The sequence below is a fragment of the Monodelphis domestica genome, chromosome 5 (genome assembly GCF_027887165.1).
Source record: "Monodelphis domestica isolate mMonDom1 chromosome 5, mMonDom1.pri, whole genome shotgun sequence".
NCBI lineage: Eukaryota > Metazoa > Chordata > Mammalia > Didelphimorphia > Didelphidae > Monodelphis > Monodelphis domestica.
The window spans coordinates 107,493,849-107,631,476 of NC_077231.1; the positions used below are offsets into that span (position 1 = coordinate 107,493,849).

The window sequence follows — 137,628 nt, forward strand, 5'->3', positions numbered from 1 at the left end:
ATTGAAAGGCTATATTATCAAGATCTTCCCAGACCTTTTAAGAACAATAATCAGATCATAAAAGTACTCAAAATATGATTATATCATTCTATTATATTAATAAAGCACTGCACATGAAATGAATTAATGACAATGTATTAATTGTATCATATGTCTATCATATATCATGTATAGTGCTTAATTTCATATATAGCTATATATAAAATTTTTAAAACCCTACCTTCCATCTTGGATTCAATACTGTGTATTGGTTCCAAGGCAGAAGAGTGGTAAGGGCTAGGCAATGGGGGTCACACCCAGGAAGTGGCTGAGGTCACATTTGAACCTAGGACCTCCCACCTGGCTCTCAATCTACTGAGCTACCCAGCTTCCCATATATATAAATTTTAATTTAAAATTTTTTTAAATTAAAAAAATGATCAAGAAGCCATCTTCAGAAGTGAATGACAACTCAGAAGGGAAGTGGGTTAGAGATAAAGTGAAAGTAAAGGTCAAACAGATTATACTCCAGGTTCAGTGTGAGCTAATGAGGAAAAACAAAGTCATGTGAACCCTGGAGAGAGCCCGGTGTTCCCACTTGGTAAATTACCTACCAACAGATGAAGAGCCATATAAATCAAACAGAAGAAAAACAGGGATAAAGATATGCACTAAACCTCTCCTTTCATTGGCACAGAAGACTACCAGATAAGGAAATTCTCTGTTCATAAAAAAGATCAGTATTTTCTCTGCTACTTGTCTTTTTTTCCCCCTAAACCCTTAATCTTCCCTCTTAGAATCAATATGTGTATTGGTTCCAAGGCAGAAGATCCTGTAAGGGCTAGGCAATTGGGGGGGGGGGGGTTAGGTGACTTGCTCAGGGTCACATGACTGAGGTCATAGTTGAATCTCAGACCTCCCATCTCCAGGCCTGGCTTTCAATCCACTGAACTACCCAGCTGCCCCCTCCTTATTATCTTTTAGAGAATTGCTCAGCATCCCAACCAGCCCCTGTAAGGGGCTGAACTTGAACTCGGCCCTCCTGGTCCTAAATTATTCTCTCTGCACTTCAGCAGAATATCAAACCGGCATCCCGCAGCCACCCACAGTTCGAGCACCTACAAGTTCAATTTCAAATTAAAATGTAATGGGGGAATACTACTACTACTACTACTACTACTACTAATAATAATAATAATAATAACAAAATAAGTAAAAATAAATATATAACATGAAAATAAATTTTTCTAATTAAAAATTAAATGAATTTAAAAGCAATGAAACGTAGATAACGGTGGATGTGCTGCCAGTAAGGATCCTTGATTATAGGTCTGTGGCTCCCATTTCCATTTGAGTTTGCCCCCACCGCTTGACGCCGCGCTGCCTCTCAAAAGAGACTAGAAAAATCAAATGTCCCTCCCTTCGCCCCCCCCCCCCCGCCCGTCAACAAAGGGACCAATTCGCCCACACTCCCACTGTACTCCGCAGCAGAAAAATAGGCAAGTCGGGATACGCTTCTCTTTCTCCATTTGTCTCTATGGCAGAAGATTCTCTTTGTCTCCGCAGCTGCTAAGCTCCCAGAGCTGGAGCCGTGTTTTGCCGCAGGGGTGGCGTCTTTCTACAGAGAAATTGTGTTTCCACGAGACAAGTAGTCCCTATGCCTGAAACCGCGCAGTTTCAGCTTTTTTTTATTTTTTTATTCTTTTGGCTAGTCATAACCCCCTCCGCAGGAGACAAAAAAGCTCTTGGGGGCAGCTCAGCCAAGCCTCGCCACCCCCGCCCACTTGCCCCTCCCGGGGACAGAGAGTCAATTACTTTCAAAGGATCTAAGCGGGGGCGGCGGCGAGATAAAAGAAGACATCTTAGATGAGCCCGCGAGAGGAATGTAGGCCCGGCTGAGGGGAAGGGATGGCGTTGGACGGGTTCCTGCCACCGTGGCCCAGGTTCCCCTTTGCCCAAGTAGCAGAGAAAGGCTGCATGTGATGAAAAGGAAGATGGCTTGGAGCCGATCGTGGGGAAATGGGCCTAGAAGACGGGCAGAACTTGGGGGGAGGAGGGTGCGGGGAAGAGGGGAGGGGAGCGCTCCTAAGAAAAGCTGGTTTGTGGCCCTCTTTCCTCGCTTTTTCATGGCTCCACTGTTGGAAAACTGGCGTCTGATTTCATCTCTTCACAGAGACTTCCCTTTCCAAAGTCACTAATGATCTCTTTTTTAAAAATCCTCACCTTTTGTCTTACAATGGAGACTGAGAAGGGCTAGGCAATGGGGGTCAAGGGACTTGCCCAGGGTCACCCACTGATCTTCTTAATGGCCGGGTCTGATGAGCTTTTCTCAATAGCCATATTTCAGATTTCTCAGCAGCATGAGCATTTGTTAAAATGCATATATGATGGGCATTTGGCTAAGACTAAAGGATTCAAACTCCATACCTAACATGCTAGGGGACCTGCTTCCAGGAGCCCAGAATTAGCCAGGGTGTGGATGTTCCTGGCTGGATTGCTGTGGGGTTGGGAGGAGTCTTTTCCTTTTCCTTGGGCCTTGCAGTAAGAGCTGTCCATACCTTTTTTTTTTCTCCTTTCTAACCCTTTCCCTTAGACTCAATACTGGGTATTGACTCCAAGGCAGAAGAGCACTAAGGGCTAGGCAATGGGGTTAGGTGACTTGCCCAGGGTCACACAGCTGGGAAGTGTCTGAGGTCACATTTGAACCCAGGACCTCAGGTCTTGAGGCCTGGCTCTCAAATCAGTGAGCCATCCAGCTGCCCCCTGCCCAGCACCTTTGAAAATGCCAGCTCATACCTCCAGAAAGTGTCATATTTGAATCCAGATCGTCCTCCTGGGGCTCTATCCATGGTGCCACCTGGCTGCCCTGGCCAGGTTCAATTTGAGAGTAACCTTGAAAGAAGCCAGGTGGTAAAAGTGAGGAAAGAGAATATTCTAGGAGTGGGAGACAGGGAAAAGGCAGACAGGAGAGCGGGAGTCTTGCTTGAGAGGAGCAAGTTGGAGGGGGCTGCCTGTGAAGGCTTTCACCAGATTTTGGGTGGTGCTGGAGGTCCCAGGGAGGAGAGGGTGGCATCATTAGGCCAGTGCTTTTGGAGGCCTCCGATAGTCACTAACCTGTCCGAGATGTTTTGTTTTCAGGAGGCTCTGCCCTCTTGGCCCCTCTATCCTTGGCCGATCCCCCAGTTACTACTCCTCTTCATGCAGCTGCTTCCCATACTCTGTCTCTGAGCTAGTTTCGCACTCCCAAGCACACTTTGTCCCAAACAGAAGTCATTCTTTCCCCACAGCATCCCTCCCTATTTCTGTTGAGGGAACCACCCTCCTAACAGTCACACAAGCTCATCCTCTCAGCTGGAAACCTCATTCCTCCCTCCTTCAGCCTTGTCGTGTAAGCTCCCTCATGCCTCTCCTGTCCCTCCACTTGTACTCCAGGCCTTCACCGCCTCTTTCCTGTCCAACAAGTCCAAGTTCCTGGAGGCCAGCCTCAGCGTCGCTTCTGACAGATGTGCTTCTGTGCCTGGCAGGGGCTGAATAAGCGTTCATGGGCATTTCTTAACACGGAGAATAGTTTTTCAGACCCAATGCCTAGAACTTACTGAAAAAAGCTCCATGCTGACCATCTCCTCACTAATCTTGAATTTCCACTCCGTTAACTATATTGATTTTGTCCTTCCCCACCTAGAGATCATTCTTCTTGGATGGGGGTACAAAATAAAGGTGAGTGTAGCTCAGCAACACTGTCATCTATTATTCCACTTACCTAACATAGCAGTTCTAGTTCCTGGAGCCTTTTCCCAAATAAGTTTAAAAAGCTTCCCTTTCCCTAATTTATAAGCAACCCCAGCTCATTCGAGATTTAACTACCCTGACAGTTCTTTGTATTTATCCTTTATGTCTCTCTGATTCCCTTCTTCATCATTAAAAATATTTTATATAGTTTTTATATCACTTTAATTTCCAAATAGACACACCTCCTTCTATCCAGTCATCCTTTGTAAAAAAGAATGAAAGAAAAAGTTTAAGGAAACTAATAAATTCTGGCATAAATATATGCAAGGGAGAGGGGCACATTTTTCTCATCTCTTTTTTAGAGCCAAATTTGATCATTATTACACGAAATTATTTTCTCTATTTTCCATTAACTGTGTTGTAGTCATTATGCATATTTTCCTTATTATTTCATTCTTCATCTGTTTTCCCAAGCTTCTCTTGAGTTCAGAATATTCATTGCTGCTTAACAAAACAGAAAAGGTCCTGTAGAATTGTAGTCCTGGACCATATCATTTCTCTTCTCTGGGAGAGATTATCATGAACTCAGTGAGAAAAGGAAAAGGTGTTTGGATAGGGGGAGAGAGGATGGACCTCTATCATACTGGGAGGTTTTTTAAACTTGACTACTAGCAAAGACAAAGTTCAGGTTTGTTGTGGAAAAGTACAACAGTGGCTAGCTTCCTGACAGGAAGACAAGTGTGCTAGCAAGTGCTTTGACTGGAGACAAATAATGCAGGTGTTGATGCAGTGCTTTTCTCTGTCTATGCAAACTCCTGAAAAAGGTGGGTGGCAGGAACTGAAGCTTGGCTGTTGTCACACCGCAGGATTGGCAAAAGGATAATAATAAAGTTCTACCTTCTTTCCCTAATGCCTGTTAGCATATTTTTGACGATGACAAATTTCATTTCTTTTAAACTTTTTTTTTAATCCCAGAGTTGTCTCTTTTGACTACTGTTTAAGATAGTTTTATTTCCCCCAAGGCTGTTATTCTATCTACTCACATCAGCTACTTGCATGCTAGAGTACAATGGAAGATTCCAGTGACTAGCTTGCTACATACAGAAATAAAAAGGCTTGAGGTTTAAACCCCTATCCAAAAATTCTAGGGTTTTCCTTTTTATACCTGAAAACTTTTTGGCCAATTAAGAAATTTATGGGGGGCAGCTCCGTAGCTCAGTGGATTGAGAGCTAGGCCTAGAGAAGGGAGGTCTTAGGTTCAAATCTGACCTCAGTCACTTCCTAGCTGTGTGACCCTAAATAAGTCACTTACCCCCCATTGCCTAGCCCTTACCATTCTTCTGCCTTGTAACCAATACACAGTATTGACTCCAAGAAGGAAGGTAAGGGTTTAAAAAAAAAAAAAGAAATTTATGGTGCCTTATACAGATGCCTAAAAAACAGAGATAGAGGAGGGTGGCGAGGTATCTCAGTAAAGGTCTGGGGCAGAATAGAGAAAAGAGCAAAGGAAGGCCTTACCTCCTGCCTGCCCATTTGGAGGAGAAAGATATGTTCTGAAAAAACCTTGTCCATCCTTCATCCCTTAAGAGAGCAGTCAAACTCAAGAATAAATTAATCCCTTCTAGCCACATATTGACTTGGAAAACCATAAATTAACATCATCTATGTTGTGTTTTTATTAATTTTGTTATAGATTTCCAAATTACATTTTAATCTGGTTCAAGTCACCCTCTGTAATTTTGTGGGCTGGAGTTTGAGAATTCTCTCTTAAGGTGTGTTGGGGTAGGTGTGTAGAGGGAGACAAAGAAAGAGACTTTTCGTTTAACTTTTTATTCTTTGACATTCATGAACCACAATTTGTTTAATCATTCTCCCAAATGATGGTCACCTACTTTTGTTCCCAGTTCTTTGCTACCACAAAAAAGTACTACAAATATGTATATGAAACCTTGAGAAAGACTGCTTTTTCCCTACTAATACCTTCATTGATTTACATATGAATGATTCTCATCAAGATTTTGTCTACATGAGTAGGCAGACTGGTCAGTAGCTGCTGTTTCTTCGAGTTTCATTTTTCTGATGAGTTTGGTCTGAGTTTTTTGGGCACACTTTTTTTTGTATTTCTTTAAATACCTTGTACATCAATCCTTTAAAACTCTCACAATTGCTTGGCCTCTAGTATGGATCATATGTACTTGGTCAAATCTGGCTGCTCTTCCAATCTTTGAAAAGTTTTCTTCCCCCATTTCTATCTTCCTACCATAGGGCTGTGATGATTGGGTCAAAGTATGGTGCTCCAACTATTCTTGAGGTGAAAAGTTCGTTATAATGAGCTTCCCAGAGCTTTTCCACCTTTTTTTCTCTTAGGATGACTTGACTTGGCTGGATTTCCTGTCAAAAATTTTTTAAACTTTTTTCCCTTTCACTGATTTTGTTTTAGGAGATGATACTGCTTCTGTTTCACTATCATCCTTCTTAAGATTTTACAAAATTAATATTCAAAACCTTTGCTTGTCATTTCTCCCACTTGCAAACAAGCCAAATGTTTGCTTCCAAAGGCACTTTCTCAGCTTTTTGGGTCTCATGGAAATAGCTTTATATTGGTCAAACTTCTCTATTAAAAAAAAAAAAATTAAAAGATCTGTTTTTTCTGTTGTACATTTTTGATTTTTCATTGTCAAATACTTGTTTAGTTCAGCAATGACTTGTTTTGATACTATGGCAAATCTTTTTATTATTCGTGCTTTTTATTTATTCTCTTTGTTCTGAGTATGCACATACAGTGGGGTCACCAATAACATCCACATTACTAACAACTGTTTATCTGCTAAACTATAACCTGTTTCATCTTTTGAGATGGTATTTGGTTTCTTTCATTGCTTCTCCCCCTTTTGAAGGTTGAAATTTGCTCACTATTTCAATTTCCTTTGTTCTAAACATCTTTCGTTTTATTTCCCCTCCTTCAACAGAATAAGTACCTTGGGATTTGTCTTCATGTACCCCATGCCAAAGTAGCACAATGCTTTGCACAAAGTAGGTGCTTAATATTATTGGATCATCAAGACAAATCATAAATTTCTCAAGTCCTCTGATGACATAAATAGAACTCTAGCAGATGTTAGAGCTAGTTATGCTAATTAAACAGTTGGGGAAAGTGCTTATAAATTGCTGTTTTAAGTTACCATCAATCTAACCACACTGACTTTTAGTTAGTAGGGTTAGAAATGGATTTCCATCATCCTATATCATAAAAGACCCGTCTGTGCCCTAATTTAATGGAATGAAATTTGGACTTCTAGACAGCCCTGGATAAGAACTCTCTTCCTTTACATGTAATCTTGGCGGGGTCCAACATTGTGGTAGTGAAAGGGAACCCAAGGTTCATCATTAGGAATCATTAAGGATAAAACATGGTACACAAATCCCACTAACTTTTGGAACCCTGCTGAAGCTTGAAAGTTCTTGGTGGTAACATGACAAAAGCACAGAAAAATGCTTTGGCTAGACAATTCAAATTCAAATTCTCTGCCTTACATCATAAAAAACAGGGTTGGAGATAAAATAGCTTAGTATATCCCTTCTATTCAAATCGGAATATTCAGGTTTTGAAAATTTACTGATTTCTTATAGTTGGGGTGTCAATGATGACTTAAGATGATGAACCTTTGAGCTGCTAAGCTGGGCCCACTCAATCTTTAATATTTAGCCTTTCCTTCCTATTCTGTAACTATGCAAGAATATTTCCTTAGGCTACAGGTTCCTGATCTCTCTGACAGAGTCTGGGAGTTGGAAGGTAGGGGAAGTTTATTATTTATTGCTCCATTACTTCCCGGAGTCAGTGTGTATCTCATAAAGCTCCTGATTTTAATTTTGGTTTGAGGATATGGGCAAATATATCAGATTGAATCATTTCCATTTCACCCCTTCTCTGCTGTCTATCCACTCATAAGGGCACAAGGTCCTACTGATGAGCTAGTCGTCTCGGCTGGGAGTCCCTAAACCATTAGGAATAGGTGGTGGACTTTCCACTTTAAGAACTCATCCACCTTCCGAAGAGGACTGCCGCTCATGGGTGACAGAATGTGTGCTGGGGGGCATTTGCCTAAGTCCTTCCCCAGAGGACACTCTGGGACCTTCAACTAAGGGCAAAGGAAGGGGCGAATTAAATTCTCACCCGCAGTATGCTGGCACACCCAGCCCACATTCTATGCACATCTATGATGAAAGGGATATATATATATATATATATACACACACACATATATGCACATACATGTGTATATATATGTATACACACATACACACACACACACATATATATATCCAATTGATGCCCAAGACACAGACTCAATCTAATTTTCTAAGCTGTAATAGAAGTGCCTTAATCAAAGGCAATTCATTGTAACAAGAATATTTTTTGTTTAAAAGATGGCATAAGCAGTCATCGCATGTCAGCTGAGTCAGGTGAAGTCATAACCAGTGTCAGTATGGATGCCTGTGAGGACACATTAATCTTGAAATCATGGGAGGGGCGCCTACACCTACATAAAGCACTGGGCACGGAGGGTGGCCTTCATCCACATTCAGCAGTATCCCTCATTACTGAGTTCAATGCCATCTCATGTCCTATCTTAAGTGGCTGCTGGTTACATGTGCCAAATAAGCTAATGGACCTTGAGAAGCTCTGCTCTGGGCCTCTGCCCTGTGATTCTATTATGCTTTTGTCAGATGGTTGGGATACCAAACCAACTTCACGTACTGTAATTACAAAAGGCCTAGACCTCTCAAGATAACAGACATCATTAGGCTTTAATGTATAAACAAAATGAATTCGGAAACCAGATATCTTTAGCAGGTGGGAATGCTTCTGAATGAATGAATCCAAGAATTATCGACAGGAATAGGTTTTAAGAAACTGTTCTACAAATGGATGGATAAATCCTGAATTAATCATAGAGTATTATAAGGGCTTTGGCCATTGGATGAAGGCAAATGGTACCAGACAGGAAACATCTTGGAACTGGTTGGAAGAATCAAACACACCCCTGAGCCTATGTATAAAAACAGAAAACAGTCCAACACTAGAAGACGCTAAGTTCAGGAGCTAAGGACTCCAGAAACCATTGAAGTTGATCTTCCATAGATTAATAGACTCCGGGTGTGGTGAGAGGCTGGTCTTCCCCACCCCAACTCTCATATTCCTTCTTTCCAGGAAACTAATGACAAGGAGTTCCATACTGATGAGAAACTTTGCCTTGGCTTTCAAAAGACACCGAAAAGCTGAGCTTCATGTCTGGGCAACTCCAACTCTTCAAAGGTATGTTCCATTGTAAATATCAGCTCTGGTGAGGCTGTCAGAAATGTCACGGGCCCAAGACGCTGCTCTGCACAAGCATGGCAGAGGAAGCCCCCTTTGTCTTCCTTTCTGCCACTCTGAAGTGAGGGATAGAGAAAAGAAGGCAAAGAGAAAAACTAATGAGCGAGATTGTATCTAGAGGAGACACTGTCACTGTGTAAGTATTATGGTCCTGCCACAACTGATTCCCAATCAAACTGTTTTTGGTTTGCTAAAGTATCTGAGATTTTATAATGAAATTTAAAACATAAAATATTTATCAAATAGATATTCTTTTCTATTGTATCTGCAGGATGACAAAATGAAATTCAGCCATATGGAGGATGGAAGGAAAAGGCTACTTCATGACTATTCTTCAAACAAAAATCTACCACTTCCAATGAGATCCAAGGAAATTAACCATGGTTATATAATCTAAGGTTGAATCATACTTTGGGGACTAAGTAGAACTATGGTCTGTGGGCAGGACTGGGGAGTCAAGAAGACCCAAGTTCAAATCCAGCTTTAGACACTTACTGGCTTGGGCTACTCTCTCTGCTTTAGCCTCTACAAAATGGAAATAATTATAGCACCTACCTCCCAGTAATTGTTGGAATAAATGAGACTATTATTGTTCTTTTTAAAAGTAACAATAACTAGCATTTATATAATGCTTTAAGATTTGAAAAGAGATAACAAAAGTTATTTTATTTGTAACAACCTTGTAAAAAGTAGGTGCTGTTATCCCAATGTTAAAGAAAAGGAAAATGTGGCTGAGCTAGGCTTGCCTAGGGTCTCACAGCCAATAAGTGTCTGAAACGAGATCTGAATGCCTGACTCCTTTTTCCAGTCCTCTGTCCACTATGCCACTTAGCAGCCCTTTTGTAAACCATAAAGAACTATATAAATGTTACCTATTATTATTTTATTGCTTTAACTCCTCCCCAATACTTCCTTCAGATTAAAGATCACCTGCTGAATAGGCACCAGAACCAGTTCCATAATAGACCCTACTCTGTAGTATAAGCTCTTAAAAATAAAAGGAGAAAAAAAATAATAAAAGGAGACTTTCTTAAATCAGAAGATAAAGAGCCAAAGATGACTGGGATGTTCTCATCATCTGCTTCTCAATTTAACAATGGTGTCAGAGCAATTCAGATGATCAAAGGCTGGTCCATGGTACTTTTGCTTTGATTCAGTGAAACTTTTCAAACCACTATAACCCATAGTGGTCCTTGGCAGTCTCTGAATGTTACTCAAAATCTAGCATTGATTTGTATTATTTTTACAGGTTTCTTTTATGTTTGAGTTCTCTCCCAATATCATAGGCTTGGTAGGCATTGAATAACATTTTTTTTCTTGTCTGTTAAAAATCTTTCTCTTATATATCTCCCCACCCTTCTCCAACCACTTATAGCACAATAGTAGGCATATTGCTGAAAAAAACATATTAAGTACTGTTAAATCAAATTGGGTCCAATGTCAAAAGCAGCTATCCAGACCTACGTACATAAGTGATGGGATGTTTCTTCATGGTGAGGATAGACTCTGCAGGGATAATGTTATTGCACTGCCTCACATAACAAAGTACATCTCCACTTTTTAAGACATTTCTGGTTAGCTCTGCTTGAAAGTAGTACTCCTAGAAAAGACAGAGATATTAAGAGTAATACTGATGCTATCTTCCACCCCTGAAGTAGTCTTAAAAGAATTTCAAGCATTTTATAGACAGCACCATATCAGCTCCCCCAATAGCTCTTGCTGGAGAAATTGGATGTCCTCATCCCACTTCTAAATCATTAAGGAAACTAATCTGCCTGATCTATCTATGGATTATCTGGGCCTTTGGCTTCTCTGCCTCTTTTTCTCTAACTCCTTAAATATCTACAGAATTAGAGATAAAAGGATTAAGGATATGAAACAGACTTTAGATCAGTGATTCCACATCAATGGGGAATTCTGGTAAAAGGAAACTTCTACCAGTGTATGTCAGTGCTTTCTCTGCAATTTATAATCTGGAAAGATACCTAGAGCAGTTCTCAAAATTTTTTGGTTTGTACCTCTATCTGTAAGAACTTTTTGAGCATGCAAGCCCAATGAGTATATTTATTTATAAAAATACTAATAATTATATACATTATAGAATTTAAAACAATATAAATTTTAAGATGAGATGAGATAAAGAAAATAGAAAGATGGGAAAAGATATGAGATCTGTGGAGGTAAAACTAGTAAGATCAAGCAACTGATTTAATATGGGGGGTGAGTGAAAGTGAGGAGTTAAAGATTGTAAAGCTTAAAACTATGGTTGAGACTGAAAAATCTATAAATTTAAGTGGTCGCTAGGGGAAATCCCAAATAATAAAATACCCAAGTCAGCTGGAATTTTTTTATGGTGACTTAATTGATAGTGGAGGAGATTAAGGAGAAGGAAGAAGAAGTGGGTTTTTTCTCCCCCCCCCCCCACTAGTATTAGGTGGGGAGATCAGGAGATAAGGGAGTAAGAATTTGGAGTATGAAGGAAGAAGGAGTCAGCCAGAACTCCAGAAAAAGAAAGGCTAAACTCAGATGCCCGAACCTGAATGAGCTCAAGGCAAACTCACCACCAATACTCCAAGATGTTGAAATGCCTAGCACAATCTCAGCCAGAGTCACCTCTCCAGGGAAAGAGGAAGAGAGTGGAAGTGACGTGCCTTATATAGACGGTTTTACATCACTTTCCTGCATCTCATCTGTACCAGTGATCACTTAGCTTGACTTAGGACAGTCCAGGGGTCTGTCCTTTTTTCTGCACATGTCTGTTGAAGGCCATTTCCTCAGATAATTAAATCTTGAGTTTGATACAGACCTTCCTAATCTTGTTAAACTAAGAAGGATGGAGAAATGTAGAGTTTCCAAGACTTGATTCTGTTATTCCAAGTATTTCTCCATTGTTACTGATCAGGAAATAGCTAAATCAGATCTTCTAAAGTACAATCTGATTAGGGTGGAATATTTTTAAAATTCACAAGATGGCACCAAGGATGTTAAGAGTGATGACAATAAAGATATTTCAAAGAAGGGTGGGTTGGGGACGAAAATAATATAATTTCTGTAATTCAGATAATAATCCACCCATTTCTACTCATTTGGAGTAAAGCACTATATCCAACCCAGCAGCTAGATGGCATAGTTGATAAGAGTGCTGCACCTAGAATCAAGAAGACCTGAGTTTGCATTTGGGATTATTAGTATATTTCCCCAGCTCATGCTTTCTAATTCCATGATAAACAGTAATGATAGTATATATTTATAAAATGGTTAATGGTTACTGATTATAGTATATATATTATTTCATTTTAATTCTCAAAATAATCCTGTGAGGTAGAAGGTAAAGAAAATGTTTATCCTTGTTTTACAAGTGAGGATTGTATAGTTAATTAGAATCACCATAATTAAAAACCAGAAACCCTGTGCTCTACTCCCAGTTCTGTCACTCACTAAAAATGAGTGAAAACAAAAACCTTAGTTTGCTCATCTGTCAAATTGAGGATAATAATTACAATGTGCCTACTTGGCAATGCTGTTATAAAAATGAAACTATTATATAATAAATATTTAACATTCACCACAATAAAAATGCAAGGTAACCATGACTCCAACTCTTCTATTAACTATATGTACCTATGTAAAAATAACTCCTATTAACTAACTATAATTATTTAGGGGTGATCCCACTTTAATTCAACAAGCATTTATCAAATCTGTACTATATGCCAGGCACTGTTCTAAAAGCTGGGAATACAAAAACAAAAATTTAGCCAGGCTTGCCCAAGGGGGTTTGTATTCTACTAACAAATTTCTTCCTCTCTCTGGGGCTCATGTTATTCCATCTATAAAATGAAAATGTTAGCTTGGATGATTTTGAGGACCATTGCAGTTTAAATCAGTAGGCAGATGTAATCTTCATCTTCATCCTCATCCTCCCTTTCCCAGTGTCCTAGATAATTGGGCTTCACTCCCAGGGCAATGGGCTGATAACTTTTCTCCTTAACTTGTCCAAACCCAAGTTTCCATGATACTTTCCAACCATTTTCACACCAAATGCAAATAAGCCTCTTCCCCTGTTTTCAGCTCCCTCTTAGATGTTATCTCCTATAAGAATGTCAACTCCTGGAGGGTAAGACTAATTTACTTGCTTGTATTTGTATCCCCAGCACATAATGCAGTTCCTGGCACAAAGTAAATGTTTGATAAATGTTTGCTTTACCTACCTACCTACCTACCTACCTACCTACCTACCTACCCTACCCCCTCCTCCCTTCCTCCCTCCCTCTATCTATCTATCTATCTATCTATCTATCTATCTATCTATCTATCTATCTATCTATCTATCTGTCTGTCTGTCTGTCTGTCTGATTTTTCCTTGGCTATCTTGGCTGTAGGCATGTACCATTTTTACTTGGTTTTTCCCTAGTTGGTTTCCAGTCATTCTCACTGTAAACATGGAAGGGAAATTATATGGATAAATATATCCATATATATATGTATATATATGTATATATATATATGTGTGCTACTCTTGGCAACTTACATTAGTCTATAAAATTTTCAATCCTACATACTAAAGGCAAACAGTGACAAAATTAACTGATTCTAGAGCACTCGATACTTCTACCTTCTTTCAGCAGCTATTCACAAGGGTGTTACACAAAGTCAAAGCCTGCTTTAGCCAGGGTAGCTGGAAAAGGAGCATGTGTACTTGTGAGAAAGATGACTTTTAGGACTGAAAGGCAGTGATATACTTAAGATATCCTTTTCTTTCAAGTTTCAGCTTGTAGCATAAGCCTCTTTGGTTCAGGGAAAAGAAAATGGGAATTGGACAATTTTTATAGTTCTAGTTACCTGACATTTAATCTCTCTACAGATATGAGGTATATCGGAAAAGCCAAAAGCTCAAAGGAACCCAGGAAAAGTAGAAAGGAGAAATAATGAAGTATAAAGGATATGTCAGAACACTATGGGAAAGAGACAGCTATTGAGTATTAGAGAATGAGGACTGAATAGACCATTTGGATATTCTAGCCAGTGACAAGTAACCATTTGAACTTTTCATTCAGCCCCTCACAAAACATATTCATTCCACTTACAGAAAGAAGTCTTTCTTGACAATGGTAACTACTTCTTCAGAAACAAAGTAGAAAAATGGGGAAATAGTGTATGAAGAAAATTTATAGAGAAATTAGTTTTACCTGATTTTCTTTTTCAAAGAAATAGAAGATGCAAAGGAAGAAATATCAACAACTATAGCAAAACTTGGAGAATAAGCTATCCCAGGCAAAAAATAGAAAAATTATGGGTACTCTATTGTATAATCAGCCTCTGAGCCACTGGCAGGCTCAGAACTCCACCTTTCTGCCATTTTCCATTAGATCCTTGCCAAGATACAGAGGTCTTGCCCTGCAGACTAGAGTTTATTAATCTAGTATATCACTTTAATTTCCCCAAATTCTGTACTCTAATTCAGTTTTTACAATTTCCAGGCCTTTGACAATGTGACTATATATCCCAGGTCTCATCTGATGGAAAAGTCAAACTCTGTCAGATCATCTATCAATCATCTATCTCTCTTACCCCAGCCAGAGTTAAAATGTTCTCCAATGACTTGGTCATGATGAGACATTTCTTGGCACGAGTCACTGCAACATACAGCAAATTCCATTCCTCATCGGGAAATGACTCTATAGGAGGTGGGTGGGGCAAGAAAGGAGAAAGTTACTTCAAAGAAAAAAATTAAATAACTGACAAAAATATAGTCATATTTAAATCTTCTCTAGCCCCTCCTATTATTCCTTATGTGACAAGTGATGTTAAAATAGTGCCTCAGAAATCATTTTCCTTGTGTGACCCTAGGCAAGTTATTTGACCCCCATTGCCTAGCCCTTACCACTCTTCTGCCTTGGAAGTACTGATTCCAAGATGGAAGGCGAGGGTTAAAAAAAAAAAGAAAGAAATCATTTTCCTCACAAAAACCCTCTCTCCAACAAAAAGTATAGCAGCCATGAGAAAACACTGCCTTCCTGTTACAATCATTTTTACAGTTTACATGGAAAACTTGTGATATTCTTACCAATTCTGAAGTGAGGAAGCTGTGGAAAGTTATGCCTGCCACAAGGAACTTTAACAAAGTCATCCAAAATCTGAACTGTGTCAAACTCCAAGCCTTTGGCTTTGTGAACGGTGCCCAAAACATATTCTAGAATAAGAAGAAGGTAAAACATAGTGAAATGGGGCTTGAGAAGGAAGAGGAAAAAATATAGCATTGAAGTGTCTCTACTCTGTCCTCATTGCCAAATCTTTGACCATACTTTCCTAGCAATTATCTAGGTTTGAGGAGTGGGTAAAGAACAAGGGTAAAATGGAAGGATCAAAAAAACTGGGAGTCAAGCTACTGAATGGTTGGTAACATTCTTGGAAGGAGAGAATAACACTATGACCGCCTATTATGTCAAGCACTACCATGACATCAATGGAGTCACTGAGTTGGCAACAAGTTCCCCTTAGGAATACTGCAGAAATATAGATATGAGTGTTACAGAATGCAATTAGGGAAGAGAGAGCCTATTTTCCCTTACCTGCAAACCCTACATCATTTACATGGCACTTTTCTATCCTCTTCACCAGTTCTGGGATCCTGACATTATATTTTTCAACCACTGCAATCTTTGCCATGAGTTCCTTGTCTTCAGCAGCAACGGCATACCTTTTTAAGCCACCGTAGCCATCTTTGTGCACCCACCTCCTGATGAATCTGTCCTTGATGGTAAGGTTTTCTAAAGAAAATACACAGACACTGAAATGAACAAGATTACTATAAAACTTAAGTGGCTACGTATTCCATCCTTAAAAGTCCTATTCTAATGTCACAATGTGGCAATAAGTAACCCTGAGTTCTCAAAGGCTTTGGCCATAGCTAGAAAAGCTTCAAAGCAAGGAATGCTTTGGAAGAAGCAGTCTCTCAAATATATTAAATTTCCTCAGTGTGAGGCTATCTACAAGTTATGGATTCTTCTGTCATGACAACTCATGAAGCAAAGAAAAATATAAAATAGTCCCAAGTCCTAGGTAGTAGAGGGGCAGAAGGGGTTAAGAATCATAGTGTTTCAGACTATCTATTAATAGTAACTAAGCAGTTGTTACTCAGTTCTGCTTTAAATAAAACAAAAAGTCAAAAAAGATTGTCCCATTAAATAGGAGGATACCTCATAGGTCTTCCTGAGAAAGGCAAATAAAGGGGAAAGGGGGAAAGGTAGAAGGAGGAATAAGTACTTATTTAGTGCCTATAATGTACCAGGTACTACTAAACACATTATCTCATTTTATCCTCACAACAACCTTGAGAGGTAGAAGCTATCATAAGCTATCCCATCATACAGCAAAGGAAACTGAAGCAGACAGGTTAAGTGACTTGCCCAAGGTCACACAATTAGGACACATCTGAGGCTGTATTTGAACTCAGTTCTTTCTGATTTCAAGTCCAGCACTTTATCTACGGTATCACCTAGAATTGGAGAGGTTCATCACAGGCTCAAAGATAACAAGAAATAACTTTTCATGGAACACAGTCTTTTTGAATTACAGTACTTGTGAGATATTTGTTAAAAAAGAAAAAGCACTGTAAAGATAATTAGTACTTATATGCCACTGTTGCAGATGACAAAGAGATAAAGAATGAAGAATATAATAAGCTCTTTCAAGTTAAACTATAATTCTTCACTAAAATGGTCCACACCTAGAGAAGATGGAAAGACAAATTAGAAAATATGTTGGGGAGAGGGTTCAGATCCAAGAGACTAAATATTAGTGGATTATACAGAATACCTATATATTGGGAGTACTTTCTTTAAGATCTATAGGTAAGACATGGGCAAACACCATATTATATCACACACACACAAAACCCTGAAATTGGTTGCACTTCAGCAGACAGAAAATTACTGCTTATCAATGTGGGAATCCTTTGCAAATGAACTATCTGTGCACAGGTTATCAATTTGTTAGCACAGAGATAAAAACTGATACCAAGTAAGAAGAATGAGAAATATGGTATGCATATTTTATACAAACTTACATCCAAAAATGGAAAATGAAAAAACCAAATATTACCACTATTTCCTAAAAAAGATTAATTATATAACTCAGTCTCCACGATAAAGAGAAGAGCCCAAACACCATATTAGCTAATCAATCAATAATAAGGGCTTCTTGGGGGACAGCTGGGTGGTTCAGTGGATTGAGAACCAGGCCTAGAGATGGGAGGTCCTGAGTTCAAATCTGACCTCAGACACTTCCTAGCTGTGTGACCCTGGGCAAGCACTTAACCCCCCCTTGCCTAGCCCTTACCACTCTTCTGCCTTGGAGCCAAAACACAGTATTGACTCCAAGCTGGAAGGTAAGGGTTTAAAAAAAATAAAAAATAAAATAATAATAATAATAAGGGCTTCTTAAATGCAAAGGTCACATGTACATATATGAGTTGTTACAAGATACATATAAAGTAAACAGGTAATTCTGTGTTGATGGAGACTCAGGAAAAAGTGGCACTGGAGCTGAGTTTTGAAGTAAGCTGTGGATTCTGCGAGGTGGAGAGGAGGAAAGAGCAATTTGGGATACAGCAAGGGGGTGGCATGGGAGGGGGCAGCTTGTGCAAAAGGAAAAGAACTTAAAATAAAGCTGCAAAAACATGCTAAGGTCAAGTTGTGATGGGCATGAAAGGACAGATGAGTTGGTATTAGATTCAAAAGATAAAGTGTTTTTTGAACAAGGGAGCAGCACAATAGTATCTGTTCTTTGGGAATATTACTTTGGTAGTTGAACTGAACATTGCTGGGGAAGGGAGACACTTAATCAATATAAGAGAAGCTAAGGCAGAATTAATAATATTTGGCAAGTGATTGAATCTAACAGGGTGAAAGAAAGAGGGGACTTGAGTGATTCACTTGCTGCTAACCTGTATGACTGAAAGATGGCAGTGATCTTAAAGGCAATTGAAAGTTAAGAAGACAGCACAAAGAGAAATAGAAGTTACATAATTTTAATAAAATTGAAGGACTGATTCTCAGGAGCTGAAAGAGATAGGAATACTCCACTAAACACTAAACACAAAAGGGGGAAAAAAAGTCCTGTCTGTTAATACTGAAAAAGGTGATTGAGAAAACAGAAAATTATTAATCCATTTGCCTACTTTCCAATCACCATAACATAATTAAGAGAACAATAAATACTTGTGTTCTAAGTGGCCATTTTCTAGTCACAATGCTACCCAGAAAACATTCTACGTCTATTTGGATATATGTAAATAAAAAAGGATTTACTCAAGGACATTATTTTCTAAAGACAAGGCATTTACTTGACTTTAGTCACTTCACCTTTCTAATCACCTTTCCCTGTAACAAGTGTAGTTTATCAATCCCTTTTAAAATAATGCATTAATCACTGAAAAGGACCACAGGATCATAAATTTAGACACTATGATTTGACCAGGACAAAGTATCATATCACTATTACCCTTCCTTATTCTGAACATTAATGTATTCATTTGGTCTAAAAACCCATTGGTCAGAAGTCATATAAAAGGGAAAAGGTTCCATATGTACAAAAATGTTTACAGCAATTCTTTTTGTAGTGGCAAAGACTGAAAACTAAAAGGGTCTCAGTCATTGGGAGAATGGCTGAACAAGTTGTGGTATATGAATGCAACGGAATATTTTTGTGTCCTAAGAAATGACAAAATGGGCAAGTTTTGGAGAAACCTGAGCCATAGATGAGCTGATGCAGAACAGAGCTGTGTAGACCTGGAACATATATAGAAACAATAACATTAGGAGGCAGAGTCAAGATGGCAAAGCAGTGAGGAGCAGTAAAGCTGAGCTCCCCTCCACTAACTTACCCAAACAGATCTAGAAAAAGGACCAGACTAAATCATGATGAGGAAATCCAGAAAGTCACAGTGACTCATTTGTTCAACTCAGCTTACAAGAGGGAGACAGTCAGGTGCTCTGTACACACTAGGCATGGGTCAGGCCAGAGCATGCTATGTGAAAAGAACTCCAGGGCCCAGGGAAGAGGCTAAAGGTCCCGGGTCCATACTGGATTACTGTGATGGGGACAGGTGCCAATTGGCTGTTTTCTTGACTAAGAAAGGGACCTATTTAGGGGAGTGACATTCCCAGGTAAGCAGGCCCTAGGTTCTGAATGGAGGAGAAAGGAGGAATTTCAGAAGCACATAAGAAACAGTGATGAGACCCAGACTCTAGAAGAGCAAGGTCTCGCTTCTAACATCTAGCTTGAGCTGTAGGAAATAACCAAGGCAGAATTCCCAGACCACAGGAGAGTCCATAGTTCTGCTATTCTGAACCAAATGAAATTTCTAGCTGGCTAAAAGGGGTATAGTACAGTAACAATATACTCTTTTGTAAAACTACCCCAGCTCAAGAAACTGCTGAACTCATGTAGTGAGTTCATGTAGTGGCTTAGCCCAGCATGCAAGCCTCCAGATTGTCCCTAAGATCCTGGAATAATACGACACTAAATACCCCCAAAAAAGGAACAGCAGAATTAGCCCAGTCTTCTCCACCACCCATACATCAAACCCAAAGTCAGGAAGCAGGTTGGAAAAAAAGATCAAACAAAAAAAGAAATCCACTATAAAGTTATTATGTTGGCAGGAAAATTCAAGACATAAACACAAGAAAAAAAAATTACTCCAAAACATCCAAAGCAAGGCCTCTTCCTGGAAGAGAATGAAGTAATAGTTTAAAAAATTAAAAATCACCTTTATCAATGAAATGAGAGCATTTAAAGAAAAAAATTGGAAAACAAACAAGAGCTATGGAAGAAAGAATTGGCACAGAAATGTGAAATTTTGCCCAAGCAATAAACTTCTTGAAGATTAGAGTGAGCCAAAAAGAAGCTGATGGTGCCTTGGCAGCAAACATATTAATTAAAACAATGTCAAAAGGCTAAAAATATAAAAGAAAATATAAGGTCATCTACTAACAAAAACAACTGATCTGGAAAACAGATCACAAGGAGAAAAAATTTAAGAATTATTGGACTATCTGAATGTGATGACCAAAAAAACCCTTACAAACCTTGACATAAATATCATATTTCAAGAAATCTTAAAAGAAAACTGTCCAGATCCCTTAGAACCAAAAGACAAAGTGGAAATAGGAAGAACAGACCAGTTGCCTCCTGAAAGAAACCCCAAAATGAAAACTCCCAGGAACATCAGTCAAAATCCAAAGTGTCCTTCCAGGTTAAAGAAAAAATATCACTAGCAGCCAAAAAGAAAGGAACAATGATAAAGGACTAAAGGATAAACTACTGCGTTCAAATATGGGGAGATGAATATCCCTGCTGAACCATAACATTATCAAGGGTTAAAAAGGGAGTCCAATTAGATAAGGCCTGGAAATGGTTCTGTTATGTCTTGATGACCTCAAGAAAACAATGGAAAGAAAGGAGAAGGGAGCATGCTGGAGGGAGAGGGAGAAGGAAAAGGAAAAGATAGGCCAGGGAAAATTTTATCATATGATCAGAAAGTGTAAGTAAATCTCTACATCAGTGGTTCTCAACCTTTCTAATGCCGTGACCCCGCAATACAGTTCCTCATGTTGCAGTGACCCCAAACCAAAAAATTATTTTGTTGGCTACTTCAAAACTGTAATTTTGCTACAGTTATGTAGTAAATACCTGATATGCATTATGTATTCTCATTGCTACAAATTGAGAGGTTGAGAACTGCTGATCTACATAAACATGGAGGAAGAGGAGCAGCTGACACTTGTACCTTACTCTCATTTGAAATGGTCAAAAGGGAGAATAACACACACACACACACACACACACACACACACACACACACACACACAGAGCTGGGCAAAGACACACATTGTATTCAACAGGGAAATCAAGAAGTGGGAAAAAGGAGAAGGCAGGAAGGATGAAATCAGAGTGAGGAGGGACGGAGCTAGGTAGGTTCAGTGGACATAGAGCCAGGGCTAGAGATGGGAGGCACTAGAGGTTCAAATCTGGCCTCAGACACTTCCTAGATGTGTGACCCTGGGCAAGTCACTTAACCCCCACTGCCTAGCCCTTACCACTCTTCTGCCTTGGAATCAATATATAATATTGATTCTAAGACAGAGGTAAGGGTTTTCAAAAATTTTTGTTTTAATTAGCCAAGATCTGATGTTTTGCCATCCTGTTTCAATCCCCAGTTCCTCAACTGAGGACACAAGAAAAACAAAATGTATTAGAAACTGTATTGTCAATTAAAAAAATTCTACAATGGCCATGATAATGAAAACTTCTCATTCTGAATCCTTCATTTTTCTATCTGGAGATGGGTAGTATGTTTCATCATTAGTCTTCCGGAATGCTAGCCATTGCACTGATAAGAGTTCGATGCAAGATTATTTCATAACATTATGTTCATCTATTCTCTAATTCATAGGTCTCTCAGATTTTCATTCTTTGTCACCACAAAAAAAAAGCCTTATTATTTATATTATATCCTCAGAATCTTTTTTTTTTAATTTAGAACTAATCACTCCTTAAATTACCTTCCTCCCTTCCTCACTCCCGTTTAGAATACTAAGTATTAGTTCCAAGGCAGATTTGAATGGTAAGGGCTGGGAAATGGGGGTCAGGTAATTAAATGAATTGCCCAGGGTCACAAAGACTGGAAGTGTCTGAAGACAGATTTGAAAACAGCACCTCCCATTTCTAGGCCTGGCTCTCAATCCACTGAGCCACCCAACTGCCCCCTTATGGTTGTTTTGATGTATATTTCTCTTATTGGTGTTCTGGAGTATTCTTTCATGTGCTTGTTAATAGCTTGCAATTCTTTTGAAAATGTCTGTGCATATCCTTTGAATACTTCTTTTTTTGGGGAATAGCAGGAACATAGCTTTCACCCACAGCTGAAAAATAATATACAATTGTTGTTGTTGTTTGGTAATTTTTTCAGTTGTGTCTTCAACTCTTCATGACCCAATTTGGGGTTTTCTTGGCAAAGATATTGGAGTGGTTTGCCATTTCTTTCTACAGCTCATTTTATAGATGAGGAAACTGAGGCAAACAGGGTTGAGTGACTCACCCAGGATAACTAGCTGATGTTTAAAGATGGATTTGGACTCGAGAAGAGGAGTTTCCCGACTCCCAGACCAACCTTGACCTAGCAGCTCCAATTTTTTTAATAGTATGTTTTTAAATTATATTTAATATTAAGAGAATATTTCAATTTATAACGTATTGTGGAATGTGGTACAGAGTACTGATCAAAACTGAATTTCTTCTAGACTCCTTTCTAGTATTCCCAGCAGTTTTTGTCAAAAAAAAAATCTTCTCTAAGTAATTCATGTTTATTGGTTTATTAAAATACACTCTAATTTTTAACCAATACAAAATATTTGACATCTGTTGTTTTATAATACTTTGAGGTCTGGGAAATTCTATTTTTCCTCATACCTTTCTTTCATTATTTGTCTTGATAGTTTAGATTTTTTAATTTTCCAAATGAAATTTATTCTTTTACCAAATTTTATAAAGTATTCTTTTTATAATTTTAATAGCACAGCATAAAAGTGGAAATGAATTTTCATAGTATTGACTCTATTATAATAGCACAATATAGCCCCAAAGCAATTAGTAGGTATTTTAAGTTTTCTATATTTCTTTTTGGAGCACTTTGAGTCTATTTAAATCTTCTGGGTTTTTTGGTAGACTGATCACAATGTACCTTAAGCATTTTTTAATTAATTAGAATGAGATTCCCTCTCTTTTCTGCCTTTGGATTTTGTTATCATATACACATACAACTAATTTTTGAAGGATTATGTTGTAGCCTAGAATTTTGTTGAAACTGTATCAATTTGTATCTTTTCTAATTCTTCCTTCATCTGTAAGAAGTTTTATCTCCTCTTTCCCTATCTTTATATTTTAAGTTTCTTTTTCTTGTCTTATTGCTGTTGCTAGCATTTCTAGAACTATATCAAATAGTTTTGGGGAGAATGATTGTCTCTGATTCATTCCCAAATTTATTAGAAAAGGTTCAAGTATATCCTCATTTCATATGACACTTAAAGTTTTAGACTGATCCTTTTTATGATGTAAAAAGAGGGTCTCTCTTTGCCTATACTTTCCAAGGTTTTTAGTATAAGTGAGTCTTGTACTTTGTCAAAAGGCTTTTTCTACATCTATTGAGATATTCATATAGTTTTGGTTTTTTAATGATTATATTATTGTCCAAATATTAAACCATCTTTACATCTCTAGTATACATCTTGGCTGGCTTTTAATGAATTTTTTTAAAACCATTACCTTCCGTCTTAGAATCAATACTGTGTAATTGTTCTAAGGCAGAAGAGTGGCAAGGGCTAGGCAATGGGGGTTCTAACTTGCCCAGGATCACACAGCTAATAAGTATCTGAGGCCATATTTGAACCTAGGACCTCCCATGTCTGGACCTGGCTCTCAATCCACCGAGCTACCCAGCTGCCCCCTTAATAAATGTTTTGCTGGATAAATTGCTGTAGTCTTTTGGACATGATTTTGATCAAAATTTGAATCAATTAATTATTATATAATAAAAATATAATTATATTACATCAATTAATATTATTGGCCTATAATTCCTCTGTTTCTATCCTTCTCTGGTTTAAGTATTAGGATTATTATCTCATAAAAAGTTTTCGGTATTTGTGAAGTATAAGTACCAATTAATTGTTCTTTTGAGAGTTTGAAAGAATTCTGTGAACCCATCGGGAGGAATATTATTCATTGGTAATTCCTTTTGGGAGTAGTTAGGTGACTTAGTGAATACAGTGCCAGCATGGACACAGACTAATCTTCCTGAATTCAAATCTGCTCCCAGGCAGTTATTAGTTGTTTGATCCTGGGCAAGTCATTTAATCCTGTTTGTGACAGTTTCCTCATCTGTAAAATGAGCTGGAGAAGGAAATGGCAAACCACTCCAATATCTTTGCCAAGAAAATCCCAAATGGGGACAGTAAGACTTAGATATAGCTGAAACAAAAGAATAATTCTTTTTTAAAAAGTCCGTGGTACAGAAGATAGAGAGCTAGGTCTGTAGTCAGGAAGACTTGAGTTCAACTATACCCTCAGACACTTAGTAGTTGTGTGACCCTGAGCAAGTCACTTACCATGTTTGCCTCAATTTCCTCAAGTATAAAATGAAGATAATAACTGTACTCATCTTGCAGAATTGTTGTGAGGGTCAAATGAGATTATCTGTAGAGACTGTTTATTTAAGCAGTGTTTGCCACATAGAAGGTGCTATATAAATACTTATTCCCATCTATTTCTTTTTCTGAGCCTAGATTATTTAAAATCTCTATTAGGCCTCCTGCCAGTTTGGGTATTTTATAATTTTGAGAATGGTTTTGTATTTCTTTTGTGTTCTCAGTTTGTTAGCAAATAACTTTTGCATAGTAAGCTTAAATTATTTTTATTTCTTCTGGTTTTATCAAAATTTCACTTTGCTCATTTGCTACTGTGTTGATTTTGCTCTCTGACCTCTTTTTTAAATAATATTAGCTAAAGGTTTATCAATTTTTTGAGATCTTTCAAAGAATGAGTTTTTAGAGTTTTTAAAAAATTATTTACAGCTTTCTAAAAGTTTTCAGTTTATCCTTTAATTTTTATATCTCCTTTTAATGCTTCTTTTATGTTGGCTTTCTTTTTTAAAAATGCAAATTCAGTTGATTCTTTTTATATTTTATTAATTATATATTTATAGCAACACTATTTCCCCCTTTATGACTGCTTTATCTGTATCTCAGATTTTGGTATACTGTTTTATCCATTTTCTTTTATGTTATTGTTTCTAAATTTTCTATAATTTGATCCCATTATTTTGGATTTCATTTTTAAGCCTTCATTTGAATCTGTGACTTTTGTTTGTGGTCCCTGAACTGATCACTAATTTTGCTGCATTACTATCTTTAAAGGATATATTTACTATTTCTGCCTTTTTACATTTGTTTGCAGTATCTCTGTGCCCCAATATATGTCAATTACATATGTCAATTACATTCCATCTGGTGATAAAAAATTATGTATATTCTTCTGGAGCCACATTTAGAAGATGCCATGGTTTTTAGCTCTAGTTTTTTTCAGTTAATTTATTTGGTTCTATATTTTCCCTTTTGTTTATCTTTCTATTAAACTTCAGCAATCAGTAAAGTTGATGGAGAACTGAGATAAGAATACCACAAGCAAAGGGGCTACAAAGTCTTTAGCACTTTGACCCTTAAGATTTAGTGCTCTGATCCTCAAAGATCCTGGGGGTCAAACTCCAAAAGGTAGAGGTCACAAGAGGAAACTATATGTCATCACCAAACAGAGATGACAACCTCACTCAAACAGAAAGTAGAGCCTGGCCCTGATATTAAGCTTCAATTCAAGAACTAAGGCTGAAGAATTGAGCAAACTGAAGATATAAAATGCAAAAGAGTTAAGTATGAATTTCTTCATTAGAAAGAATAGAATAGGTAATAGAATATTTGGTGCTTATTAAGTATTCCAAGGATTTACTATTTATGTTTTAGGCACTGTGCTACACTTCTGAGATTGGAAGAAAAGCAACACGCTAGCCCTCAAGGAGCCTAAATTCTAATCAGGGAAACAACATGTACAGTCACGATATATTCAGGGTAAATGGGAGGTAATCTCAGAAGGAAAGTATAAGAAGAAAGGAGTAACTAGGGAAAAGTTTCTTACAAAAGGTGAGATTTGAGCAGAGCCTTGAAGGAAGTCATGAGGTATTCCAGGTATGGGGGAAGTAAGGTATAAGACAGCTAGAAAGTAGGAAAGGGCCAGGAAGTAGGTAGTTTTAAGGGCTCAACAGAAGATTTTATACTAGATGCTGGAAGTAATAGGGATGACTAGATTTACTGAGTAGGGGGGAACATGATCAAACCTATGCCTTAGAAAGATCATTTTGGCAGTGAAGTACAGAGCATCTTTAGATAGGGAGACCAAAAAGAAGGCTGATGCAATAGTAGAGACATGAAGTGATGAAGATCTACAACAGGGTGATAGCTCTGAGAGAAGAAAAGGTCCAAAGAAATGCAAAAATTCAACCTAAAAGGAAAGGGTAACGATATAACAACTGCTAACAGAAGCTGAAAGAATAAGATTTTTCACAATGAGTAAAGAAAAATGGAAAAGGAAATTAAGTTAGAGACAAAAATGAAATAAATGCTCCGAAGGAAAGAATTGAAAGAATAAATTGCTTAGAACAGATAGTGATAAACCTTGCCCAAGTAACAGAGTTCCTAAAAATCAGAATAAATCAAACAAAATCAATAATTCCATGAGACAGTAAAAAAAATCAGAACAAAATCATAAGGTTGAAAATGTAAAATGTCTATTTTCAGAAACAATGACATGAAAAACTGTTCAGAGTTTGAGGAAAAATAATTTTAAAATCACTGGACTCCCTCAAAGTCATGGTTAAAGGGGGGAAAAAAGCCTAGTTACTTTATTTCAAAAGATCATCAGTAAAAACGACCCAGAATTATTAAAGAATCAGAGGGTAAAGGAGTGAAAGAATCCATCAACCACATCCTGAAAGAGGCATCAAAAGGAAAAACCTGAGAAATATTATAATCAAAATCCAGAGTTTACACATCAAACACCTTTGATAAAAAGATCAGAACTGATAAAAACATAAAAATCATTTTCTGTAACTCAAAACCCTTTTTTATTTAAGGATCTGGTTAAATAGAACTCTAGGCTTTATGAAAAGAAATAACCATGTTGGAATTAAGCCATTTTTAAAGCTAGCTTACCTCCTTGGTAATTATTACATGTACATGATTGTTATATTTCTTACAATGGAATCTGTAGCCTGTGTGAAGTACATACAGATGTCTGATCATGTCCACTCAACAGACAGAAGATAGACATTAAATAATCCTTAAGGGGATAATCCATTATTCATTAAAGTATCTTCTTTTTCTTAGTTGGAATTTCAAAATTACAGTGTAGTAACTTTAAATATAGATAGTGCAACTATTCTTACTAGCACATCAAACTAGTATGTTCAATTTAAATTTGTATAAATGTAAATTAGTGTAAGTGGATAAAATAATACATCATCAAGTTATTTTTTAAAAGATTACAGTAATTTTTTGTCTACAACTAAATCTCTGTGTTCATTTTGTACATCTTCTGTGTTTGTTTCTAATTGCACCTTTGTGATGTGTATTTATATATATATGTATGCAGAAAATGTTTGTGAAATTTGGTTTATAATTGTAGATTATGTATGATGGCATTGTTAAGAATGTTTTTCTTCTAAAGAGTTGAAGATGCAATCAATTGCTTTTAGTTTCTCTGGTTTTTCAACAAGCTAACAAAAGTATTAAGATTTTTTTTCCTCCCCATATAGTACTTCCTAAATGTTTTCCTTTTGTATTTAGCCATTTACATCAAATCGCTCAATAAGATTAATAATCACACTCATTCAATTATTTAAAAAAAAGAATATTTGGGGTGTGCTGGGTATATCATTTTCTAGTTCTATTTACATCCAAAAGTAGAAAAGAATACATTTATATTTACTAGAGCTAAAAAAAAAAAAGAGATCAGAACTGAGCAGAAATTCTGAAATGCAAACATAAGTATTTGTGAAACCCAGCAAGATATATTTATTTGAGCAACTGTGGAGGGATTATTTGTTTTTGATTTTGATTTGATTTTGATTGATACAGTGATAATATTTTGATAAGAAGAAGCAAAAACCTTCATGTCTTCAAAAGACATGTCTTTAAAAGACATGAAGGGAGTTAAATAAGGAAAGCAAGCATTCTGAATCAGACTTCCAAGAGGTTCTAAGAGTTTTAAGAGTAGAAAGAGAAAGGGCTTGTGGAAAAGAAAGGTGATTTATCCAAGATCACAAAGGCAATAAATGACAGGGGCAGGAGTTAAATCTAGGTCCTCTGACTCCAGGCCCAACACTCCTTTTTTTTCTGTACCGTGGCTGCCTCTCATGCTTTGTTCAGAAGACCTGAAACCTAAAAGGACCCTGAGAGTTTTGTTCCAACCCCAACATTTAATTACAGATGATGAAATAACAAAAGTTTTGGTATCACATAGGAATAGTGGCAGAAGTAGGAGGTCATGAGGAAAAATCTGAAATAAATTATCAAATTCTTTGAAAACAGTAGTCCACAGGCATCCTACTTGATTTCCTAAGAAGTATCATCAGACATGAACAACTTTTCTCCTTAAGGAGAGTAAGTCAATTAAGTAGACACTACACAGTGGAACAACATTCCGATTTGTTGCTCCCAATACTTACTCTGTTGAACCTGGACCAAGCAGGGTACTCACGTTTCCTCTGCTCCTCAGCTGACTGAAGAAGGACCCAAATATCAATAAATCTGTCCAATCCAAATGATTTAGTTCCCTGAAAAAGTATTTTAGGGAGATTTGAAAGTTTGGATTTTTAAAAAGACAAAGTAATGGGAACAAAGTAATTTTTCATAATCAAAGTCAAACTGTAATAGAAGGATAAAATAATAAGCAGGTCAAACCCAAAATGATTTATTGGGCTTTCTATAACTTCAGAACTTGGATCAGCCAAGGGGGTTTTCTGCTTCAACTATTCCAAGCCAAGACATCTATTCTGGATCTGTTTCCTAATTAGTAAAAGGAACCTAATTTTTAGGAATATATGCTGGCACAATGTAAATATGAATATTAAGGTAAATGACTACATTAATGCATTTATTATTATGTGATTGGTAGAGGGCAGTGCTTGAGAAATACTGTGGAATATGTCATTTTAAAAGATAAACCCCAAATAGGCAGGGCCTGAGTTCATTTAAATGTAAATCAATTCTTACTGAATTCCTATTCTATGTTCCACAACACTAGATGCTATAGAGGCCCAGAAAGAAAGGTATGATATCCCTCTTCCCTCTAGGCATGAACCAGCATCCACTTAGGCAAAACAGCCATAAACCCTTTCTAGAATCTGGATTCAGCCTACCATACAACTAGACAAAAACATTTTGTCCTATTCTGCTTGCAAGGTAAAACATGGAATATAGTTAAGTTACCCAATACCACTTGTAAGGCTAACTGGAGACAAAAACAAGTTGTTTTCTGTAGGAAGCATTTTATATACCCTGTAGGGCATAAAAATTCATTATAAACTCAGTTTCAGGATTCCTCCTTCTGAATTTCCCTATAAATTTGGTGTTCCCAAATAAAGCTTCTTCTAACCTGATCCAAATCAAGAGCTACTACACTTGCCACAATATCACCCTAAAGCAGTTATGGTGAACCTTTTAGAAATGGAGTGCTGAGCCCCACCCCCAATGTTCCTCCCACACCCAGGCTGAGTGCCAGGTGTATTCCTCCCCACCTCTTACCCCAGACAGGAGAGGGAGGAAGCACTCCCATTGGGCTGCTAGGTAGAGGGGCGGGGGAAGTGAGGAATGTTCTCAGGTGCATCGAGAGGGGTAGGGGAGAAGCTCTACCTTTCTAGTAACAAACTCTGGCAGAGGATGGCACATGTGCTCACAGAGAGTGCTCTGTATCATAATTTAGCAGATGTGCCATAGGTTCATTACCACTGCCCTAAAGGATTCAAAAGAAATTTATTCCATGGTCTATGTCCTCAAGGAACTTTGGAGTTCCTAGGGAAGCAATAGACATATACACGAAATAATGAGAAAATAAAATCAGAAACTATGTAACAAAGTATTTGATTGGATGTAACCAAGTTCCATAATATATTTTATAGTCAGTTGTGTTATAGATAGTCAGGAAGAGAAGAAATCAACTGTATTTTGCACTATTCGGTGCATGTAATGTTTAAAAAGTATTATTTTTATTATGATGAACATAAAATATTACTGCTTTTTATTATATATAGCCTGGCAACTTTCCTTCAGAAATTTAATCTTCCCAAATTCCCTTTGGAATTTGGAAAAAAAGATGCTGGTGTCTTTTTTTTTTAATCCTTAACTTTTGGCCCAGTATCAATTCTAAGTCAGAAGAATGGCAAGGGCTAGACAATCAGGACTAAACAACTTGCCAGGTTCACATAGCTAAGAAGTGTTTAAGGCCAAATTTGAAGCCAGGTCCTCCTGACCCCAGACCTGGCATTCTTTCCACTATGCTTCTTAGCTACCCAATACTGGTATCTTCTTAAAAGCTAGAGCTTTAGTTTCAAAACCCTCAGTTCAAACCTCTATCCAGTAGATGGGTATGTGAAACATCCTGATCAATTCTGCAACAATGAATAATGATAACAGATGGAGACTCAGAAGAGAAGAGAGTACATTGAGATGAGGAGCTATATTTTTTAAAGAGTGGATATAAAAGGGCCCCATAGTCATTGAGATTCAGTATTTGATCAACATTAGCTGGTCCCCTTAGCAGCAGAAACTTCCAACACATTACAATCTAGTTGACAAATGAAAGAGGCCAACAGAAATTTCTAAGAGTCAAATGAATATTTCCTTCCATAACTGACCTAACCAATTTCAATCTCTTGCCCTAGGTTATTTTCCTTACATAGAAGTATATTTGTTTGAAAAGTTTCACTGCATACAGCAAACAAAAGAAATTCACCCTTACCCCAATCAAATATATTCTTGAGGGAGCTTTCCCTTCTGTTACTCGTACTGCTTCATCAAACACACTAGCATTGGTTCGGCATAACAAGGCAACTTGTCCTTCTGATTGCCCTCTAATGAGACCTTTTAAGAGAGAAACATTTTCTATGGTAAACAATGAACAGAATTAATTTTTAGAATACATAAACCAGAGGAACTAGAACCTTACTCTTTTGGTTTCCCCCAATCAAAGTCTTCTTCCTGACTCTCTTGCAAACATCCAAGATGGTGGCTCCCACATAACCAATTTCAGCACCAAACCTAAAACTCTGTTGGGAAAAGTCAAACAGGCAAAGGAGTTAGTGGCTGCACCCCAGCATACAGTACATTCTTACCAGTCAGTTATGTCAATAGTAAATTCATCTTAATAAAGACATGCACTAGAAATATCAGCATTTAGAGGATAATAAATACTGGTACATTACTTAGATGACTCACTTGACCGATCCTATTTGGAAGGGGTGTTTGGAAATTTGTTTTCAAATAGAACTACCTGTACCTAAAATTATCATTTAGTACTTAAAGGATCTAGGATTTCTTCAGTGGTCACTTTAATCACTGATGCAAATATTAACATGACTATCACTTAGGGGCTAAGTCCTGGGAGATTTACTATGGCTAACAAATTCACACTGTACATAACAAAGCTGGAAATGAGCTTTTCCAAATTTAGCTAGACTGGACTTTGTACAATAAATATGCAATCAACCATTAGGTCCATTTTCCACTAACGTCCTACTCTAATACATAAGCATGGCATAAAGATGACTCTACATTTTCAAAGGCTTTAACAATAACAATGGCTAGTACTGGCATAGCCCTTTAAGGTTTGAAAACTGCTTTATAAATATTAGTTTATTTGATCCTAAAACAATCCCGGGATAACAACAACAGTTGCAATTATTATCCCCATTTTACAAAGGAAGAAATCAAAGCAAATAGAAATTAAGAGATTTGCCCAGGTTCACAAAACTCTTAATTGTTTGAGGCAGAATCCAAACTCAGGTCTTTCAAGTTCAACACTCTATCCACTGTACCACTTAATTGCCTCTATGACAGCTAGAAAGTCTTCAAAAAAGAACTTCACTTTCTCTCAAGAAACTATTAACCTTGTATTCAAATCTTTCAAACACCACTCTTCAGTCATCCAGGCTTCAAACATTGGAGCCATTTAAAAATGTTTCATGAGATAATGAGTTCCCAGTCACTGAAGGCATCTAAGCAGAATCTGAATGTAGGCTGTATGGTTCAAGTGAAACAATGTTGCATATGGAGTCATGAGCTCAAGGCTTCCAATGGAGTCAAATCATGGCCGCTTGTGAGACCTTGAAAACTGGAGATGATATACTGCAGAAGGGAGTCATTTGGCCAGGGAGGGAGGGGCTGAGCGGGGTAGGGGAAAGGGGAATTGCCACAAGATACTAGGATGTGAGGATTCTTTGACATCTCCCTCACTAAGATTCAATTTTCTGCCAATTTTCTCCTTCACTGTTGCTCACATACACTCCTTGCTTTGAAGATTTGAGATAAGAATCTGAATCCAGAACCTCTGATCCCTGGGGGAGACAAAAGCTTGGGCTGTCTAGGACAGAGACGTCCAGACATTGGCAGTGATAGAAATGGTCCTGTAGTTGGGTACAGAGCCAGAAAGTGAACTATTATAAGCAGTTCTTTTTTTTTTAACCCATACCTTCCTTCTTAGACTTGATGTTAAGTATCATTCAAGTCAGAAAAGCAGTAAGGACTAGGCTGCTGAAGGTAAGTAATTTGCCCAGGGTCACATGGCTAGGAAGTATCCAAAGCTAAATTTGAACTCAGGATCTCCTCTCTCTGGGCCTGGCGCTCTATCCACTGGGCCACCTGGCTATCTCCCTATCTCTCCTGGCTCCTCCCGAATTCTTTCCTTTTTGCTCATCATTCCCTTACATTCAACTCCCATAAAGGTGTCACCATCTATCTCTCTGAAGCCTTCCATAATGCTTCATCCTCCCTCCTCCAAAGAGTCCATTAATGCTTCTCTGATGGACCTGTCATGTTGACTTATCTCATTCTAACTAGTATTCTAGTTATTCTACACACACACACACACTGAGCTCCTCCAAGGAAGATACTTAAAAAAAAATATTCAATGTAGAGCACAAAGTATTCTTGTTTGTTTGTTTTTTTAACTCTTACTTTTTGCCCTAGTAACTACTCTAAGACAGATGTGCAAGTGCTAAGCACAAAGGTTTAAGTGACTTGCCCAGGATCACAGGGCTAGGGAAGTGTCTGAGGACAGGTGTGAACCTGCATCCTCCTGACTCCAGACCTGGCTCTCTATCCACTGAGCCACCTATCTGTCCACCCCTTGTAGTCCCCCTGTTAAAGCATTCTTATTAAATGTCTGTAGAAATAAAAATGGTAGAGCTGTCAGGATCTGCTTTACTTTTTTTTTTAATTCTTAGCTAAAATTCTAAAAGTTTCTCTATAATTGAACAAAAGATTTCTTCCCTCAACAAGCTTTGATTCTAAATCCAATGTTTGATTGATTAAGCTACTCCATATCTGAAGCTGAACAATATCTTACCTTGTAGTAGATCATACATGAACCCATATGAGATACCTAAAGTGATTGACTATGACAGCAGAGCCAAAGCAGCAGCTAGGGCTTCTAGGAGATCCAGTAGGGGCTGGTTATATTGTATCAAAGGCAAGGTTTTAGAGTGGATTATGCTGTGACTGCAAGAGCAGCCCCAAGTCCTTTTGGAAATACCACTGGACTTTCAGACACAGGAAGGCTGCTGCAAGGAATACAGAGAGCTACAAGGAGTTCTACACATTATACCTAACACCATCCTCCCTAGGACATAAAGAATTCAGAGAAGATAGTCAAGTGGATTTTTGCTAGCCCTTAAAGGAGAAAACCCCCCAAAGAAAGAGTGGGATAGAATCTGACTAAGACCTAGGCACACGTTTCAGGACCCTAGCATAACAGAAAGAACTTCATTGCTTTCCTCATAAGACTTAACCCAGTTATGGATGGCCAGACAAATGGGCAATGGAAAGAAAGCACAATTTAGAAAACAAACATAAAATGATGTTTTGAGAGCAGGGAACGTTCTTACCTGTGTAAGATAGAAAAGATGTGTGTGTGGCACTGAGTAAAGGGCATTAACAGCATACCGAAAGGTGTAGATCTGTTGGTGAGGGTCCCCTACAAAGATTTTTCCACATGGCTGGGATAGAATTATATCTATGATGGCTACAACCAAAAAGGAGAAGAGAGTATGATCTCAAGGGACTATACCCAATTAAAAAAAAAAACTTCAAAAAGAAAAGAGGAAATGGCATCTTTTAAGATTCTTCTCTTAAGAACATAGTTAGTGTAAATCAAATCAAACAATGCTATCATTAACAACTAGAAACTGTCCCCTATTTGTACTGACAATGATGCAAACATATTTACCAAGTACAATTATCCTTAGAAAACAAGCCATCACATTTTGCTTATTTTATCAGAATTAGAAACCAATAAGCTCACTCAAGAGAGCTATGTGCACCTGTACATACAACTACTATACATGTGGGATCATATATAACAAAATTTTCATCCTAAGACTAGTGACCCATTGGCATCAGCTGACTGGTTTTTGGAAAAAGAAGATATATTATTTTAATAATGCCAAGTGAAGCAAACATAAGAAAGAAGGTAAACACACTTAGCTCTACATGATATCCTCTAAAGTAGGGCTTAAATAGTTTGGGGATGATTTATATCACTACTTTCTTTAAGCATGGATAATAATAACTCATATTTAGATGGCTCTCTTAAGTCTACAAAAAAAAAAACTCTTCTCATAACAATCCTATGAAACAGGTAGTATTTTAGAGAAGAGCAACTGAGGCTCAGGGAGATACAGTGAAACTTATGTATGATTAGTAAGGTAAGAGCCAGGATTCAAAATCCAATGTATACTCTGCTACCTCATAAAAATGAGAGGGGGAAGGTCTTTATACTTTACAAAGAGTTATTATGCCCATTTTACTAATGACAATACCAAGGCCTAAAGACTTTATGAGAATTGTACAGTTAGTGTTAGTATCAGAAAAAGGATAATGACAGGTAACTATAATTTCACACACATATATTATCTTACACACACACACACACACACACACACACACACACACACACATTTACATATTTCTGCTTATTTTACATTTATTTCCTTGGATTAGTTTATCACCTGGAGTACAATCCTGGGCCTCATCCACAAAGATGGCATCATAAGCACCAAAAGAAGGTTTGCTCAGTTGCCAAAGTTTCAAATAGCCTAAAAGAGACAAGAGGTTATGGTTCAAATATCTAGAGTAAAACATATATAAGACTTATCCACATATAAAACTTATGTTAAGACTTCCCATACCATCATGAGTCATATGATAAGCTTCTTCTTTGCATTCTTCCAACTTTTTCATGTTCTCCCAAAGTCTGGCTGCTTCATATGCCCCATTCTAGAAAGCAAAGTATATTGTTTCAAAGGCTGAAGTCATTAAAAAAAGAGAAGATTCTATAATTATGTAAATTAATTTCAAAATTAAGGCTATAGGAATAATATAGAACAGTTTCTTCCAACCCAATTTTAATTCAGATTGGAAAAATATCAAAATCCTGGGTAGGGTAAAGGAAAAAGAGAATGAAAAAAGGTTTTTTTAAGTTTATAGGATATTAAGAAGACAAAGATTTGTAGAACAGAACTATTTAGACCTGACTAATTCATCAAAATGGAAAAAAAGTGTATGGGTACAGAGAAAGCCAAATCCCCTCTTGTGGCTCCTTGTGCTTGATAAGGAGTCCTGTCTCAAACTCTGACATTCTACATAATAAACAATCCACACAGAAGTTCCATACAATGAAATTAACAACAAATTTACTTATAAAGAATAAAGGGAGGGCAAATGTGAAAAATTCATAAAACAGGAGACATATCAATGAGCAATGTCGCTATAAAAATCTAAATAACAACAATCTAAAGAGCAGTGTGGTAAAGAGTCTTGAATTTAGTCAGAAAGTACTAGTCTCAAATCCTGGCTACCATTTTCTACTTGTGTACCTCCAGATAAGTCACTTAAACTCTGGGCTCCTGTTTATTCAATTATAAAATTAGGTCTAAGGTCCCTTGGGATCCAGGAACATAAAGATTGTTATATGCTAGAAAATTACCTCTAAGGTAACTTTTTAATAAAGTCTTAGTCAGAAACTATAATCTTTGTTCAGGGTTATTTTTCTACTATATCTTGAACCTGTGCTTAAGCATTATAAAACCTAGATTTTTAATCTCTAAATTTCTGCACTATGAGATTTATTCTGGAGCAGTTACCCATTACATGAATTCAATGAGGAAATTATTCTTCTCATAACAAAATCTTAAAAGGAAAAACCGTGTAGGAGAATTAACAGAAATCTCAAAGAAATTAATAAGCAATAAATGGGATCTATCTAAAACCATTAGTAAGTATTATCTGTAATGGAAATGAAAGAATCCTTTCCAATAAAATCAGAGGTGAGACAAGAATCCCCATTGTCATTACTATTTTATATTGTACTAAAAATGCTAGCTACAGCAATAAAAGCAGAAAAATTGGAGGAATTAGAATAGGCAACACTGAAACAAAACTATTACTCTTTTTGCAGATAATATGATGGTATACATAAAGAACCCCAGAGAATCAACCAAAAAACTAAAAGAAACAATTAAAATTTAAAAGAAAAATTAAAATATTTTTTAAAAATTAAAAGAAACAAAAAAAAAAACTTTGGCAAAGTTGCAGGATACAAAATAAATCCATAAAAATCATCAGCATTTCTATTTATCACCAACAAAATTCAAGAAGAGAAAGAAAATGACATTCCATTTCAAATAACTTGTGACAATATATCTATGGGCATACTTACCAAAACAAAAAGTATGTGAATACAATTACCAAACACCTTTCACATAAATAAAGTTAGACTTAAATAATTGGAAAATATTAATTACTCATGGACAGGATGAACCAATATAACAAAAATGACAACCCTACTTAAAATTGATGTACCCATTCAGTGCCATTTCAAACAAACCACCCAAAAAATATTTCACAGGACTACAAAAAAATAACAACAAAATTCATCTGGAAGAACAAAAAGTTAAAAATATCAAGGAAATAAATGAGAAAAATAAATGAAGGAAGGAAGTCTAATGGTACCAGATCTCAAATTGTATTATAAAATGGTAATCATCAAACAATCGGGTACTGGCTAAGATATAGCATAGTGGATCAATGGAATGTATTAGGAAATCAACACACAGTAGTTAATGACCATAGCAACTCATTGTTCAATAAACCCAAAGATCCAAACTATTTAAGAACTCACTGTTTGACAAAAATGCTGGGAAAACTGGAAAACAATACGGCAGAAACTAAGCATAAATCAATACCTCACACCATACACCAAGATAGTCAAAATAAATCGGAGAAATATGGAAAAGTTTACCTGTCAGATTAATGGATAAGGGAAGAATTTATGACCAAACACAACATAGAGAACATTATGAAAAATGAAATAGATAATATTGATTACATTAGGTTTAAAAGTTACTACATAAGCAAAATCAATACAGCTAAGATTAGAAGAGAAACAACAAATTGGGGTAAAAATTTTATATCAAGTGCCTCTGAAAAAGGTCTTATTTCTCAAATAGATGGAGAACTGAGTCATATTTATAAGAATACAAAGCCTTCTCCAAATGATAAACAGTCAAAGGATATGAACAGGCAGTTCTAAGATAAAGAAATTAAAATTCTGGTTGTATGAAAAAGGGCTCTAAATCACAGTGAAGGCTGACAGAAAAGCCCAAAACCACAAAAAAAATGAGAGGAACAAGAGCTCAGGCAACTGCAGGGAGTAAAGATGGGGTAAATATGAGCAAACAACAGAAAAAGAAAAAAGAAATAACAATCAACAGCTTCTATACAGGCAATGAACAAAGAGCAAATGGGACAGAAAAGGATGAGGGAACACCAAGCAAAAAAACAGAAACCCCAGTGAATTGGATACAGGCTTTGAAAGAACTCAAAATACAATTCAAAACACAATTAAGAGAGGTTGAAGACAACTGGGAAAAGAACTTAAAAAGTAAGATAAGTCATCTGGAAACAGAGGCACTTGAACTAAAACAAGAAAATAGTGTCTTGAAAGCCAAAATTAACCAGCTTGAAAATGAGGCAAAGGAGATGAAAGATGACCTCCAAAGAAAATCAGACCAGAAGGAGAAGGATGACCAAAAAGACAGGGATGAAATCCTTTTTAAAATCCAGAATACAACTAGAAACAAGTGACTTCATAAGGCAGCAGGACACTATAAAACAAAATCAAAAGAATGAAAAAATTGAGGAAAATATGAAGAATCTCATTCACAAAACAGAAGATTTAGAAAATTGTTCCAGAAGAGACAACTTAAAAATCATTGGTCTACCGGAAGACCCTTACAAAAGAAAAAGTCTGGACATCACACAACAGGAAATTAGAACAAGAGGGAAAAGTGGAGATTGAAAGAATCCACAGATCACCTCCTGTACTTAATCCTCAACTGAAAACACCCAGGAATGCTATAGCCAAATTCAAGAACTATGAGACCAAGGAAAAAATATTACAAACTGCTAAGAAGAAGTCATTCAGATACCATGGAACCACAGTGAGAATAACACAGAATCTGGGTGCATCTACACTGAAGGACCAAAAGGCATGGAATATGATATTCTAGAAAGTGAGGGAACTAGGTCAAAAATCAACTACCCAGCAAAACTGACTATATTCTTACAGGGGAAAGTATGGTCATTTAACAAAATAGAAGAATTCCAAGCATTTGTAAAGAAAAGACCAGGCCTGAACAAAAAATTTGATGCCCAAGCACAGAACTCAAGAGAATCATCAAAATGTAATTAAGAAAGAGGGAAAAAATTAAAACAAAACAAAAAAAGAAAACAAAACCCTTTTTTTTAAGAGACCCAATAAGTTAAAATTATATGTATCCCTATAAGAAAAGAGGTAAGTAACTCTTAAAAATTGTTATTATCACTGGGGCAGCTAGAAGAATTACACCTAGAGGGAACAGTGACAAACTGTATAGGATGAAAGGACAAGAAATAAATAGGTATATAGATATATGCATGCATAAATACATATACATGTGTTATATATATATATATATATGTATGTATATGTGTATATATATTTGTATATATACAACTAGAGCCTCTCAGAGGTTTCATATCTAAAATATACCGTGAACTTTGTCAAATTTATAAGAAAAGGAGTCATTTCCCAATTGATCAATGGGTAAAAAGATATAAAAAGATGATTTTCAGATGAAATCAAAGCCATATATGGAAAAAATGCTCTAAACCACTACTGACTAGAGAAATGCAAACCAAAACAACTTTTGAGATACCATCTCACATTGACCAGACTGGCTAAAATGATAAAAGGGGACAGGGTGTGGAAAAACAGGGACATTAATGTACTATTGGTGGAGCTTTGAATTAATCCAACTATTCTGGAGAGCAATTTGGAATTATAACCAGAGAGTTATAAAATTGTATACTCTTCTACCCAGCAATGTCATTACTGGGTCAGTTTCCGAAGTAGACCAATGAAAGAGGAAAAGAATTCATATATTCAAAAATATTTATGGCAACTCTCTTTGTGCTGGCAAAGAACTGGAAACTGAGAAAATGTCCATCAATTGGGGAATGATGAACAAATTATGGTATATGATTATAATGGAATACTATTGGGTTATAAGATATGATGAACAGATTGAGTTTTTAAAAACATAGAAAGAACTGTATGTGATAATGAACAGTGAAATAAATAGAACAGAAGAACATTATACATATAGTCACAGAACTAATTCTAGAAGAATAAACTGAATGTTATCTCCAGAAAGTGAACAGAAAGGTAAAACGTGGAAGATTTAATTTATATGAATATGTTAGCATCCTTGAAGACATCCTTTGTGACATGAGGAAATGGGACATTTGTGAATGTGATTTATTATGCAGATACAAAAAAAATTAAGCTAAATAGATAGGAAATTTGTGATTTCAATTGTGTACTATGTTCCTTTTCCTTGTATATGGAAATACTTGTTTTGTTTGGTTTCATAAGCTTTTAAAATAATTTAAAAATTGGAAAAAAATTCTATATGTAACTGAAAAAATAAATAAAGAGAATTTAATAAGTACAAGGAGCTCCAATACAATGAAGAAATACTATGAAATGAAAGCAAATGTGGAAATTTTTTCAGAAAAAAATAAGGCTACAACATTCTACTTCTAAAAGATATAATGGGCATGCTTTCATTCTCCTCAGTTCTGTTCATGACTTTCTAGACTTCAAAAACCATGCCCCTGTTCTTACTGGTTCATTCTAGAACTTCCCTTAACACCTGGGGCCTCCTCAGGAAGGAATAGTCTCCTATTCCTGCTACTTGTTTAACTCAGAATATCCTCCTTCAAAGCCCAGCACTCTTCTCCCAAAGCTATGTACCTCCTGCAGCCTCCATTTGTTCTTCATCTGATCAAAATTTACACTCCTGAAAATGACCATCTATTGAAGAAGCAGCTTACAAAATTAGGCCAAGAAACACACAGATGGATCTAACAATAGAATCAGACATTTGGTATTAAAAAAAAAAAGAATAATTTACTCACTCAAGGCTGAAAACTAGAGATCTAAGACTGAGAGGAAAATACAGGTAAAATAAAATAGCACAATGCAAATGATGGCTGATTTTTACAAGGAATTCTTTTTTTTTTAACCCATACCTTCCATGTTGAAGTCAATACTGTGTATTGGTTCCAAGGCAGAAGAGCGGTAAGGGCTAGGAAATGGGGGTTAAGTGACTTGCCCGGGGACATACCGCTGGGAAGTGTCTGAGGCCAGATTTGAACCTAGGACCTCCCGTCTCTAGGCCTGACTCTCAATCCACTGAGCCACCTAGATGCCCCCCAAGGAATTCTTAAGTAAAAATTTTCCGAAGCATATGCATTATAATAAGTATTTGTTTCCCTTGTATTTTTATGACAGCAAGACAATGCAGACATCAAATTACAGGGCAGATGACACTCTTTCCTGTATACCGTAGAAAATCCAAAGTGGTAAGATACAGAATCACAGAAAGAGTTGGGAGGGGACCAGTCCTAGTGCCTGAACTAAGAATCAGAGCTGGAAGGGACCACAGACCCCAAGAGCCACAGACCATCCACTAAAAGACACTAATGACCATATGTCAGACCCCTTCTGCCACTTGTCCTTGAGACATAAGATAATATAATCTATTTTCAACCCATTCATTTGACAGATGTGGGAAGCAAGCCCCAAAAAAGGAAAAAGCACTTGGCCAAGGCAACCTAGTATGTTGTGAAAGGCCTGGTTAATTGCAAAGCTCTGTGTTCTCAGAAATTATTAGCAGAATGCCTATTATTACAGAAGCAAAAAACTAAAACGTGACTCACTACTTCTGGGCAATCCATGCCATCTCCAAAAGCGAAAATCTGATAACTGCATAATTTAAGTCCTTTTTTATCCAAACAAGCATCATATTGGAAAAATCCATCTGTAGGAGATAAGGTGGTAGCACACTGTTATGACTATTTCTTACAAAATTCGGTAGAAGGTTAGTTTCCCAGGTCCCAGTGAAAAGGCAATAACTTAAGCACTATGGTGGTCCAGAAAGTAGTAAAACAACAGAAATTTGTATAAAAATGGCTTCACTTGTATACTTTCTTATTAAATGGTACCAGATGGGGGCAGCTGAGTGGCTCAGTGATTGAGAACCAGGTCTGGAGCCTAGAGGTCCTGGGTTCAAATCTGGTTTCAGACATTTCCCAATTGTGTAACCCTGGGGAAGTCATTTAATCCCCACTGGGGAGCCCTAATCACTCTTTGTCCTGGGAACCAATACATAGCATTATTCTAAGACAGAAGATAAGACTTTAAATAAATGGCCCCAGATGGCAGAGGCCTTCTAATGGTACCTTCATATTAAATGTTTTCAGTGGGGAAAAAAAATGTAGGCTCCCTAAGGGCAGGATTTGTATCCTCAGGGTTTAACACAGTCTACCTATTACAGGAACCTGGAGAGAAGTTTAGAATATTTACATGGTACATAAAGGAAAGCAAAATACCTATAAGATAAAAATTGTCCAATGATTCACTGATGAGTACTTTTGCCAATCAAAACTATTAGTATGCAGGATCATTTTAAATGTAAGTTTATTATATGCTCAAAACAAAGACCCATGGTAGACATAAACCAGTGGGCCTTGGCATCAGTTTTAGCAATCTTAAATAAGTCTTAGTAACACAGGCAGGATAGATAACAAAGGGGCAGAAAGGGAAGGTGAAGATTTACACATCATAGAACAGATAGAAGAGAAGGAAGATTAAAAACACTAGAGATAAAGCTGGAATTTTCAGAGGAAACAGAACCATTAAACCTTGGGGCTACTTATTTGACAAGCTCATCTTAAATAAATTAAGGTAATGAAGCTGAGTCAGAGATTTCCGTATCATTAATGATTTAATTATGTGGGCTAAAGTTTGATGTCAGATAAATTCTGTAAACTCTAGCTGGTTGTGTCTTACAGAAATGGTGGCAATAAAGAACACTTGAAAAAGTCTTAGGACATTCACAAAAACATAGAAATAGGAATGCTAAAGGGAAATTTTTAAAAAAAGAACATTAGCATTTACAGAAGGAATGTTGAAAAATCTCAAAATAGTCATCTTTGTTGTTCAATTGTTTCAGTAGTGTCCAACACTTGTGATCCCATTTGGAATTTTCTTGGTAAAGATACTAAAGTAGTTTGCCATTTCCTTCTCCAGCCAATTTTACAGATGAGAAAACTGAGGCAAACAAGGTTAACAGGCTTGCCCAGGGTCATAACGCTATTAAGTCTCTGAGGCCAGATTTGAAGTCCTGAAGATTAGTCTTCCTGACTCCAGGCCTGGCACTCCATTTCACAAGGATAACAATAACAACAAAAAAAGGCAAGGATAATAGAACAAACTCAAAAAAAAATGCTAAAATTGAAAGTAGTTAGATATATGTAAACCAAAGCAATGGAGAACTTGTTGAAATAATCTGGGAATTATTGGCTTCCTCTCAAAATATGAATAAACAATCTTTATTTTGTCTTTAAAAAAATACTATTTATTGTATGAAATCGTTCTCTAGGAGGGAAAGGGAGAGATAAGAAAATAAAATATATCAATAAAACTTATTTTTTTTAAGTATTATGTCCAGGTAAGGAACAACAATATGAATAAGGAATAGCAATATGAACAAATCTACAGGTGAAGAAATTGCTCCATCCATAACAAGAAGTTCCTCAAAAGGATCAAGGGACAGATTATTCATCTGGTGAAATGGACCCAGAGGCCCTGCCCTCTGATAGCTACTATCTTCCAGAAATTGAAGGAAAAAGAAAGAGAAAAGAGGTCTTTTCTTTGAAATCAGTATATCACTGGAGTGGACTGTGTTATCAAAAAAAAAAAGCTGAAACTTCTGGACTTTGGCATTTGTTTAATATTCAAGTTACCTAACACAGTTGGTATGAATTTTAAAATACCAAGAGATGAAGTTCAATATCTAATATTGCTAGCTTTCCAATAAACTTAGAAAACCTCAGGGGGAAAATGAATGAATGAACAAACAAACAAATAAATAAATAGAAAAGGGTAACAAGGAGAAATATAAGAGAAAAACAATAAGAATGCACCAGGCCAACATTCACTCTCTCAAATCTAAATCTCTAAAAAATCTCTAAACAAGGCATCCTTTTCAGCCTAAACACTCACCTGCTTTTCATTGTGGTCTACCATGACCTTCTGTCCATGACTGTTCTTCCACCACAAGGGCACATGTTCAATGTCCAAGTCTTCATCAGCAGAGGCAAAGTAGTTTTCTAAGGTCTTACAAACTAATTTGGCGCGTGTGAACCCTGCTTTCCCTTCTGAAAGGACAGAGTTGACCATGAAGGGTGTGAGCTTGAAAGGATTCAGTTTCTTCTCTATCTGGTACCTGTAATGTATAGCCAGAGTTACTTAATAAACCGGAGGTGGGGAGGAATATAAAATATTGAGGTAGGAATTAAAAGACCATAATAATTCCCTCCCCTCATTACAGAGGTCTTGTCACACTCTAATGAGTTTAAACATATTAGAAATATAAATATATAAATCAGTGCTTCAAAGACCAAAGTAAATTTCCTTTCTCCTGACACAGATCACAATACTTTAGTCTTCTAAAGCAATCATGATAAAAAATAAAAAATAAAAAACCTATTGATAAATCTCCCTGAATCATCATCAGGTTAAAAAAAAAATGAACTCCACTGTTAGATCCATAGTAAAGTATTGATAAATCTTTCATAGACCTTGCTACATTCTGGCATTACCATGTTTCTTTTAAGAGCAAGTCTAAGCAGATTCCAAAAAGGAAGCAAAACTATAAGTATTTGCACTGGAAAAAACTTGAGTAAATTGAATTGTTGCTATTCAAATGTAAGAGGACTGAGATGATGAGGCACTGAATTTTTCATCTTCTATTCCCTGTCTGTAAATAAAGACAATGATGTCAAACCTTCCACTTATTACCAAACTACACACAATACAGCTTACAAATTATCACAACTGTCATATACACATCACATAAATAATGTTTTATATGTATGTAAGTTTTGTATATATTATATGCACATACAATACAGCTATGTCCCCATATCTGCTGATTTGGTATTCACGTTCAAGGAAAAAAAATTAAAAAAATTGGAAAATTCCAGAAACTTAAAAAATAAACAGTTTGCAAGTTTTAAATTGCCTGTTAGTAAGTATAGGCTGTAACGTGGTGAAGTCAGCCAGCCCAGTACAAGTCATCTCCCTTTGTCCCTATACCCACACATCCATGCAAAACTTTCCTCAGTCTGTCTGCCTCTAATGTTCTCATTGATCACATTTGTCATCAAAGGGCCTTTGTTTAAGAAAAGCCTTACTTACTCTAATATGGCCCCAAAGTGTAAAAGCAGTGGTGCTAATAGTACAGTTGGCCCCCTATCTGCTACTTCAGTTGCCCACACTTAACAGTAGCTGCTCGCTTCTATCCCCTGGTTTCAGCCATCCACAGCAGGTCTTAGAATGTACCTCTCACAGAGATGGAGGCCCTCTGTATACACACTCTCACCCCCACATACACAGCAAGTAACAATTTGTAATAACGATGGTAGTGACAATACATACAGCCTCCCTTTGTCTCTGAAGGCCATGGAATGAAAAGTTTTGCAGGTAACATTGCTGGGGAAGATGTGTTCAGCCTGTTTTGCAACACTCTTGTTGAATGCCACATAAAGAAACTTTCTGTCAATCCACTTCTCAGCATATTTGACTAGGGTTGAGGTCTTTCCAGTACCTAGAAACCAAGAGACTAGGTTATATACTTCTAACTGTGGGAAACAAAAGGCTTACTCACAAAATAGTTCATTCTGGGGGCAGCTGGGTGGCTCAGTGGATTGAGAGTCAGGCCTAGAGATGGGAGGTCCTGGGTTCAAATATGACCTCAGATACTTCCTATTTGTGTGACACTGGACAAGTCACTTAACCCCCATTGCCTAGCCCTTACTACTCTTCTGCCTTGGAGCCAATACACAGTACTGATTCTAAGACAAAAGGTATGGGTTAAAAAAAATAGTTCATTCCAATGCTAATTGCACTTAATTATCGATTCAAATCAAAATTTATTTGTGTACCCAAAATATACAAAGTATTATGCTAGGAACATCTTTCTTGTATATGATACATTCAATTAGCCTGAAAGTTTCTGTATCAAAAAGACTGAAAGTCTGTCTTTTCATAGACAAAAAATTGTTAGCCCGTAGGTAGGTACCTTAAGGATTCTTTCGCTGATTGTCCCACTTCACAGATAATGAAACTAAGACTAGACAGCCGATTAGAAGTTAGTAATTTTAAACTTTCTCAACCCAACACCGGTATAGTAGAAAGATCACTGAATTTGGAGTCAGGGGATCTTTGCTCAGCTATTCCCTACCTAAATGGCCTGGAACAAGTCAATTCAACCATAGGGCTCATTTCCCTTTGTAAAAAGAGGTTGGAATATTTTAAATTCAACAAATATTTATTAGGCAGCTATTATCTACAAGTCAATCAATCAATTTATTAAGTACCTACTATCTATCAGGCTCTAGCAAGAGATACAAAGATAAAAAAATGAAATACTCCTTAATCTCATGGAGCCAAAAAGTGTGCTGGTGTTTGACAACTAGCTCCTTGAAAATGCCAACACATTTTTAAGTTTAATCTGCATTAACAACAACTTCTCCAGTAAGCAAGATAGAGGACTAGATGTTTTCTCTGATCCCCATGACTTCTCAGACCTCACTGGAGGCAGCCAGTGCTATGGCACATGTTAGCATCAACATTGCAAAGTACTGAATGGAACTGTGGGGGGAGGCAAGAAGAGGAGTGCAGATAACCCCATACCCTAGCATAGCAGCCCCCTGGACTGCTGGTGCTAGGCTAGAGAATTGAGAAGAAATGTGACAAACTAGTAGAATATCGCACATGGAAGCAGCAATATTGTACAACAATCAACTGTGAAAGACTTAGCTAATCTCAGGAATACAATGATCCAGGACAATTCGTAAGGACTTATACAAAGAAAGTTCTCCACCTCCAGAGAAAGAACTGTTGGGAGTAGAAATACATACTATACATACTTTGGGAGTTTTGGTTTTACAGGAGTATTCATTCACAATAATGACCAATATGGAAATAGTTCTGCATGACTATACATGGATAAACCAGATCAAATTGCTTATCATCTCCAGGAGAGGGGAGGGAAGGGACAAAGGGAGATAATTTGGATCTTATCATTTCAGAAAACATGTTAAAAATTGTTATTACATGCAATTTTTTAAACCCTTACCTTCTGTCTTGGAATCAATTCTGTGTATTGGTTCCAAGGCAGAAGAGCAGTAAGAGCTACACAATGGGGGTAAAATGACTTGTGCAGAGTCACCCAGCTAGGAAATGTCTGAATCCACATTTGAACCCAGGACCTCCCATCTCTAGGCCTGGCTCTCAATCCACTGAACCACCTGGTTGACCCCAATTCACATATAATTAGGAAAGTAAAAAAATTTTCTTAATTAAAAAAAGGACTGCAGCAGGACACCAGATCAAGCAAGATACTTCATATTTATACATAAACACTCCACTAAGTCTGAAGGAAAGAGCTCAAATTTCAGCTGGGGGTCAGTTCTGACCACCTAAAAGTCATTTGGAGCAGAGACCTTGGCTGATGAACAATAAATTGACCAGTATGGGAGAAGGCCAAGAAACTTTGAGAACCAGCTGCCAAGGAAACCACCATTAGAGGGAATAAAGTTAGAAAGTATGCAATAGGGAAAAATCAGAGGCAAGAAAAAAATTGAAATGATCAACAATCTTAGGAAGAAGAAAATTCAAAGAACTTAAATCACCAGAGGAAACATTAAAAATAGAAGAAAATAAAGCCTCTAGAGTTTAGTAAGCAAGTTCAGGCATCTATGAATACTGACAAAGAAAAATGATCCTATACTTGGTAAGGCAGAGGACCTTGTAGAATCTGAAGAGAATATGGAACCACATCACAGGGTTTTTGAGCAGTTCAAAAGAGAAATGAGAATTATGGCCTGCACAGCAAAAATAAGAGCAGAACAGAAAAACTGGAATTAGCAAAAACAAATCTCACCAATGAAACAAATAAAAGAACAACATACTAGGAATGCAAATATGTGTAAGTGAAGGACAATCTTGAAGAAAAGAAGCAAAAAACAATAGCATTAAAAGAAAATATACTCACTATGCAAGCAAAACACTCTGATCTTGAAGACAGGCTGCACAGAGACAACTTAAGGCTCAAAGGTCTTCCAGAAGGACACAATAGGACAAAAAATTTTAACACCATAATGCAGGAAATAATAGAAGAGAACTGACCAAAACTTCTAAACACAAAAAAAGGAAATTTTAATTGAAAAAATCCATAGATTCTGCCCAGAAAAAAAAAAAAACCCTAGGTTGCAAACTCTAAGACATGTAAGTGTTTAAATTTAACAATTCAATTCAGAAAAAAACAAGTTCTATATACAATCAGGAAAAAGATCTTCAAATACAAAGGAAAGTCAAGTAATACAAGACTATGCTGACCAATCCTGCAAATGTAAGCTTAATCATAAATGAAAAGAGAAAGATAGCTATTTAATAATAAAGAGTTCCTTGAAACATTTTTAGACTCCTTGGTGAATCAATTCAACTCTAAACTTCTCTCTTAAATCCCTAACTCCTTTCTTATCATACTGCTGATTACTTACAGCCAAGCCTCAGGCTTGGACCACTTCTCCTCACCTTTGCACCTATGAACATGTGCTGCTGAATGAAGCTGGAGAACATGATGCAACTGTTTAGTCTACTACATACATATTACACAAATACACTGGGCCCTCACTGCAATTAGGCAATCCTACCCATCCTTTTTTATTTTTAATTTGTATTTATTTATTTTTAAATATTTTTCCATATCTACATGATTCATTTTCTTGCCTCCCCCCCCCCCCAGCCAACAAGCAATTCCAATGGGTTGTACAAATATTGTCACTTGATACCTATTTCCATGTTATTCATTTTTGCTATAAAGTGATTTTTTTTTAAGGCCTAAAACTCCAAATCACATACCCATATATACATGTGATGAGTGATGTCATATGTTTTGCTTTTGCATTTCTACTCCCATAGTTCTTTCTCCCAATGTGGATGACATTCTTTTACATAAGTCATTCAGGAGTGTCCTGGCTTATTGCACTGCTACTAATAGCAAAATCCATTACATTGGATTTTTCCACAATGTTTAACTTTCTGTGTACAATGTTCTCCTGGTTTTGCTTATTTCACTCAGCATCAGTTCATTGAGGTTCTCCCAAATGATATGGAAATCCTCCAGATCATCATTCCTGTCACCACTCTCTTCTTCCCCTTCTTATAGTATTCTCTGCCCTGCCATGTGCCTCTTTATGTGATATAATTTATCCTATTTTACTTCTTTCTTCAAGGTTCTCTTAGTACCATCCTCCAATTTTTTTAACATACCATCTTAAATAGTTTAATACCACAACCTCTATGAACATTTTTTACTATGATAATGAAAACAATTTTTAAGAGTTAGATATCAGTTTTCCATATAGGAATATAATCAGTTTGACCTTACTGAATCCCTTAAAATCCCGCCCCCCTTTCTTGTTTACCTTTTTATGGTTGTCTTGAATTTTGTATTTGGACATCAAATTTTCCTTTTAGTTCTGGTCTTTTCTTTAGGAATGCTTATAAACCTATTTTCTTAAATGCCCATACTTTCCCTGAAAGTATATAATCAGTTTTGATGGGTAGGTGATTCTTGATTGCAGACCCAATTCTTTTGCCTTCCTGAATATTATATTCCAAGCCTTGCAGTCCTTTAGGGTGCAGGCTGCCAGATCCTGTGTAATTCTGCCTGGGGATCCTTGATCCCTCAATTGTTTCTTTCTGACTGCTAACAATATTTTCTCCTTGACCTAGAAGCTCTTGAATTTGGCTATTACATTCCTGGGGTTTGTCTTTTGAGAATTTAATGTAGGGGCTGATATATGGAGTCTTTCAATGTCTATTTTACCCTCTTGTTCAAGAATACTAGGGCAGTTTTCTTGGATAATTTCTTATAATATGATGCCAAGGTTTTTATTTTGTTCCAGGTTTTTCAGTAGACCAATAATTCTCAAATTGTCTCTCCTGGATCTGTTTTCCAGGTCAGTTGTCTGAAAAAAAGATATTTCATGTTTCCTTCTATTTTTTCATTCTTTTATTTCTGCTTTATTAATTCTTGCTATGTAGTGAGATCATTAGCTTCTACTTGCCCAATTCTAGTCTTTAAGGACTAAGTTTCAGCTAGGATCTATTTTCCTTTTCAGTTTGGTCTAGCCTGCTTTTCATGACTTCTAGCAGATCAATTCTGGTCTCTAATATGTTTATTAATTCATTTGATTTCTGGGTCTCTTTTCCCATGTGGGCAATTTTGTCTTTTAAGATGTTATTTTCTTTTTTAATTACTTTCATTCCTTTTTTCCACTTTTCCCATTTTTCTTCTATCTTTCTTACTTCTTGAATACCTTTTTGAGTTCAAGAGCTTAAAACCAATTTCCCTTTTTGGGGGAAAGTTTGGATATATTTGCTTGCTTTTCATTCTCTGCTATTGCTTCTGTATTTTGCTCTTTTTCTCCATAGAAATTATCCAGTCGAGAGCTTTTTTTGCTGCTGCTTATTTTTTTTTGCCACTAGTGGATTGGGGTTCCTGCATGTTGATTGCTTTCTTAACTTCTGTCTTGCAAGGCTTTGCCTTGTCAAAAGTCTGAATGAGGGCAGGTAAATCTGTGATGTTCTTTGTGTAGTGAGCTTTAAAGCATTTTGCCCTGAGGTTGTCTTTCTAGCCCCTGCTGCCTCAACTGCAGCCAGCCACACTTCTGCCCAAGCTCTGTGCTCTGTTGCCCAGGCTCCACACTCCTCAGCCTTGGGTCTCAAGTCTCACTGCCAAGGCCTTGCCCCACCCTCAGGGATAAGTCTGTGGTATCCTCAGCCAGCCCCTGAGAATTTAAAGATTGCCCCAGTCCTTGTTCTGACTCTTAGAGCAGTAGGGAGGGGTCATTAGTTTGTGCTGTGATAAGTGTAGTTTTGCCCCCTTATAGCATGGGAATCCCCAAACACCACCTGTCTTTAAAGCTGTGTCCAGTGGGAGAGCCTCTTTATTTGCCCAATTTTTATTTCTGTCCTTTTGAGATGCTTTTAATGATCAGTTGGAAGGAAATTCAGAAGGCTCCTGCTATTATGCCACCATCTTAGCTCTGCCTTTCAAGTACCTACTCTTCCTAATCAACTGACTACCCCATCCTTCCCAGAGGCTCTTCCAAACCTTTTCATCCCTTCAAACTTCCCACAGTTCTCCTTCCCCCTACTCTCTCAGCTAAGAACCTTGCCTCTTATTTTACAATTAAAATTAAGGCCATTTGCCATAAACTCTCTCTTCTCTCTTCCTCATCTCCTATCACTTTCTTCTCTCTCTTTTACCCATTTCACATGATAAACCTTACTTCTAATCCCTCTATATTCAAGTGATTCCATTCCATCCTATCTCCTCCAACAGAATTCTTCCTGTCATCCCCATTCTTCCACTTATTTTCCATCTTTCCCTCTCTACTGACTCATTTCTTACTGCCTATAAACATGTCCATATTTCTCTTACCCAGGAAAAAAACTCTCACTTGAACCTTCCATCCCTGCTAATTAGTGTCCTATTTTTCTTCCTTTCTTTACAACCAAACTTCTTGAAAAGGCCAGCTCCCCTTTCTCTCCTCTCGATATTAACCCTTTCTTCTAATTAACCCCTTAATCTGGCTTCCAATCTTATCATTCCATTGATACTGTTCTCTCCAAAGTTACTGATCTCTTAGTTGCCAAATCCAATAACCTTTTCTCAAATCTCATTCTCTTTGACATTCTTAATTTCTCTCTCTCAACATTCTCTCCTCTCTAAATTTTGGGATAACACTCTTCCTAGTTTTCCTCCTAGCTTTCTGACCACTCCTATCTCTTCTGCTGAGTCTTCCTCCAGAACAAACTCTCTAACCAGAAGTATCCCTCAGAGTTCCATCCTAGGTCCTCTTCTCATCTCTCTTCACTTTGTGAGCTAGTTAGGGTCCATGGATCTCTGTGCTGATGATGATCAAATCTGTCTATCTGGCTGGAATCTCTGCTGACTTCCAATCTCACATAACTACCTTTAAACTGGATGACTAGTAGGCATTTTAAATTAATACCTCTAAAATAGATCTCATTCGCTTCCCCCAAACCCTTCTTTCCCTTCCTACCTTCCCTATTATTGTGGATGGCAAGTGATCTTCCAAGTTTGCAACCCAGGAGTCACCTTGGAGTTTACTCACCATTCCTCACTCCCATTTCCATTTCAGTAATAATCTCCTACTGGATGTGTTTGCTCAAATCTCTCCCCATTCCAGCCCATCCTCCATTCAGTCACTATAGTGATTTTACTAAAGTTCAAGCCTAATCAAACTCAATTAACTCCAGTGCCTTCTTATTGTCTCTAAGAAAACATACAAAATGCTCTGTTTGTTGTTCAAAGCTCTTTATTTCAAACCTAGCCCCCTCCTACCTTTCCAGTCTTACTCCCTAACACATATTATATACAGTGACACCAGCCTACTGGCTGTTCTATGAACAAGACACTCCATCTCTGGGCATTTTCTTTGGTTGTCTTCCATGCCTGGTATGCTCTCCCTTCTCTACTCCGATGACTGACCTCCCAGGCTTCTTTTAGGTCTGAACTAAAATCCCACTTTCAATGGGAAGCCTTTACCAATCCATCTTAATTCCAGTATGGTCCCCCTCTAAATGATTTATTTATTTTATATGAAGTTTGCTTTGTTTGCATGTTGTCTCTCCTTCCTTATGGGCAAGATCTGCCTTTCTTTTTCTTGTTTGTATCCCCAGGGCTTAGTAGTGTCTAGCACATAGTAGCTGCTTAATAAATGTTTACTGATTGACTGCCTCAGAAATAAAACCAGAGCCTGAAGAGATGATCTGCTTCTTGAAACATGTGTTTGGGAGGAGGGGGTTAAAAAAATGTAAGAGCCAAGTACAGCAGCAACTACAGAGTAACAGTAGAGACCAATAAGAAACTTCTTTCTAAATGTGGAGGAGAGAGGAGAAGGGACAAATCTGGAGGAGGTATGAGTGAAGGAGCAGTAAGAGTAAAAGGGCAAAGAAGAATGTTTAACATGCTGGTTTCAAACTGCAGGAAAAGTGGCCCCTCTAGCCTTGATAAGAGAAGAGTTGGCAGGAGAGTGGGTAAGGAGAAGGGGAGAATAAATAAAAACTGGAGAAGAAAGGAAGGAGGCCGTGTCCTGGTGAGACAGGCTTCCACTAATGAATGCTGTTAGGGCTGTAGAGAGATGGTCAATTAAGGGAAATGGGGCCCTGTGCTTGAGTACGGTCAAGGGGGATGTAGCACATGAAAAGTCCTCTTATCCCACTTCAGCAGTGGGATCCTTCAATTCCTAGGGGAAAACTTGGGAGAGCACAAAGCCAGAGAGAAGATTTTTGAGGCAAATGGGGGGGGGGGGGAGGTAGAGAGAGGACTGGGAAGGGGAGAGATCAGTGCTAGGCTGCATAATCATGCAGTGGATGGAGCTGGATGCAGTGGGAGAGGGACCCTACCATGGGGCAGTGTCCTCTCTGGTACCTGAAATAACTGGTTCTACCCAAGGGAGAGGTACAAAGGAAAAAAGAAATTCAGAGGACAGCTCTACATGGCAACAGAAAACTGCTTTGGAGGTGAGAGCCTGGAGTTAAGTTAAATTTTGATTACCTGAATACAGAGAAGTGGGAAAGAGATAATTAGAAAGATCACTAATCAGAGGTTAAGGGTGTAGAGTAAATAGAATGGGAGAATATGAAAAAGAGTGAGAGAAATTATTTCATAGAAAAAGAAAAAAATGAACTTTTAAAAAATGAATTGGACTAGTTGAAGGGGAAGTGAGGAAAGGGGAATCTACTTGACAGAGGAAAAAAGGGAGGAAGAATTATAAAAACAAATAAAAGCAGAAGAGAAAAAGGACTGAAAAGCAAACCTCTCCCCTCTCCCCAAAAGGGAGTAACAAACAAGATAGAGATCAGGAAAAAGGGGGGGAACCTAAAGCAGAATAGCATAATTGAAGTAACATAATACTGTGTTTACAACAGAAGGGAAAACTATTAGAGAAAAATGGAGGAAAACAAACCTCACTCAACTTTTGATGGGAATGGGTTAAATAATCCAATAAAAAATTTTAAAATGACAAACTGGATAATAAAATAAAATCTGTTGCTTGTAAGAAACACATTTAAAAAAACAAATGCATACAAATAAAACTGAGAGAATAGGGGGAAAAGTTGACTATTCAAGTGAATTCAAAAAAGGAAGTGTTATAATCAAGATTAAACATTCAAAAATAAAAAGGAATAAACAAGGAAATTATTATGCTGAAAGGAATCACAGATAAACCAATATCAGTAATAAATTTATATGTTTCCAATCTATTCTTATTCAAATTCATAAAGGAACCATTATCTGAACCACAAGAAGGCACAGACTAAATCACTAGTGACAACAGATTTCAATATTGCTCAATTTTGGATAAAACTAACAGATAAACAAAAGAGAAGATATGAAACCGAACAAATTGTTGGATAAATAACTCACCATCCCTTTCTTAAGTCTAGACAATCAACAATACAATAAATCAAAGGAGAAAATTTAACAACTATAAAACACAGGATAGGCTTTGAATAGAAACTCTGATTGGGCAACCCCATTAAGGAAGTAAGGAATTCTAATAAGTAGAGGTTAGAAAGGAATGCATTCAGGTAGAGACAGGCAAAGAACTGAAAATATAAGTTTAGGAAAATAAATAATATGTTCATCCACTCCTATTAATTTCATTTCTGTGAACCTCACCATGTTATTCAGACCCATGTCAGTGGTTAGGAGAATGAGTTAGTCTTCCTAACTAACTTACAAGTCATTAGAACCAGAAACCAAAGGTGAAATCAGTCTTTCTTTTTAAATCTTTACCTTCCATCTTAGAATCATTGGTTCCAAGATAGAAGAGCAGAAAGGGCTAGGTAACTGGGGCTAGGTGACTTGCCCAATGCCTGAGGCCAGATTTGAGCCCAGGACTTTGTCTCTAGGCCCAGTCTATCCTCTAAGGCAGCAAGCTACTATAGCAGCTCTCTCTTAAACACTGACCCCCACAAATGATGGTGGCTATAATGAGGATCACAAATTCCTTCATACAGACCTCTGCCTTCCATACAAAAGAGAGAAGCACAGAATACATGCATGACTCCATACCTCGACTTCGAAAGGCTGAGGAAAAAAAAGAGGGAAGAGTGGAAAACAAATTCTCTGACCTGCAAAAGCCATAATTTTCACCACCTGGAGAGGTTTGATCTCATGGTTCAGGATCTTTTGTTGTTCGTGTGTTAGCTGAATGGTTACTTTTTTCCTGAAATTAAGAAAAAATTTAAAAGGAAGAGATTGAAAAGAGGAACATGCATAGACTATCTTTTCTCCACATAAAAAAGGGGGGGATGGGGAGGGGCTTATGAATATGTACTAATAGTAAAATCCTTTTTTGCAAACTTTTAGTATGAAAAATGGAAAAAATATTTACCCTTGAAAAACGGAGGTTTCCTCTTTGACACCCATGTTCTGAAATCTTGAGTTCTCCTGAAGATATAGGCAACAGGAAATGTTGTAATGAATCCTGATTTAATAAAAGAAGAAGATACGGGAAACGAATTTGTTACAGTCTGGGAGTCAGGAGAACTGGGTTCTAGTCCTAGCTGTCACTAAATTACTGTGTATGATTCCATTGTCCCTCTTTGAGCTTAGTTTTCTCATGAAACAAAAGAGTTGGACTAGATAGGATCACCAAGATCCCCAAAAGACACAAATATCTTTGATACTTTTTTTAAACCTTTACCTTCTGTCATGGAATCAATACTAGGTAAGGACTAGGCAATGGGGATTAAAATGATGAAGAGAAAATGTTTGACTTGCCCAAGGTCACAAAGGTAGGAAATATCTGAAGTCAAATTTGAACCCAAAACTTCTCTTCTCAGGCCATTTAGCCACCAAGCTTCCCCAATATACTAAGTTTAAACAAAATTTAAAAATAATGTGGTCAAAAACATAATCCTTAGTACATGTATTTCTTATCATCTAAGACCATAAAAGAGAAAAATTTTTAATACAACTCTCTAGGAATTGCAATAAGAGCAAACACTGTGATGCTATAAGATAAGCAAGTGATAAAACAGTTAGATATGAAATTTAGGCTCTATACCTAAAAATGCAACAAATTCAACAATTTATCAAATATTTATTAAACTAATATGTGTAATAAAATGTAATTTTGAGATCTGGGACTGTTTTGTATCAAATTTTTAATAAAAGTTTGTTTAGTTGAACTAAATTAACAGGCTCTATACTGGGTGAAAAAAATGCCTTCATTTTAAAGGGGCTTAAAATCTAATAGAAAACAAAGGGAAGGACACTGTGAATCTGACACATAAACTAATCCATATATAAAGCATAAGGTAAAAGGAAATATCCAGGCAAATGGTCTAAGAAAATTTGGGTGATGTATTTTATAGCTTGAGGAGATCAGAAGACTTTGTAGAGAGTTTACTTGAGCAGAGAATTGAAAGGAAGGAAGTCAGAGGTTTGGGTTTTCTCCTATAGGCAATAGGGAATCAATAAAGGTTTTTGAGCAGGGAAGTGATGGTCAGACCTTTACATTAGAAAAAGCATTTTGACAAACATGGTCCAAGACGGTGTTGAGAGGAATGTCTAAAGGCAGGCATAATATTTAAGAGATTATAGTATTACTATAGTCCAAACAGGAAAAAGGTTACAAGGATCTGTTAGGAGATGAGGAAATTAGATGCAAAATTTGTCTCATCCTAGAAGATTCTCATCATCCAATTTTCTTCTATTTCCGCCTGTCTTTTAAAATGCACACAAAAATTCCTGACCCTACTTCTAATGCAACAGATATTTAGAAATGAAAAATAATCGTTAGAGTATTCTGAGTTTAACAAAATGCTGCCACCTTATAATTTAAAAGAGAAAAAAAAAGGTGCTACAGAGTCATTAACTACAAGTAGGAACCCTTGGAACTAAAGTGGATAATCTCAAGTGTCTAAGCGAGGTAAATGTCGTTTTTTTTTTAACTTTACCTTCTGTCTTAGACATGATACTAAATGTAATTTTTAAGGCAGAAGAGCAGTAAAGGCTAGGCAATCAGTGTTAAGTTACTTGCTCAGAGTCATACAGCTAGAAAATAGCTGAGGCCACCACTGATACCTAGGCCTACCATCTCATGGCCTGGCTCTCTATTCACTGAAACTACCTAACTGCCCAGAAAATGCCTTTTAAAACATATCTTCTAGCCAGTAGTTTTAGCAGAAGTAGTATTTCATAAACAAAGTAGGAAGTTTCGGATTCACTAAAACACTCGTATATTACAAACCACCTTATTCTATAAACTCCTTAATTTAAGATTTAAGAACTACTACAATCCTGCTCCCAACTGCCTTTCCATCTTACTCCTCTTTACATATACAAGTCCAGTCCAAAATGAATTATAAATTATCCCTCAATCTCATCCCATCTTCCAGGTCTATGCATTCAGAGGTTATCATCCCCTAATCCTTTATATGGTAGTATAATTTCCTCTTCTTTTCTGCCAGCCAAAAATCATTCTCTTTCATCTAGATTCAGTAAGGTGCCTCCTCCACCATAAATCCTTGCCTCTTCCCCTCAAAGTATTCTCTCCCTCATCAAATTTTCCTGTAAACCAACTTGGCCCCAACAGACTACACTGTAGATCACACTTAATTGTGTACAAATTGTATTTTTGAGTCTCCCATCCACCTCCCCCCACAACTCCCTTATAAAACCTTTAAGGGCATCCTTTTAACCAATGGCACCTTGCATTAGGCAGATGAAATGGCATATGCATTGGGTCTTACATAGATAGTTCTATGTAAGACTTCTATGTACTTCTAATGATTTAATTGAATTATTCTGTCATAAATATTTGACTTTTGCCTACCTGATTTTTCAAATCAGATGCCTCAGAGGTATCAGACTGTCCAAAAGAGAATTTATCATTTCCCAAAAAATTCACCCCTCTTTACAGTCCTATTTTTGTTGAAAATACCATCATCCCTCTAGTTACCCAAACTCCAATGCTGCCCCTGACTCCTTATGCTGCCTCACATAATATATTCCATTAGCTCCCAAGTCTTGTTCCAACTCCACATCACTCAAGATCCCCCTTAACAACTTCACTCCAACTCTCCCTCAAAATCACTCAAATCTTCCTTCTCTCCACTCCCAAGCCACCTCCACCATTCTAGCCTTTATCATTTCTCACCAAGATTACGGCAACAACTTCCTAAACTGATCTCCCTGACTCAAGTTTTTTTGCTGCCAATTCACACTCCACTAACTGCAAAGTGGCCCATCTAAAGAACAGGTCTGACTATATCACTGCCCCAATCAATAAATTCTTGGTCCTATTACCTCTAGCAATAAATGTGAATGTCTTTGTCATTTAAAAGTTCTTTCCAACCTGGACCCAATCTTTCTAGTCTTCTTATACAGTTCTCAACTTTTCATGCAGTCTGTACCCTCTAAACTGCCTCCTCCCCATATGGCATTGCACTTTCCACCTCTGTGTCACTGTACGGGCTGTCCCTCCATGACAGCAATGTATGCCTTCCTCAGTAAGCTCTGGAGAGCACTTTTGTCACAGTGTCCCTATCTAGTATCTCCCTGTTCTGTCTGCTGTTGTTCATCCTTCATTTTTCAAGAGGACCAATGACATCACAGGATGAGATCACAAACTGAATTGAAGGGAGGCAGAGAGGTACAAAGTCAAAGTTGTCAGCTTCACATTCTCTTTCAGAGTCATTGAAATCCAACAACAAAACAGAAGTCAGGATGACCATCTACAGTCCAGGATTCACTAGAATGACCTTCATGCATGTCTGACCCAGCTCTAAGTGCTCCATAGTGCCTGCTTCAGCCACTTTCATGGCTGTTGGTATAAACTGTTCTCATCCACTGGGAAACTAGGGTAGGGGTCTTCACCTGCTGCTGCTTCACAGCACATCTCTAGGGCCTAGGTGACTTCAATTTACTTCTTTCAGACCTACAGAAATCTAATTTTTTTAAAATAGTCATAAACCACCACAGAAAAACAGAAATATTAAGAAGATAGCACCAAGAAAAAGGTGATTGACAGTGTCCAAGGCTGTAGAGGTCAAGAAGAATGAGAATGAAGAAAAAGCAATTAAGAGATAATTGGTCATTTAAAAAGAACAGTTTCAGTTGAATTATGAGGTCAGAAGCCACACAGATTAAGAGAGTAAGAGGAAAGGAAGTAAAGGCATCCACTGTAGACAGACTTCTCAAGGAATTTAGCCCCCAAATTAAAGGAGATAGAGGGCAATAATTAGCAGAGATGGATTGATCAAATGAGAGGTGTTTTCTTTTTAAGAATATAGGAAGACATCAGCATGTTTGTAGGTAGTAGGAAAGAGATGGGAAGAAATTGAAGAACTCATTCTTTTTTTTTTTTAATTAAACCCTTACCTTCCATCTTAGGATCAATATTATGTATTGATTCTAAGGCAGAAGAGTGATAAAGCTGGGCAATAAGGCTCAAGTGACTTGCCCAAGGTCACAGACCTAGGAAATAACTCATTCTTTAACAAAAACTGTTAAAACTAGGAAGCACTCTGGCAGAAACTAGGGCTATTTCAGCATATCACAGCCTATATCAAGATAAGTTCCAAATGGTTTACATGACTTAGACAAAAAGGGTGATGTGATATAAACAAATCAGAGGAAAAAAGATTTACAGATGGGAGAAGAATTCATGACCAGATAGGAAGAGTTTCAGAGGTAAAATGGAAAAATTTTAATTACATAAAATTAAAAAGGTTTTATACAAAGTCAATATAGCTAAAATCAGAAAAGAAGCTGATAAATGACTTTTTAAAAACTCTTTGTAATGAATTTCTCAGATAAAGTGGAAATGACATTAAAGAATAAGCATTTTAATATCTGCTTGGCACTGTGCCCTAATGATCATGGAACTTTTCCTCATGTGAAAACTGCCTATTCATGTTCCTTGACTATTTGTCAATTGGGGAATAGCTTGATTTTTTGTAAATTTGACTTAAATCCTTATATATTTGGGACATTAAACCTTTGTCAAGAGTTTTGTTATAAAAATGTTTTCCCAGTTTGTTGCTTTCCTTCTCATTTTAGTTACATTGGTTTTGTTTGCACAAAACCTTTTTAATTTGATATAATCAAAGTCATTCATTTTATATTTTGTAATGTTCTCTATCTTGCATGGTCTTAAATTCTTTCCTTTCCCACAGTTCTGACAAGTATGCTATTCTATGTTCACCTAACTTATTTATAATTTCACTTTTTAGATTTAAGTCATTTACCCATTTTGAATTTATCTTGCTATATAGGGTGTAAGACATTGATCTAAACTTAATTTTTCCCATACTGTTTTCCAATCTTCCCAGTAGTTTCTGCCAAATAGTGGATTCTTGTCCCAAAAGCTTGGATCTTTGGGTTTATTGAACACTGTCTTGCTGAGGTCATTTACCACTAATCTATTCCATTGATCCACCCTTCAGTCTCTTAACCAGTACCATATGGTTTTGATGACCACCACTTTATAGTACAGTTTAAGATCTGGTACTGCTAGGCTCCCATCCTTCACATTTTTTTTTCATTATTTCCCTTATCATAGGACTCTTCCATCAGATTTGCAGCAAAAATCTTTCATATGTTATCTCCCACATAAGAATATGAGTTTCTTGAGAGCAGGAATTGTCTTGCTTTTCTACTGGTATCTCTAGCACTTAGCATGGCACTCTGCACACAATAAGTGCTTAATAAATGCCTTATGAATTCATTCAAAGATCTCTTTTCTAACTGAATAAATTTATGTAAATAAGAGCTATTCCTCAATTGATAAATGGTCAAAGGATACAACTAGGTAATTTTCAGAGGAAGAAATCTAAGCTACCAACAGTCACATATAAAAAAATGTTCTAAATCAGTATTAGAGAAATGTACATTAAAACAACATTTGTTCTACCCCATACTCTTCAAATTAGCAAAGCTAGCAAAAATGGAAAATGACAAATGCCAAAGGGGCTGTTGGAAACAGGTACATTAATGCACTATTGATGGAACTGTGAACTCATCTAGTCATTCTGGAAAATAATTTGGAACTATACCCAAAAATATATTAAACTATTTCTATCCTCTAATCCACTGATATTATTAAATACACTAAAGAAAGCTAAGAAAAGAATTCACATGTACAAAAATATTCATAGTAGCTCTATTTGTGGTGATAAAGTATTAGAAACTAATTAGAAATATTAGAAAATGCACATCAATTTGAGAATAGCTGAACAAATTGTGATATGTTGAATATGATGAAATACTCTCATGTTATAAGAAATAATGAATGGGTTTCAAAAAAAACCTGAGAGCACCTATTTAAACTAATGCAGAATGAAATAAGCAGAAGTAGGAGGGTATTGTATACTATACCAACAATATTGTAAAGATAATCAACTTGGAAAGGCTTAAGAACTTTGATCATGACAATGACCAACCATGATTCCAGACTCATCAGAGGTGATGGAACAAACTGAGATATAATTTTTTTTTGCACATGTCCAATGTGAGATTTTTTTGCTTGACTACAAATTTATGTTACGAGTATTTGTTAGAGGTTTTTAAATATTTTTTACTTTCTCAATTTGGGGGCAGGGGTTAAAAGGGGAAAGAGGTAGGGAGGAAGATAAGGCAATTTTTAAAAAAATGTTTAAGAATGTAACAAATTTTCAGACATGAAATGTACTAAATGGTTTAGCTTGATTACATTTATTTGGTAAAACAGAGGAGGTGGTTCAAAGAAGGACAGTAAAAGAAGTAACCAAAAAAAGTACATCAATAAAACATTTTTAAAAGTATAAAGAAAGTCAAACAGCTAAGTAGACACAAGGTAAATTTTTTTTTACCATGGTAGTAAATTTAACACACATTTTTTTAAAAAGACTAACTCTAGCTTGATCACATGTTTCGATGGGGATATGATTGGGGATGCAGACTCTATAAACAATCACTGTAGTGCAAATACTAATAATATGGAAATAGGTCTTGATTAATGACACAAGTAAAACCCAGTGGAATTGCTCATTGGCTACAGGAGGGGGGTGGGAAAAGGGGAGGGGAAAGAACATGATTCATATAACTATGGAAAAATAATCTAAAATAAATAAATAAATAAATGAACAAAGAAATAAATGAACTTAAAAAAAAAAGACTAACTCTAACAGAAATTTCCAGTAATCTTATTTGCCTTCTTTATGTCCTAAAAATGTCCATATTTGTTTATGTTTAGCTTGTAATAAAAAAATATAAATTTTAAGAAATGAATAAAGATGGTAAGGAAGAAGAGGCAGTGATTATAAAATAATTTTTCCCCCTAGAAGTCTGGCAGTGAAGGAATAACATAGGATATAATCACAGGAGAAAAGCCTGAGGAGATAGCACCCATAATCAAGTGAAGATTTTTTTAAGGATTGGGTAGACCTAAACATATCTAAAGGCAAAAGATAAGAGAAAATAGATAAGGAAAGAATGAGAGTGAGAATAAGAAAAAAGATGTAATTCCAACACTGAAAATTATTTTCCATGTGGTAAATGTATAACCTGGGAGATCTGGCTAAATCACATAACAAAAGTTAGGATTTGTGCTTCAGTTTTCAAACCAGTGCTCTGTGTGTACTATACCCCAGAAAAAAAGAAAATCAGGAAAACGTCCTTAGCAATCTGATGTTCCAACTCCATTTCCATGTTTAAAGAAGGCTTCCACTAAACGAAAGACAAGTTTGACAATTTCAAGCATTCAAAGTTGGTTTTCTCAGTTTAAGAAATTAATTCCCCCTTCCTCTCCCCAGGTTTCACCTGTTGCTAATTTTAATCCCCTTCTCTCTCATGGCAAGCAGCAATACCGCCATACAGTACAGGGTCTCAGTGATGTCTAATATGGTCACTGGAGAGCTGGGCCTCTTGAAACAGGTTAACAGCCTCTGAATGTCACTCATGTTGCTGGAGAGAAGTATGATTGTTGCTATTAAGGCCCATACACTGATCCCCTGTGGAAAAAAGAACAAGGAAGGGAAAAGAGAACACGTGCTGTATTTAAAGGAAGCCGAGTTAGTCAGCCTATACCTTAAAGAAGTACTAGTACCTGTCAGCTATCAATTCATTCTACATATTCTAAATGTTAGACAAAATGGTCCTGTCTCAACCCAGTCACCAGTGTCAGCTCTGAAATGGCATTGCCTCTTCTTCTTAGAGCCTGACTTTGTTGATACAATGGATTGCTGCTTTCATGTTTTAAAGTCTCTACAGGATATTATTTCATTGGTTACTTTATTTCAGTGTGAGATCTTTGGGACTATCAGATAAAAGGTCCAATCTAATATAGTGGTATCAACAATTATTGAGTGGCTATTGCATGCCCACACAACAGGGACAGCTAGGTAGGGCAATGAATAAAATGCCAGCCTGGAAGACTCCTCTTCCCAAGTTCAAATCTGGCCTCAGACACTTACTAGCTATGTGGCCCTGAGGCAACTCACTTAACTTTATTTGCCTCAGTTTTCTCATCTATAAATGAACTGAAGAAGAAAATAACAAATCACTTTTTTATCTCTATCAAGAAAATCCCAAAACGGGGTTTGGACACAACTGAAAACAAAATATAATAGTGCCTTATAAAAATTAAAATCAATAATTTTGCTATATTAAACTGTAAATTCTTCAGTATGGAGGCAATATTCAAGAAATTCAAAGCTATTAACATACTATTGTATGCCAAGAACTAAGGTAGTCCCTGGAGGAGATAAAAGTTTATTTAGTCAGAATATCATGCACATACCTATAACTATTAGTTCATTTTTTTATTAAAGTTCTTCTTAAACTAAAGGCAGAATCATATCTGCATATAAAACAGCCAACTCATCAGAAAGCATATATTTTGTGTTAATGCTGCTAAACTGACTCCTTGTTAAAGAATGTAGTTCTTGAACTAATTAATATCATCAATAATTTCTTTAATTAATAATAGCAAAAGCTAATTATGTGACTGCTTTTTCCACTCTAAGGCTAGTTATGTGTTAGGGCTACATATACATTTCACAATTATATTTGAGAATAAATTTCTAATCCAAATGAGACAATCACAGGACCAGAACTTCATCTGCCAAACACCATGTGGTCTAGGCAAGTAACAATTTATAGAATCCTCATATCCCAGAATTAGTAAGTGTTTTAGAACTAGAAGGAAACTTTTTCTAGTTAATCTAAAGTTTATCTAGTCTAACCTTTTCATTTAACAGATGAAAAAGTGAAGGCCAGGAAAGATTAAGTGATTTATTCAGTTATCACACAGAAGATAGATTATCTGTAAAGTATCAACCAACTCCATTAACTCTGAGTACTAGAGATTGACAAGTTTTTCATTTGTAAAATAGACAGGAGAGGAAAATAGCAAATCTCTCCAGTACCTTTGTCAAGAAAACCCCAAATAAGGTCACAGAGTTAGATCCGTCTGAAATGACTGAACAACAAAAACTAGGGGATTGAAAGGTCTTTTCCCAATTCAAACTAGTCAAAAAATTTTTTTTCTTCTGATGTGCTTTATCTCTGGAAATTCTTTCACATTCTCTCTCAAATGTAGCCCTAAACGTCTTCAGTGGCAAGCAGCAAAATTGGAATTGGCCCTTCCAAACAACTGGAGCTTTCAAACAATTAAACTGCCCCATGGCATAATGAGCTCTCTACAACTACAAAATCAAGCATTTGAGCAGAGGTTAGATGAGTATCTGTCAGAGGTGTTACAGAAGAGATTCCAGCATACTAAGACACTATTAGAAGAGTCTATTAGACTTCCACTGCTTCACTGGGACCTGGAAAGAATCAACTGCTAGATTACAGTAGCAAAGAATTATGAAACTTGAGAAAGAACTACAATACAAAGTGTTCCAAGCAGAACTCTTTCCTCAATATATATAGTCTTCTCCTTCAGAGATAACAATGCCTTCTTTCCCCAAGTCCTCCTACATACCCCAGGTGCACTGTACAGATCAAGCATCTTATGAAGAAGGCACGCCTCTGCCTGAGGGAAGAGAGGATGATCCTTCAAACAGCACCTCGCTTCCTCAGGATGGACATGCTGCACATACTTAGTACTGACTGTGTATCTGTAGGACAATCACAAAACAGGGTTAACGTGGGAGGTGGTCATAAATGCCTGTGGAAAAAGCATAAGGCTGCTAGTAAATTTTCAATTAAATCTAAGTACTTTGCTTAGAAAAAGTCAAAGGGACAGAAATCTGTCCTGTCCTTACAAACCTCTCTCATACAAGGCATTTTGAAGTTATAACTTTTAATATTCTCAAAGACTTCTTTATTTTCTTAGTCCAAATCATTATAGTATTCCAGTCAGAGGGAAAAGGGAGACTCTCTTGGAAAGTCACTAACCTACTCCTATCTTTGAGCAAACAGAGATACTCTCTGAACTTTTGGCTTCATTTTAGAAATGGGTTAGAAAAAATAAGTATGGCCCCCAAGAGCTAGGAGCTAATAGACCACCTCACTACTCTGCAGAAGCTGGCAACTTGCATAAATTAATTTTACTGATTCTTTTCCTCTTCTCCCTTTCTTTAAAAAAAAAATGGGTGTAGCTGGGTAGCTCAGTGGATGGAGAGCCAGGCCTAGAGATGGGAGGTCCTAGATTCAAATCTGGCCTCAGATACATCCCAGCTGTGTGACTCTGGGCAAGTCACTTAACCCTCATTGCCTAGCCCTTACCATTCTTTTGCCTTGGAACCAATACACGGTATTGATTCCAAGGCAGAAGGTAAGGGTTTAAAAAATATTTTTTTTTAAATCTTTGTTCTGTAAAAATGGAGACTTGAACCCCAGACTTCAATCCCCAGAAGTCCTTGGTACTTCCCAGAATTCCCTATAATCTCACCTGAGTCCTCACCTGAGTGTAAGAACACAATTTGTATATAAATTGGCTGTAATGCCTACTTCAGCCTCTTCCTGTACTCAGAGATTGCAAGGATGTAGTGAGTAAACTAAGTGCAGGGGTTCTGAATTTTGCTAAATCAACATGGCACATGGTTTATTATTTTGTATCCTTGATTTCTAATAATCTTTAATAAACCTCATAAAAATATAATACTTTTTAGTAGAGAAACTAATTTAACTGTTACAGTTCTAGAGAATGGCTCTTTGGAAGTGAGGGGGAGAAATACTGGGATAAATTTTTGCAATGTAAGAACAAAATGTACCAATAAAATTTTATTTAAAAAAAAGAAATGGGTCAAACTTTAAAAGGAAATATTAAAAAGTTCTTTGACTATGATACTAATTAATAGCAAAGTTTCTTCAGTCAGGTAATTCTGGAAAAGTCTTCGGACTGAAGTATTCCTCTAATATACTTTGTAATATATATCTTAAAATATATAGCTTAAAAGGGAAGAGGACTGAAAGAGAGAATACACTTCTTCAGTTTGTAGGATTTTTTGTATTTTGTTGGTGTGACTTTGTGGATGAATAGACTTGTCTAAGATCCCATACTCACCGTATGAGATTCAACAAACACAGGTTCTCTTCCTTTGTTATGGCATAGTTCAAAAGGATACTTTCCACTTCACTGATAGCTCGTTCCTCATTCATCACATAACGATGGTACAGCTTCTTCCAAGGAATAAACTGTGGGATGGAGATTTTAAAGGTAACAAAAGAGCTCTGAGTTCAGCACATTGAAAAGAATAGATTACCTAGAGCTCAAGCCACAAATAGAGAGAATGACTTCTCCAGAAACCAAAAAGTCAGAAGTCTTGATTATAGCCCTCGTATTATTCCCACTAATTTCCTGTATAATCTTGGGTTTCTCATCTATAAAATGGAGAAATGAACTTAAGTCTCCTGGGGACTACCAACAAAGATAAAATGAATGACAAGAAAGTTTCTAAAAATAAAATATTGTGTGAGAAAAGCATTGTTTTTCTTCTTAAAAAATGTATTCATATTTTCGGTTCCAAATTCTCTCCCTCCCTCAATTTTCTCTCCTCTCATTGAGAAGATGAGAAATTATATCCATATGTGCAGTCATGCAAAACATATTTCTGCATTAGCATTTGTACCATTAACTTCATTCATGAAAATGTCTATCAAAAGCTAGAAAGTGTTAGTTATAAGCTACATTTTAAGAGGTACATGGCAAAACATGAGTATCCTCTGAAAAAGTCATCAGAGTCAAATGAAGAAATATCTCATCAGGCCATTCTTTCCTGATCAATTACATAATTAACACCAATTAAAAGTACTACCAGATTTAGGAGTCAAGGAAACATAATACTAAATAATTCTAATATTTTGAGCTAGAAATAACTAACAAAAAGTCAAAAGTTTAAGGATGGCAAAAGTTCTGTTCCTCAGAAGTCTTAAAGCCAAGCAATTTCCCCATAAATCCTTTGTGTTTTAAAACAATTCACTGTTCACTTTAGTCCATTTTGCACCCTATTCCTTAACTTTCAAATTTCTACATATATGAAGTTAGGTATAATTTTTGTTTTGGATCTAACCCCATGGCATACATGAAATATAAACTTCGCAAAATATCCTACAAGCCTTTCTCAGAGGTCAGACAAGAATAATCAAATTATTCCAACAGAATACAAAGTCACAAGATGGATATCTACCACCAATGTAAGAAAATTGCTACTAGGTTAGATTAATTTTCCTTGAGATCAGTATGCTGAATCACACAATAGTATCTGCAAATTTTTTTGTGGGGTAATATGGGATGACATCAATCTCAAAAAATGCCCCCTAAAGGTCTTATGACAAATAATGCTACCCACCTCCAGAGAAAGAACTGATAAGAGTCTGAATACAGATGGAAGTATACTACTTTTTACTTTCCTTTTTTTTGTGTTTTGGGGGGTTTTGGTTTTATTGTAGGTATTCTTTTACAACATGACCAACATGAAAATGTTTTACACAATCATACATTATAGCCCAAATCAAATTACTTACTATCTCAGGGAGGGGGGAGAGAAGGGAAGGAGGTATAATTTCAGAAAACATATGTTAAAAATTGCTATTACATGTAATTGGGGAAATAAAATATTTTTAAAAAATATTTCCCAAAGAGAGGGGAATAATACACAATAATAATACATAAATAATAAAAAGGAAAAGCATAAATCTAATATCAAGGTTGCTATCTGAAATACAACCAATGGAAAAAGGACTTGCTTTTTAAGGAAAAGTTTCTTTCATTTCAAATCTACAGCAAGCACTCTGCTTACCAGTGGGTCGCTGATAATCTCCCTCCAAAGGTGGCACACCAGGCTTAGGTTCCTATAGAGATCTTCCATAGGGATAAAACCAAAGATGTGTCTCAGGACTTCACTGGGAAGACTACAAATGTGGCACTGAGGCTCTTGACTGGGCAAGTTTCCAAGAAGGCCATAATAAGGGTCAGGTTCAGGGCCATTTTCTTCATCTTCCTGCTTATTCTGTTTGGGGTCCTTTGGGACCTGGAAGAAACAATTCACTTCCCATTTCACTTCCTCAAGATCTGTGGATGACACAGGTAATTGCTCCGTAAGGTTTTTCTTAGCAACACTACCACACTGGCTTCTTTCTGTAACTTCATTTCCTTCCTGGTCAAAGGAGAGACATCGCTTCCTGGAAGTTGCAACAGATCCCAAAGATTCTACTTTAGATTCCCCTTCATGTTCTTGAGGCAAAGCACAAGCAAAGGCCATTTCATCAGCAGCAGTATTATTTTCGTCAGTGGAGCCACTTTGGGCCATGTCATTGGTGCATGATCGTTGACTAACTGGGAAGAAATCAGTGATCCGTCTCTGAAACCTCAGTGCTGCATGGAGAAACCAAGGAAGAAAGAAATTAAATGAATGATGACTATCATCCTACTTCTAGAACACCTATAAGCATTTAGTGCATTTTAACTACACAAATTAACTCCTAGTTATCCAGGGAGTGGATTAAAGGAAAGATTAGAAATGATTGACTATGCTAAATAGTAAATCCATATGCCATTTACATTTAACTTCAAATGGACATATTTTGAGATGTAAACAGATCTAGACAGTTAGTTGGTCAGTCAAACAACAAGTATTTTTTAAGTCAGTCAATAAAGTGCTCTCCTATGTCCTGGGAATAAAAAGATAAAAATTAAACAGTCCTTAAGGAGGACTTACTAGACCTGAGATATAAGCAAGTGAGGAAACACTATGTGTTATTTGGTACTAAATACTGTATCATACTAAGGAACATTTAAATAAGGGCTGAATAACAAGATGCAAACTAAGCACTTGAGTGCTGAAGAGAAAAAAAAAATTAAATACATGGTCAGTCACATTCATAGATTAAAAGCTATATGCATTCACCTTATCCTAGGTCAAAATCTAAGTCCTTCCTGACTTATTCCTATTAAAAGGAATTCACATCTTAAAGGAGTCTCTATGAAGAAAAGATCTAGGCACTAGGATTCAGAGAAGCACTCTGGCTCTTTGTTAATCATGGGAAAAATTAAGATATAATGAAGAGGTGGAGGTTAAACCAAGATGGAGGAGTGATAGGAACCAGGGTGGGAGTTCCCCTCCACAAAACAACTCTAAACAAATTCAGAAAAACATGCAATAAACTGAATCCTGATGGGAAAATACAGAAAAAAAGGCCCCATGAATCTCATTTGTTCAGCAAACTCAGCACACAGAGAGACTTTATGGACACTGGGGAGCAGAGACAGATGCCAAACAGCAATTTTGACCTCCATTACTCAGTTCTAGATCACAGATTCAGGGCAGACTGAGGAGACCGGTGAAGGAGAATGGGATTCTCAGATAGGGAGGCCCTGAGCTAGGTTTGAAAGATGGCAGCAGTAGCAGCACCAGCACCATCAGTGTGACTCATACTCCAGGATCAGAGTAGAGGCTTGCATCTATCATTCAGCCCAGGAGAGCAGGAATTCCAGGCCAAAGGAGAGCCTATAATTAATTCTACCACACAGATCCAATTAAACTTCTAACTGGTTGATACAGAGTCCAGCAGCAATCTACTATTGTACAGACCTAAACCCAAGTCAAGAAACTGCAGAGCTCAGACTAAGAGGGGGGAAGAATAGGGGGGCACCAATCAATTCTAGAATAACACAATATTCAATACTCCAAAGAAAGCAGCAAGAGAACCAGCCCAGACTCTCCACACAGCAGTACTACAAAGTCCAGCCTTAACATCAAGTCTAAAGTTGGGAAGCAGGTAGAAGAATAAGCAAATAAAAAAAGAATTTTTCCATGAAGAGCTATTATGGTAGCAGGAAAGCTCAAGACACAAAATCAGAAGAGAATGACTCCAAAATATCTACAAACAAAGCCTCAGAGAAAAACATAGCTTGGGGCACAAAGTCAACTAGAATCTTGAAAGAAATGAAACATAAATTTTAAGAGTTTAAAATGTTTTTATAAATGAAATAAAAGTACTTAAGGAAAAATGGGGAAAGAAATGATAACTATGGAAGAAAGAACTGGACATAGAATTATCTTGCCCAAGCATCAAACTCCCTAAAAATCAGAATGGACCAAAGAGAAGTCAATGATGCCACTGAAGCAAAAAGTAGAATTTTTTTTTAAAAAGTTAAAAAAAACTGAAAATGCAGAAGTGTAAGGTTATCTCATACCAAAAACAAATGATCTAGAAAAGGGATTATGGTTTTTTAAATTAAGGAATCATTAGACTATATGAATGCCAAGAGCTAGAAGCTAGATATCCCTGTAAAACTGCCCAGATACTGGAATCACAGGACAGAAAAAAGAAAATGAAACTCCCCATGTCACCTCTTGAAAGAAATACCACAAGGAAAACTCTTGGGAATATCACAGTTAAAATCCAAAGTTTCCAAGTCAAATAAAAAAATACTGCAAGTAACCAGAAAGAATTCAAGTGCAGAAGAACAAGTCAGGATCCCACATGACCTAGCAGTCACCACTATAACGGAACTTCAGAACTTGGAACTGATCCAACCATTCTGAAAGACAATTTGGAACTACACTCAAAGGCCTATAAAATGATCTGCTAATGCCATTACTGGGTCTATATTGTGAATTTCAAAACTACTCCACCCTATTCAGACCATTGGATTTAGCTATTTTCTGATCAATAACAATAGAGATACTTGGAATAACAGAATCAGGTCTTGGAAACTACAATCTCCACCCTACTCAAGGTAACAAGATTAGGAAGGGCTGCAGCAAACTCAAGATTTAATTATTTGAGAATATGGCCTTCAACAGACATGTGCAAAAAGGACAGACCTCTGGGCAGTCCTGGGTCAAGCTAGAGCCACCATTGGCACAGGTGAGACACAGGAAGTGAGGTAAAAAACAGCCTCTGGAGTTCTCAGGACTTCCTGTGAGGAGGGCTAGAGTGAGTGGGAGACTGGTGCTTGGAGTTGGAAGAGCCCTGCGGACTGTTTTCCTTCAGATTGGTCACATGAGTGATAAGGATTGATCCCTTTCCCTGCCTTGGCTATCCAAGACCTTAAAGCCCGCTTTGGCTCAGCCTGAGCCAGAGTGGGTCTGGGTTAAACTTCTTTGCTTTTCTCCCTTCTTTTCTCTCTCCCTCTGTCTCTGTCTCTCTCTCTCCGTCTCTCTCTCTCTCTCTCCCCCTCCCTCTCTCTCTCTGTCTCTCTCTCTCTCTCCCTCCCACCCTCTAATACTTTCTTCCTCCTGTTTGTAATTAAAACACCATAAAAATTTGGCAGCTGACTTGCGTGTTTCATTTTGGAATTACATAAGTGAATTCCTTGGCAACCTTAAATTAATATATATCAGTCTTTTAAAGTGATTTCAATATCCCAAAGAGATAATTTAAAGGGGGAGGGGGAAGAACCTATGTATACAAAAATATTTATAGCGGCTCTTTTTGTGGTGGCAAAGAATTGGAAATTGAGGAGATGTCCATCAATTGGAGAATGGCTCTGAACAAATTGTGGTACATGTTGGTAATGGAATACTATTGTTCTATAAGAAATGATAAACAAGATGATTTCATAAAAGCTGCAAAGATCTGTGGGAACTAACACAGAGCAAAATAAGAAGAACTGGGAGAACACTGTACACAATAACATCAATAATGGATGATGATTATTTGTGAAAACTTGGCTACTCTCAGCAATGCAATGATCTGGGATGATCCGTAAAGACTTATGACTAGGAATGCTATCCACCTCCAGAGAAAGAACCATTGGAGTTGTCTTTCACATCAATATCTTTGGTCTTATACTGGGATTTTGGTCATGTGTGGGTTTGCTCTTACAACAATGATCAATATAGAAGTGTGTTTTGCATGACAATAGAAATTTAAGTAAATAAAATAAAATCCTAGTATAAGAACTCCACTCTCAGAAGGGTACTTTGGAGCACATCCCCTTTTTGTTGAATGGACTCAGGAGTCTAGGCTCCTCAATGCAGCACTGCCTTTCCATGAGTTTTATTGTATATTAGCGTGTATATCCAAGTTGTATGTCAGGTCCCCTTTTCTGACTCTCCTTCCCCATCTTCTCCACTGCTTGCAATAGAGTCTTAAACTGAACTGACTTCCACTGTTTTAATTTGTTATTCTTAACACTGCAGCTCATTAAAGGGATGCTTTCCCTAACATTTTGGGCCTGTAGGACTCTAACAGACATTAACCTACTGACAACCACAAACAGAATGGACAAGCATAGCATTGAGAGCCCAACTGTAGAAAGCAAGGTCAATAGGGAGCTCTCTCCTCTCTCTGAGACTCCCCAATCTCATTTGTACACAGCTGTTTCATGCTGCTCCTCCCATCATCCTGGAAGCTTCTCAGAGGCAGGGGCTGTCTTCTGTCTTTCTTTGGACCCCTGAAGCTTACTTGGCACAGTGCCTATACACTTACTAAATGCTTACTGACTCATTTCAATACCTAGCATTTAGACAGTACTTCAAAGTTTAAAAAGAGCTTATATACTGCCTTATTTGATTCTCACAATTCTATGAGATAGATGCTCTTAAGGAAACTGAGGCAAAAGTTAAATGACTTACTTGCCCAGTGTCAAACAGCTAATAAGTTTCTGAGGCAACACTTGAACTCAGGGCTTTCCTGACTCTAAATTCAGTGCTCTCTCTACTGCCCCACCTAACTGTCTCAACATTATATGTTATACTTGCTATTATAGATGATGAAATTTAGAATCAAATAAGGATTCGCCCAAGGTCACAAAGTATAGAAGAAGAGGCAAAATTCAAACCCAGTTATCTCTTCATTATACCACATGTTCAAGAATAGCAAAAAATTAAAGCAGGATAGTTGAGTACAGCTAGGTTATTATCGCCAGGATGAGGAATGACTCTTGAACAATAAAATAATATGATGAAATTATTATTTTAAGATTAAATGGCTTTAATATACAGAAAAGACTGAAAGGATGAGATAAAAAAAGGTTGCAGAGAACATAACCATGAGGTGTTATTATGGGCCTGAATTAAATTAAATTAGTTGCTGTGTGAATGAAAAAAAATGAATGGATCATACTTGATGATCTAGCAGACAAAGAAGAGGAAAGAATATGGTTATTGTAAACTTTTTATTAGTTGCTATTATAATGATAGGATTCCAATATGCTAGCACATCTGGGTCTGATTTGAAATGCCACTCTAGTTGTGCTCTTTGTGGTGACCAAAGATTGGAAAATGAGGGAATGCCCTTCATTTGGGGAATGGCTGAACAAATTGTGATATATGTTGGTGATGGAATACTATTGTGCTCAAAGGAATAATAAACTGGAGGAATTCCATGGAGACTGGAACAACCTCCAGGAAGTGATGCAGAGTGAAAGGAGCAGAACCAGGAAAACATTGTACACAGAGACTGATACACTGTGGTACAATCGAAGGTAATGGACTTCTCCATTAGTGTCAATGCAATGTCCCTGAACATTCTACAGGGATATAGGAAAAAAAACACTATCCACAAGCAGAGGACAAACGGTGGAAGTAAAAACACCAATGAAAAGAAACTGCTTGACTACAGGGTTTGAGGGGACATGTCTATGGAAATGGGTTTGAATCAAGGGGACATGTGATACCCAGTGGAATCGCGTGTCAGCTAGGGGAGGGGTGGGGGGGGAGGAAAAGAAAATGATCTTTGTGTCCAAGGAATAATGTTTGAAAATGACCAAATAAAATAATGTTTAAAAGGGGGTGGGGGGAAGAAATGCCACTCTAACACCTGGTACCAATTATTTGTTCCCAACCAAACCCATACTTTTGCCACCTGAACTCCAACTTTGAACGTTTCCTCCCTGACACATATCATGCTCCCCCCTCCTCATGCTGACAAACCTCTGTCCATTTATATTGCCATAAAGGATGTTCATATCCTTTATTTTGCCTGCTTACTACACTGAAGAATCCTAAAGCTCTTGTTTATATCAATTTCCCAAGTACCTATTTCATGTAAATTCCTAAACCTAAGTCTTTGCTGTGACCCAAGTGGTGAGGCCAAATACAACAAAAAGTATTCTAGGGTTTCATCCTGTTGTAAGGGATTTTAGCAGGAGTAAGCTGAAAGTTTAGTTTAGAATAGATATAAAAGGTTGTTAGGGTTTTAGTCTCTGATTTGGGTGTAAGTTAGATATTCCCTTCTCCATTTAGTTAAATAAATCTGTTCTTTTGTTATATATATTTAGTTTGAATCCTTATTTAACCCACCTATTTCAATCCTGAAAGAATAATGAAACTGATGTATGCTCTCCTATGGCATTAAAATTAAATGAGATTTCTCTTACAACCTCTTAGTTTTTAAAAAATAAAAACATACCTCTGTTTCCTCTCTTTATTTTAGGAGTGAGTCTCCTGTTCAGATCTCTATTTGTCCACCTTCGGCTTAAGGGCTGGGTCAGAGAAAATGAGCCCTCCCTGCTTTGGGCTAAGTGTTGGCAGTCAAAGGCTGTGAGTTGTATCCGTTTAAATGGTCTCACTGAGAGCAATGATAAAAAAAGAATTGGTAAATTTATTAGTTATCACTAACTAGCAAACTAGCCAGGAAAAACAATCAAATCTCAGTTATCCAGTAGCTATTTGTCTGGTTTATCCCTTTTCCTTTTTTTTCCCAGGTACCCATCTTTTGACCAGTTTGTTCCTAAGCATCACTTCCTTAGCACTTCAAGAAAGAGCTCAGAGGGAAGCTGGGTGGCTCATTCATGGATTGAAAGGTCCTAGGTTCAAACCTGGCCTCAGACACTTCCTAGCTATGTGATCCTGGGCAAGTCACTTAACCCCCATTACCTAGCCCTTACTGCTTGGAACCAATACTTGGTGTTGATTCTAAGACAGAAAGTTAGGGTTACAAAGAGATAATAAGGAAAAAGACATGTTCAAGAATATTCATAGCTGCGCTCTTTGTGATGGCCAAAAATTGGAAAATGAGGGGATGCCTTTCAAGTGGGGAATGGCTGAACAAATTGTGGTATATGTTGGTGATGGAATACTATTGTGCTGAAAGGAATAATAATGAAGTGGAGAAATTCCATGGAGACTGGAACAACCTCCAGGAAGTGATGCAGAGTGAGAGGAGCAGAACCAGGAGAACATTGTACACAGAGACTGATACACTGTGGTACAATCGAAGGTAATGGACTTCTCCATTCGTGGCAATGCAGTGATCCTGAACAACCCAGAAGGATCATGAGAAAGAACACTATCCACATTCAGAGGAAAAACTGTGGGAGTAGAAATAACGAAGAAAAACAACTGCTTGACTACATAGATCAAGAGGATATGATTGGGGATGTAGACTCTAAATGATCATCCTAGTGCAAACATCAACAGCATGGAAATAGTGTCACATGTAAAACCCAGTGGAATTGCACATCAGCTATGGGAAGGGTGGTGGGAGGGGAGGGAGGAAAAGAATATGATTCTTGTAACTAAGGAATGTTTGAAATTGACAAAATAAAATTTAAATTAAAAAAAAAAGAAAGTTAGGGTTAAAAAAGAGAGAGAGTGAGCGAGCTCAGAGACGGCAAAATGAAGACAGCTGACTTTGTCACAATGTTATATTACTGGCAAATAATGTCTTGTTCCTATACCTAAAATGTCTTCTATTTTTTCCCTGGTTAAAATCCTGTCTTCTTAAAACACAAAGGAGTTAAACTAGATAACCTTTGCCCTTACAGCTCTAGATCTCTGATCAAATGATTCTATAAACACCACTCCTGACCCAAAGAGATTAAGTGACTTTTCCAAGGTCATACAGTTACTGATATAGGTATACTTTAAATCTAGGTTCTCTGATTCCAAATCCAGTGTTCTTTCTACTGTATTACACTGACTTTGTTATCTACAAATTTGGTTAAAACAAATGTAAATTTATTAAAGCAGAAATATGAGATTTATCAAATGAATAACCAGATTATGTTCAAGATTCCTTTTAGCTCTAAAATTTTAATTCTCTGCTTTTAAGAATCCAAAGAAAAAAGGAACACAACTTCTAACAGATTACTACAGTTGCCAAAAAATAATAAATACTATACAATACTAATTCATTCACATTAAGAAATATACATATCTTGATCTAGGCATACAGATAATAAGCTAAATGCAGAACTAAAGGGGAGAAAAGTAGCCTAGAATGTAATAGGGAAACTATACAAAACTTTCTCTGTAACACATAAGAAAAATCTTTTTGACAATAAAAAAGCTTGAAATTATGAAATATCATGATATCAAAAAAAAAAAGGTCAAAACTTAGTTATGGGGGCAGATGGGTAGCTCAGTGGATTGAGAGCTAGGCCTAGAGACAGGAGGTCCTAGGTTCAAATCTGGCCTCAGACACTTCCCAGCTGTGTGGCCCTAGGCAAGTCACTTAACCCCCACTGCCTAGCCCTTATCACTCTTCTGCCTTGAAGCCAATACACAGTATTGACTCCAAGACAGAAGGTAAGGGTTTAAAAGAAAAAAAACTTGGTTATGTCAGGGGTCGTGCTAGTAGGTGAGCATATAAATTCAAATAATAAAGTGAATCCAGAGTATACCTGCAAAGACAAACTCGGGATCATTACAAAACACTTTTCACAAAAATAAACTCAGAACTAAACAACTTGAAAGACATCAATTGCTCACAAATAGGCCAATTCAACATAATAAGAATGACAATCCTACCAAAATTAATTTGCCTACTCAGTGCCATACCAATCAAAGTAATCCAAATAATATTTCATGGGGATGGGGAAAATAATAAAATTCATCTGGAAGAACAAAAGGTCAAGAATATCAGGGGAATTAATGAAAAAACAAATGAAGAAAGGTAGCTTAGCTATACCAGATCTTAAACTGTATTATCAAGTAGAAACCATTAAAACAATGTTGTACTAGCTAAGAAACAAGAGTAGTGGATCAATGGAATAGATTAGACTCAACATATAGTAGTAACTGATCACATTAACTTAGTGTTTAACAAGCCCAAAGATCCAAGCTTTTGAAAGAAAAACTCATTATTTGACAAACTGTTGGGAAAACTAAAAAATAATATGACAGCAACTAGGCACACACCAAAGTTAACATATACTAACACAAAGTCAAATGGATACATGATTTAGAAATAATGGGTAATACCATAAACAAATTAGGAGAACATGGAATAGTTTGAAATTTTTATACTAATTTTCTCTGGAAAAAAGCCTCATTCTCAAATATAAATTTAGAAAACAGAGTCAAATTTATAGGAATAAAAAGCATTCCCCAATTGCCAAATAATCAAAGGATATGAACAGGCAATTCTCAGATGAAGAAATTAAAACTATCTTTAGTCATATGAAAAATTGCTCCCAATCACTATTAATTAGAGAAATGCAAATTAAAACCACTCTCAGGTACCACTTCATGCCTATCAAACTGGCTAATATGACAAAAAAAAGAAAATGATAAATATTAAAGAGGATATGGGAAAATTGGGATACTAATACACTATTGGTGGAGTTATAAACTAATCCAACTACTTTGGAGATCAATTTGGAACCATTACTACTAAAAAACTGTTATCCTTTGACCCAGCAATACCACTACTAAGTCTGTATCCCAAAGAGATCCAAGATAGAGAAAAGAACTTAACTTGTACAAAAATTTCTATTTTTGTAGTGGCAAAAAACTGGAAACTGAAAAATGCACACCAACTAGGGAATGGCTGAACAAGTAGTGATATAGGATTGTAACGTGTAGCCCCCAGTTGTGAGAGCAGGCCCCAATAAAATCAGGGCCATCAGCTAGAAATCACAAAGCATGTAGTCTACTCCCCAGCATGAGAAAAGCAAACTTTCCCTCTCCCCAAATACTAGATGTCCAGCCAAGAAAATAATAATATAAAAGTTCTGTAAGAAGAACATACAGCATTGGATCATACATTGATATGCTGACGTGTGATTTATTATCCTACCCATCTTGTAAATCATTGCCAATCATTATTCCTGCAAAAACCTTACCTAATACTTTAGCCTACATCATTTCCCCTATAAACTGTACACTCCAAATCAATAATTTGTTACTGCCCAGCAAGTTAACATCTGCAAGTCTGATCTGTAAGTCGGAGCATGGGGGGGGGGGGGGGGGGGAAATAAGGTGGGGGGGAATGTTGTTCCTCCTGTAATCCCCAAAACCATTTCTCTCACCCTGGTTCAAGGACCCACAAGCTGTTTGTAGACCTGGCCTCAACAGTAATGGAATACTATAGTGCCATTAAAAAATGACAAGTAGGATGAGTTCAGAAAAATCTGGAAATATAGCAAAATTAGGCCACTAATACATTGTTGGTGGAGTTGTGAACTGAATGAACCAATATGAAGGGCAGTTTGGAACTATGCCCAAAGGGCTATAAAACTGCATACTCTTTGATCCAGTAATACCACTACTAGGTCTATATTGCAAAGAGATTTTTTAAAAAGGGGGGGGGGGGATGGAGGAGGAAAGATCTACTTGTAAAAAAATATTTGTAGCAGCTCTTTTTCTGGTGGCAAAGATTGGAAATTGAGGGAATATCCATCATAAGGAATGATGAACAGAATAATTTCAGAAAGAACTGGAAAGACTTGCATGAAGTACTGCAGAATGAAATGAACAGAACTAGGAAAATACTGTGAAATGATCAACTGTGAAAGACTTGGCTACTCTCAAAAATACAATGATCTGGGAGAATTCTGAAGGATGAAAATGCAATAAAATTTTTTATCATGGAAATACATTTTCAAATTTAGTAAACTATTCTAAAAAATAGTGGTTCCAAGAACAAATCATAGAATCAATAATTTCATTAAAGAGAATGACAATAAGAAGACAATATACCAACATTTATGGGTTGCAGCCAAAGCAGTATGTAAAGGGAAATTTATATTTCTAATTGCATATATAAATAAAATAATAAAAAGAATAGAGCTATTAATGGGACATGAAATGAAAAAACTAGAAAAAGAACAAATGAAAACTTCTCAAATAAGCACAAAATTGGATCCTAAAAAAATCAAAGACAAATTAATAAAATTAAAAGTAAGAAAACCACTAAACTAGTAAACAAGACACAAGAAGTTGATTTTTTCAGGGTGAAGGGGGAATAAAATAGATAAACCATCAGTTCATTTGATTAAAAAAGAAAGAAAAAACCTAAATCACCAGTACCAAAAATGAAGAGTGAATTTACAACCAAAGAAAAAACTAAAGTTATCATTAGGTGTTATTTCGCCCAATTATATGCCAATAAATTTAACAATCTAAGGGAAATGGATGATTATTTGTGAAAATAAAAATTGCCCATATTGATAGAATAAGAACTAGAATACTTACATAATCATATCTTAGAAAAATAAATCAGACAAACCTTCAGTTTGCTTCAGTGAGCTCCCTAAGAAAAAAATCACCAGGACCAAATGGATTCACTAGTGAATTCCACTAAACATTTAAAGATCAACTAATTCCAATCCTATATGAACTATTTGGAAAAATAAGCAATGAAGGTGTTTTACTAAATTCTTTTTATGACACAAATATGGTGGTAAAACCTAAACCAGGAAGAGCAAAAACAGAGAAATAAAACTATAAAATGATTTAACTAATGAATATTGATGCAAAAGTCCTAAATAAAAACTAAGAGATTACAGCAATTTATGACAAAGATCATACATAATGACCAAGTAGAGTTTATACCAGGATTGAAGGGCTACTTCAATATTAGTAAGACTATTAGCATAACTGACTATATCAATAACAAAACCAAAAGAAATCATAGAATTATCTCCATAGATGCAGAAAAACTTTTTGACAAAAACAGTATTAAAAACATTAAAAAGCATAAGAATCAATGGAGCTTTCCTTAAAATGACAAGTAGTCATCTTTCTAAAACCATCAGTAACCATTACCTGTAACAAAGATAAGCTAGAAATCTTCCCAATAAACCAGGGAATGAAGCAAGAATGCCTATTGTTACCATCATTATTCAATATTGTATTAGAAATGCTAGCTACAGCAATAAGAAAAGGAAATGGAAGGAATTAAAATAGACAATAAGGAAACAAAATTAAAACTCTTTGCAGATGATATGATGGTATACTTAGAGAATCCTAAAGAACCATAAAAAACAAGTTGAAATAATAAAAAATTTCAAAGTTGCTGGATATAAAATAAATCTACATAAATAAATCATCAGAATTTCTATGTATTACCAACAAAGTCCAGCAATAAAAGATAGAAAGAGAAATTCCATTAAAATAACTGTAGACAATAGAAAATGCTTAGGAGTCTACCTGTCAAAACAAACCCAAGAACTATATGAACACAATTAAAAAACATTTTCCCACACAAATAAAGTCAGATAACAAAAATGACAATTCTATCTAAATTAATTTGTGCAATTCTATACCAAACTACCAAAAATCCCTTTATAGAGCTAGAAAAAAATAACAATTCATCTTGAAGAGCAAAAATGTGAACAGAAGGTGGCCTTAGGCATACCTCGTCTTAAATTGTGTAACAATGTGGTAATCATCAAAACAATCTGGTACTGACTAAAAAATAAAGTGGTAAATAAGTGGAATAGATTTGATACACAATACACAGTAGTAAATGACTATAGTAATCTAGTTTTTGATAAACACAAAGACCTAAACTTCTCAGACAAGAACTCACTATTTTACAAAAATAGCTTGAAAAATTGGAAAGCAGTTTGGCAGAAATTAGGTATAAAGCAATGTATCATACCATATACTAAAATAAGGTCAAATTGAGTATCTGATTTAGATATAAACGTGCTGCCACAAACAAATTAGGGGAACACAGAATAGTGTGCCTGTCAAATCTATGGATAAGGAAGAATTTATGACTGAATAAGAGATAAAAGGACATCACAGGATGCAAATAGAATAATTTTTGATCACATGAAATTAAAAAGGGGTTCCACAAACAAAACAAATGTAGTAAAAAAAAAAAGCAGGACATGGGGGGAGGGGTTACAGCAGGTATCTGATAAAGACCTCATTTCTCAAATATACAAAGAATAGTCAAACTTTAGGAATCGAAGTCATTCCCCAATGTTCAAAAAGGACATGAACAGGAAGGCAATTTTCAGATGAAGAAAGCAAAGCTAACTATAGTCATATGAAAAAATTATCAAGTATATAAATCACAATAGCTCTGATGACCACCTCACACCTATCAGATTGGCTAATATGTCAAAAGGAAAATGACACATTGGAAGAGATATAGGAAAATTGGGACAGTAACGCACTGTTGGTGGTATTGTAACTGATCCAACCATTTGGGAGAGCAATTTGGAATATGCAAAAAGGGCTATAAAACTTTGTATATCCTTTGACCTATTAATACCACTACTAGGCCTATATCCCAGAGATCAAAGTAACTGAAATGGAACTATGTGTACAAAAAATATTTACAGCAGTTCTTTTTGTGCTGGCAAAGAATTAGAAATCAAGGGCAGGTTCATCAACTGAAGAATGCCTGAAAAAGTTGTGGTTTGAGATTGTGATGGGATACTATTGCGTTGAAATGAAGAGTCAAGATGCTTTCAGAAAACCTGGAAAGATTTATATGAACTGATGCAATGTGAACAGAACCAGGTGAACATTGTACACAGTAATAGCAATACTGAATGTGATCAACTGTGAATGGCTTAACTACTGTTAATAACTAATTATAATTAACAACTGTCAGAAATACAATGATCCAAGAAAATTTCAAAGGATTTATGGTGAAAAATGCTATCCACCTCCAGTGAAAGAATCGATGGAATCTGAATACAGATCAAAGCATTCTTCTTTTACTTTATTTTTCTTATTGTGATAGTTTTTTGGTATTTTCTTTTACAATATAGCCAATATGTAGGTATGTTTGGAATGCCTGAACATGTATAATCTATATCAAATTGCTTAACTTCTCAAAGAAGGGACAAGGGAATGAGGGAGGGAATTTGGAACTCAAAATTTAAAAAAACAAATGTTAAAAATTGTTTTTGAGAAACTTGAGAAAATATTTTGAAAATACATCTTTAATAGAATGTTCATAATTCCTGATGAAAAGACCTTAACCCCCATTCTCTCCTATATATACACCCAGTGGACAATTTACTGCTCTCTGACCATACCCTATGCATTCCTATCTTAGATCATCTTGTTCCCTTGAAGTGTATGTCTTCCTCCTCACTCCCCTGCCCCAAAAAACCTCCACTCTGTCTTTCCAATTAATAGGCCATCTTTCAAGGGCCAACTCAAACTTGACTTCCACAATGAAACCTTGCAAAAAGCAATTTCTCAGGGACAGGTAAGTAGCTCTGTGGATTGATAGCCAGGCCTAGAAAGTTCCTGGGTTCAAATCTGATCTCAGACACTTCCTAGCTCTGTGACTCTGGTCAAATCATTTAACCCCTATTGCCTAGCCCTTACTACTCTTCTGCCTTAGAATGAATAAGACAGAACGTAAAGATTTAAAAAACAACAAAAAAAGCAATTTCTCTTTCTTCTAAATTTCCAAAGCACTCTGTACCTTTCACTGAATTTTCAAATTCTTCCTTTCATTAGTTATTTGAATACATCTTGTCTTTTTTTTTTACTAGATTATAAACTGTTTGAAGGTATAATTTATATAAAGTAAAATTATAAAAGGTTAAAATTGGAATGGACTTTTAAGAAATAAATTTTAAACTCTTTTAAATCTTCTTTTATTTATAGATAAGGAAAATATGTTCCAAAGCAATAGTAATATAACAATGTCACCTGGCCAGTTAGTGGCAGATCCAAGTCCAGAACCCAGATTTTCATGCCTCTTAATTCACAGTTTCACCATATTCTGTTTTATTAGTAGTAAGTGAACCTGACTCAAGCCAAGAAGTACACAATGTTCCATCTCTGATACACTGGTCACATAGCCTTAGGTAAGTCATTTAACCCATCAGGGCAATTGTCCAAGACTCTTAAGCTGCAGAGAATGTTCTGGTAAAAGAAGTTCAATAAAATCACAAGTCCAATCTTAACTCCCTATCTCAAAGTTACTGATACCAACAATACAAATTCATATTTATGTTAGACTTTTAAAATTTTATTCATCTTTGCATGTCTCCTAGTGCCAAGAAGTGACTTACTCATCACAATATTTATTAAATTGCATGAATTAACACATTTGCATAAATTAGTTCAACAGATTAGCTAGTTACCCCAGAAAGCAGAAAACAGTTCATTGAGGGAAATGTCTATATACAAATGAACAAAGTTTTAATGTGGCACCTGGAGTACAGGTCAAATATGCCCGAGGACCAGGACCAGATAATGTCAAAAGGTGGGGTTTTTAAGTACTATAAGGAAACAACACAAGAAATCTGGGGATGGAGACTATTTACAGGAAAAAAACCTATCCTCAAAAAATTTCTGGGGCAAAACTGGAAGAACTAGACTGAGAATATGGAGTACCAGCTCTGCCGCTAACTACAATCTCAGCCAAGTCACTTCCCCTCTGAGTTTCTTATCTACAAAAGGAGAGGATCCGATTGTTCTTTTTCAGTTTTGTCCAATACTTCATGATCACCATTTGGAGTTTTCTTGACAAAGATACTAGAGTGGTCTGCCATTTCCTTCTCCGCATCATTTTACAGATAAAGTACTGAGGCAAACAGAGCTAAGTGACTTGGCCAGGGTCACACAGTTACTAAGTGTCTGAGGCTAGATTTGAACTCAGGAAGAGTAATCTTCCTGACTTCAGGCCTGGTACTCTGTACTGTGTGTCACTTTGCTGCCCCAAATCAGATTAGATTATCTAAAAAAATCCCATCCAAAAAGCCCCTATGATTACTTACTTTATATTGGCTCTTTACAATGGTAGTAATAGTAATAACCTATTTATACAGAACTTTACTTCTTTATGTATTATCTTGTTTGTGCCTCATAAATCTGTGAAGCGGACAGGGCAAGCTATAATTATCCCCCTAAAAACATTAAGTTTAATAGAGAAGTGATTCTACCACAATCACACAGCTAGTTGTTGGTGAAACCTATGTCTCCTGACTCCTAGATCAGTATTCTTTATGCTCACACTTCAAGCACTGATTCCAATGCTTTCCCAGTTATCCCCTCTATGCAGACAATAGCTAGTATTTATATAGCTCTTTAACATTTGTACATATTCTCATTTGATCCTCATGACAAGTGTTATTATTATCCCCTTTAACAGAAAAGGGAAACCAAGACTCAGAGAGACTGAAGTGACTGGCCCAGACTTACAAAACTAAAGTTATCTGAAGTGGGATTTGAACCCAGGTCTTCTAGTCTCCATGTCCAGGTCTTACACCTACTTTGCTACCTAGCTCTGCCTCCCAGGTCAACTCATCCAGCCACAGCTTCTCTCTTGAGCTCCAGTCTATCATAATCAACTACCATTCTGAACTAGATTGAAGAACTCATCTTATCCCTCCCTTCAAACCACCCTTCTTACAAACTTCCTATCCTGTGGAAGACACCATCATTCTCCCAGTCACTCAGATTCACTCACTCACCAAATCTAGCTAATCAGTTGCCAAATTTTCTATCTCCAACAAATCTCCTGGATAAATCTTCAATTCTCAACTTCTATTCCTCCACCCTCAACTAATGCAAAAACCACCAGTAAGTCTCCCTGCCTCAATTCTCTCCCAACTTTAATCCATCCTTCACACAACTACCAAAGTGATTTTTCCTAAAGTACAAGTCTGCCTGCATTGCCTTATCCCTCAATTCAATAAGCCTTCCAGATCAAATTATAAACTCCTTCTTTGGGCATTTGTCATCTCAATTTGGTCTTTTCCTATCTTTCCGGTCTTCTTTTCTTACATATTATTTCCCTATACACATTCTAAAGCTACACTGACCTGTCTATTCCAAAAACACACAATTCCTCCTTTTTCTGTGGTTTTGTATTTTGTGCCTCCCATGCCTAGGACACTCTCCCTTCTCAATTCAAACTATAGTATACTCATGTATATTCAATTGTATATTCCAGCTTCAGCTCAAATGCTGCCTTCTGCGAAATATCTTCCAGCTAAGAACCTTCTAGACAGTCCATAACAAGCATTTATTAAGCCTTTACTATGTGCCAGGCAGTATACTAAATGTTGGGAGTAAATATAAGAAAGGGAAATTTTAAAAGCTCCTACCATTGAGTTTATATTCTAATGGGGAAAGGGCATAAGAGATTGGGGGGGGGGGGATTTTCTTCCCTATCAGAACATAAGCTCCTTGAAGTCAAACACTGCTTTTACTTTTCTTTTGTATTTCCAACAGAGCCTGGTACAGAGTTAAGTACTTAATAAATACCGGTTAAACGATTACCAAGTGTGCAGTGAAGAATAGGAGGAAAAAGAAGGTAAAATGGTGAGAGAAGAAAGAGCACCTGGATTAGGGCTCCAAGGAGAGAATGGATGTTAATAGCCAAAATGGGAAGAAAGGTCCTTCCAGGAAGGGGTCAGTATAGGTTTAAAGGCACGGTGAGAGGGGGGCAAAAATAGTGAAGACTCCAGTCTTTGAAAAAAGAATATTTAGGGAGAAAAAAACTAGAAAGACAAATTAGACCCAGATAGCAAATCAGCTTGAATGCCAGGCTGAAGCTTTTGTATTCCTTTTTGTAAGCAATGGATATTACTTCAAGGTTTTTGAAAAAGGAGGCAGAGGAGTTTTTTCACTAAGATGATTAAAAGGAAAAAGCACCAACCGGATTCAAAACATGGAAACTGACAAACTTAACTGGGGCCTTCCTAATCCTTGATTTCCCCCACTTCCTTTATCTAACGTTGAGAAGTTATTTGGGGGTGTCTCCCCGACCTTAGCAACCTGTTCTCAATGGCCCTCTCCCCCTCCCTCCCTCTCCAAGGAGAAATGGAAGAAAGGGAAGCTATGAGAAAGTCCCCTGGCCGGGGAGAGCAGAAGCACAGGCAGTAGACACCCCCACAATGATAACGAAGACGACTCGGGCAGAATGGCTACTTCGGTACATTAGACGTTTCTCTCCAACAGATGGTGGGGTTTTGTCTTCTCATCCGTTCTGCTCCTCCAGAACGGGCTTTTGCTTTTTCGATCTCGACAGCACAGCCTCGGCTACAGTCTCATCCTGCGCTTCCCTCAGCCCCGGCGGCCTCCTCATCCACCCGCCCTCGCCAAGCCCGCCATCCTCCTGTGCCTCCATTTTGGGGAGGGGCCTACGTCTGCCAACCTTCATTTTCTTTCCAGGCCGAACCCCTTAAGGAGCTTCAGCTCCCTCCTCACACGCGTTTTTAAGCTCCCTTTGGTAGATCCTCTTTCCCCATTAGAACGAAAGCATCTTGAGGGCAAGGATTTTATTTTTATAGTATACGTATTCCCAGAGCCTTGCACAATGTCCAGAACACTATAAGCGCTTAATAAATGTTCGTGGTGACTGCCATTACCTCAAGCCATCCATCCATCCATCCATCCATCCATCTATCTCTCCCTCCCTCCTTCCCCTTTCCCTCGCTTCACCCCTCCCCTTTTTTCTTCTAGTCCCACCCCCTCTCCTCGCCCCTCCCCCTCACTTTCTCCAAAATAGCTCCATTTTCTTTCCCCCGAATCTAGTCTTTAAAAAAAATCGCGTAACATTAGAAATGAAAGGGGTTTTAATTCCTTTGAGCTCTAATCTAAACCCCTCATTTTACAGATAAGAAAACAGGCCCATAAAGGGTATGTGACTCATCTAAGGTCACACAGCTCTCAGATAAAATAAACAAACGCATCCACGGCACCCGCACCCCGGCGGCCGTGTTCAGATCTTAAATCTGCCAAACAGGTGGGCTTGACCACCCCCTCCACTTCTCTCCCCAGCCCCAGGCCCCGCCCGCACCCGCAAAGAACCCGCTCTCACGTACTCGGATATTTCGGAGTGGAGCTGCTACCGTCGCGCAGAGGCGGCCTCCTCCTCCTCCTCCTCCAACAGCCCCGCCCCTTAGCCCCTTCCGCCCATTCGCCCCTTCCGCCCCTTCGCTCCTTCCGCTCCTTCCGGCCTCGTTCCTATCTTCCCAAACCGCTACAAAGTAGGGCTCAGAATTCCTTTGACTTCCTCCCTCAAGTCCCACCCCTCATCCCCGGCTCGAGCATCAAACCCGCCCTGTGAAGGTAATTGACTGCCCTCTAGACCAGTAGAAAGGCCGATACAGACTGCCACCTAATGACAAGCCTCTGCTTTTCCTTCATCTTATTTCTCCTTTCTGATCTTAGAGGCGAAAAAAAGAATGTTCTTTTGTAGAGGAACGATGGCTGGTTGAGGGCTTGCAGGCCCAGATCGTAGTATCTTAAATCTAGACCTGGAAGGGATCTCCGAGGCCATCTGTCCAAACCTCTTGTGTTATAAATGAGGACACTCAAGTACAAAAAAAAAGTCACTTACCCAGGGTCAATCAACTAGCATTTATGAAGCACCTACTACATGCCAGGCACTATAATACAAAGAAAGGCAAAAATAAAAATAAAAACAGCCCTTGTGCCCTAGGGGTTCCCAGCCTAATGTGATGGGAGTGGAGTGTCATTGAGCTAATAAATTTTGAGGACTTGAACCCAGATATTTCAAACTCCATGGGGGGGGGGGGGGGCAAGAAGGAGCTAGATATTTTAGCAAGGGAGGCATTAAAATTCAACCCCAAATTTCACACATGAGGAAATTAGGATCCAAAATTGGTAGCAGAAGAATGAATTATAGATTCCAATAAAAAAAGAAACTTATTAAATGATTGCTTAATATCATTTATATTAATTTATTGCTATTAATTAATATTATCGACTTAAAATGAAGACCTAGGTTTAAATCATCCAATGTTTTAATGTTTAAAGCAGCCAATGCCTTTTTTTATTTTAATCAAAAACCCTCAGCTTCCATCTTAAAATCAATACTGGATATTAACTCCAAGACAGAAGTGGTAAGACCTAGGCAATGGGGGTTAAGTGACTTGCCTCGGGTCCCACAGCTAGGAAGAGCCTGAAGTAAAATTTGAATCCAGGTCCTTCTCTATCTCTGAGTCTGACTCTCAATCCACTGAGCCACCTAGCTGCCCCGATCTAATGCTTCTTAGTTCTGCTATTGCTTCCTAAACCTTAGATGATGTACTTTTATAATGCCATAAATTACTGAGGGATTGCGTTCTGCTTCGATGGAGGGAGCTCTCACACTAGCCTTTGACGCATTGAGCTTTTTTAGCATTTACTGAATACCTTTATCAGTAATAGCTCCCTCTCTGGAGACTTTAGAAAAATCCAAGAGCTACCTGGTATAAACGCATAGAATTCTTTTATTATTATTATTTTTAATTCCCAGTTCCACATCCTTCTCTCTCACCCACTAAGAGGACAAGAAATACGCTATCCATTCTACCCAGTAACAAGGTACGGAATTCTGATCTCCATCTGGTCTCTTAGCCCCTCCCCCAGCATCTTTTGCCGAGTCTGTAAATCGAGGAGGTCGGTCTAGAAGGCCTTCGAAGTCCTTTCCCGCTCTAGCTCTGGGCTCCTACGAATCCTGCCCCACCCTTGCTTCCCCCACACACCCCCAGTGCCATCCCCCCCGCTCCCACTGCTGTGCACGGGCACAGACCCCCGGTGAGGTGGCCCCAAAAGCTTCAGTGCTGTTTTAAGCTCGGACAGCGCTAAGCCTCCGGGGACACCATGCACATCCCGGGAGATGGTGGAAACTGAACCGAGGAGGAAGCGTTAGAGCTCTCCAATCCACCAGTTCTACCCCCGCTTCCCAGAATCGGCCTTCGGGGAGCGGAGGCCCAGGCCAAAGTCAGTGTAATAATGAGGCCGGAGGGAAGAAAGGGTCTGGGCGCCTCCCGCCGTCTCCCTTCGCCTTCTCCGGGCTCAGGCAAAGGATGTACGGAGCCGGCCAGGCGGGGAGGCGGGTCTTCCCCGCAGGGAACCCTCCTTCCTCTCCTTGCACTGTTCCCCCAGAGTCCCATCCCGAGCGATCATGGCCTACAGCCGACGTGGGGGGGACGCTCAGCCGCAGGAGCGGCTCTTCAGGCTGGTTCAGGAGGGGCGACTAAGACCCCTGCAAGAGGAACTTGAGAGAACCGAGCCCAGCTGCAGCTGGCAGGTGAAGACGGCGTGTCCCCGCAGGGGAGGCGACACCCTGCTCCATTCTGCAGCCCGACACGGGCATCGGGACATTCTGGCCTACCTGGCTGAAGCTTGGGAGCTGGACATCGAGGCCCCGAACCGGGACTACAAGCGTCCGCTGCATGAGGCGGCGTCCCAGGGGCACCGGGACTGCGTGCTGTATCTCCTGAAAAGAGGGGCGACTGTGGACTGCCTGAAGAAGGGCGACTGGTAGGTGGGGAGGTTCTGGATCTTGAAAATAAGCTGTGGCGACCCTCCTTATTATATCCTCTGGGACTACTGGTTGATCGCTGGATTAAATTAAAAGAATGTTTAAAAAGTAAATCCCCTCCAGCAACCTCCTAAAAATGCAGTCAGTCAGCTGGCAAGTAAACAGGACAAATAAATGACTGCTTTGGGGTGCCTACTTGGTGTATTATGTAGGCAAAGTTGATGGGAAACGTAAAAGAAAAATACAAGGCATTTACTTCTCTCCTCCTTAGAGAGTTTAAAATCTGTTTGTCATTCCCAGAACATAATACTGAAAGTAACTGACATTTCCATTGTATTCCTTTTAAATAAGCGATCTCATTTGCCTTGTACAACAAGCAGGTATTCTGGTAGGCACTATAATTATTATTCCCATTTTGATGCCTCAGTTCAAATCCCACCTTATTAACTGATCAAGAGGTAATCACTTAACCTCTCAAACCCTGTTGTCTCCCTTTCTGAAGAATACCTAGACTGTCTATGCTTTCAAGGAGGAAAGCGCTTTGCAAACCTCGAAGCATGTAAATTTCTCTGGGTTCTTCTGATCAAACAACCCCCTTATTAATTGCATTCATTTATTCAATTTCCATTTCCATTTCTCCAAAACCAAAACCAACAAACCTGCAAGGTTTGTGAGACTAGTTCACTGGCAACCACCGTGCTGTGCTCTCTGAACCTTTGTTAAGAAATCCTTGCCTCCTCGGGTTATTTTTTATATTATAAATCAGAGACATAAACAAAAGAAAAGTTTGGACCAAGTGGTGAAGAACTTTAAATCCGAAACAGAAAAGTTTTCATTTGATCCTAGAGTAATGGGTCATCCTTGCAGTTTATTGAATGGGAGAATGACACGGTCAGAGCTATATTAAGGAATATCACTCTGGCAGTTTTGTGATAGATGGATTAGAATGAGGAAAGAGGAGGCAGTGATGCTAATTACATTAGTCCAGTTGAAAGGTAATGAAAGCCTGAACCAAGATGGTGACTGTGAATACAAAGAAGGGATTGGATGAGGAGAGATGATAGAGAGATAGAAATGGCAGAAGAGTCAGGGATTGCATTCAGGTTACAAATCTAGAATACTGGAAGAATAGTGATGCTCTTGACAGAAATAGGTTCCATGAAGGTCAGTTTTAGTTCTGTTTTGGAAGAGTTGAGTTTGAGATGCTTACAGGACAGCAATAGGCAGTTAAGACTTTAAGACTAAAGTTCAGGAAAAAAAAATATATAGATCCAGAATCATCTTCATTAAGGTGGTAATTGAACTAACCAATGGAAGCTAATGAGGTCACAGAGTATAGAGAAAAAAGAAAAGAGAACCCAAGTCCTAGTATTGGAATAGAGCCACAGTTAAGAGGAATAATATAGATGATGAGTGAGCAAAGGAAACTAAGAAGTGGCCAAACAGATTAAAAAATAAACCAGGAGAGAGTAGTTTCACAAAAACAGAGAGGACTGAGTGCCCAAGAAGAGTGAGTGATCAACTTAATCACTTTTTTTAAATTGTAAAATAGAGGGAAAGTGCTTAAAAGTCCCCAGGGGAAAGGAATTTTCAGCACAGTACAGAAATTTAAAGCATTTTGTTGTTGTATGTGACAGAGAGGATAAGGAGAGGCCTGAGAAAAGACCACAAATCTGGCAACTCAAAAATCATCACAAGAGAATAGTTTCCATTAATGAGTTTAAAAAAAAAAAGATTTCAAAAGATTAGAAGTAGGAAGAAAGGAAATGGAGACAAATGGAGCTAATTTTCTAGAAATTTAGTCGTAAAAGGGAGGAGAGATAAAGTATGAAAGGGTCAAGTTTTATGGATGGTTTTTATGGATGAGGGAGACTTTAGTATGTTGGAAGGTACTAATGAAAGTGTCGGGTTGGTTAACTGGTAGTTTAAGCTTATGTCTAAAACTGAACAAAATGAGGCACTTCTAGTTCCTCTAAGATTTAAAAATTGAAAACTGATCCATCACTTACCTTCTCTTATATCCCCAGAATAGTGTCTGAAAAGCAGATGGTATCAGCATATAAGTAAGAAACTGTAGAATTTGGTACTCAATTCCTGTCTTCAAAACTATAACTATTATACCAGACAATTCAAAGAAAGCCTTTCTGACTTCAAAGGAAAATTTGTTTCCATTTCTTTTACTTCCATTTATCCCAAAGAGATTATTTTATTCAATAATCATGCAGGAGAATTTAGGGAATTGAACTATCAAGTGATGGGTGCTTTAGTGGACTCTCATTTCTGATACCTTGCATGGGTCAAGAGACCCAACAAGCAAGATAGATGAGGAACTTTGAATATTCCACTCGAAATATAATATTGCAAGAAATAGTGATGTCTTAAAAGTAGATAAGGACATGTCATTCTAGCCATCTCTTCATCACTGATAAAAAAGAAATCTTTTACCACACCACCATTAATGAATGACCTTCCTATTGGCTATTTTTATTTTATGAATGTGATGCTTCATCTACTCCAGGTTTTCCAGTTTAAAGACAAGTATGGTGAAGTGTAGCAAGCTGTTTGAGCTCTGGGAGTGACACAATCAAACCTAATATCCAAAGGAGTAAGAAGAACTATTTATTCAAGTAGAAGTGAGCTTCTCTCTGCCATATATCCTAAGGGTGCAGACTTTCCTTTATTATATTTTAAACTTCAGGATCTTAGCAGACTGAGCCAAAGCATTGTCATGTGACTTTTGAAGTCCTTTCCATATGAGGACTAAAGAAATCATTCCTCCCTCAGGGTAGCATTTAATGGTGATTTTTGCTTTCACTTTTTATGAAATTTTCCTTGATTTTTCAAGATTTTTCTACCTTGATACTTAATTGAGATGTGGTTTTTTGGTTTCTTGGTTTTCTATGATTGGGTTTTTTTTTTTTTGTTTTGTTTTTGTTTCATTGCCTAATTATATTTCCTGTTCAATGATTGGATATTTCTCACTTTGATCAAAGTGTTTTGAATCATACATTTTCCTTTGGGGACTGCTTTAGTTGCATCTCACAAATTTTGGTATGTTGTATCATTTTTGTCATTATCTTTAAGGAAATTATCTATTGTGTCTATGATTTGTTCATTGACCCACCAATTCTTTAGGATTATTTAATTTTTTTAAATTTGTAATTATTTTTTCAATAACCTTTTATTTAATATAATTTTGTTGCATTATGGTCAGTAAGAGATCAGTTTAATATTTCTACTTTTCTGCATGTGTTCATGAGGTTTTTATGGCCCAAGAGATCGTCAGGGTTTTGTTTTGTTTTTATAAAACCCTTACCTTCCGTCTTGGAGTCAATACCATGTATTGGCTCCAAGGCAGAAGAGTGGTAAGGGTAGGCAATGGGGGTCAAGTGACTTGCCCAGGGTCACACAGCTGGGAAGTGTCTGAGGCCAGATTTGAACCTAGGACCTCCCATCTCTAGGCCTGGCTCTCAATCCACTGAGCTACACAGCTGCCCCCATCAGGGTTTTTTAAAGTGCCTTGTACTATTAAAAAATGTACATGCTCCTTTCTATTCCCATTCTAGTAACTTATTTAAATTCTTTGTGAATCTTTATCCTTCACATATGTTTCATGTAAACAACACATTATTACATCCTATTTTCTAATTCATTTTGCTATTTTCTTTCAATTTATGGGTGAATTCATTCACATTTATGATGTTTTATTGTGTATTTCCCTTCATCCTATTTTTTAATACTTTGTCCTCTCTACTCCCTGCACCCAAAGCAGAGGGTAGTGAGCAAGGAGAATGTTCAGCACCAGTACTGGAGGCCCAGCCCTGTCTGTGCTACAAGGTTTCTATTCTGGGGTCAGAGAGACATGCTTCAGGTTTTTCCCTGTTTCCACTCCATGCCTTATTACACAGCTTTGGGCCCCAAACTAATCTGGGATATGAAGGTCCTATACTAGACCTTCCTGGGTAGGCCTCCGCCCCAGTACATGTGATCCACTGTGCTGAAGGGGGCTAGAAAAAGGACCCACTCTAGCTCCTCCTTGAATTTCCCAAACTCCTTGGGATCTGTTACTTTTCCTCAGTCTTTGCTGGCGTAATTATTGGGAGAAAGCTGAGCTATACTGTTTTGTCATGTCATGTCATGTATCTTTGTTCCTTTCCTGAATTCTCGTGAATTATTTCTTGTCACAAGTTATCTGAGGGCAAGTGCCATATTGTTTCATGTTTCTTGCATCTTTTACTTTACCGAGGGATATAATGAAAGAACCCCAGTATAGCATTATTCTCACCCTAAACTCCCCTCTGTTATCTCTGCACTATTGAGGAATATAGAAGCAGCGCCTGAGTGTTGAACCTCACTCTTGCCCCTCTTGTACATCACAGCCCTTTCTCCCCTTATTATTTTTCTAGAGTCTACAAAACAGGAAGAGGGGCTGCTAATAGAGGCCACAGACTTTTTCTATTCTGTTTCCTAGCTCTTTGATCCTGCTAGTTTCCCATCTCAGTTCAAAGAATGTATTAGGCAACTGTCACACAATACTGGTGTTTAGCTATTCTTCCCCCTGATCAGTTTCTCCTTATTGGCTTTAGGACTCCTTTGATGATGGCTTGCACAAGGAAGAACCTGGAAGTGATTCAGGTCCTTGTGGAACATGGAGCCAATCCACTCCTGAAGAACAAGGATGGCTGGAACAGCTTTCACATTGCCAGCCGTGAGGGTGACCCAGAGATCCTCCACTACTTGCTCACTGTCTCCCCAGCTGTCTGGAAGACGGAGAGTAAAATCAGAAGAACACCTCTGCACACTGCAGGTATGGATTCTGGGCTGTTCAGAGTACTGACTGAAGCCATAAGATAGGAGTTCACATCCCAGAGCTGCTACTGACTTCCTGTGTGATCTGGAACAAATTACTTAGCCTTTCAGTTTGCTCCTATGTAAAATGAGATGATTTCTAAGGTCCTCTCCATAGCCAAGTCTTTGGGGATCTTTAATTCTAGTGTTGCACACATGTTGGTTTTGATCATTGTTTCTGTAGTCTGGCTTACTCAATAATTGTAGAGCCATATGCCCAGTGCCAGATAAGATATTCCATTAAGATGAGATGTAGTCCCTGCTTTCATGGAGTATAAGAATCCAATCAGAAGGGTATCTCTCTCTGTCTGTCTCTGTCTGTCTCTCCTCTCCTCTCTCTCTCTCTCTCTCTGACACACTCACTCACACACACATACACACAGATGCTCGCACAAAGAACTATACTATTAAAAAAAAGACCTCTTCATCCATATCACATCCATTAACCATATGGGTCACCAAAACTCTGTCCCAGAGCCCTCTTCACTTTTCCCTCAATACTATTTCGGCTCCAGTGGATTCAATGAACACCTCTAGGCAGATAATTCTTGGATATATTTGTCTATCCCTAATCTCTTTCCTAACTCCAATCTCATATCTCTATAAAATAAGATATTTGAAAAGCACAGTGCCTGGTATATAGTAGGTACTATATAAATAATTATCTATTCCTTTTCCATTTCTTTCCCCTTCTATCCCCCTTTTCAATGTTAGTATCTCAAATTGGATCTTAAATTCAATATGTCCAAACTAAACTCATTATCTTTCCCCCTAAACCTCCTAATTTCATTATTACTGTCAAGGGTACCAGCTTGCCACCCCACCAGTCACTGGGGTTCAAAATCTCAGTCATTCTTGACTGCTCACTCTCTCACCTCCCATATTTGGTTTGTTGCCTGTTTCTGTCCATTTTTGCTTTATTATATCTCTAATATACAGCATTACTCACTCAAGATATTCCATCTTCCAACTCCAAGAATTTTTCCTGGCTGTCTCCTATATTTGGCACTCTCTCCATTTTCATCTCTACTCCCTGACTTCTCCAGTTTTCTTAAAATCTCAGTTAAAGTCCCACCTTCTGCAAGAAGCCCTTTCCAGGGTCCCTTAATCTTCATCCTTCTGCCTGAGACCATCCCTAATTTATCCAATATATATCTTGTATATAGTTGTTTCTATGTTGTCTATGGGCTTCTTAATAAAAGAGACTGTTTTCCCCCTTTCTTTGTATCCCTAAAGTTTAGCACAGTACTTGCAACTTAGGCACTTAAGAAATGCTAGTTAATTGACTAGACACATAAATGATATGTGAGGGGTGAAAGCAAATTGCTAATATAAGATCCAGCATGGGGGATGAGAGGTTAATTCTCCCTGGAGAAAATACTGGAAGGCACAACAGAGTTGGTGATATCTGAGTAAGGTTATAAAAGAGGATTACTAAGAAGAGCTGTCTAGGTACAAGGAGAGCAGAAGCATAAATGTGGGAGAGAATGGGCAGTAAGTAAGTGGTAGACAGTAAGATTTGTCTATTAGCATAGAGATTGAGAAGTCAACAGAAAACAGAGTGGGGGCCAGATATTTGGGGAGGGGGGCCTTATATGACTGGCAAAGAACTGGCATGACTAGATCCATGTTTAAGGAAGATGAGTCTGGCAGTATCAGGAAGAATGGTAGATTAGATGAGGAAGGGACTTTTCATCTTTGTCTCTATCCCATATGCTTAGCATCTTGCTTAAAACAGAGTAGGCACTCAATGTATGCTTATTGAAGTGACTATTATTGACTAGTAACAAATGTCTTTCTTTAAGTTACTGGAGTGAATGATATTTTCATTTCCTATCCTTACCACCACCACCACCACCAAAAAGGCAAAATATATGATTAGAAAATATAATCAGGGGAAGAAGAATGGAATAAAATCCTGGATTTTGAGTCTGAAGGACATTTGGAAGACATTTACTCTAAAACATTCATTGTACACTCGAAGAAACTCAAGTGAACGGAAGAAGAACAGGAAGAAGCTTAAAGTTTTTCAAGTGAAAAGGAAGGGATTAAGGGATTTCATAGTATTTTAACATTAAACTAGTTTCAAGCAAATAATATGCAAAACTAGTCAAGCCAAAACAATAAGCATTTATTAAGTTCCAGGCACTGTGCTAGTGCTGGGGAATGGAGCTGTAAGTGGCTAATTAGGGGACTTGAGTGAATCATACTGACTTCATCTTGTGACTCAATTTTGGAGCTAGCTCAGTTGTATTATACACAGGTTTCCAGGCACAAGGTAACCAGGCAATCACTCATTTTGGCAAGTGCTGTCAAATGAAGGATTTTAAGAAATGCTGATCACCTCTTATTTTTAAATTCCTTAAGCTCAGGAATGACTTCGGTGAATCTAGTTTATAGGCAGAATTTGTCTACATTTTTAAAACTGATTTTCTTCCTGGTATAAATCACAATCTGATACAAGAAGTAGAACAGCACTAGAGTTTGGGGGAGGAAATTTGCTGACTAAATGCTGAAAAGCTCTAATTTCTCATTCTCTCTCCATCTCAATGCCAGCAATGCATGGCTGCTTAGAGGCGGTGAAGCTGCTACTTGAGAGGTAAGCGGACTTGTGTTTGTGTGCTCTAAGCACAAATAGTCTGGGCCAAGTAGAAAGGGTATTATGGAGGGTTTGGACATCTGGAGTAAAAGGACCTGGGTCAAAATCCTGCTTCAGACACTTATTAATTTGTGTGGCTCTGAGCAAGTCACTTGACCTTGCAATGCCCCAGGCAACTCTCCAATTACTATAAGAGGCAGAACACTTGCCTGTCAGCATTGGTGGAGGGAGTTTTTCTAGTGAACAAAAACCAGTGAAATCTCATATTTAGACCATCCCTCCGCTTCCTATCAATTCATTTATGGCAATGAAAAGGCAATTGAAAGTGTTTATTAAGAGCCTACTATATGCCAGGCACTGTGCTAAGCACTAAAGATCAAAAGACAAAATTAAAATACCTGTATCCTCAAGCAGTTTACATCATATTGAGGGAGCGATTTGCACATATGCAAATAGATACAGGGTAATTGGGGAGGGGGGGAGACACTAGCAGTTAGGGGATCAGAAAAGATTCATGTATGTAGCCCATGTATATATATTCTGACTATCCCAACTGCCACTTTTAAAAAATTTTTTAATTAATTTATTTAATTTCTTTATTTCTTTTTAAGTCTTTTCCCATGGTTACATGATTCATGTTTTTTCCCCTCTCTTTTCCCTCCCCCCTCCCAGAGCCATTTCATTGGGTTATTGCATGTATTATCCAACTGCCACTCTTAACAGAAATCAAATTCTTTATTGCTAGAATAGCAATCTGCATCCAATCAGCCATTGGTTCCCAGTGTAGACACCACTACCAGCTGATCAAGGATGTCCTTTAGAACACCCATGGGAATGTGGGAAATTCCAAGCTCTTTCTCTTGTCACATGTGGGGGTGCAGAGGAAGAGGGTGGGTCCAATGCCAGTGCCAGATCAGTTTCAGTGTGATGTTGGGAGGAAATAAGGCCCATAAAGTCAGTGAAAGTTCAAAGGAAGCTTACTTGGCTCTAATGTAGCAAGGAGAGGCAACAAGGATGTTTAGCTTATAGATGAAGGCTGGGAAGGGAGTCCCTTATCCCCACATGGAAATATCTGTTCAGCAGGTCTGCGGATGGTGATCCTTCAGTCATCCACTAAGTCTTAAGGCCTGAATCCAAGTGAGTGGGCCCTTTTATGCCCCATGGTGGCCAGGAAGCCCACTGAGGCTAGGAAAGTACACTCAGCTTGAGCCACGTGACCACCTATTCAAGCCCTGGCTTTGTTGCCTTTTAGGCACTAATCCATGTTACATCCGCAGGAAAAGGAGAAGGTTGTATATTCCTTACCTAGGACAGAGGAAGAAGACCTGACTAAGGCCTCTCCCCATGCCCTCCCCCACAATCCCCCCAAGTAGCTCCTTCTCAGGCACATGCTGGGAAGCCACACAGTCCAATTTCTGCAGGTTTCCCAATGGAGCTCACAGCGCTTTTATACAGAACCCAAAAGCCGTATCAAAATTCTAAGGCCAACTGGAACAGACCTTTAGTCTGGCTCACTTTTACTTCATCACAGGATTTTCAAAGACTTTTCTTGCACTTAGTCTAAGGAATGCTGGTGTGGTTCGGTGCTGCACTAATGTCGGAGCTGCATCTTTAAGGAAAGTAGGGATTCTAGTAGGTGGAAGTAAGGAAGTAGAGAATTCCAGGCCGGAGTGATGGCCAGTATAAAAGCATGGAGATGAACCATAAAGATTTTGTTTAATAGTAGTGAGACTGCCCGTTTGGCCAGAGTATGTGAAGGTGAATGTCATGTATAAAAGCTAGAAGCCAGATTATAAAAGGCTTCGAATGCCAGCCAGAGGGATTTGTTTTCTTTCGTGTCCAACACTTCATGACCCTCTGAGGTTTTCTTGGCAAGGATACTGGAGTGATTTACCATTTCCTTCTCTGGCTCATTCGACAGATGAGGACACTGAGGAAATAAGACTAGTACCTGTCTGAGGCCAGATTTGAACTCAGCAAATGAGTCTCCCTGACTTCAAACCCAGCACTCTTATCTTCTGTGCCACCCAGCTGCCCAGCAATAACAGCAACAAGAGAGTTTATTAAGTAGGGGAGCCATATGGCCAGACTAGAACTATGGGAAAATCGCTTTGCCAATCATAGATAGATCGATGTGGCTCTAGATTTTAGCTGTTAGTAGGTCTTTGCAAGAATTGAGGCCAGAATGGATGTGGAAGAACTGAGGGAGCAAAAATACAGAAGAAAAACAGCTGCTTGATCACATGGTTCACTGGGGACATGATGGGGATGTAGACTCTAAATGATCACCCTAATGCAGATATTAATAATATGGAAATAGGTTTTGATCAAGGACACATGTAAAACCCAGTGGAATTGTGCATCGGCTACGGGGGGGGGGGGGAGGACATGAATCATGGAACCATGGATAAAAATGAAGAAGGGAGGAGAGCCCCAGATTGCAGTAGATAATTTTCATATCAGATAATCTTTTTGTAGATGATAAAAAGTTGACTAGATGTTTAGTTTGAAGCTGCCATTTTCTTAATTCTTCTTTCCTGCTTTACTTCTAGGTGTCAGTATGAGCCAGATAGCAGAGACCAATGTGGGGTCACTCCCTTTATGGATGCGATTCAGTGTGGCCACATTGACATAGCTCAACTTCTCCTTGTAATACATGAGGTATAAATTTCATTCATTTGATTCTACAAATTCAAGGGGAAAGCAGCTAGACAAGATGGTGGAAGACTCAACTTCTGGCACTATTTTGGCAATCAGAAAGACTTGTGGGGGCAGCTGGGTGGCTCAGTGGATTGAGAGTCAGGCCTAGAGATGGACAGTCCTGGGTTCAAATCTGGCCTCAGACACTTCCCAGCTGTGTGACCCTGGGCAAGTCACTTGACCTCCCCCATTGCCTAGCCCTTACCACTCTTCTGCCTTGGAACCAATACACAGTATTGACTCCAATTTGGAAGGTAAGGGTTTTAAAAAAAAAAAAGAGACTTGTATTCCAGTTGAATAGTCTTTTATTACCAAAATTACCAAATTTTACTATCAAATTTAGAATGTGGATTAAAGTAACTTTCTGTGAAATGAAGATAATACTGATGAATACACAGTCAGTTCTCAGTTTTTCATAATTGAGGATAAATTAGGTGAACAAATAAAAAAATCTACATGAAATTCCCCACTCCCTTTTATACTATAGTTTCAACACCTCACTAATATTTCATTATTTTTTTAAAAGAAGTAATTGAATTAAGTTGAGTTGTATATCCTTTTTCCTTGGTAGTCAGTCAACCAGCTGAGCACTCTGCTAAGCCCTGGAGATATAAAAAGGGAGGGGAAAAGTATGTACTAACAAGAAGCTCACTGTCTAGCAGGAGAAACAGCATGAAAACAGCTATATACAACAAAGATAGACAGGATAACACAGGATAAATTGGAGGCCGCCTCAAAGGGAAGACACCAAGGTTAAAGAGGACTAGGAAAGGCTTCTGGTTGAAAGTGAGCCTTGGAGGAAGCCAGGGAAGATGTGGGAGAACATTCCAGGCATGCAGGACAGCTAGAGAAAATATTCAATGTGGAGATGGACTGTCATGTGTGAGGAACAGCCAGGTGGCCAGTGTTACCGGACAGCAGAGTAGGTAGGTGGAGGGAGGGAATGAATGTCTAAAAATGAGGAAAGGCAGGTTGGACCAGGTTTTGGAGGACTTTAAAAGCCAAAAGATTTTATAATTGATCCTACAGGCACTAGGTAGTCACCAGGGGAGAGACTGAATAGGGGAGTGATCCGGTCAGACTTGTTTTTTAGGAAGATCAATTTAACAGCTGAGTGGAGAATGGATCAGAGTGGGGAGGTGGCATGAGCTAGGCAGATTCAGCATCAGGCCATTGCAATAGACCAAGCACGAAGTGAGAAGAGTCTGCACCCTGGTGGTGGCCATGCCAGTGGAGAAGGCTCTGTAGAAGAGATGGAACAAAGTAGAAACAGCAAACGTTGGCAATAAATTGAATATAAGAGAGTGAGAGAGTGAGGTGTCAAGGATGACACCTAGAAGGATTGGGTACCCTTGACAGCAACAGAGAAGTTAGGAAGAAGGCCAGGTTTGGGAGAAAAAAAATGATGACTGTAATTTTGAACATGTTGAGTTTAAGATGCCTGTAGGACATCCAGTTTGGGATGTTTAATAGGTGATTGGAGATGTAAGATTGGCAGTCCAGATTGAGATTAGGGCTGAACAGGAGCTGTCATTGTAAAAATTACTTAATTGTAAAGGAACCTGTACAAAGAGACCTGGTCCCTGCCCTCAGATTTCTGTTTTGTGACAAATAACACTAATATGGACCCTTTGCCTTGTGTGATGGAAGGGGCACTAGACTGTATGTATGATTCATTGATTAGCTGTGGGGCCTTGCACGGATAATCTTCCTCTGTTCCCAGTTTTCTCATCTGTAAAACAGGGAGGATTCGATGACCGATGAAGTCCTTGAGTCCCTGGCTTCCTTCGGGCTAAGCTCAGACAACCTCTTACATAAAATCTTTCCGGTTCCCCTGCTGCTGGTGCTTGCTTCTCCAATATTATTTCTTAAAGCTACTCTTTATGTATCACATATGTACTCATCTAGAATATTTGTACTCATAGAATATTTGAAGGCAGGAACTGGTTTTGCTCTTTCTTTATATTCCCAGCTAGTGTCTTATTGAAAGTAAGTATAATTAATAAAAGTTGTTGGTGCAATTTAGGGTTTGCAAAACGCTTTACTTATACTTCCTCTGATCCTCATATTGACTCTGTGAGACAAGTGCTATCATGATCCCCTTTTTATAGATGAGAAAAAATGAGCCTGAGAGAGGCTAAGTGCCTTCACCAGGATTGTGCAGCTCATTATCATCTGAAGCAGGATTTGAATATAAAGCTACCTACCTCCAAATTCTATCCACTATGGTACCCTGCCTCTATAAAGATGGAAGGAAAATACTGAATTCACACCAAACTATATAGAAAGGCAGAGAAAGAACCCTAAGTTCAAAGTCAAAAGGCCGAAGTTCTGCTCACTAGCCTTCTTACCTTGCTAAAAACATCTCTGAGCCTCAGCATTTTTTAATCGATAAAAAGTCTCCTCCAAGCTTCAGTCCCAGGTCACCAGTGCCTATAAGACATTTCAAATCCCACAAGCATTTAAACTCGCATGCATAAACTGAACTATCCCCCAAGCCCACCCCTCTTCCAAATTTCTGGGTTTCTATTAAAGGAACCCCCGTCCTTTCTCCCTCCATATTGCCCTGGACTCTTCACTCTGCTATTTCTCCCTTCACAGCATCTCTTGCATCTGATCCCTTCTCTCCAGCCAGGCAGCCCCTGCAGCCTTCAGGGGCCCTTCTAATTGGTCTTCCTGCTTCAAGTCTCACTACTGCTCTCCATCCTCCAAATTACTGCCAAAGCAGTTAACCTTAAGTATAGATCTGACGGTATGTCTTCCCTACTTAACTAGCTCCATTAGCGTCCCATTAAATCTACAAAATAGAAATGCCTCTTTTTAAAAAAAAAAATCTTACACAATATGTCCCCAACCAATTACTCTCTCCTGTTCTCTGGGTTCCAGCCTGATTGGCCTTCTCATTTGGCCACCTTCCTCACAACATGCCATCTCTATTTACTGTATGTTTGCACCAGCCATCCTGCGTGCCTGGAGATCTCTCTCTGCTTCTGCCTCAGAGGTTCCCTCTCTCTTTAGGACCCGCTCCGACACCATTCTGCATGAAGCTTGGCCCAATTTCCCAGCAGCCGCAACAATTATCATGTATTTCACTCACTGTGTGTGTGTATATGTGTATATATATGACCCTGGCAAGTCACTTAACTTTTCTAACCTTCAGTTTCCCCATGGCATTGATGATGATAACAGTAATAGCATCTACCTCGCAGGGTTAGCATGAGAATAAAATAATCCCCTGAACAGCTCTTTGCAAAGCTTAAAGCACTGTAGAAATTCTACTCTAATCCTGGTATCAATAAACCCACGTACTCCTTTACTCCAAGTTTCTCTGGCTCTTATCTTCTTTCTCTCTTGTCTTTGTATGCCTACTAGGCTTGTTTCACAGCTAAGGATATCCTGGGTGCTCAGGCTTTACACAAGGCAGCAGTCACTGGTCAAGATAAAGCCATCCAATTCCTAGTGGCCAGTCTTGGTGTTGGAGTTGACGAGAGAGTGACTTCCACCCAATACACAGCACTCCACCATGCAGCTGAGGTTGGTCTTAGTTTGCAGTTGTATTCCTAGCCCTATTCTGACTTGTTAGGCAGCTGACTCCCTGGATAACTTTTAACAACTCACTTGTGTGAGCAGGTTTGTCCAAGTAGCCATTATTTGGCACAGCTCCAGAACCAGTGAGTTCTGAATAGTCATCCTTCTGGAATTAAGCAGTCCACAAGGGCATATGTTACCCCACGTTTAAAAATCATTACCTTTTATTAAGTGATAACACATGTCAAACCCAGTGGAATTGGGTTCAGCTCCGGGAGGGGTGTGGGAGAAAACATGAATCATGCAACCTTGGAAAAACACTTAAAATCAATTAATTTTTAAAAAATGATTGCCTTTGTTGGAATAACCTTTGAATAAATCAATCAGAATCAAGCAAGAGGAATTTTTTTCAAAGAAAAACGGTCTAAAGCAAAAGGGAAGGTGGGAGATTATATCTAACCCAGTCAGTCAAGCAGGTATCAAGTCTGTACCAAGCATTGTGCTAAGCACTGAGGATAAAAAGGGAAAAAAAGAGAGTCCATGCTCTCCACAAACTTACAGTCTAGTGGAAGAATGCACACAAAAGAAAACTGAAAAACAGGGGGAGAAGGCACTTGGTGATGGTGAGGAGGTAATCACGATGGAGAAATGCAAAGGAGTGCAGCTGGGGGGCAGTCGAAGGGATGGTTGGCTCAGGCTCCCTCAAATTGAGCCAAAAAGAACCTGCAGTCCAGGGGCAACTGGCAAGAGGGGAAAGAGAAGAGAAAGGAAAAAAAAGAAAGTGATAGAAGAGAAAGGAGTTATCTAGCAGGGCCATTGTCCATATATATAGGCATTGAGGGGCAGAAGGTTTACACCACCAGTATGCCCCTCTACTCACAGAAGGAGATCCTCGGAAAAAGTCTATTCTTTCCACTCTTTCTCCTCCTGGTACCTGATTATCCAAAGACATTGTAATATAATCTGGGTTTCTTTGTCTTAAATGTTTCCAGTAACCTGAATTTTGCCTCAACCACAAAGAAACTTGTACTCAATTAGAAATGCAAATTTAGGCAATGAAACAAACCTTTACCTAAATGTCAAGAATTTTCCTAACTGGAAACTCAGAATAATTGTGACTGTACTCCCACATTTTCATCTAAAACAAACTCCCACAGTTGCACATGAAGGAACCTCATAGGCCATAAGGCTATTATATTGTCCTATGATCTAATTCTATCACTGGTGTTATAAGCCTTTTCCTGGGTTTGTGGAGACATGGAAGGAGGTAGGAAAGAGGCGGATTAGTAATAGGATAGGATGGCAGAAAAAGAGAAAAGAGAAGGTTTGAAGCATTTTTTTAATGCACAGTAATGGAAGCAGACCCAAGGAAACATGAACAAGCAGGACAACTTTCAAAGTTAAATATCAGATCTGTTATATCACACTTAATAGGAAAAATAAGTGGTTATATGAAACAGAGATTCATATTTTCATGTACAATATTTTTCAGTTCTTTGTATGTGGGAATGCTATTTTTCCATATGAACTTTTGTAAAGCCATTACGTTCATGAAATACTTGGTTTCCATGCTTTTGAAAATAAATTGTGTGATTTGAGTCTGTAAAGCCTCATGCGAATTGTACTCAATAGACTCACCTTATGTAGTATGTCACAAGTTAAAATATCTGTCACCTTGTGCATGCGATTGGGAGATGGGATTTTGGGAGAATAGGAGTTTATATCTTAGGACATATGAAATATTTAGACAAATTAATTACCAGTAATTGACAAGCACTTTACCTCTAGGAGCAGTATAGTGTAGGGGAAAGAATCCTAGATTTGGAGTAGGACCTTCATTCAAATTCTAGTGCTGCTTCTATGTGACCAGCCACGGATAAATAAGTTTATGAATTACTTGAATAATCTCCTAAACTTGTAAGCAAGAGATATAGTGAAAGGACTACTATGTACAACCAGTTGGTACTAGACTTTTTGATACTGTTCTATGTGTTATATTTTCAGTCTTTTAATTCCTCACTGGCCCATATTCCAACAAAAGCTATATTTGGGAGAGCAACAGATGTGGAGAGTAGAGTAATTTAACTGACCTGCGTGCTACAGGTAAACTCCATTAAGATCTGGACTTCAGAAGAAGAGGTTCTTAAAGCTGGGTTTGCACAATGTGTTCTGTGCTGTTGTACAGGTATTAAATTGGTCCACATTTTTTGAGATTCCCACAGGATACAAGAATAAATAGCATGTCAGGTTCTGGGAAGGTTATCTCTGTAGTAGTCTGTAGTTCCTTCCTATTTCCTTTCCCTTTCTTCTTTGATCTTTTTTGTAAGTGATGAGAAGGGAAAGAGGGAGGGACATGTTCACAGTGAAAAAGATATACAAACAAATGGGATCAGTAAGAAGAAAACAAAAATGTAGTATTTGGCATGTCAGAATATATTTTTAAGACCTGATTTCATTGCACATTAATCTACCAGGAGGGACATACAAGTACAGTGAAGACTCTTTTGTCCTTGGGAGCTGAACTTGAGGCTAAAGATGGAAGAAATCGATCAGGTAAGAATTGACATCACTGGTGCCAAATATAAACAAACCTTTAAATTATTTGCAAGTCTAATTTGGGTGTTATTTGAGTTTCACATGAAATAATCTGTCATTTCATTGGTATAAGTATTTCTCCAATGATGCAAATTGCAACACTCCAAACCTGAGTAGATTGTTTCATGAGTTGCTGTGGCCAATGAAATCCATTACCTAGTGCCTAGGAAGAGTGATGACCTTTTGAAATGTCGCTGGAATAAAACACTGGCTACTAACAGGCTCATACTCAAAGCATTTATAGCTTGGTAAGACCTGACAGAACTTGTCAGTTCCTGTCTTAATTGATATACAGTTTGAGAGAACTTTGGCACAGCATTCTAAAATACCAAAGAGACATTTTACATTTCATTAATTAGGCACAAAGTATGGATTTGTAATTTCACTGGAGAAGAGAACTCCTGGGTAAGGAAACTCCCTCTACCACTAATGATTAGCATCTTCTTTGCAACTTCTTGTCTTAGTTGTCCAGAGTAGAAGTCAGGCAGCAAGCAGCCTCAAAACTCTGAATCAAAGTAGAATCAGCCTGAAATGTAATTGGCAAATGTTTAACAAATATAAAACATAAAACTAGTAAAAATAACATAGATAGTGTTCATTTGTGGTTTTCTACATCAGTATGCAGCAGGCAAGGATCCATTCCTCTGAGCCCGACACCATTGGTCTAGATCATCAGTAGTGTCACTTGCCCAGCCAGAATAGTCAGAGATGGGAAGTGAAACTAGGGCTGTCTGGCCCTCTTCCTGCTATGCCCTCCTGCCTTCTCAGCACACAAAGGCAAAACACAGTTCTTGCTCTCAAGGAGCTCTCCATCTAAGGGAAAAAACAACATGCAAATAGGCTATTCATGCAGCTTCAATTATAAATAATCTCAGAGGGAGTAAGAATTAATAATCATAATGGCAAATAGTAATATAATGTGTTAAGTTTTGCAAAGAACTTTACAAATATATTATTTTATCTTCACAACACCCCACCCCAAGAGAGAATATATAAAAACATTCACATCCATATTTTACATATGTAGCATGTGCAGATCAGAGAGAGGTTAAGGCTGTTCATATAAATCTGAGCATCATCTCCATAGAAATAAAAATAAATAAATAAATAAATAAAAAGCAACAACCATAAATGGCCTTTTCAAGGAGTTTAACCCCAAAAGGTAAAATAGAGAACAGTAGCCAGCAGGGATAGATGGATTAAATGAAAGTTTTTGGAGGTTGGGAGAGTCCTAAGCATATTTGTAGGCTTCAGAGAAGGAGCCAGAAGACAGAAAGAGACTGAAGATGAGTGGGGAACGAGGGGGATATGATCGGAAGGGATAGACACCTGGAGGAGATCGCATAGACTGGGATCATTTTTCAGCTAGTTGTTTTGTCTTGTCTAGGAGGTCTCTAGAAGAGAGAGACAGGTGAAGGAGGAGGAGGTGATGGAAGGCACTAAAGTGATCTACAATGCAAAGGAGGAGACTGAAAGGAGCTTTTATAAAAGGACTTCAGTTTTGTTTTGTTTTTCAGAGAAATGTGAGACCAAGTGAGAAGCTAGGGGGAGGGGGAACCATGGGAGGTTAAGAAGGGCTCTAAGAGCTATTGTGGGAAGTGAGATGGTGTAAAAAGAATTGTCTTGCCCCAGGTAGGGTCCAGGTGAGATTTGTTGTGGCACAGCTAGCACTGTTTTGTGATTTTTCTCCATCCTCATTCATTCAGCAGCACAATTAGGAGTGAAAGCAAAAGCGGGAGGCTTGGCAGGGCAAGATCTTCAACAGGACAAGAGAGCAAGGGCCCCTGGAGAAGAGGACAATGAAGATATGGATGGGAAAGTATAGCCAATGCAGGGATGATGGCCTAGGAAAGAAGGAGGGGTCGAAAGTCATGGTAAGGAGAGACAACAGGCTTTGAAGTTGCAAAGTAGAGGGTGAGATGAAATGACTTGAGATTATGGTCAGGTGGAGCAATTTTATAGTTCATGATATGAAAGTTGTGCCCTTGTGGGTGATGACAAAATCAAGGGTATAATCATTTCTAGGTGTGGCTACAGTGGAATGGGGTAGTTGGTCATGGGAAATGAATAATTTGAGGAACTGGGAGGTTAACCATATCTTCAGGGAGGTATCTGCAGTGTCTAGAAGTTATATGTTTCATTCTAAATCTTTTAATTGTGTGTCCCCAGAAGTCATTTGAAAGCTGATTTACAAGAATGGGACATTTTAACAAACTCTTGGGGAAGCTGATATTTTTTCATAAATAGAATTCACTAGATTTTTCAAAACTTTTCTTTCCATTTAAAGCACACCTTAGGGGTTCCTATACGGGGAGGAAGTGGTAATTAACTTTTTTTAAATTTTATTTTTAAGTTTTTTTCCCCCCCATGGTTACATGATTCTTGTTGTCTCCCTCCCTTCTTCCCTCCCCATTCCTGGAATTGACAAGCAGTTCCACTGGATTATACATATATATATATATATGTATATATATTTGAGTGATAACACTCAAAACCTATTTCCACATTATTCATTTTTATAATGGAGTAATCCTTTAAAACATCCTATCCCCATATAAATCCTATCCCCATATAAACAAGTGATAAATCATATGTTTTCTTCTGCATTTCTACTCCCACAGTTATTTCTCTAGATGTGAATACTATTCTTTTTCCTAAATCCCTGGGGATTGTCCTGGATCATTGCATTGCTATTAGTAGCAAAGTCAATTACATGTGATCATCCCACAATGTTTCACTTTCTGTGTGCAATGTTCTCCTGGCTTTGTTTATTCACTCTGCATCAGTTCATAGAGGTCCTTCCAGTTCTTATAGAAATCCATCAATTCATCATTCCTTATGGCACAATATATTCCATCACCTGGAATACTATTGTGCTAAAAGGAATAAAGAAACGGAGGAATTCCATGTAAACTAGAAAAACCTCCAAGAATTGATGCAGAGCGAAAGGAGAAGAACCAGGAGAACTTTATACACAGACATAGATACACTGTGGCACAATCGAACGTAATGGACTTCTCTACTATCAGCAATGCAATAATCCAATACAATTCAGAGGAACTTGTGAGAAAGATGGTCTCCACATCCAGAGAAAGAACTGTGGGAGTAGAAACACAGAAGAAAAACATTTGCTTGGTCACATGGTTCATTGGGGATATGATTGGGGATGTAGGCTCTAAATGATCTCTCTAGTGCAAATATTAATAATATAGAAATAGGTCTTGATCATGACACATGTAAAACCCAGTGGAATTGCTTGTAGGCTACAGTAAGGGGGAGGGAGGAGGTGAGGGAAAGAACATGAATCATGTAACCATGGAAAAACATTCTAAATTAATTAATTAAATAAAAATTTAAGATGACAATAATAATATTCCATCACCATCATATAGTAAAGTTTGTTCAGTCATTCCCCAATCAAGGGACATCCCCTCATTTTCCAATTTCTTTGCCACCACAAAAATGCAACTACAAATATTTTTGTATAAAAAGATCTCCCTTTTTTTTTTCTCTTTGGGATACAAACCCAGCAGTGGTATTGCTGGATCAAAGGGCAGGCAGTCTTTTAAAGTCCTTTGGGATATAATTCCAAATTGCCTTCCACAATGGTTGGATCATTTCACAACTTCACTAGCAATGCATTGGTATGCCAGTTTTGCCACACCCCCTCCAACATTTATTATTTTCCTTTGCTGTCATATTAGCCAATCTGCTAGGTGTAAGGTGGTTCCTCAAAGTTGTTTTGATTTTTATTTCTCTAATCAGGAGGGATTTAGAACACTTTTTCATGTGATTATTGATAGTTTTGATTTCTTCAAGGTGATAAATTTTTAAAAGTATACAATTTGGACAATTGAATAGCTCAAAAATAGATTGTAAGTATTGCTTCAAATTGAATTAATCTATTAACAAGTTCAAGATTGCTTTAGATACAGTGTATTAAGTTTATTTTTATCATATCTTCCTTCAGCCCTGCACCTGGCTTGTGCAGGCCAACACAAGACCTGCATTGAGTTTCTTCTCCAAAGTGGACTAGAAGACTCTCCAGACATCACAGGGATCCTGGCTCAAGAACTCATAAAGAAACAAGACATTCTTTATTGCTTTGACTAAAAAATATCATGACCCAAGAGAAATATTTCAGAGACAATGCTTTGAGCTTTCTGCCTATTTGGGGTTAACAAATGTATAACTGTTGAATTTGGCCATCAATTGGACCTTCAGCTCCTCTTCTATACCTGAGTAACAATGCTTTTGATCATCCAGAGACCATATTCAGGTACTAGATTAACCCGGAGAAACCATGAAAGCTCTACTGTATTTCAGTCTCTATGTTAAAGATGTGTTGTGAGATCTTTACTCAACATTCACCTCTTGCTTTGCACTTCAAATCCTCAGCTTTTGAAGTTCATATACTAACAACCTGCTTCTTGAGGAGTTTGCAGGAGAGGAGTTCGAATTTGCTTTTAAGGGAGTCTCTTGACGGCTCAGAGAAAGGTATAGTATTATATAATGGGATCATGGAAGCATTATGAAAATCTAAGTAACATCTAAAATTTGCTTTTGGTTTGAGTGGTGATACTCAGCTGTTAGGTTTGATTTATTATTTCATAGACCTATCTGTTATTGTATTGCTATAATTTCTGGTTTTATGTTTAGAAAGGAAATATCTATAAGTTGTTTACACACAAAAGGGGCTATTTTACAGTCCTCACCCCAATTAGTATAATTATAGAAGGTCTAGAAATCTAGATTGGATCCATAGAAAATACAAACCAAGTGTGAACAAGTCTTCAATCAATTTTGGGAGGAGTTGAATACTTTAATCATTGGATGAAATTAAATAACATTCAAATAGAAAATGTAATGATTGATTAACATAATCAGACACTTCCTTCACAATGCAGTTCAGAATTAAGAATTTAGCAGGAAGATTCCAGGAACAGACCTGTCTAGGGTGGTTAAAGGAACTTCCCTGTGAGAGAAGGGTGAGGGACTGAATTCTCTCTTCTCTTCCCTCTCTCCCTCCCAAATAGCAGATGATTTTACAAACTCTGAAAAGTCAGAAGACTGAGACTTCCCCTGGAGTCCACAGCACTATCCCTGAGCAGGAGCAACAGACAGCAGTGTAGCTGAGAGCTAGGACTAAGGATAAGATAGATTTACCATAGAGCAGAAAAGGCAGCTTCAAGACCCCAAGGAAAGCAGCCCCTCAGAGCTATCAGAACAGGGTACTTCATGAGGATGCTCATGAAGAGAGAAAAAAGCTTCAGTGCTCTGGGACACTCTTCCTTCTCTTTGTCACAGGCACACATTCAGATCCGACTCTATTTGCCCAAACATGCTTCTACATGGAGACTTTACAGGAGACCTAATTAAACTTACCTCGAGTAGCTCAGGCTCTACAGTGGCTCCATGACAGACCGTGGTAGAGTAGGAGCAGGCACAGCAGCAAAGTGGGGATCACAAGGTAGCCCTCCAGGGGGTTGCTACACACAGGTATTTACCAAGAAAAGAAAAATTAGATAATAACAGCTAAAAAGGCTATATTTAGGGTTTTAAGATTTACAAAGTGCTTAATTGAGAGCCCGTCTTTATGACACCATCTCCAGGGTTCTATCCACCAAACCAGGAAACATTTCTACAGTATTCCCAGCATTCCTGACTAAGCTGTTGTCTTGAGATGTTTCTCTTTAATACTTAAAATGATCTCTATTAGACTGACCTGGATCCATAGCACAGCTATATCAGGTCAAATATGTAGGAAGCTTGACAGTGAATTAGGAGAACATTGCACATAGTAACAGCAATATTGAACAACAATTCACTATGAAAGATGTTGAAGACATAACGACCTCGAACGCTATTCAAGAAGATGATCTAAGATAATTCCAAAGGACTTATGATGAAAAATACTATCCATTTCCAGAGAGAAAATTGATGAACTCAGTGCAGATTGGAGCATACTTTTCCCTTTATTTTTCTTGTTTTAATTTTTGCAACATGGCTAATACGAAAATATATTTTGTATGAATTTACATTTTTCTGGATATCATATTACTGGCCTTCTCAATGGGTGAGGAAGGCCCATAAGAGAAGGGAAGAATTTGGAACACAAATTTTTAAAAAATCAATGTTATAATAAATGATTTAACATAAAAAAAGGATGTAAATTCCTCCTAATGATGAACTAACCTACCCTGATAGTCAAGGGATGGACTCAAGATGCAGCATAATTTTCAAATAATGCCAATGCAGGTATTTGTTTTCCTTTACTATTCATATTTATTATTGGGATGCCAAACCTGAGGCTGAGAATGGGTAGTTTTAAAAATCACCATTTCTGATACTTAATTGCCTGAGTTGAAATGGGTGAGAGTTGTTTTTATTACCCTTTCAATGACTTCATCATTGAGGTATATCTTCCTCAGCTCCCCTTGAAGAAGAAGTGGAGTGGATAAATTAATGATTTAGGCCATGTTGAATTAATCATTATAATAGCAAACATTTACAGAGGGCCTACTGTGTGCTACGTGCTTTACAAATATCTCATTTTCTCTTCAGCAGATTAAAAAAAATGATAGTGTGTTTTGTCAAAAGGTGATTAAAACGAGTGATGGAGATTTTACTACCCTCGGACTGAAAGGATAGTCTACTGAGGCTGGCTTTTCTCTGAGAAGGCCAGTAGGTAACTCACTCTGACGTCAGTTGTTTAACAATTGAAAATTTATTAACAAGGATAAAATGGATTGGTTGAGGGCTCAGAGATTCCCCAACACTAATAAATCTACCTTTTCTCAGATCACTGACCTTGCAGAAAATCTCTTTGACCCCCAACAGAGGTTGGGGCTATGCTCACTCCCTTACTGTCTAAATTTCCCCTTATTCCTAACTTACTACCTAGGCTAAGCCCACATAAAACAGAGTCCTCGATGAAAAGCCAGAGATAGTAGTTGAGTCAGAGGATGGAATCAGTAGTGACATAGTCACCCTGGCTTGGACAAAGTCCACCAAGGCAACTCAGCAGTTCAGATCACTACCAAAACTAGGCATTCTTGAGAGGTCTTGAGATGTTGCTTCAGTGTCTGGGATTGCAGAGGAAACACAAAAATTAGTTGAATGGGTTTTCCACCAAAGGATCAGGAAAGAGAGATATCAGCTCCAGAGCCATTGCTTGCTCCCCTCAGTCTCTCCCCTCCAAGGCTGTCAACTGTCCCAGAATCTTTGCACAGGATTCTAAGGTCTAACCTTGTACTTCCTGGTTTGTTGCATTCCATCCAACTTTTGTTTCCACTCTGCTCCCTTGCTTCCTTCCAAAACCCCCTCTAACAGTCTGGAAATGCTTCTTTTCTCACCCTCTTTACCCTTTAACCAAGCCCTGCTTAGACAGGGTAACTAACTGAATGAATAGGAATTCATTTAACAGTGCTATTTATTTCTTGGAACACACGCGGAACAATGACGTGTAATGGGGGCAGATAGGTGTGCAATCAATAGAGCTCTGGGCTTGGGTTCAGAAAGATCTGCTTTTGAATTTAATTTCAGACACTTCCTAGTTGGGTGATCCTGGGCAAGTCATTTCACCTTTGTGAGTTTCAATTTCCTCATCTGTCATTTCCAGACACACTACCATTTTTTAAAAATCTTCTTCTGGCTTAACAAAAAGGTTCTCTTTCAGTCCAGGCAACAGTCCATCATTCTTATTAGCATTTCAAAAGTATCATTCGGTGAACCCTCTCCCCAAACTAGCTCTCCAAGGCTTTGCACTCCTCTAGTTATATAAATAACTCACGTCCCTTCTTAAGCAAAACATTTCTCAGCTATATGAGGGTCAGCTTCTGTTTCCTCATTAAACTAGAAAAAATTTGCTTTTAAATGACCTCTACCTCACCATGTACCAAACCGACAGGGATTACTACACTTAATCAAATTTAATTACCTTCACAAAGGATTTGGAAAAGAAAAAAGTAAGCTCCTTCAAGTAAGGCCTGTTTCATTCATTTTATTTATAGTTCATGTTTGGCACAGAGTAAGGACTGAAAAAAATGCTTGTTGATTATTTTTGATACAATACTATAAAGACTGTCAATTTCATCTGAAAACCTATATGTCACCTAATCTCTCTGGGACTCAGTTTCATTCTCTGTAAAATGAGGGGCTTGAATTAGATTGGACTAGGACTGGTCCAACACTTTAGCTCTGATTCTATGATTCATCCTTGGGCTGAGCAAAAAAAGGTTTCTATTCTTGGGAATGGCAGATCACTGGATAAACTGCATATGTCCTGAGTCCCAGGCTATGAATGTTGTATGTGAAGTCTATAAATGAATATTTAATTTTACAACTTAAAAAATAAATCAAGAAAATTAAAACCTCAACATCTGAAATGAATAGATTTTTCTGGCATTTGAGTCAACTCCATTTTAATAGTAGAGGGCTGTTTGTTTGTTTGTTTATTTTAATTAACCCTCACCTTCTGTCTTAGAATCAATACTAAGCATTAGTTCCAAGGCAGAAGAGCAGTAAAAGGTAGGGAATTGGAGTTAAGTCACTTTCCAGTATCACACAGCTAGAAAGGGTCTGAGGTCACATTTGAACCTAGGACCTATGTCTAGGCCTGGCACTCCATCCCTGTCAATCACTCTTATGTCCTAAGTCTTATTTCCTATTGTAACACCCCACAGGAGTTTTAATTGGCCTCATTCAGCCATTCTTGGGATTTTAGGCTCTAACCACAAGCATAATTTGACACTTTATTCAATAAGTTTTTATAAAGTACTTGGTTTTTGTAAAGCTTTATGAAAAGCTTATGATATACCCTATGATAGGGCAGCTGGAGAGAGCACCAGTCAGGAAATTATGAGTTCAAATTCTGCCTCAGACATTTACTCTGTGAATTTAGGCAAGTCACTTAACCCCTACTTGCCTCAGTTTTTGATCTGTAAAATGGAGGCATCCTGGAGAAGGAAATGGCAAACCACTCCAGTATCTTTTGTCAAGAAAATCCCATGGACAAAAGTCCACAGAGTAACATAGAACTGGTCCCAACTAAACAACAGCAACAACAAAATGATAGGCTTGTCAATGATAAATTTATGGTTGGACTGAAATATTTAATTGGTTGCCAGGGATTTAATTACTAAATTCCAAAAATGAATTATTAAAGTCAGAATGGAATTTGTAGTAGTTTATTTTAAAACGGAGGGAAGATATTAAGGAAGAGAGAAAAAGAAAAGAGAGAGAGAGAAAGAGAGAGAGAGAGAGAGAGAGAGAAAGAGAGAGAGAGTTCTGGTTTCTTCTGAGCCAGGTAGGAATTCAAAGGCCCCAGCCAGAGGAAAGGAGTCTCAAAATGATGGGCCACACCTCCAGAAAGGCCAAGGAAAGGAAATCAGTCTTTACACTCATCACAGGTCAGTTCAGTCAGCAGATTCTTTATCGGCCTCAACTCCAGTAGAACTGCTTCTTACCAGAGGTTCCGCTCCAAGTGTGTCTCTCCACTCCAAGTATCTCTTCACTCTAAGTGTCTCTCTGTGTCTATCTGTTTGCACTTTTAAAGACCTTTTTCTCTTGTGTCACTTCCCCTATATTTTTATGTCTACCAATCACAGCTGATGCTCCACTTCGACTGCCCACTCTTTCACACGTGGGTCACAGACCTCCCCACTCAGTGTATGAAATGGGTGTTCATACCTTTTGGGGGTTAAAATCCAAAATGGGTAGATCTCCATACTCAACTTTAAGTACTGTGCTTATATATGGGGGGGATTAAAATCTAAAAACAGACAGGGGATTACAATTTAATCTTCACAATCAAGGAAGATCTAAGTACCTTCATTGTTACAATCAGGGGAGAGCCAAATCTAATCTTCACATTAAGTAATAGAATTCCATGTTTTTTCTACTAAACAACAAAAAATTCCTATTTTAAGAGCAACATGAATACACTATGCAATTGTGTCTCATAATAACCAATCACATCTTCTAACATCTGTTTTGATTTGGTTCAAGGGTGTGAACAAAGGGCAAGGAATTCCAGGGTGGAGAACAGTGCTTTACTTGTTGAAATAGTTTAACTATTGAATCAAAACTTAGACACTAGAACATGGGTGATGAACTGAGAGGTGTAGATGGAAACGAAACTGAAACTATGATTTCATTGGTTTAGAAAATTCCCAGGTGAAAAAATGCCCTTCCCATGTCAGATCAAATGACAGTTCCAGGGACTGAAGATGGGCAGATGGAAAGCCCTGGAGTGCTATAGAAGACAATGGCAGAGCAAATGGTAAAAGTCTAGTTTTCTTCTCTCTGACTACAAAAAATATAGGTGATGACTTCCATCTCATCCAAGTCCTGTGAACTAAGGGATGGATCATAGAATTATACTGATAGAGTTGAAAGGGAACTAGTCCATCTAGTTCAACCCCCTCATTTATCAGAGAAGGAAACTGAGTTCCAAGGAAATTAGGTGACCTGTAGGGTTTCAGATATTATATTAGTCTTTACAGTATTATATGAAAAATATTCAACAAGAATTTTTTTCAGTCCTTAAACCAAAAAAAAAGCTGAGAAAAGAAATGATTTGTCCAGTCAAACAGCTAGTAAGGAGATATGAATAAAAGCTGGGCATTAAATGTGAGGACTCTACATAGTTCTATATTACTAGAAGTTTTGCCTTTGACAGTGTTCTTTACAGTTAAGCCTCATTATCATTCTACTCTAAATCTGAGTCATGGATATTGTGTATCATAGGGGGAATGTTCTGTAACTATTGTTTTTGCTATATAATGAGTAAATGTCTTTGCTAAGAGCTAAGTCCATTGACTTGTTGTTTATAGAAAACACACTGATAGGGGTTCATGAGTCCAGTAGTACTGACCCATATCTCTTGAACCCAAGGGACCCAAACCACAAGTACAAGTTGGGAAAGTAAACTAGAGAAAAGTACTGCACTTGCAACTATCCTAACTTATTGGGAAGAATAGACTGCTTTTTCTTTAAGCTTTCTCTTGAGTCTTGTATTTGAAAGTCATATTTTCTAATCAGCTCTGGTATTTTCATTAGAAATGCTTGATAGTTCTCTTTTTCACTGAATATCTACTTTTCCCCCTGAAGGATTATGTTCAGTTTTACTGGGTAGGTGATTCTTAGTTGTAATCCTAGATCCTTTGCCTTCCAGAATATCATATTCCAAGCCCTCTGGTCCTTTTCTATAGAAGCTGCTAAATGTGTGATCCTGTCTGTTGCTCCACAGTATTTTAATTCCTTCTTTCTGGCTGCATGTAGTATTTTCTCTTTGACCTGGGAGCTCTGGAATTTGGCTATAATATTCTTGGGAGTTTTCATTTTAGGATCTCTTTTAGGAGACAGATGATCAGCAGATTCTTTTGATTTCTATTTTATCTTCTTTTTCCTTGATAATTTCTTCAAAGATGATGTGTAGGTTTGTTTGTTTGTTTGTTTGTTTGTTTGTTTGTTTTTTATCATGGCTTTCAGGTATAATAATCCTTAAATTATCTCTTTTGGATCAATTTTCCAAGTCAGTTGTTTTTCCAAAAAGATATTTCACATTTTCTTTTACTTTTTAATTCTTTTAATTTCTTGATGTCGCAGGCAGTCATTTTTAGGTTCCAAATGTTCAATTATAATTTTTAGAAAATAATTTTCTTCTGCAAGCTTTTGTACCTCCATTTTCATGTGACCAATTTTGCTTTTTTAAAAATTCTACTCTTTAGTGAATTTTTAACATCTTTTACTATTTGGCCTGGTCTATTTTTTCTCAAGATCATATTTATTTATTTGTCTTAATAAAATTTTATTTTTAAAATATTTTTCCATGATTCATGTCTATTCAGTTTTTTAAGGTGTTATTTTCTTTGGTATTTTTCATGTCTCCTTTATTAAGCTATTGACTTTTTTTGTGTATGTGATTTTCTTGCATTTGTTTCATTTCTTTTCCAAAAATTTCCTCTACCCCTCTTATTTGACTTTTAAAATCTTTTCTGAGATTTTTCAGAAATTCTTTTTTTGGGCCTGAGACCAATTCACATTTTTCTCTGAAGCTTGTTATATAGAAGTTTTGACTTTATTGTCTTCTGAGTTCACATTTTGATCATCTCTGTCCCCATAATAACTTTAAATTGTTAGTTTATTTTTTTGTTGTTTGCTCATTTAAAAAATATTTTTCTTGTCTTTTAAAACCAACTCTTAAAGTTGAACTTTTTTCCTGTGGTGGAGGAATCATTGTCCCAAGCTTCAGGTTTTTTTTTTTTATGCAGCTGCTTTTATAGTTAGTTCTGAGACTTTTTGTTTTCATTTTTTTTAAGGTGGTATGATCTAAGAAGAGGTGTGTTTACTACTCTCCTGACCTACTGTAGTCTGTTCTGTGAGAAACTACAAGCACTCTTTCTTGCCCTAGAACTGTGACAGCATCCCAGCTCCACTGAGGCTGGAAGCATATGTGTGCTATTTCTCCTCCTCACCCTGGAAATGCGACCCAGGATTGGGACTTTGATCAGTGTATGGGCAATGCAATAGAGTCCTGTGCCCAGTGCCAGCAAAGTACTCCTATAATCACCTTCTGAGACCAGTTGTCTGACCCTCTTACCATCTGGGGCTGAGAGTTCCAGACACTTCTGCTTTTTGATTCATTTCCAAGTCTGTGTTGGCTTGATGAAGCCTGCCCTGGCATGCTGGCCTGTGCGCCATTCCTACCCCAGTGTGGCGATCCTTTCTTGCCAAACTTCTAGATTGTCTTGTAATAGAAAATTATTTTACTTTGGGTTTTGTTTTTGTGGATTCCTCCTCTCTAGAATTTATTTTGAGGTATTATTTTAAAGTTGTTCAGAGTTTAATTTGGTAGATATCAGATAGATTCCTGTCTTTTCTCTTTCATCTTGGCTCCACCACTACAACCACCACCACCACCACTCCTAGCAATTTAAATATTTTAAAATAAATTTTTATTTATAGCTTTTGTAAAGCAAAATACCTTGCCTAAATTTCCCCTATATTTCTCCCTTCCCCTCTCCTAGAGAATCATCCCTTAAATTTTTTTTAAGAAAAAGAATGAGGAAGTAATTTAGTAAAATCAATCAGTTTATGAAAAAAATCTGATATATACAGTGTTCCATACTGATAAACCACTGAGACTTGGCAATAGAACAAGGAGAGGTGTCTTCACATATTTATTTTTGAAGTCAGACTTGGCTTGTTTGTAAATTTTGCAACATTAAAAACAATTATTTTGTGGTTGTTCTTTCCCTTTACAGCATTATAGTCATTGTGTATATTATTTTCTTGGTTCTTCTTACTTGAGTCTTTCCTTGCAGCTTTGTATTTATCATATTTGTTGTTTCTTACAGGATAATAATATTCCATTATTTTCCCATGCTATAATTTGCCTAGCCATTTCCCTAACTGATCTTCACTAAAACAAAGAGTACATTAATGTTTTGGTGTATATGGAATTATTACTATTAGTATTATTATTAATTATACCTTTGGTATATACATGTAGCATTGGGATTTCTGAGTTAAGGTTGTGGACATTTTAGTCTTTTATTATTTTAATTCCTACCAGAATGTCTGTACTAATTCACAAGTTCACCAATAATGCTCTAATTGTCTTTCCATAACCCCTTTAACATTAATTCCATTTTTTGTCATCTTTGGTAATTTGCTAAATGTAAGGTAAAACTTCAGGTTGTTTTGATTTGCATTTATTTTATTTGTACTTGATAAAGACTTTGGAACTTTTTTTCATGATTGTTAAAAGTTTGCAGTTCTTTAGAGAACTATCCTTTCAAAACCTTTGACCACTTCTCTGCTGGAGAATGGCTAATGGTTTTATATAATTGTTAGTTGTTTACATATCTGTAATAATTAAAATTCTCCAGAGACTATATATTAATTTATAATTATTTATTAGTAAAATTGAGAGAGAGAGAGAGAGAGAGAGAGAGAGAGAGAGAGAGAGAGAGAGAGAGAGAGAGAGAGAGAGAGAGAGAGAAGGGGGGAGGAGGGAGAAAGAGGGATGGAGGGAAGGAGAGAGAGAGAGGGAGGGAAGGAAGGAAGGAAGGAAGGAGGGAGGGAGGGAGAGAAAGACAGGGAGGGAGAGAGAGGAAGGGAGGGAAAGAGAGAGAAAGAGAGAGAGGAAGAGAGAGAGGGTGGGAGGGAGGGAAAGGGAGGGAGCGAGGGAGGAAAGGAGAGAAAGCAACCACATGATCACCTGGCTGTGCTTTAAAAAAATTACAGTAAGAAAGAACTACACTTCCACGGTTTCCCAGCTAGAACTCTAAGGAATGAGGCTCCAATTGGCTTAAGTGCTGGCTAGTGCAAGATAGGACAGAGTCTGCCAAGTGTAAAACTTTCCACAGAAGGGAGAGAGAGTGGCTTGTGTGTCCAGCAAGAGATAGATTCAGCACTTCCTCTCCATTCGCTTAGAGAGCCCGTTTTTATATAGCTCTGATTGGACAAGCTAAACCTCAGTCCAGGTCGGAATCCTAACTTCCGGACTCGTCACCTGTCACATGGGGACTTCTGTCAGCCCCTGCCGTAGCCAGGATGTCCACATCTGCCACGCAGCACTTGAATCACAGAGATCTTTATGGCATCCTGCCATAGAACATATGTGTGGTCTACCAAATGGTGAGGCTATCAAATGGAATAAAGGGGTACAATTTATATTAAATTCACACATATTTTAGATATCGCATCTTATTTGAGAAATTTGACACAAAATATTTTCCATTTCACCACTTTACTAAATGCATTTAATTTATTTATCCAAAAGTTTCTCAATTTCATGGCATCAGATTTACGAATTTTATCTTTGGTAATTGCCTCTGTCCTTTGGTTAAGAATTCATTTCCCATCTATACCTCTGAAAGGTATATATGATCTTTTAAAAAACATTTTATGATATGATTTTTAAAATTTATTTTTTATATATTTATGAATTGTGAGTTGTCTCCCTCTCAACCCTATATTAGAGGTCAACATTTACACACACACACACACACACACACACACACACACACACACATTTATGTGAAACCACACAATACATCCTTTCATATATCAGTTCTGTCTCTGGAGGTAGATAGCATTTTCTTTCATAAGTCTTTCATGGTTGATTTGAATATTCATATTATTCAGAATAGCTTAGTCATTCATAATTATTCTTTGAACAATATTGCTGTGACAATATTGCTGTGACACTTATACAGTGTTCCCTTGGTTCTACTCATTTCACTCAGAATTTTTTCACACAAATATTTCCATGTTTTTCTCAAATCAACCTGCATGCTATTTCTTACAGCACAGTAGTATTGCCACAATCATATACCACAACTTATTCAGCCATTCCCCAATTGATTCAATTTCTAGTTCTTTATCACCATAAAAAAGAGCTGATATAAATATTTTATAACATATAGGTTCTTTTTCTTTTTCCCTGATCACCTTGGAAAACAGATCTAACAGTGGTGTTGTTGGGTCAAATTAGATGTACAGTTTTATAACTCTTTGGGCATAATTTCTGATTTTTCTCCAAAATGGTTAGATCAGTTCACAGTTCCATCCATAGTGTATTAGTGTCCCAATTTTTCCACATCTCCTCCAACATTTGTTATTCCCCCTTCTATCAAACTTGCTTTAATGTGCATTTCTCTAATCAATAATGATTTAGAGCATTTTCATACATCTATATATAGCTTTGATTTCTCCTTCCAAAAACTGCCTGTTCATATCCTTTGACCAATTATCAATGGGGATATGGTGCATATCCCTATTAATTTGACTTATTTCTCTATATAGTTGAGATATGAGGCTTTTGTTTGAAAAATTCTCTCTAAATTTTTTCCTTAATTTTCTTTTTTCCTTCTAATCTTTGTTTTGTTTATATAAAGACTTTAATTTAATTGAGATTATTCATTTTACATCCCCAAATACTCTACATTTCTTGTTTATAAATTCTTCTCCTATCCATAAATCTGACAGGCAATGTGTTCCATGTTCTTTTAATTTACTTACAATATCTCCCTTTATGTCTAGATAATGTATCCATTTTGACCTTATCTTGGTAAATGGTGTAAGATATTAGTCTATATGTAATGTCTTCTAGAAACTGCTTTCTAGTTTTCCCAGAAAAAAATTTTTTTTTACCAAATAATGAGTTCTTAACTCCAAAGTTTAGATCTTTACACTTATCAAACACAAGGTTACTATAATCATTTACCACTGTGTGTTCCATAGCTACTTTATTACATTGATCTACCACTCTATGTGTTAGCAGTCAGTACCAGATAGTTGTGATAATTACTGCTTTATAATATAGTTTAAGATCTAGTAATGCTAGACTTCATCCTTTGCATTTTTCCATTAATTTCTTTGATATTCATAACTTTTTGTTCTAAATGAACTTTGTCATTTTTTTTTCTAACAACAAAATACCTATTTTCATTATTTTTCTGGATTAAACAAATTTTGTTATTTTGTTATTGCTTTTTGTAAAGTTTACCTTTGGTTGTTTGATTGGCATAGAATAAAACCAGTAAATTAAATATAGTACTATGATAATTTTAAAAATATATGCACAGCCTGAACATGAGCTCTGAATATTCTTCCAGCTATTTAAGTTGTTCTTTATAAAATATTTTGTAATTTAATAAATACAGATATTAAGTGTGCTTTTGTAGTTTGACTGCCAAAATATTTTATAGTTACTTTCAATGGGATTTACCTTTTATTTTCTTGGGTTTTGTTGTTGTTACATAGACTTGCATTTTATTTTGTATCCTGTAACTTTGCTGCAACTATTATTTGCTTTTAGTTTCTCTGATGAGTCCCTAAGATTTCCTACCAACCCAACATGACAGCATTAGAAATAGATTTTTTTCTTTGAATATCTCAATGTCTTGTTTCATTCTCTTTTCTTATTGTCACCGTTATCATTTGTTGAGCCCTGTCAAATTACAGATAGCCTTCGGCATGCTTCCCACTTTTTGGTGGAGAGTAATGAACTATAGGCACAGAATGAGACATTACGTTTTCAAACATTCCAGTACAACACAAATTTTTGCTTGGCCGTACTTATTTCTCACAAGAAGGATTTTTAGGGAAGGGTTGAAGGATAGTGGAAGGATAGTGCATCACTGACAGTGATACAAAATAAAATAAAAAGTCACATATCAAAATACACAGAAGAGAGCATAAGGAAATTCAGAATGGGACACAGACAAGGGCACTGTGGGTACTTCTACATTAGTGTTAATGCATATTTTTTTAAAAGCCAAACTGTACATGGCATGAAATAGCAGCAATGCCTTTTATTGGAGTTCGTCTCATAAAAGGAGACATCTTATGTAACTGAATATCTTATTTCTCTTAATTTTGTGACTTATTTATTTCCTTTTTCTCATAGTATTCCATTCTCATAGTATTCTCATTCCATTCCATTCCTCGCCCTCACCACTCACCGCCCCATACTCATTAATTCAAGGCTCCGATGTGAAAGTTATTTTGGATCAGTCATCTTTGGGAAGGTCTTTGTCCACCAGTCTATAAGCACTTATGAAGCATCTGCTACGGGTCAGACCCTGCACGAGGTGCTAGGGAAATCACAGCAAGAAACTGAAATGGTCCCTGATATGACTTTGGATTATATTAATAAAGGTAGCATGTCCAGAATGAGGGAAATGATGGTCTTATTGTATCTACTTTGACTTGTCAGATCATTTCTGTATTCATTTTCAGGAACTCCATTTTACTGTTGTTCAATTGTTTCAGTCATGTCTGACTTTTCATAGGGGTTTTCTTTGTAAAAATACTGGAGCAGTTTGCCATTTCCTTCTCCAGTGGCAAACAAGTAAAGTAGTTTGCCCAAAGTCACACAGCTAGAAAGTTTCTGAGGCTAGATTTGAACTCAGACCTTCTTGACTCCAAGCACAGCACTGAACCACTGCTACCACTTTTTAGAAAGGGAATTACCATGTTATAGCATGTCCAGAGGACAACCAGAATACAGTGGGGATGACTAGCTGAAGAAACCTGGGGTGCTGATTTACCCCAGAGAAGAAGAGATTAGGGAAGGATTTTATAGGCATCTTAAAGTATTATTCTCCTTTTCAGTGAGCCAGGTTCTTGGGTAAACTTTACCATTTTCTCTTCAAAATTCCTTATTCTTCCAGTTTTTTCTACCAGAGCTTTTACTTCATTTTTTATTTCTTGATTCATTTCTTATAGGTCAGTGGTGGCAAACCTGGTCCCACCCCAATCCCAGACCACATGCCATGCCCCTTCCCCCCCACCAAGTGCCAGGCGCACCCTTCCCCACACACACAGGAGAAGGAGAAAGTATTCCCATTGGGCTGCTGGCACTGCATGCAATCTTTGGTGCCTGTGCCATAGGTTCGCCATCACTGTTATAGGTATTCATGTGGTCCTTGCAGAAAATCTCCCCCCCCCTTCTAGCTTCTTAAAGTTGTTACAAATACTCTCTCATTTGGGTCATCTGTAGAGCTATAATAATTGTATATATTAGTCAAAGTTTTATTTGATTCACTCATATCTCCAATTTCATGTCTTGTCCAGCCAGGTCCCTGCTTGGCTGATGTGAACCTGTTTAATCCCTCTCCTCTCCCCAGTGCTCTTTTGGGTTCCTGTTCTGACTTCCACCTCCCAGATTTTAGTTCCTTCTAGATATTGGAGGTCCAGAGTGCTTGATCTTCTGGGCTTTCTAAAGCATCTTGGAAAGAAGGTGGGGAATGATGGAGCCCCTGAACCCTGGGCTGTCCTAATGGGAGCATGGCAGGGCTGGGTGGGTGACTGCTGCTCACTTCAGCTCCCTCAGGCTCCCCAAGTCCCCATACTGGGTTTTTCTGACCTGCCTGGTCCTGCTCTGGATACTTTCCACTCTCACTGCTTCTGGACATAGAGTCTTGCAGGAGACTCACATCTCTGGCAAATCAGCCAATTGTGCTGGGTGGCTGGTATTATCTTTGCAAGCCACCTCCTCTCCCAAATTGCCTTTCAGTTTATGAAAAATGTTTTATTTGGTTCTGGGAGAAAGAAGTTATTGTTGTTTCCTCAACTAATTTCTTGATTATTTTCAATCTGGTGCAAATTTCAGTTTATTGCTAAAGTAAGAACATAGAAGCTGAATGACAAATGTTTTGGTCAGAGTCCTCCCCTCTAATTTTTTTCAGATGAAATGATCTATAGGAAAATCTCCCTCATTTTCTCATTCTGAAGGTGTGGTTTTTATCCCTATTAAATTTCATTCTATTAGATTCAGCCCACTGTTCTGACCCATCAAAAGCTTAACTTTCTGAAAAAGACTTATAGAAATTGATGCAAAGTGAAATGAGCAGATCCAGAACATTGTAAACTGTGACAGCAGTATTTTTTTTGATGAACAACTGTAAATGATTTAGTTATTCTCAGCAATACAGTGATCCAAGACAATTCCAGAAACTCGAGATGAAAATACCATTCTACTCAGCAACAAAGAACTGATGGAGTCTGAATGCAGACTGAAACATACTATATTTCACTTTATTTCTACTTCTTTTTTTTTTATTTAAGATCTCTTCCACAAAGTGACTAGTATAGGAAAAGGTGTACCATGATTGCACATGTAAAATATATATCAGATTGCTTACTGTCTCAGGGAGAGGATAGCAAGGGAAGGACTGAGAGGAGGAAAGGTGAGAAGGAAGGATAGAATTTGGAACTCAAAACTTTTTTAAAGTTTTTAAAATTGTTTTTATATATAATTGGAAAAAACCCCAAAATATTATTTAAAAGAAAAAAGAATTTGCCAGTCAACAAGTATTACCTTCTAGGTACTGTACTAAGTTTTTAAGTGCTAGAAAAAGAAATACAAGCAGAAAGATAATTCCTACCCTCAAGGAAAGGAAACCGAAAGGGGCTAAAGGGAGACAAAAATACCTAGATAGAGGGCAATGTAAAAAAAAAGTTCAAAGTGCAGCTTGGAGAGGAATGAGACTTGGCTGCCCTTTGGGTTTTCTGTTTCAATAGAAGTTATGGGAGGAACTAGCCCATTAGAGGGAGAAGCCATAGGGTTGATGATTTCCAGTATAATAATATGTCCAGGGTGTGAGGTGAGCTTCCAGAATGAAGAAGCATCTGTGGTTTGATGGTCTAATTTCTATTGAATGGATTTGAACCAGAGTGTGTTAACTAACAGGATAGCCCAGTATCATAACTATCTCTCTAAGATTTATACTATCCAGAAATTTGATAAGTATTATAGCTATTCCTCTATCCAAGTATTAAATAAAAGTGTTAATCTTTTCAGAACCGTGCACCAATCCCAGAGATACGTCACTGGAGAGCTCCTTCCAAGTTGACATGAACCATTAATGACTATTCTTTGGATATAGTCATTCACTGAGTTTTAAATCCAACTCATCTTATTATCATCCCATTCATATTCCTTTGCCTTTTTCATAAGAATACCATAAGAGGCTATATTAAATTAATTGCCAAAATCTAAGTAAAGTTTATTAGTATTACTATTTTCTGTTTTTTTGAAGAACTAATATATAAGGAAGAAACAAATATTCATAAACTACCTAGATAGTGACATCTAATTGAATTAGAGGTTTTATAGATATTTATGTACTAATAACTTAACACTCTTCCAATGTCAAATATTGATCAGCGACTAATTCAATTTTATGCCTCTACTTTGGTGTGCATGGCCTTTAATAGAGCCTGAGACACATTCTAAGTTCATCTCTCAGAAAGATGGTCATTCGCTCAAAGTGGGTATCATTACAAAACAAAGAACACAGTTGCCATTAGACTGATTCATGACTTGAATTTTTAATTTATTTTTTTCCTGAGCTATTCTTATAGCCTCTAAAATATGTTGAATATGCAGTAAAAAGGTTAACATTACTTTGGGTCTTATTGGTCAGTATTTAGAATATTGGGGCACATTGGTTCTATAAAGATAGGCTAGCAGGCTCATACCTGTTTGTCCTCACAGATACATTCTCTAGCAAGCAGCATCCATTTTTTTTATACTCATTAGGGAAGATTAGCAGATGCAAAAATTCTAATGACAAATGCAACCTTAAGCATTATAGGAAGGAGCACAGAAGCCACAAATCATACATTAGGAAATGAATTCTATCCTCAAGCACTGAAAAAACTAACAGATGGGATTGCTGATAGTCAGTAATATTTGAAAGATTGTGGGAAATGGAAGAGGTACCACAAAATTGGAGATGAGCAAATGCCTCATTTTTTTTAAAAACTGGGAAAAGAATGGAATCTGCAAATGATAGGCCAGTAAGCTGTGATTTCCCTGCAGCCATCATGTGGGCAATCAGCCTTTGTGGAGATACAACTTGGCAGCTGCTTCTCAGGGACTGTGGCTCTAGCTTTCCCAGAAGACATAACCACTTAGAATCCAGAAAATAAAATTCCCACCACCAAAGTTCTTGGCATTGTCAAATGGTCCAATAAAAAAAGTTTTATTATGAAAGTAATATCAAAGAATATTCATAACATAAAATATTTGGGGATCAGTTTCCCAAAGCACATAAAAGATTGATATAGATAAAATGACAAAGTACCCCTTAAAGAAATAAAGAACAGTTTAAAAAGCTGGAGGAATAGTCAGTGATTATGACTAGTCTATGTTAAAATAATAAAAATAAGTATTACTAGCATCAATTTGTACTTTTAATACTATCCCAATCAAATTGCCAAGCTAATACTTTAAAGACCTTGATAAAATAACAACAAAATTCATTTGGAAAAATCAAAGATCTAGAATATCAAGGGATATGGTGGAAAGAAGTAGAGATAAAAGGAGAATAACATTTCTAGATCTTAAACTACCTTATAAAACAGCAATTTTTACAAAGTCATTCAGTATTGATTAAAAAGCAAAAATAGATCAATAGATGAGACTAGATAAGGAAGAATCAGAAACAATAGAATGTTTTTTGTATTTGATAAAATGGAACATAAATTATCTAGAAGAAAACTCCTTATATAATAAAAACTATGCAAATCAGCAGTCTAGTAAAAATTAATTTTAGAAGACTATCACATACCTATTCCATGATATGCTCTAAATAGATATGTAACCTGAATATTAAATATCATTCTATAAAAAAAATTAGAAGAGAAACATCATATAACTCTCATAGATATAGGCAGGAAATATATCCTCAACCAAATAAGAGATAAAAGCAATTACAAGAGTTAAAATAGATAACATTGATTACTTGAAACTTCTGCACAAATAACATTAATGCACCTAAGATAAGCAGGAAAGTAGTTGAGTGGGACAATTTTTTGTAACATTTTTTCTGTTACTGTTTTGGTATCTAAAGATACTTAAACAATTAATAAATATATAAGACAGATAGTCATTTCCAAATAGATAAGTAGTTGAAGTATATGAACAAACTGTTCTTAAAATCACAATTACAATGCATTCACATGCTCATAAAAGAATGTTCCTAATGAGCTAATTAATTATAAGAGAAATACAAATGAAAACAACTCTGACCCTGCATATTGGCAAAAATGACCACAAAAAAGCAGTAGTCAATATTAGAGGGGTTCTGGAAGGATAGGAACCCTAATGCATTATTGGTGAGGCTGTGAAATTTTAAAAATTATTCAAAATTATTGTATAAAAATTTGGAATTATGCAAATAAAGTGACTAAAATATCCATACTCTTTGAACATACTCCATTACTGGGCATATATTCCAAGGAAACCATTGAGAAAAAAGAACATCTTCATATATTTCCAAAGATTTCTAGCAGCACTTTTTGTGATGACTAAGAAGTGTAAACAAAGTAGATGTCTGTTAATTAATCAATAGGGAAACAAATTGTGGTACATTGAAATAATTAAGCTTTAGAATTAGTTGGTATTGATTATTTTGATTGACTTTGCTAATTTATTGTAGTAAGACTTAGTCTTAACTTAGCCAGGTCCATAAGCTAAGTCAAGCCAACCTAAATATTTTCTTAGAAATTAGGTTATTTTTAGCAGTAACAACCAACTAATCATTCAGTTAAAAAATAACATCGAAGGAAAAACTAAACTTTATTAAATAAGAATATATTTTATTATAATCTGAAAAACAGGTTGTTAGAAATCATGGGCTTTCATATCCCTTTTTGTCAGTAAGCTGCAGCTCTGGCAACCTCAAAACCACAAGGCTCCTGGCATTTCTCTTACGAAATCAAGCCTGACAACAGTTTACAAACCAGCAATTACAACGTATTGCAAAGTTTAAGTTACAAATTTGTAAACCTTCAACGTCTCTGTTAGTTTGAGTTGCATATATAACATCACAAAGTGCTGTAATATTTTAAACTTCTAGGCAATGTCTCCTGATCTACAAATTCTCAGCAATGACATTACCGGCTGTAAAACCGCCTCCAACTTTTATAAGTTCCTCTTTCTCACTTTAAAAGGGAGCTTTGAACATTATTTGTCTGTTCTAATGGGAGATCAGTGGCCAATGATTTAATATAATATCTGGGCTTAGATTAAATTAATTATGCTCAGCATCTTGTCTTTCCCAGTCTTTTTCTTTAGAGATAAATAAATTATTTTTAACAACATGAATATTATAGAACATTACTGTACTATAAGAAATTATGTGGGTGATGTGTATGATGAATACAGAGAAGCAATGGGAAGATTTACATGAATTAAAGGTAAGCAGAGCCAAATCACAATATATAACAATGTATAAGCCAAGAAATCAGAAGTGAATGTAATAAAATGATGAAGATCAAGCAGGACTCAAAAAAAGGGATATAAGAAGACACAACCCATACTTTTCTGGAGATGGGAAATCCACAATTGCTAGACATTGTACCTCTTTTTGGATTTCTTCAATGCTTTGATCAGTTATTCTGATTTTTTTCTCTCTAAAAAGTGCTAGTTTTTACATGAAAGAACTCCCTAGGAGAGAAAGGATAAAGAAAACTTGAAATAACAATGATAATGTAAGAAACAAAAGACATTAATAAAAGCTTTTTTTAAAAATGCATTGCTATCTGCTTTGTTTCTATACCTTAAAAACAATAGGGTCTTTCCAATGATTTGCTGCTGAGAGTATCAGTTTTTTAAATTGAGGTTCAAATCTGTTCTTCAAACTTCTCTCCTTATTTTGTTTCTAGCAAATTCAAGGAATTCGCTTACATATTTTACCTTAGAGAATCTCCTGTTGCAGTGTGTTTGAAAAGTGAGATTATGAGTTATATCTTGCCCAGTAAATAAAAGCCAGTGTAGATCAGGCATGACTGCAAGCAGCAGGACAGAGTCCTTAAGTCTCCATTGGAGTGAATGGACAATGTAACTTTTAACTAGGTGGGACCTGATCTACGACTGGGCATATGATTTTCCATCATTAAACAAGAATTTAAGGAGGGACTGAGAGAATGTTGGGCCACCTCCTACTAGCTATTCACCAGTTAGGGATGTCTTGGGATGGCTAGAGGAAGGCTAAATAATGAGCCCCCCAAATTGTATTTATTTGATCCACGAGGCAGCATTTCTTTGTCTTTGATCATTGAAAGAGATCACTGACTAATTAATTGATTTTCTTACCCAGAACCCAGTCTCTCAGAATTGTTACTACATTGTCAAAACCCAAACAAACATATGTTGTATCCCCACATTAGAATACAAACTCCTTGAGACCAGTGTCTGTCTTGCCTTTCTACTTATATCTCATTGTGTTAGCACAGTGCTTTATACATAAAAAGTACTTAAATGTTGGATAGCAGTCCCAGGGTGAGGGGGAACATTAACACACCAGAGCTTTCAGCCAAAGGGGACAAGGGGAACCTGGTTGCAATTCCAGAGTGAAAAAGACTGCTTAGAGTCACTCATAGAACAGAATATAGGTTGGGAGAGTAGTATACTTATCTCTCTTTAGATCAGAGTACCTTGGAAGAAATGAACACTTACAGATCCCCAAAATTAGCTCTAAGGACAGTAGTACACACACATACAAAAAAATTCTGAAGCTTGGGACAATGTCCAGTCCATTCTAAAAGAAAAGACCAATTTTCACATAGAGTTAAAAGTTAAAAAAAAAAGGCTTGGAAAATGAGTAAACAAAAAGAACATGACCATATAAAGTTATAATGGTGACAGGGAAGATCAAAACACAGCTGCAGAAGAAAAAAAGTCCAAAATGCTACATTTAAAGCCTCAAAGAAAAAATGTGAATTGGTTTCAGTCCCTAAAAGAATTTCTGGAAGAGCTCAAAAAGGATTTAAAAAATCAAATATAAGAATTAGAAGAAAAATTAGCAAAAGAAATTAAAGTGAAGCAAGAAAATCATGAAAAAAAAAAGTTGACAAATGTTCCAAAAAATGTATAGCAGCTCTCTTTGTTGTGAGAAAGAACTGGAAATTTCCAATATTACCCTATAGGAAAGTAGGAGGGAAAGGGGATAAGGAGGGGTGGGGCTGATAGAAGGGAGGACAGATTGGGGGTAGCAGTAGTCAGAATCAAAATACTTTTGAGGATGGTCAGGGCAAAAGAAGAGAGAATAGAATAAATCAGGGGAAAATAGGATGGAGGGAAATGCACAGTAATCAAAACTGTAAATGTAAATGGGATGAATTCATTCATAAAATGGAAGTGAATCGTAGAGTGGATTAAAAACCAGAATCCTTACAAGAAACACACTTGAAATAGACACTCTCGTGGACAAAATAAGGTCTAGAGCAGAATCTATTATGCTTCACCTAGTGTTTAAAAAAAAAAAAAAGCAGGGGTTGCTATCAAAACTACATCTAACTAAAGGAGATAAGTAGGGAAACTAATTTTGCTAAAAGGTACCATAGACAATCATATAACACCAATAATAAACATATATGCATCAAATAATACAGTATCCACATTATTTTTAAGTTTTTTAGAAATAATATATTTTTTCAGAATTGCATATGAAAACAAATTTTTACATTTGTTTTTTAAATTTTTGAGTTCCAAATTCTCTTCCTCGCTCTCTCCCCTCTCATCTCCCTGAGGTGATAAACAATTTATATAGGCTATACAGGTGAAATCATACAAACTCCATTTCCATATTAGTCATGTTATGAAAGAAGATACAGAGCAAGAAAACATACAAAAAAGTTCTAAAAAAGGAAGTGAAACAATATTAACTTCAGTCTGTATTCAGACCCCTTCAGTTCTTTCCCTGGAAGTGAACAGCATTTTTCATCATGAGTCCTTTAGGATGGTCTTGGACCATTATATTGGTGAGAATAGCTAAGTCATGCTACAATATTGCCATCACTGTCTCCAGGGTTCTCCTGGTTCTACTCACTTTATTTTGTATCAGATCATGTAAGTTTTATAAGTTTTTCTGAAAGCATTTTCCTTGTCATTTCTGATAACACTATAGTATTCCATTACAATAACATACTATACTTTATTTAGCCTGTCTCTAATGATTTCCCCTAAGTTTCCAAATCTTTGCCATTACAAAAAGAGCTATTATAAATATTTTTGCACAAATTTCTTTCTCTCTCTCTCTCTTCTCTTTCTCTCTCTCTCTCTCTCTCTCTCTCTCTCTCTCTCTCCCTCTCTCTCTCTCTCTCTCTCTCTCTCTCTCTCTCTCTCTCTCTCTCTCTCTCTCTCTCTTTTTCTCTCTCTCTCAGAATACTCACAGTCCTTTGCCAATAGTTCCAAATTATCATCCAAATTCTTAAAGGAAAAGTTGAATGAGTTATGGGAGGAAATAAACAATAAATATACAGTAAAATTAGATAAGTCTAACCAAAAAATAAACAAGGAAAAAACCTAAAGAGACTGTGAGAATTTATTTTTCATTTACTGGATTAATTCTTTATGTCAAGGCCCTGAAATATAATGGCCTCAATTCCTGTAATTATAGAGAATCAATGAGTCAGGTGTTGGACTTCAAATACCATTCAGACTACATATTTTTACATTTTGTTTGTCCCTGGGAATACATTCCTTTTGCAAATTCTGGCTATCTGGATGTTTTATAATGCTTCTTTCCCTGCATATGTGACAGCCATGACAACCTTTACCTATTGCTTTGGGGAAGGGTTAGACCATTTCCTAATTAGCTATTTACTAATTAGAGATGTCTTGGAATTTTCAAGGGAGGGACTAAATAATGAGTTCCTAAAACTCTATTTATAGATTGGCATTGAGATCTATTAAGGCCTTTGGTCATCGAGAAGGCCATGACCTCTGACTTTATTAGTTAAAATCAAAATTTGATATTCTTACCTATAAATAGTCTCTCAAAATAATTTTAATCATAATAAGATGAATAGAATTTTAGGTAAGCTAGATATGATAAACCTCTGGAAAAAACTAAATAGGAATAGAAAGGAATATAACTTTTTCTCAGTGGTACATGGCCCCTTCACAAAAATTGACCATGTAGTAGGGCATAAAAAGCGCACAAGCAAATGCAGAAAAGCAGAAATATTAAATGCATCCTTCTCAGATCATAATACAATAAAAACTACATTCAAGAGGCTGTAGAAACAGATTAAAAACCAAGTGAAAACTAAATAATCTAATTCTAAAGAATGAGTAGGTCAAAGAACAAATCATAGAAACAACAATTTCATTAAAAATGATAACAATTAGACAACATACCAAAATTTATGGAGTATAGCCAAAGCAGTACTTAAGGAAAATTTATATTTCCAAACACATCAATAAAAGAGAGAAAAAGTGGCTTACTGAACTGGACATGAAACTAAAAACAAAACAAAAAGAACAAATTAAAAATCACCAACTAAACACAAAATTGGAAATCTTGAAATTTAAAGAAGAGATTAATAAAAATTAAATTAAGAAAGCCATTTAGCTAATAAATAAAACTCCATGATTTTGTAGGAAAAAGTAAAGCATTTGTTAATTTTATTTTTTAAAAGAAAGAAGAAAACCAAATTAATAATATAAAAAATGAAAAATGTGAATTCACATTAAATGGAAATAGTCTAACCTTATTGCTTTCCCAAAGGTGAAGTTTACTAATCTCTTAAAAAATAGCTTTTACAACTTTATCTCAATTCCCCTTTAAGCATATATGTTATTTCCATGTGAATCGTAAAAGATGCAATATTATATAGATCTAATCTTAGACATGAATATATAACTCTTAAATCAATGAACAAGGAGGTGACAAGTCTAAGAACTGATTTTCCCTAGTCAACTTGATAAGGAGTTGAGACAAGTAATAGTCACAAATTAAGAACAATAAAATCAAAGCAATAAGGTCATTTATACTTGCATCCCATTATAATATTTCAGAGGTGATCAACAATGATAATAATAATAAACTCCATTATAAAATATTTATAGTTCTGCCTTGGTCAAAGAAATTTTCTATAAAAGAAGGTCATGGCTATAACAAAATTAGACTTGCTCCCTCAGGTGTAAGTCTGAAGTTAGAAAGCAAATAGCATAGTAGGAAAACTGAGTCACGAGGTTCCTTTCATTATATTCATAAGGCTTTATTTTCAACTTTGCCAAGTATTTACATCTAGCTGTACAATTTCTGAGATCATGCTATGTTTGAACAACTCCTGGTATTTCCTTTGAATAGTGGATTACTAGCTTAACATTAATTCAAAGAGTTATTTTCAAATGCAAAACTCAAAGCAAATATAATTACAGTTCTATCTTACATAGTGTACACCAAAAATTTGTCCACTCTGCAAGGAAAACAACTGAGGAAGAGCTCTTAGCCAAGAACTGTTTTTTAAAATCATTACCTTCTGTCTTGGAGTCAATACTATATATTGGCTCCAAGGCAGAAGAGCAGTAAGGGTTAGGCAATGGGGGTTAAGTGACTTGCCCAGGGTCACACAGCTGGGAAGTGTCTGAGGCCAGATTTGAACCTAGGACCTCCCGTCTCTAGGCCAACTGGCTCTCAATCCATTGAGCCACCCAGCTTCCCCCTCCAAGAACTATTTATTAAAGGGATTGGACACCCTTCAATAAATAGGACCACAGATCTTTCTCACAAGTTGAGATCACTCTTTCTCCAGGGCATGAGTTTTAAAATACTTGTTACCTACATGATACAAAGTAAAATATAAAATCACATTGTTAGATAGACTTATACTGTGACTTTCCAGAAAGTCTTCTTGAAAGGCTAGAGATGAGGCATTTAAATGAAATGAAGCATCTGTATAGGTGGTCACAGGATGGGCAAGACAAAAATCATCTCTGCTCACTTAGAGTTGGGAACCTCAGAAGGACATATAGACTAAGAAAAAGAGGGCAAGAAGATAAAGCTGATGGGGGAGGAATAATAGAATTTCTTCATATTAATAAATTAGCGATTAAGAGAAAGAGAAAGGAGGGAGTCATAGAAGGGCAAATAGATTAACAAATAGGAGAGGATGAGGAAGAGAAAAGAAAGGGAGTTGTAAAGGGCATGGGAAGAAAATACAGATGGGATAGAAGAAGAGGCAGGGATTAGGGAGGGAGTGGTTAGAAGAAAATTAGATTTTTGAATAAGATAGATAATGATTGAGATTTTTGAATATGATAAAAAGAGAGACAAAGAAGGAAAAACAGTGAAGAAGAATAGAATGGCTGGTGAGAAATACAAAACAAATAACTATAACTTTGAATGTAAATGGAATTAATTTACCCATAAAATGGAAATGGATGGCAGAATGAATTAAAAACAAAAACCTAACAATATGTTGTTTGAAAAAACAAATTTTAAAACAAGAGGCACACACAGAACAAAAATCAAGGAATGAATGGACATCATAATAATTCATCTGACAAAAAAAAAGCTGGGATAGCAAGTAATTTTCTCAGTCAAGCTTAAAGCAGAAACATATCTAATTAAAAGAGACAAACAGGACCCCTGCATTATATTAAAAGGTAAAAAAAGGATAATGAAGGATTATCAATACCAAACATACATGCACTAAATGTTATAGCATCCAGATTTTAAAAAGAAAAGCTAAAGGATTTACAGATGGAAATAGATAACAAAACCATAATAGTGGGAAATTACAATCTTCCCTTTTCAGAACTAGGTAAATCTAACTCAAAAAGTAAATAAGAAAAAAGTTAAAGAGAGAAATAAAATTTTAAATAAGGTAAATATGATAGAGATCTGGAGAGAATTACATGGGGATAGAAAGGAATATACCTTTTTCTCAGAGACACATGGTTCTTTTACAAAAAATGACCAAATATTAAGATGCAAAAATTTTATAATTAAATGCAGAAAAGAAGAAATATTAAATGCATCCTTCCTTTTCAGATCATACCACAATAGAAAGTATGTTTAATAAGAGATCATAAAATTTTGATCAAGGATACATATAAAACCCAGTGGAATTGCGTGCTGGCTATGGAAAGGGGTGGGGAGGGAGGGAAAGAATATGATTCTTGTAACCAAGGAAAAAATGTTCTAAATTGACTAATTAAATAAAAAAATTTTTAAGTAAGGGACCATAAAAAAAAGAATTAAAATTAATTAGAGACTAAATAACAATCTTAAAGAATGAGTAGATTAAAGAACAAGTTGTAGAAACAATAAATAATTTTATTAAAGAAAATTATTATGACACAATATACCAAAACTTATAGAATACTGCAAAAGCTGTAATTGGAGGAAAATTTATATCTCTAAATACTTTTGTTAAATATATATATGTATATGATATATATGATATATGTGATATATATTTATATATATGATATATATATAAATGTTATAAAATAGAGAAAGAACAGATCAACAAATTGAGCATACAATTTTAAAAATTAGAAAAAGGACAAATTAAAAACCCCAATTAAATTAAAATGAAAAATTCTATTAATATGCAATCTGGAAAAAATTTTTAATTAAAAAAAATCCCCAAGAAACCTGATAGTAAAGTTATACCATGCCTAAGGAGAACTTCGTGAATATCCCACAAAGGGGAGAAAAAGACTTCCTGAAACCAGAAATTATGAGTTACCTGCTGCTACTTTCTAAGCTTGATCACACTTTATCCTAGACTTTCAGAGAGTGAATCACAGACTTTTGGAGTATGTTTTCTATCAAGTCATCTTGATATACCACCTTAATGAATATATATTTCTAAAAGCCAAGTAAGTCTGGCTGACTAATCAATGGATAATCATGGTTGAAACACTGATGTTTATATAGCTCATGAACTATATAGTACTAGAAGGACAAAAACAACTTCAGTCTCTCAGGTTTATGTCTAGAATCCTGAGGCAGCAGACTCCCTTTAGGGACTCAACTTGCTAATGCAAGTAGGAAATGATATAGTAGCTCCAAAGTATGTATTAAAGAGAGCAGTATTTTTGGTTTCTTTTTAAAAAGTTAACATTTTACAGTTCTTATATCACCAAAGATATTCCAAATATCCCTCTCCTTCCCTCTCTCTCAGAGCTATCCACTATGATAAATAGCATTTTTTTAAGAAAAGAAATTTTTAATATACAGGGAAAATCTAAAAGTAGATGCAGTGTGTAGCACCCATGGACTTCTCACCTCCAAAAAGAGGTAGGTTTGTGGTGTCTTTTCATATGTCTTCAATTGAATCCTGCTTGATCTTTGTAGTTTTGTTACATTCACATTTGGTATGTTGTCTATTTCATTTACGTTATAATCTCTAAATCATTATGTATAGTCTTTCTTGCCTCTGTTTACTTCACTCTCAGTTCATACAGATCTTTCCATTCTTCTCTGTATTCATCACATATATCTTCCTTACAATACAATT

At 37.1% G+C, this 137,628-nt stretch overlaps 2 protein-coding genes across 4 annotated transcripts; one reads left to right on the forward strand and one right to left on the reverse strand.

The window, feature by feature from the left end:
* Window positions 1-5,522: 5,522 nt before the first annotated feature.
* On the reverse strand, window positions 5,523-87,347 carry FBH1 (F-box DNA helicase 1). 2 transcript variants are annotated; one of them, XM_056799028.1, is made up of 21 exons: window positions 87,121-87,347; window positions 74,547-74,705; window positions 67,985-68,559; window positions 66,250-66,380; window positions 64,723-64,858; window positions 62,556-62,746; window positions 55,141-55,233; window positions 54,878-54,972; window positions 45,074-45,242; window positions 43,637-43,859; window positions 35,154-35,241; window positions 34,974-35,060; window positions 33,852-33,988; window positions 30,917-31,016; window positions 30,710-30,831; window positions 28,451-28,526; window positions 15,658-15,855; window positions 15,153-15,278; window positions 14,657-14,763; window positions 10,554-10,685; window positions 5,523-9,141 (listed from the first exon to the last, which is right to left on the reverse strand). In XM_056799028.1, coding segments are annotated over exons 1-21 (3,117 nt in total). In that variant the 5' UTR covers window positions 87,122-87,347; the 3' UTR covers window positions 5,523-8,970. The 2 variants fall into 2 exon arrangements, with proteins under 2 accessions (XP_056655006.1, XP_056655007.1); XM_056799029.1 differs by lacking the exon at window positions 74,547-74,705 and having other exon boundaries at window positions 87,121-87,273.
* A 1,163-nt stretch (window positions 87,348-88,510) lies between these two features.
* Window positions 88,511-119,743, forward strand: ANKRD16 (ankyrin repeat domain 16). Of its 2 annotated transcripts, XM_001374519.4 has the most exons (7): window positions 88,521-89,569; window positions 94,157-94,377; window positions 96,975-97,017; window positions 99,570-99,678; window positions 103,090-103,251; window positions 105,720-105,798; window positions 109,811-119,743. In XM_001374519.4, the coding sequence occupies exons 1-7, from the start codon at window positions 89,211-89,213 to the stop codon at window positions 109,951-109,953; spliced, it is 1,116 nt and encodes a 371-aa protein (XP_001374556.1). In that variant the 5' UTR covers window positions 88,521-89,210; the 3' UTR covers window positions 109,954-119,743. The 2 variants fall into 2 exon arrangements, with proteins under 2 accessions (XP_056655008.1, XP_001374556.1); XM_056799030.1 differs by lacking the exons at window positions 105,720-105,798; window positions 109,811-119,743 and adding an exon at window positions 105,250-105,699 and having other exon boundaries at window positions 88,511-89,569.
* Window positions 119,744-137,628: the final 17,885 nt, after the last annotated feature.

What these genes read in the sequence shown, in the direction of transcription:
- FBH1 (XM_056799028.1), bottom strand. An exon ending in GAAACCTCCGTTTTTCAAGG is followed by an intron (nt 54,973 to 55,140) that starts GTAAATATTTTT and finishes TCTTAATTTCAG; the next exon opens with GAAAAAAGTAACCATTCAGC. An exon ending in TTATCATATGACTCATGATG is followed by an intron (nt 35,061 to 35,153) that starts GTATGGGAAGTC and finishes TGTCTCTTTTAG; the next exon opens with GCTATTTGAAACTTTGGCAA.
- ANKRD16 (XM_001374519.4), top strand. Translation starts at nt 89,211, where the DNA reads ATGGCCTACAGCCGACGTGGGGGGGACGCTCAGCCGCAGGAGCGGCTC. An exon ending in AACACCTCTGCACACTGCAG is followed by an intron (nt 94,378 to 96,974) that starts GTATGGATTCTG and finishes TCTCAATGCCAG; the next exon opens with CAATGCATGGCTGCTTAGAG. An exon ending in GTGAAGCTGCTACTTGAGAG is followed by an intron (nt 97,018 to 99,569) that starts GTAAGCGGACTT and finishes CTTTACTTCTAG; the next exon opens with GTGTCAGTATGAGCCAGATA.